Source organism: Oryza brachyantha, chromosome 11 (assembly GCF_000231095.2).
Source record: "Oryza brachyantha chromosome 11, ObraRS2, whole genome shotgun sequence".
NCBI classification, from domain to species: domain Eukaryota; kingdom Viridiplantae; phylum Streptophyta; class Magnoliopsida; order Poales; family Poaceae; genus Oryza; species Oryza brachyantha.
The window spans coordinates 7,314,942-7,459,120 of NC_023173.2; the positions used below are offsets into that span (position 1 = coordinate 7,314,942).

Below are 144,179 nucleotides of genomic sequence, written 5' to 3' on the forward strand. Positions count from 1 at the left end.
ATCTTTTTCAAGTACTATAAAATTGGTCATGGGGTGGAAAATTTTCGTGTAAAAATGAGACTGGTGAAATCTCTGTTTGTAATTTTGTTCCTCCTTGGTTTTTCCCCATGTTTGTTGTTTGGGTTAATTGGATACGTGCCATTACAAATTTGACGGTTTTGAAAAACACCATTACTGTTTCCACTGATCCACCTATTTCCACTGATCAGATCTCCAAAAGACAGTTCTACAGATCTTCACAGCCAAGCTTAGACATCTCAGCTCCACATGAAACTTCACCACATGAAAAGTAACAACTAACCACCCCATTCGTTTATTCACATTGATAATCACGAACAGAACAAAAGGAAATAAGCAAGTTCGTAGCTATAAATTATCCAAAGCTAATTTAATAGTCAATTTATAGAATAATCATATACTACATAATTAATATCCGGTCCCATCTATCATACACACATGTGTCTTAGAGTCCGTGCTATAACTGACTATAAATCTATAGTCCACTGCTATTCTCTCTCATCTCTTATCATCTTAAAGTATACTTATAGCTAGTTTATAGCCTGCTATTATACCTGTTCTTACGGTGCACATAACTAAGAGTCCGGGGTACTGCAAGTGCTACGGGTAGACCTCAAAGACGCAGCGAGGTCCCAACTTCGATCTTGTAGTCGCTGAAGCCTGCTCTGGTGAAGATGGAGAGCCAGTCGTCCTCGATCGTCTCGATCCCGTCCTTTGGTCACCAGCATGACGGCGACGTCCATCAGGAGCTGCGACTCCAGCATGGGGCCGCCTGACGCAGAGCCGACTACTATGTCGATGATGATCACCTTCCCTCCTCCTCCCCGTGCCGGGATAGCTCTCCTGCATTGAGCTAGGATCCTCACGCAGTCCTCGTCGCTCCAATGGTGCAGCATAAGCTACCATACATAAAATTCATTCCCATATGTAGTATATGGTTAGATATTATGTCGTTATAATCTATTTCCTTTGTTTCGTTATAAGATTTTCTGGTTTTGTTTAGATTCATTATGTGTTAATGAATCTATACATATATATAAAACGAGGCCACCTATTAGTCAACCGTTTGAAAAAACTAAATCCATCATTCGATTTCGTGAGACGTTAGATTAAAATTGAACTGCAACAAAGGAAACCAAACAAGTTAGCATGTGAGTAACTAGCCCAAATCTTCAGGCAAATCTAATGGACAACAAATTCGATTGATAGATTAAAAATTTTCAAATGACTGAAAAATAGCAAACATGATATGAAACATATACATTAATATATAGATGGATCTAGATAAACTTAGAAAGTCTCATCATACCGGACAGAGGGAGTAGAAAATAGTGCCCAAAACTGTATACAAGGTATTAAATAAGGTCAACATTACATATATTGTTTTTGCTATTTGAAATTACTCTCTAATGATATCTATTTGACCATGGTAAAATGTCTCTATTTAATTGGAAGCACTTTTTTAGCACCACCCGTTGCTTCCATGTTATCTACACGGGTGGATATTCACCCATGTGCTAAAAATTGTTTCCCCTATTCAATTACCTTGAGCATCACAGCTTGACCCGGTGGGATGAACTCGAACATGTTACCTGCCACGTACACAACCCCATCGGCCTAGACGATGTCGATCACCCGAGGAAGGTCAACCACGATGCACTTGATGCGCGGAAAAGCCCTAATGATGGCCTTCGCCGCCGCCGCAGTCCGTCAGGGACTCGACGCCGGCGAACACGTCGCCGCCGCACTCCCGGAGGACGGCGGCGAACCCTGAGCCGTCGTACACCTCAAGGCCTTCGTGGAAGAGCACAGCGGAGTCCGGGTCCAGCTCCCCCATGCCTTCCAGAGGGGTCACGCCGTGCTTGTGCTCGAACGGCGACGGCGGCAGCGCCGACGACGAGGGAAGTCCTCCCTGAACCAGTCGGTGAGCTCCGCCACCGTGTCGACGCAGTACCCCGAGGACGCGGTGAGCACGTACGGCACCTGGCTGAGGTGGCCGTCGACGACGGCCCCTGTTGAAAATAGTCCCACATTGAAAGATTAGGGGAGTGGCACTAACTTAAAAAGGGGAGGAGTCCCTCACCTCATAGGCTAGCTTTTGGGTGTAGAAAGGCTTTCTCTCGGTTGGGCCGACGTCTTTCGGTTTTGGGCTAACAAGTGGTATCAGAGCTGGCCCCGTAATCTCTCTAATGTGCATGCACACTCATGTGGTGTAAACCCAAAGCCCAATGGATCACGGGTATGAGGACCATATGTGCCTATATTGTTGGGCCGGTTAGTGGACCGTGGGTGTGAGGCCCGTATGTACTCGTGTGTGGAGCCGGTCAGGGCTAAGGGGCACCAATGTGTGACGGGGAGATTGTTGGAAATAGTCCAACATTGAAAGATTAGGAGGAGTGACACCAACTTAAAAAGGGGAAAAATCCCTGACCTCATGGGCTAACTTTTGAGGTGTAGAAAGGCTTCCTCCTGGTTAGGCCGACGTCTGCTGGTTTTGGACCAACAGCCCCGGCAGGGCCACGGCCATCCATCAAGGAGCTAGGACATCGGGGTGAGACGGTACGTTCCCCCCGCCGCGTCATCGCCGTAGTCGAAGGCAAAGATGCCCGAGCAGACTAGCAGCCGCATGAGGCGGTGGAGGAACGGGAACTTAGCCGGGGGGAGGGATAGTGCGGCGACCAGGTCGGGCAGCGAGGCGGCGCCGCCGCGGTGGTGGATGGCGGTGGGGACGCCGAGAGGTGATGGTGCACCGGAGACCCAGGGACGTGAGGAAGGAGAGGGTGTGGCGCCAGAGGTCGGCCTGCGCCTCCAGCATCTCGTCGTTGGTGGGAGGGGGCACCAACAAGCTGCTAGGACGAGCCTCGTCGGATGCTGCCATGCATGGCTACGAATAAAGCCCGGTTCCCCTAGTATGAATGATCGATGGTGGTTCATTACTGTCCATCTGACTCTGGCCAGTGTTACAAGTGATGCTCCCTTCACCTTTTGAATAGTAACATGATCTGTGCAAGGCTGCCTTGTTTTGCTAGATGGAGATGAGATGAAAGATTTTCTGACTTTTGTGATACATATTTATTGATAGGGTCTGCAACGATCAAATCCGGTCACTAGCGTTGAATGATAATATGAAGATATGCACGCAAGTGAAAAATCTCATATATGCCCTCGTCCTACAGCCCCCATGCATTCCGCATATGTTTGACAGAAGAAAAAAAATCAAACGTTTGATCAATAGCAAGAGTGTTAATGATATAAACGTTAGAATTAACTGATACTAAATTACAAATCTATTTTAAAAAATATGAATGATGAACTTCCATATATACAATCTTTTTTTTAAAAAATACGCATCGTTTATTAGTTTAGGAAGCACACGTGTAAAATCCGACGAAAAATCTAGCTAAATTGATATGACTCAAGACGAGTTTTGTTTAGTTTTGGACACGACGTCTTTTGAAAAGATTATGTAAGTGTTATTTATTTCACTGCAGACTGGTTTTTTCATTTAAAGACTATTCATATTACTGTGTATCGATCTGGATTAAATTTTGAAATAAGATGACTAAGTATCAAAGTCATCCGTACCATTTATATTTAAAAATATTGGGAGTGTGGTGTTTATGGCGATGAGACTAATGTCACTCGCGCAACGAAATAAAAGAATTGGCGATGGCAGCACATCACCACTTGGGATAAGACTTGAGAATTGACCAATGAAGACTGGTGTACATGTAGACTCTTCAATGAAGTTTAGGATGCAGGGGGAGTGGGTGTCCCGTACCGGTAATCGTGCATGTTGGCTGCAAGGGAGGGAGAAGCATAAAATCCCATTGCAACGGTGCTTCATAATATACCACCAGACCGACAAGCTGTTGGCTGCTAATTCCAAATTAGAAGAATTAGCATAAATAACCACCAACGCAGCAAAACGCAACACCAACGTTCAGGGTTCAATTTCTTAGTCCCCAATGCAAGATTGCACAACTAAGGTAAACATCTACTATGTATATTTATTAAAACATCATTCAGTCTTAATCTGCAATGCGTCACTAGTTCATGCTGCTGTTTAGTCTCCAAACAAACCACCTAGATTGCAAATGATCCAGCAGCACCCTTAAGTTCTCCCAGTCACTGCACCAAATGAGTAATTTTCTATTAATATAAGGCAACTAGATCGACGCAGAATGAATCTATATGATCCTAGTACATAGGGAGCATAGATATGTATGATCTCAGTTTCATATGATACTAGTTGAATGCATGTGATTTGCAAAGGATAAAAAACATATTATGTTATTCCTAGAATAAATAGAAAAATATTTTTCATGAAATATGTAACCATCTTTGTTATATAGGAAATATCTATATCAATTTGATTATACGTGGATATCAATCTAGATTTGATTGATTTTTAATATTACGAAATTAAGGGTGTAAATTGTAAAAACATAATGGCGTAGGTGTGGTGGCAGATTTACTACCACCACCACCAAAGGTTTTTATAGTAGTAAAGATATATTCATCACTTACATACATATGTGATGTTGGACTATATAAGATATATCTTCATCACTTACACATTGACCACAATTTTGGTAAGCTATGCCAATTCAATTATTTCCATACATAGAAAAGGGTCAACCTGCCTACATACAAGTTGTATGTATGGCAGGTTATGAGGCCACGATCAAAAGATAACTGAACTGTGAGAGCACACATACAGAGGGGATGGTACAATGTAATTTCCAATTAGGCATCAATCACATAACCCAAAAATGTAATCAACCAACTTGCTAAGCCAAAAGAAAGTGTTTTGATCACTAACAAGGTTAATCAAGAAAATCCATATTTATTGAAATATACGAGCAGATAGATGATAGTGCAAACATACACAACTTTTAATAATGGATAACAAGTAGGAAAACAGGTTCTATAGCAGTATATACTGAATTTCAAATTCACTCAAATCTGATTGGAAGTAGGTTAAATTAAGGTAAATTTTTGTCTACACTGGAGACTGAAAAGAGTGAGGTTTTGTCCGAAAGAGATCTCACTCATCAGTTTCGAATTTCAGGCAAATTTGTTCCTATAACATGACAAAATTAGCTGGCAGACTCATGTAGTTGGATATAGTACTAGGGAGGTAGGTGACTCCGGTTTCAGTGCCGAACTCAGCGACATCTAGCAGCACGGTGTTCCTCATGTGAAGAGCGAGAGCCCAAGCCTTGGGGAGGAAGCACTTTGGGCTGGCCATGAGGTACACGACATCATCATCTTCACCGTTCAGGCTTGGAGTGGGTTGAGACACCCAGAACTTGTGCAGAGGCAGCACCTGATCCACCATCGCAAGAGGGTTTACGGTGCAGCAAGCCGGATGCAATGAGCTTCGAGCGGACGGCGTCACCGATCTTGATGTTAGAAGCGCGGACCGTGAATTCCTCATGCCAGTCCTCGAAATGGCCGGCCATGGCGGTGTTGATCCATGTCGTGACGGTCCAGTCGTACGTGGACGGCGAACCCCGGATGTGTTGGGTAATACATCTCTAGAAAGTACTAGCTAACTTTCTATCTCTCATCCTTTCTTGAAGCACAAAAGTCAAAGATAGTACACTGTCATATCTACTCTAGTCATGACAGGACGAAACACATTGCTGTCAAGTATCATTGCATCGAGAAGCAGTGGGTCCCCGAGAGGTTAAATTAGAATTTGCGGGGGTGCCAGACGCCGGGGCAGTGCAGCAGCACGTTGGATGGCCGCGGCGGCGGCGCCGGCAACAAGGACACGTGCATAGTCAGCTTCTCCCTCCCTTCGCCGAGGGCGGTTGTACTGTTGGCGCGGTGGCTGCCGGTGTAGACTCCGTTGTTCACAAGGATCCATCCTAGAGGGGAGGGGGAGGAGGAGGAGGAGGAGGAGGAAACTGTTTTAAGCATATGGGTAGTTGTCCATCTGTGTGCCTGTATGCCATTTAAATAGTTATCAAAAATATGAAAAAAATTGATATGATAGATTAATATGAGTTATATCACTCCATAAACATGTAAGTCTAAATTTAACTTTTAAAATTTGCAGCAAAAAAACAAAAATAAACTAAAACTAGTATACGCACATTCATAATTATTTTTGTTATTTTTGTTACCATACGTAGAAGTTGAATTTAACTTGCATGTTTGTGTAGTGATATAACTCATATTAATCCATCTTATCAATTTTTTTATATTGTTTATAACTATTTATATGACATGTAAACAAAGGTGAACATCTATCCGTGTGCTAAAAAACTGCATCCGGAGGAGGAGGATCCACCCTTCCTTTGCCGCCGCCGTCGCCTTGGCCGATGCTGATCACCGGCGGTGGTAGACATGGCAGAATCAATCTTTTCCTTAATTGATTTCGGCTACCGATGCAAGAGACGCTTCTTCTTCTTCTTATGGCGTATTGGCGTGGTGGCTACTCCTAGGAGGATTAGCGGAAGAAAGCAATTAGTAGAAAAATAATATTTTTTACTTTGTTAATTACTTGATTAACAGTATTTTGTAATTTTACTTTTTTAACAAAGATCACAATAAAGAGAGGATATTACCCTTCAAATAATTTCTACTATATCTAATATTGCTGGTAGTATAATTTAATTATGATCGTCCAATCAAAATAGATCAATGGCATGAATTAAATTCTACTACCAGTAAAATATACCGGAATCAATCTCTTCTGTAGCACATAGGTGTCACCTGTCAATAGAATTTATTTTCAACTTTATAATGTGATCTTAATTATCTAGCTACTCCTTGTGAAAGAAAGGCGTATTCTTGACATGAATGGGACGTCGTTTATGAAAGTCATGAAAAGTTATTTTTGTTGCAAGAGTTTAATACGGAGCAACTGATGTGTGATTACACGAATAAAAGATTATTGCTGTGCACTGAGCAAACATGCAGTGCAGCCATGACCAATGAACAGAGCAACAATCGAATACCCGTCAGATTAAGAGGCTATGTAGATGCATTTAAATTTAGTCCATACGAATTGCAGTGCAGCACACAAGAAGCGTCGTCTTCTTGCATGCCACCTCTCGCCGTCCAATGCCGCCGACCGGCGCAGGTGACACCAGCGGGCTATGCTGCCAAGGCCACGGCCGCTGCGCCGTCGTTGTCGTCGCGGCGCTGTCCGAAGCGCGACATGGCGCAGTCGGCGGCGAACAGGCCGGACGTGGCGAAGCTGTGGCCCCCTCCCATCGTCGGCATGGAGGCCCTGACGTCGAACTTGTTGACGTAGTCGGAGCGGTACGTCTGCCCGACGACACCGTGCACGTCGCCGGTGAGCGCGTCAAACTTGAACGCCAGGTCGAGGTGGGCGAGGCAGTCGTCGGCCGTCATGCCGTACCTGTGCACCCTCGAGTCCTCGGCGGTGATGGGCACGGCGTTGGTCCTGACCTTGAACTGGCCGTCGAGGACGACGAGCACGCCGTTGGCCGCCTTGGTGCGTGTCACGGACAGCGCCGGCAAGGCGGCCGAGGTCCAAGTGGCTTCCATCTCCTTGGGGAGCGGCACGGGCTCGCCGTCGAGGATGAGCTCGAGGCGGTCGACGTCGTCGTCCCACGTGGCCGTCTTCCTGGCGCCGACGTAGAGGCGGTGGCCGTCGAAGAGCACGGCGATGGCCTGGATCCACGTGAAGTCGCGCGACGACATGCCGTCGGCGCGGCGCTTGCCGATGAAGTGCGCGTTGATGTGGAGGTCGCGGTCGGAGACGAGGCAGAAGTCGGCGTCCTTGCGGCCGTGGAAGTAGAAGGCGTTGCCGTCGCCGCCGATGAACCGCGGGTCACCGCACGCCCCCGGCACGTTGCACACTGCATGCATGGAAACAGATCGACAGGATGAGCACTCAAGCTGATGGAACAGAGGAGGTGACGATCGAGGTGCAACAATGGCAGTAGCTAGCTGGCAACTCACCGCAGACGGGCTTGCATGATTCGCAGTCGACGTAGCAGGAGCTCGGGCAGGTGGCGGGGCACTCCATCATCCTGCCGGAGCAGTAAGGGTAGAGCTTACGGTTCTCCTGGCACTTCACCTTCATCGGCTTCTTCTTCTTCTTCTTCTCCTTCTCCGGCTCCGGCTCCCGCGTCTCTCCCTCCTCCGGCTTCCCTTTCTCCGGCTTCGGCTCCTTCTTCTCTTCCTCCTCCGGCTTCTTTTCTTCCTCTGGCTTCTGTGGCTCAGGCTTCTCCTCTTCAGCCGGCTTTGGCTCCGGCGTCTCCTTCTCCAGCTTACCTTTCTCCTCCGGCGAGCCTTTCCCTGGTTTAGGATCTGCCTGGGCAACGGCGACGGTGACGACGGCGAGCAGGAGGAGTGCCGCCAGGGCAAGCACTCTCAGCCTCGGCGCCATCACGCTGCCACTGCACCCTGATCACCTGAAGCTACCTTTGCTAATAATTTGACAGTTACTAGCTGCGAACTTCCAAGTGCCAACGAACTGACGCTTGCTGTGATGTGAGGATGCATTGCATGCATGGTTGCGAGGGGATTTAGAGGAGATCGATCGCGTTGGTTGATTCACATGGCTATGCATGGCCACATGCGATGACGTACCTGACGATCCAGTTGCGATCGATATGCCATGCTTTCCCAGCACGTCAGATCAATCGTACTCCGTATTAGCTTTGCATGAAGCGGCAAAATCATTTCGTCTCTCTCTTTTTTGCGTGCATGCATGCATATGCACGAATCACGAACCCCTTTCCAGTTATTCGAAGTGTCTTCACAGGATTTCCGGGTCAGCTCGACCCATCGCTGCATGATCGATCGCTAAATTAGGTCATTGTATTGGCTAATTAATATTTGTGTTGGCATATATATATATGGCTAATGAATAATTATAGTAATTAAGCTAGGTTCATTCAAGCTAGCTAATCAATGTATCGCCACGTCTCACGTGTAACTAATCCGTCAAAAAAAAAATATGCATGTGCAGATGTGCTTTAGCAATCTAGCTATGGAACGAAGCAATCACAATGTGTCACCGGCCGTGCATGGTTAATCACATTTTCAAAGTATAAGATCCCACACATACATACACACACACACATATTTATATATGTACATATATAGCTAGATTAAGAATATTGTTTGTTCGTTTAGTGGGCCCAAATTAAGGTCAAACACTCAGATGTTAGCTGTTGCTTGGCAAGATCGAAAAGGATGCAAGGAATGGAGTAGTGTCGACAATATATTGCTGTGATTGATCTCTTGACAATGAGCTTGCAGTTGGACTGTATATTTTAGGACTTACAAGAACATACTGCGCACGAATCTTGACCAGTAATATCTTACTCTGTTACTGAATAAGTGCATGAGGCGCATGTCGTCCAGCACAGGGCAAAGCGTGCCTTAGCTACGTTCGCCATGAGCATGTTTCAGCATTTTTTTACTGTCTAGTGTACAAAAAGATGCTATGAAAAATTAAATCAGTCAAATTATGGGTTACCTTTCGGGCCAAGTAATGGAGGGTGGAGCCTACTCCGATGCACTGGTTAGTCCTCAGGCCAGGCTAGGTCATATGGTCAACCTTGGCTTTGAGTACTATATATTGTTTTGGGATTTGCTAGTTCTCAGGACACCTGTTCTTCCCCAGCCTTTGGATTGAAGTCCAATGGTTTGAAACTTCGCTGGAGAAGAGTAGGGATCATGGGAGGGAGGGAGGAGGGAGCACTCGCATGTGATGATAACTTTTTGGTGGTGCAGTATAGATGATGCACTCCTCTTCTTTGGTGACAACATGGCTCTCGCCCACTAAGGCACTAGGATTAGATTTTAGGTTTTTGAGTGCCGTTCGGATTATGAGGGTTACGGAGGAGGGAAGGGGGAGGTTTCTCGGGCTTAGAGGGACGGTCTTGGGTGACAGTTGGATCGGTAGTTAACTACGATCGATGATAGGTGGTGGTGAGCTAGCAGAAGTGCTACATGAGCCACACGGATGGTCGCCCGTGGTGGGCAAGGTGAAGCATGGCAGCGGATCTGGTGGCTCTATATCCGGAAAAGGTGAGGCAAGGCAAGGGCACCTTGCTGATGTCGAGACGTGTCACACACGAAGGCCTGAGAGTCATTCTTAGACAGCTCCAGTGCAGGACCTAAATTCTTAGAAGGTGCGTGGGCATGCCAGTCAGTTTGATCCTGCAAGTGACAAGATAGATAGTAAAGCAAGCCGATCGGCTATCGACCCGATAGGTAATGAAAGATCCAGCCGATAGGATGAACGATCGGCTGTAAAAAGCTTGGATCGGCCAGAAACTTGATATAAATATACTTAAATTAAATATTAGACCAACGTAATCCACCAAGTTACTTATTAATCTTAGTCGATCGGACGATCCCCTGTAACCAGATCGAACCAAACATACATAGATCGGACTTAACCAAAATAGTATGCAGTCGAGCACGATATAATTATAGGAAACATGAAGATCGATAAGGCTAATAAATAAACTAATGAATTACTTAGAAATAATAATGAATCATGTGTTACGATCGCCTAAACCTAACTTGCATGTAATTCTCATAAGCCGATGTAACATAAATAACTGCTGATCTAACTAAATCAAGCCGATTGGTATAAAAATAATACTGTAAGACAATTGGCTGCTTTGTTGATGTAGATACAATGAACATGTAGATCGGCAAATATCATCGGCTATAGATGGCGGACAAACGACCAAGATCTATAAAATATCTAGCCTAGATTACTAAAAATAATCATAGAAGATCGGACCTAACCGAGACAATTCAAGAATATGCCTAGCAATATCAAGATAGATACTACTTAGATCTAGATTGTTGTCAAGCCAATGAGCCGATGACTGATAATTTATCGGCTGGTACTCTAATAAAACAATGACCAAAATACATCAATCTGATATAAACCATATGATAAACGCAATCTACTAGATCGGACCGAACCGAGACAGTACTAGATTGAATATGTCAAATATCAAACCACCCCGCCCAAATTTGTCGACCAGATCAACCTAAGATACAGAAGTAACTCAAGTTGAAACTGATACTGTCGACGATTTGGATGTCGGCAATATATATGGGGTGGCTAGCGAGACGTAAAGATCGATGGTTAGGATGAAGACACAAGGTTACCCAGGTTCAGGCTCTTGACTAACGAGATAATTCCCTACTCCTGCTTGGCGATTGTATTTGATTGAGGGTAGATCAACTAGAAGGTAGCTGATCTGAATGTGTCGTCTGTTTGCCCATCCCCATGATGGGTGCCCCTATCTCGCTTATATAGTGGGGGATAGGGCTTACAGATAGAGTCCTAATCTGATGACACTAAGATCTATGCTAATTCGGTTACAACTCGGATCCGGTACATGCGACATGCAATCCTATAGCAACCAAACTCCGGTTGATACCATACAGATATAATCTCTTTCCTATTCGGTACCCCTACGACTGTATATATACATGTAGTCTACGGATACCCCTAGCACAGGTATTCCATAGCAGCCCCCGGAGTCGTACATAGCTGCACAAATCATCCGTGTAGATTATTGATCATCAGGCGTATCTTCACACAGTATGCTTGACGTTATCCGAGTGCTTCCTAAGCGCTCCCCGAGTGCTTCCCGAGTGATCCCGAGTACTCTATGATGATTGTAGAGGCTATGAATGGCTCCGAATGGAAGAAAGGAATTGGTGCATCGAAGATGCACCTATTAGTTGTAGCCTCCGACTCTATGCTTAAATGCGTAATAATTAAACATTGAGTCTTTTTGAGACTATATAAAAAAGACATAGATGCATGGGAGATGCACCTAATAGGTGTAGCCCCCGACTCTATGCTTAAATGCGTAACAATTAAACATACAGTCTTTTATGGACTGTTACCCAAGAGATGTTCTCGAACTTTCGAATTTTCTGACTCGAGCAACACTGTTTGCTTCCGGACCTGAGTGGTACCTAGCTCTGGTTGCTCTCTCCGAGCGATTTGAACCCGAGTGGTTTGGAGATGGTTTTTGTGCCGTGTCTCCCCAAACATGTAATTTATAATTACATTGTGCCAGTAGGGTAGGTTATGCAGTACTGCCAAACTGTTACAGCCGGGTAGTTAGTACCAAGTATATTCGGGTTTACTCAAAGTTTAGGCACAGGCTGAAAAGCACAATTAACTGTCATGGGCGATATTAAGTGTCATGGGCGATATCAAATAGTGCCTGTGTAAAAACAGTTATAGCCTCATTATATGGGCCGTTCATTCCCGAAATGTGAGAAATCACAAATTTTATGTCACCATTTGGGCGAACCATAAACTCGCATCGTTCTCTTCAACACGGTATCAACTATGCCAGCACCAAGTTTTACGCATCGGTCCGCTAAGCCCATGGAGGGACATAGTAACACTTAGTTGATTTTGGAGATTTAGAGCCGTTGAACTGTTTTAGTTCGGTAAGTTTGGAGATTTGGTGCGATAGAGCACTCCTGGCGTAGTAGCCGATATCGAGGCCCGACTTAAAGTAGATGAGGCTACTCGAGACCGGTTTGCTTCTGCAGCCTTCGCGATCTTCGGGTCGTTCGAGACCATGGCGACCAGCTTCAACTCCATGCCACCCAATAAAATCCTTGACGGGCTTTAAAGAGGTACCTGGGCGTGTGGCCGGGGAGGTAAGGGACATGGCGATGATTGCAGCTCGTCAGGCCTTCACCATAATGATGTCCCTTTACCCCTGGGTAGTCATTTTAGCCACCGCCGAAGATTTCATAACCAATTGCAACTCGGAGAAGATGTTGGCACTAATGGAGGAGGCTGAGGCCAGTGCCGACTCCATAGTTCGGGCCCTTGACCTGCAAATAGGAAATATAGCCATTAGCAGTAACATGTCTTTTGTAAGACGTTTATTTGTCTGTAATGTAAATTGTTTTGCTATTGCTTTAAGTCTTTATTCTGATTTAGATCCCACGATCTGAAATGAGCTGTGTAAACTTGTGTTCAGTACCCATCCCGACAGCCCCCGAGTAGATTTAGCTAGCGCGGAGCATAGCGTATTACTCGGTTTGGTTCAGTAAGTAGGGTGTAGTAGCGAAGTTTGTTTGGCTTTATTCAGATATTGATCTCATGATCAAAAAAGAACTTTTAAACAATAGACTTTTAAAAGAACCGTATGACGTGATACAGTGTAGCCCCCCGACTAGCTTGCTCAGGGTGAAAACCACTCGGCGTGGGTAGTCGAAGGATGGAGAAAGGGGAAACCTTTATAGAAAAAGTACTAAGTATGAAAGGGACTTAGCTATTCAATACCCCATAAGTCACCACTTGATGGTGATGACGACGGTCGACGTACGAATGCGATCACGATTCGGTGGTGAAGATCCTGATGTCGAAAAGAGATGTGGCCAACGTGGTAAATAGATTACCACCCAGCGGCGATGAAGTTGATGCGTCCAACATGGTGGCGATGCAAGCATACGGTGGTGTGGTGATGGGATCATCACTCGGCAAGGTTGAAGTTGATGAAGAACCTACGACCTTCTGTTAGAAACTAGGGTCATTGGTGACTACTCGTTTCATCTTGACCACTCGGCAGACTTCAATTATGCTTGGTGTTAATCTGTTTGATAGTAGTCTTTTACTGTTGTATGTTTCTTAGTCGTGAGATGAGTTGGCTTCGCGGCGTGTGCCCATCCCAACAACCCCGGGCAGACTTAGCCAACGTGGAGCATAGCGTCGTTTACCCGGTTCGGTACAGTGAGTAGGGTGTAGCCACGAAGTCGTATAACCACATCCAGACGTTGATCCAGTAACAGATGAAGAGCTAATGAGCAGTAGATTTAATTATCCTGGTTCAAGTTGTCCGAGTCATCGTGCCGATCGGGATGAGATGCATAGACTGCATCTGCTGATGCGGCATAGGAGTTAGCCATGTCAAAGAGATTCTTGACTGTAGTTGGCTCTTTGCGAATGAATTTCGCGATAAATTGCTCATCTTTCATGCCTTTGCGAAAGGCGGCGATGACCACGTCATCCTTGAGGTCGGGGATGGAATTGCAAACCTCAGAGAACCGTTTGATGTAGGGTCGTAGAGATTCGTTCTTCCTCTGTTGGACCTGGTATAGGTCATATTGGGGTCGTGGCCTATCGTAAGTGCCCTGGAAGTTGGCTATGAACCAATTACGAAGTTCTGCCCAGGAACAATAGACTGTTTGGGGAGCCCTAACAACCAACGTCTAGCCGAGTTATCCAAAGTGACCGGTAGATAATTGACCATTGCCTTGGTGTCACCGCAGGCTGCTCGGATAGCCATGGTGTACACTGTTAGCTAAGCCTTGGGGTCGGTGGAGCTGTCATACTTCTTGACACCAGTCGGCCAAGTAAGCTGGCTCAAGTTTTTGGTGAAGGCCGCTACACCGTCGACCATGTCGGTGTCTGAGCTCTCGGGTCACCGATACCTATACCCGGCTATGGCTTCGATGTTCGCGGTCCCGACGACGACCTTCCTAGCGGGGTTGACGTTGGTGTTCGATCTTTCGGCGGAGATTGAAGCTAAATTCCTGGTAGATACGGTTCTTCTCAGCCTCAAGGTCTTGGCGTTGTTTATCCAATCGGTGGATTTCATCATTGAGGCGGCGTCGCTTACTGGCTATGTCTTTCCTCTGCTCAGTGTCAGGAGATGCTCGGCGCAATCTGTTATCAGTTAGTGGCTGAGATCCGGAAGGTCGTTTGGAAACGTGCGATCTAGATCGGGGTGACGTAGTCGACTGAGCCTCCGACCGTACCGGTGGTGTTCCTGAGTTGCGTTGCAACGAGTGTTAGATCGCAGTTGTTGTCATCATTGCCTTCATCTTGTTGATGGTTTCAACCATCGGTAGGTCTTGCTGAGGTAGCTACTGAACGACGTCACCGAGTAGATCCACCGCCGCTTGGAGGTTTTTTTGAGGGGTCTTAAAAACTGCATGCCCCTCAACCTGAGTGTAGACTAGATCACGCTGCACTTTGCGTGGGTGGCTCCCTACATGTTCATGAGGTTGATTCTCTTGTTGGCGTCTGGCTTTGTCTTCAAGTTGATGGCGTTCGTCTTCCTGCCGTCGTTCTCTGGCCAGCTTGGCTGCTTGCTTCTCTTGGTGCTCCTTCTCAGCCTCGTTCGTTGTTGCTCCAGTGATGGTGAAGACCACTCTAGGGGGAATGAAGCTTCCTAAGCTGCTGTATGTGTCTGATGCAGCGAGTTGAGTAGTCGGTTTTGAATAGACCTCGATCCCGAGCGGCGGAGGTGCTGACTCAAGAGACGGCAGCTCGTTATGGTGAGATCTAGATTGGATCTCATCTCGAAACAGCGTCGAGTTGTTTGGTTCAAAGCGGCACATCTCCTCCTCTAGCCCAGATGAATCTGGACACGTGTAGGAGAGCACACAACCCTGATCGGTGAGGAATCTGATGCCACCAAACTTGAAGGTTTGCCCTGGGACAAACTTTGTCTTCATTGATCTCGTCGAAGACCTCGAAGTAGCTTCCCCTACCTAGCGCACCAACTGCCGATGATTTGGATGTCGACAATATATATGGGGTCGCTAGCTAGGTGTAAAGATCGATGGTTAGGATGAAGACACAGGGTTACCCAGGTTCAGGCTCTCGACTAACGAGATAATACCCGGCGATTGTATTTGATTGTGGGTAGATCAACTAGAAGGTAGCCGATCTGAATATGCCGTCCATCTGGCCGTCCGCATGAGGGGTGCCCCTATCTCCCTTATATAGTGGGGAATAGGGCTTACAGATAGTCCTAATCTGATGAGACTAATATCTATCCTAATTCGGTTACAACTCGGATCTGGTACATGCGACATGCAATCCTACACTAATCAAACTCCGGTTGATATCATACAGATATAACCTCCTTCCTATTCGATACCCTACGACTGTATGTATACATATAATCTACGGATACCCTAGTACAGGTATTCCATAGATACGATAACTAGTAATCGTACAACCAAATTAGTAGATCGGACTGAACCGAGACAGTCATAATCTAGCCGATATGATTACCGTGGTCCGGTGAAACGTAGGACTTACCCCTCCGCCGGAGATCGAAGCGATGCAGCCCCGCGTCAGGTGCCAGGTTCCGTCGGAGTTGAAACCTCGATGAAGAGGGTGGCGATGCGCCGAGACTAATTGATCTATTGATGATGTAGATAATTTACAATGACCCCGGGCATACATATTTATACCCTCGGGTGGATTCTAGTCCATGTTGGACACGACTCGTAATAGATAAAAAGATATAACAAACTCTATCTCTAACACGGCATGGTTTCTAATAGATAACAGAAAACAAACAAGTCCCGATCGGACTCTAACTCCTTGAGAGATAAAGAAAAAACAATCTAAACTAACTCTAATTAATAGATAAAATTATGCCGCCATGCCTTGGTCTTCACGATTCCCTGTTGAATTCGAACTCCTTCGGATAAAATTTCTATCGGCGATTGCACCTTTCCTTATCCGAATCCAATACGAAAATTTATCAAATTTCTGTGTTACCACACCTTTCCCCTCTGATCTTTGAGAGGACTTGAGGGGAGAGTGGCGGCGGAAGAGCAAGGAGGTTGGCCAGCAAGCCTTGCCGATGTCATTTGTAGGTTACTGTATTGGTGAGGATAGGTGGCGATGCGCTAGAGCAGAGTGGAGGTAGGTGTGGTGACCAAGTTCGATCTCGAGCTTGATCTGGCATGCGGCTAGTGTGGATAGGGAGAGGAGATGGATAATATACCTCGTAATTTATAGCAACACCGTTGATGTTTTACACTGATAGTAATATTGTCTATGGTACATAGAATCTAAACCTCGATGGGTGTGGAAGACTAGGATTCACATAGCTCAAGCCCTCAATTTGGGGCAATACCATACTTCTTCTCTAGTGAATTGTATCCCGTCGATTGTATTGATGATGTTGTGTTGCTATGTTTGGCTATGCCCATGAGGGCCTCCTTGTCTCCCCTTATATACCGAGGGATGGGATTATAAAGTAGGAAATTGATTCACGTACAAATCTATTTTCTCAATTATATGTGTAGTAGTGTCGGACTAATTCTTTTGACTATTGCTGTCATTAGCAAGGCAATCCATCCACGAGTCTTACTGCACACTATTATTTACTCTGGCTATTCTAGTTTATCCTTTAGGACAGAAACAATTTTGATAATCAATTTAGATTTGTTTAAGATATAGTTTGATGCTACATCGATTTAGTCTGACCTATCAAGATTACTACTAGTAATTAGGTTATATATTATATAGATCTTGGATAATCATCAATTGGTTGTAGCCGACGATTCGTGCCAATCTGCATACTAATTGCCTCTATATCAGTAACATAACCAAATGCCTACTACAGTGGCTATATACTAATTAGTGATTGCTATCGGTCCACCTGTCTATCAACTGTTTGATATTATTCTATCTTCCTTGTCAATTGCAGAGGTCAAATTGACTGTCATATCCTGAACCCGATTTGATATTATCTACACCGGACTTAAGCAGATCTCCCAGACTTCCCCGTGTGCACGAATTTTCGCGTCAACACGGTCTTGATGGTAGCAGGAGTCTAACTACTCTTAGCTCGCCTAACCCAATAAACTGGCCACATGGTAGTCCAGTGATTTTAAGCCGATCTATATTTTATCTGGTGTCTTTGAGATATATTCATTTTCTGGTTTCCATGTTGTGTCTGTTCAAAGTATCTGTATTTTGTTCAAGTGCAGTAATAGTCGTATTATTAACAAGCCTTCCCACGCGACCCCCACGCCCCCGAGGCCGCGGCCCATGTGACAAAGAATCCAAGACAACCCGATCCACGACGATGCAACATGAATTTTTTATTATTAATTTTATTTTTAAAAATATTTACAGAAATATATTCATCTCGAGAAATTACAAAACTAATCTTCTTACGCATAAAACGTTTTATAGTAGGAGTGTAGGACGCACTAGATGATGTGGCAGATGATAAGTGGAACATGGGAGACGGCCGTTGGAGGGGTGCGTTTGTTGGCTTTAAGGGGCCACCTGTAAAAAAAACCGTCATTTTGCACGCGTCCCCCGGCTGCTAATAAAACACCCTACAAGATGGCTTTAAGGGGCCGCATGAGAAATTCCGCCATGTTTTCCCCACCACTCGTCGTCTGCAGCGTTACATACCACATCCAACCTGATGGCATTTTATACACCATACCCATCGGTTGGTCGCAGGGAGGTAAGTTTTGAATTTTTAAAATAGAATATATTTCTATGAATATTGTTAAAAATAAAATTAATAATAAAAACTCACAGTAGAGCACAGCTCTTTTTCTCTCTCTAAGCTCCTATGGTGCTGTGCATGGAGCAACACCGTTTTCTTGTTTGGTTTTGTGCTTGATTATTATTTTTTTGACTACTTAAAAAAGACAAACCATGTCAGAAGAAATAAACAAAAAAATATTCTCTTCTGCTCTAGATTGTTCTGTTCGGCATCTATCTAAATGACCTAACGTTGGCATCCTCAAATGCAACAACGCGATGCCACTTTTGACGCATGTAGCGGAGCAGCTACTACGAACGAACACGCTCTTATTTCTGAAATAGAGAAATTATCCAACATATGTACCTCAAAGTGATCCAATACTTTTTGCTGCATTGTTACCATCATATCAGATATGGACATCATGCAAACCGCGCTCTCCGTCAGGACATGGCTTCGGTATACCACGGTTTCCCTTACGAAATTGATCTAAATTTAAAAATTAAGAAAATTTGTGGAAAAAATATATGATGTAGAGATTGACTTGTAATGATGTTTGGTGAAAAAAATTGATGAAAAAACTAAATTTACGAATGAATAAAAATCCAATACTGAAAAATAATTGGGTAAAATAAAAAACGGTATTGTTCACACTTCATAGCACCTAGTTAAGTATGTATTTAATACATGACGCACCTATTTGAATGTTTGCAGCACTTAGTTGACTATGTAGTTGATACTTGATGCATGAGGCATTTTTTATTGCGTTAGTTATTTGTGATGTAGATAGCTAGTAATATTTTGGTGTAGCCTTTTTGTTAATTTCCAGTACCCAAACTAAGGTAAATTATATATGTAGTGATGTAGTCACATGTTTGTAAACATGTATTAGTTTTATACGTAATATTTGATTGTAACTATACTTGTGATGACAAAAATTATCAAGATTTTAGAAAAAGTCATGTTAAAATTTTCTTTTTTCACATATAACATGTCCTATATGTCACAAATATAGCTACGTACTAGTTTTCTATTTTTCTTTTATTTTTACAGTTTTTTTCGAAATTAATTTGCACCTAATTGTTAGATTACACCAGCCGCGGTATTCGGTTGAAACCGTGAGGTTTTGACCCAAAACCACACGGTAACCGCATATTTAACTTCAATTTTTTTAGATTCAAATTTGTCACAGTTTTCGCGGTATCCGCGTGCGATCCGCAGGTGCGCAATGCTATGGTTTTTGCGAGTTGCATGGTAAAACCCTGATGCAAACCATAGACTTGCTACTAACTTTAGTCAATTTTATTTGTCGTTTCAGACAAATGATTTGGCCTATTTTCTTCATAATTTGAGTGTCTGAAATGACATGTAATTATGTAACCGTTGGTAGGGAAAGTTCCCTTTTAAGATTTGGAAACGAGCCCTGTCATACTGTGGCTTGTTGACAGTACAGTGCTATAGGATTTTGTTAGAAACAATAGCACAGCTTATAGCACACTTGCAGCTTGATCAGGTAATGAGATGGTTTGGAATCTCTACATGCATCTCCAATCACCTTATACCTTTGCTTAATCTTGCCATCCATAATAAAACCTTAGTAGAGTCTTAAAAACGGAATTGCTATATGACATTCGAATGAAATTTGAGGATAAAATCTTGCAGATTTTGAACCATTCGATCCATGGCAAGATTCGTGCATGAGCTTCTCTCTTCCAACTCCGGCGAGCTCTCCTTCTCCGGCGCCGGCGACACCCCCAACTCCGGCAGTGACCTTACGGGTTAGGGTCTCCGGGCTTAGAGGGATGGCCGTGGGTGACGAAGGACCGGCGGTGGGCGCTGGACTCCGGCGGGCGGCGAGGCGGCAACGGCACCACCGAAGCCGCAGGGATGGAGGAGGGCGATGGGCCGGCGTCGGCGGCAAAGCAAGCGGAGATTAGGAGGCGGCAGCCGATGGTGGTGGATCCGACGGCGGGGAGCCAACTAAGACGGGGAAGACGGCACGGCGGGGAGCGGCGGCGTCGTCACCATCTTGAGAAGAAAGAGAGAGGGGAAGGGGGAGCAGGAAGGGGTAGGGGGCTTATCGAGGGGAGGGGGCTCACTGGTGCCGTTGACTCCTTCTGGGCAGCCAGCGAGGCGGGCGGCGATGCGATGGGGCGGCGGCGGCGGCACGGTGGGGCGATGGTGGTGGCGCCGTGGGGTGGTAGCGAGCAGAGGAAAAGGGGTGGAGAAAGAAATAGGGTTAGGGTTTGCACGAATCTTAAAGCAGATTCAATGGTCTAAAATTTGAACGAGAGGAGGTGGGATTTTCTGTCACATGATGTATAGGTAGCCCCATAAATGAATCTTCTATTCAACCCACATACCTTCATCACTGGCCACCTTGGTTCTGTTTAGCAGGGCTTTAACTTCATATCTACTAACCTTTCGGCTCCAACCAAAAAGAGAGTAGAATAATGTAAAGATGAACTAGCGCTCTACGGCTCCACACCGGTTTCTGCTCCAGGAGATAGATTTAGTTGGACACCAGTAAAATAGACCCTTTGGTATGTGATCTGCTCCAGCTCTAGTTTTGCCAGTTCTGCCAGAGCACAACAAATAAGCCTCAAAGGTTTGCAGCATGTTTGTATTATCAGAACTCACATTGACAAATGAGGTGCAACTTTTTAGTACCAATCAGCTTACAACATGTTCATACAGAGACAGCCTATTGGTCATTGATCTAATCTGCAGATGGCACAACATCACATGTTTACATGACAAATGCACGACCTTTTGTTCCTATGAATGCTTGATCCTGTAACAATCTACCGCCTAACATACATCTTTTCTGACTAATCTCCTTCACCTGCAAAAACAAAAACACTAAATATCTGTGCAATACAATGAAAACTGACCACATTGTTATTGTCAATGGAAGGCATCGAATTCACCTCACCAAGTATAACAGCTTCAAATGGTGGGGAACACCCTATTCACCCTTTGATGCACCTTGCCGAGGATCATTTCCTGAGGTAGTGGCTGGGAAGTCCGAGAGGCGAAAGCTAACAAGAGCTGGTCCAAGAGCACTGATTTTCCCTGCGCCTGCAAATGCCGCCTCAGCATCCATGCGCCTCTTGAAGATCACCTGAGCACAGTTCGCATTGTTTGCAGTCTCTGCCTTGGCTTCATTGACGGGTCCATATTGGCTAAAGATTTTGATAAGGTCGCTGCGTGATGGAACAGCACCTGGCCTGCTGAAGTGCAGCACTAGTCCAGCAAGAGAGGAATTTTCCACTTCTTCGGAGCTTACTTTAGCTCCATTTGCAATACTTGGTTGGGTTTCAACCTTCGGTTGCTCCCTGTTCTCCAAATCTTGTCTGGGTTCAACAGTTGGTTCACCTACATTTCCCAGAGATATTGGTGATTTCATGGCAGATTTTTTTACATGCTGTGCCTTCTTGCTTGTTCTGCTCACACCCTTATCTTTCTTCTTTTTGAGACTAGACAGTGGTTCCTCCACGCTAATCAGAATGTCAGCCCAATAATCGTCCTGCATATGATCAGCCAAGGGCTCCTCCGAGGGAGTGAGCTCAGTGCAGGCAGCCTTCTCAGGCATATCCTCATCAACATTGTCTATCTTATTATATATCTCCTGCTCGACATCCAACCTAGAAGCATATGAATACTTCCTGAAATCAGTAAAGAAATTCATGCTTGCAGTAGCAAATTTCTCTCTCTTCTTAAGATTAAATGCTGCTAGGGAGAGCTGTGACAGAATTTCAGGGCAATGAAGAGAATTTTCTGTCAAGGCGTCTGTCTTGCCCTTATTCACCTTCAATGGATGCACAGATTTTTCTCCACTATTTGCTTTTCTGACCTTAGTCCTGCGAGATTTCTTCTGAGATACCGCACCATTAGCTTTGAGAACAGGTGGTGTCTGTGACATTTGACCTGCAGCTTTGTGCATCAATTTTCCAACCTTTGTGGTGCTCTTGCGAGAGGCACGTTGTGGCTGCGAAGACAAATCCGCCAATGTGTCAAGCTTCTTTCTTTTCCTAGTCTTCATTGTATCCTTCAAATCACGAGCAGGATCCTCAAGTTTCTCAACTGATGCATGCTTCTTTCTTTTCCTAGTATTCATTGTATCCTTCAAAGCATGATCAGGATCCTCAAGTTTTTCATCTGATGCATGCGTAAAATGTTTGCTTCGAGCCTTGCTCTTATCACCAGATGAGGAATCAGGTTTATCTGCCACTGCCATAAGTTCAGAAAGTTTTTTCTTCTTCCTACCCTGCTCTGAGATTGGCTCTTTCGTAGCAACGGTTTTGCCATGCCCCGACCTCTTCTTGCCAGGAGAAACAGATACGTTGGCACTGCCATCTTCATGTCCATCCCCATCCCATATGATTTTATCCTTCCTGTGTGCAGAGCCAGCTCTACGCCCTAGCTTATTCTGCTTGAGAAAAGCAGTATTCTTCTCATCCCCCTTTAATGAGTCAGCACCACCATCCTTTCCCCGACCTTTCAAGGCCATTGGAGTGCCTCTCTTCATGCGTGTGGATCTTGGTGTATGCACTAATTTGCTCTCACTCAACATTTTATCCACAGCCTTCTTGGACAGCCTTTTGCCTGGACCAACTGTTTCAAGTACATTTGCATCTTTTGAGGTGTTTTTGTTCTTCTTTGTTGCACTTTTCTTATTCTTGGACTTATTTGTTTTACTCGATGTATCATCGGTTGCTCCTATACTTGGCACAGAACCTTCCTTATCCACAACCTCGTTTTTTGCAGCTTCCGACAGAGCCAGAGCCTTTTTCTTGAGTGATGAATTCTCACCACGCCTTGGCTTCTTCTTAGTGTCCACAACATCATCCCCACCACTTCCCTTCATCCTTCTCCTCTTGGTGTGTGGAGTCACTACAGAAACATCCTCAATCCCCTCAAAGATCACAAACTCAGGGAGGTGCCTTGTACCCCTTGAGCAATTGAATGCCCTAAGCTGTGCTTTAGCAGTTGTAAGTTCAAGACGGTCGGCACCAGCCAATGGATTCATTCCCAGGGCTAGGATATAGTCAAGAAATGGTCTACCACGGAATGTGTCCCTCATGTATGCACCATCTACAACGGCACCATAAGCTCCTTCCCGGATACCAGAATTCTGAATCTCTTGCCTCTTGCCAATGCCACTACCAAAGCAGGTGCATGAGAGGCCTATCTCTACACGCTGACCAACCTCTTGCAGAGCCGCATCAACAGCGGACACGAAACCAGACATGGTGCTCTGGCTGGCAAGGCGTGTGAAGTTGGAGCAGAATGGAAGAAGCGTGGAAGCATCGCTCCAAGCGAAGGTCTTGTCCCAGAAATAGGCTACGAGGGGGGCATCTGCCCTCTTGTACTTTAGTGCAAGCTCAGAAGCATCTGCGGCATCAAACACCTGGCCTGGCCACCATGGGTGGCTCCGCACCTTGCCCCAAACAAGAACTGGTGGTGCAAAAGCATGGTCCTCCTCGTCCTGAAAAGCACAGTCATAGCGCACATGCTCATCATTCCCCTCATCCTTCTCCTCCTGCTTCAGTGGCGGTGATGGTTGATTCTTGGGGCGGCCACGGCGAGGGCTCTTGAGAACCTTACAACCACAATTAATCAAATTCTAATTAAATTTCATCTTAAATCATGCCACATGATTGGTCAAACAAAAACAAATGGCAACCAGATTATATAAAAAATAATTAAACATAATATCAGTGTCCAAATTATACAAATTGTGGCATTACAATAAATCTTCATCACCATCCATGATTAGTACACATGGGTATAGCAATCTTAAAGTGTAATACCAAAAATTACATGGGTATGTACACTTTGCTTTGCATACAACAAACGAAACAGAATATATTGAAGCATAAATCATAATAGCTTTGCCATGAGACATCATGATGTACAAGCTAACAGAATTATGTACATCAAAACTGTGCTGGGTGGCATAATCTAGTGTATTATTTCCTCTACCAACACCCAAATCACTTGGGCTTGTCACCATTGCCACCACAGAAAGGAGAGCCACACTTGACCTTTGTCCAAACAAGGTGAACAACCAACAACAGTACAAGTATGGATGTGCAGTCACTGGCAAACAAGAGCTAAAACAATACTAATCATCGTAGCTCAACCAGTGTCAGTACTATCATACCTTACCAATACCAGCAGAGCAAGGGGGCTCTTCATCTATGTCTACAAAGAATTTTTGGTAGAATCCAAACGAACAGCGAATTATTGCCACTAATTCAGGAGGCCGGATGAAAGAAATGTAGCCTAATTACTCTTGTGGGCTGCAAAGGAAAGAGCTGAACTCTAGATAGACTGAAATTAGGGCAAAGTCCCCTCATCGAAGCACAAGGCCTTGCTCCAAAACTGGCAACCCAATACCTGAGATAGCTTACTTGAAGGGAAGCGGAAGCAGAGGAACTAGAATCAGGGACGGAGTGGAAAGCACCCTACCTCAACGGCGGCGGCGGCCGCGGCGGCTCGGCGCCGAGCGCCGCGTTCGCCAGCTACGGCGGCCTGGCTGGGGCGCCCCCTACGGCCGGAGCTCCCCGGTGGCGCTTCCCCACCCGACGGCGTGCTGCGGGCTCGGGCCGCACGGCGAGCAGAAGGTGGGCGGACCGCGTCGGTACCCATGGCGCCGTCGACCTGCGGAATTCAGGGCAGGGATTTGGGGGGAGAAGCGGCCATTCGCAGGAGCAGGATGGGGGGAGGTTTGGGGGGGAACCGCCTGGTTCCGAGAGCCGAGCAGAAGCAGGGGTGCGGGTTAGCTGTCCCCCCCCTGCCCCTGGCGAAAGCCGAGCTCCGGCAACCGGCGGCGACGGCGACGACGACGGCGGCGGCGGGTGGAGGTCGGGAGATGGGTGCGTGCTGTGGATGGGGGATTGACCACGGAGGGAGTACAGTACAGCTGTACCGTCACACCATACGTGGGCTTATTGGGCCGTACTTCACTGGCCTTTAGGCCCGTTACAAGATTATCTTCTTCTTTTTCACAGGGAATAAGTTCACTTTGGTTCCCTCAAGTTGTCATGGAATATCAAAACCGTCTCTCAACCGTAATACTAGAAATGTTGGCTATCAAAGTTACGAAAACCGTTGTTCCTGGACAGTATTAGAGGGTGATTTTAGTAAGTGGCATCCTAGTCAGTAAAAAAATTATATTAAAAAAAATCATGAGAGTTGCCAAGTCAGGCAAATATACTTAATAAAATATAGAGCCGACGTGTCAGCCTAATAAGAAAATAAATCAAAAATCCCCTCTCTCCCCTCTCCATTGAGGCTGGTGGCTGGAGTGCTGGACGGGAGTCGGCGGCAGCAAGCGAGGGCGCGAGCAGCAGCGGCGAGCTCGGGCGTGGGCACGGGGCGGCAACGGCAGTGGCGCGATCTTGGGGTGGCTCGGGCGCGGGACGACGATGGCGGCGGGCGCAGGCTTGGGGTGGTGGGACTCCACCGCCGTTGCCACCGAAGGCGGAGCCGCGTGCCGTGTCGTAGTTGAGCGCCACGAGTGACGTCACGGTGATGACATCCCGGCCCTGAGGGAGACGGTCAATGGGGAGGACAAGGTAGGTGGCGCCGGCCTCGAGCCGGTCCTCGATGGCGAGCATACCGGCGCCCGGTGACAAAGCTAGAAGGCCCAGAACTTGTCGGCACCACACACAATGAGGCACTTGGCATGCTCCACCATCACCTCCCCGGTCATCCTCCCCGCCTCCGCCTTCGCCACCTGCCTCTTCGCTCCCCATAGCACCAGCCGCGCCCCTCTCCACCTCCTCCGCAGCCACCGCAACCCTGGCCTGACGCACAACCACCCCAGTAAGCCACTCGCCATGGCAACCAAAGCTAGCTAACTGCACGATCGAACATGAGCGGGGAGCAGCCGCTGTATATGTCGCTCGCTCACGAGCACGACGAAGGGTGGTTGACATGTACGGGGTCGAGCTGACATCGTGTCGGTGGTCAAAAGTCCGCGGTGTTCTTCTTGATCACCGATTCGATTTGGCGGTGGAACAGTTCACGTGGGGACGTAACATGATACAGTGAATTTATTTATTTGCTGACTGGGCAATTGACATGTGGGTCCCATAAATTTTTTAATATTTTTAGCAGACTGGGATGCCACGTCAGCAATACCGCTCTCCAATACTGCCAGGGACCTAATTTGAACGGTTTTCGCTACTTCGGGGGTTAACATTTCTGGTATTGCGATTAAGGGACGATTTTAATACTTCGTGATAATTTGAGGAACCCAAAGTGAACTTATTGCTTTTCACAGTAAACTCTTGTATATATATGGTTGGTTTCACAATTTTCATTTTAAATTCGAATTCAGGTAAAATATGCTAGAATTCTTGCCATGCCTACTTCAGCCCCACGTCTTAAGCTTGATTTTCACGCTTTTCTACTGGTTTTCATTCTCACATCAATCAATAAATACAATAAGAAACTTTAGGTATTTTTTCTATTTCGGATGAAAACTATTTCAGCCAATCCCTTTGTTTTAAACTACAAGCATTTTCTCCTTAAAAATACCATAGGTAGGATTGAGAACTTGTACATGGAGTGCATGTATATTCAACGAATCGAGCGCTTGTCAAGGGAATCTAAACGATTTAAAATTTAAAATTAGTATTTGTTAATAATCTAAAATTTTATATATCTTTAAAACAGAAGATCGATGATATTGGCAGTTGATACTTTGTCCTATACAGTTGCTTACAATCTAGAACCCTATCCTATAACAATTGGTTCACCAATCCCCTTATCAGAATAAATGATGATGTAAATATTCATTTTGTCCCTTTAGACCATAAATGAGATCTTTCTCTATCTTTGTGTCTCTATCCCCTTTGGCACCCTACCATATTATTAATATCCTTAGACCTTGCACAACTATAAAATTAATTTTCTTATCACTATAAAAAATGTTTTGGTACACTAAACCCAAAGAGAAGATTTCCAATAGAGCTCGTCTTCCATGTCGTTGTCTCTCTGTAGGTTTGTGTTCTTGTCATGCACACGTTCCCACAGATTCCATCATCTTGGGGGGTGTGTCCTGCTCGTGCCATTGGAGCTGTGGGTTCTAAAAACCACCTCCTCTCTGCCTCCGCTGTATTGAGCTAAGGAACAAGAAAAACAAACAAACAATCCACCAAGCTGGCAACGTGAGTTGACAAGCCATGTTAAAAAATTGATAAATAACTAATTATGTTTAACCATCTTAAAAATGGTATTTGAAGGATGCTATTTTTGAGAGTGGCATAAAAGCTAATTTTTTCCTGGAAGACCGGTGACGTAGTTCGTTGATGAGATGGCTTCTAAGTCCACGTGTGTCTACATACATCTCTACTAAGTACATACAGTGGGAAAATGAACACGCTGTTGATTGCTTGTCTCTACAAAAATTTAAAAGTTAATTTTAGAATCCGGTTTTATAATTTTTTTCATACTTTATTCTCCAACACTACCTTTTTAACCATAATTTACAAGTTATTCCATGGTTGCTTATATCACGTTTTAACATTGTGCTCGATCAGGCCAGTAGAACAAAACCGGACAAAACAAAAGTCTGGAATTGATCTCAATTCTTTACTAGATTCAGGGACCGGCACAAATCAGCCCATGGATAATTAAATTATAGTCAGCTCTAACTTGACTAAATAAACGTATTTTTACTTTTAACATCAATTTAATTTACTAAGTTGTATCAAAGTCAAAAAATAATTAACCGCGGGCTGACCCTAAAGCGACAATGTTTGAGGAAGGTGATATATAAATTGAATGATATACAGTGGTAGGCTTTTAGAAATGATATAATATAAAAAGGATTAAAAAAAGCCAGGTCACATCAATATCCTCTTATTTTCTTACTCAACTGTGCAACGTGAATTATGCTTCCAAGCGAAAACACACATATGGAAAATAGTTATAAAAAAAAAGTGACGACGCACAGTTGGAAGAAAGAGAAAAAAAATCGGTCAGTGCTGCGGAAGGCAATAACGCCCATGATCAGCGATGGACAGAACCCAGTATCGTGGTCATGGGAATTATTGGCATTTATCTATATATATTTCCTATATTACGTAACATAAGGTTTTTAAACTTGTCTAGATTCAAACAGACGCTAACAAATCTAAACATATATATAAATTATATATATACATCAATTAATAAATTTAGACAAGTCTAGAAAGTCTTACAATATGAAATGGGGTAGTACCAATCTATATTATATTTATTTATTAGTATTTATATAATTCTAGTCAATTCTAAAATGTGTTACGTTTTGAAATAGGGGATTACTTAATAAGCCCGTTAGTGCTAAATAGTAAATACATGAACAGTGATTCGGATGGCGGTTGTCTACAAATGCTTTTTCCATGTTATAACCGTTGGCGATGAAAAAATGACAATCAACGGTCACACACGTAGGCCTGGAAGTTAATCTTAGACAGCTCTAGTGCAGGACCTAAATTCTTAGAAGGTGCCCGGGCGTGCCAGTCAGTTTGATCCTGCAACTGACCAGATAAACAGTAAAATAATTTGATCGGCTATCGAACCGACAGGTAACTAGTAATCCGGCCAATCGGATGTTGATACTGTAACGGTTAGCCGATAGGATGAACGATCGGCTATAAAAAGCTTGGATCAACTAGAAACTTGATCGAAATAAACTTGAAATAAATATTAGACCAACGTAACCCGCCAAGTCACTTATTAATCTTAATCGATCGAACAAGCCCCTATAACCAGATCGAACTAGACATACAGAGATTAGACTTAACCAAGACAGTATGCAGACGAGCACGATAAGATTATAGGAAACATGAAGATCGATAAGACTAATAAATAAACCGACAAAATACTTGGAATAAACAATGAATCATACGTTACGATCGGCTAAAACCAATTTGCATGTAACTCTCATAAGCCGATGCAACGTAAATAACTGTCTAACTAAATCAAGCCGATTGGTATAGAAATAATGCAGTAAAGCAATCGGCTACTCTATTGATGTAAATATGATAAGCATGTAGATCGGCAAAAATCATCGGCTATAGACGACGGACCAACAATCAAGAACCGTAAAATACCTAGCCTAGAATTCTAAGAATAATCATAGAAGATCGGACCCAACCGAGACAGTTCAAGAGTAAACCTAGTAATGTCAGGATAGATATTAAACATATCTAGATTGCTATCAAGCCAATGAGCCAATGACTGGTAACTTATCGGCTGGTACTCCAATAAAACAATGAGTAAAATACATCAATCTGATATAAACTATCTGACAAACGCAATCTACTAGATCGGATCTAACCGAGATAGTACTAGATTTAATATATATCAAATAGCGAATATCAAACCAACATAGATCGCCCAAAGTGGTCGACCAGATCAACCCAAAACACGAAAGTGATCTAAGTTGAAACTAATAAAATAACTAGCAATCGCGCAACTAGATTAGAAGATCAGACCGAACCGAGATATTTCTAATCTAGCCAAACGATTACCGTGGTCTGGCGGAACGTAGAACTTACCCTTCCATCGGAGATCGAGACAATGTAGCCCCACATCAAGTGTCAAGTTCTGCCAGAGTTGAAACCTTAGTTAGGAGGGTGGCGATGCGCCGAGAGTAGTTGATCTATTGATTGATCTAGATGATTTATAATGACTCGGAGCACACATATTTATACCCTCGGAAGGATAGTAGTCCATGTCGGACAACACATGACTCCTAATAGATAAAAAAAAATAACATACTAGTCCTATGCGGACTCTATCTCTAACTCCTACTAGATAAAACACACAACAGTCTCAATCAGACTCTAATCTGTTAGAGATAAAATAAAAATCCTAACTAACTCTAATTAACAGATAAATTTACGCCTCCAAGCCTTGGTCTTCATGATTCCATATTGGATTCGATCTCTTCTGGATAAAATTCCTATCGACGATTGCTCCTTTCCTTATTTGAATCCAATACGGAAATTTACCAAATTTCGGTGTTAACACATGCCCCCAGATTTGAAATATGAGAACTCATGCTTCAAAATTATCTTCTCTGCTCCGGCTTTGGCGACTCCAAAATTCATCTCCTTTTGCACCTTGCGAACGACTTTCATGAACCGTTAGTGTTTGAACGAGATGGGCCAAACTTGCAAACTCATGACAAAACAATTTGTTTTTGATTAGTTCTAACAGCCCTCCGAATATAAGCTCTGCCAATTGTTTATCATCTAAGCTCAAACTATAGCATCGGCTACGAACATTACGAAACCTTTATATGTATTCCATAGCCGATTCTCCTTCCAGCTGCTTAACCAAAATTAAATCCGTAAGTCTCATCTCATCTGCGCCAGCAAAGAAGTATTTGTGAAACTGTTTCTCCAGATCGGTCCAGCTTCTGACTGAATTTGGAGGTAATGATCCAAACCATGAGAAAGACGATCCAGAAAGTGACAGCGGGAACAACCTAACCTTCAGGGTATCATGAGCCGATGCCTCTCCAACGCCGCGTCGCCTACTTGGCTAAAGAATCATCGGACTCCGATGTCGAAGAATCTGACATAGGACTGGCAGAGTGGACCAGGAACAAAAAGCCGGTGAATTGCCCTTGGGTCAAGGGGGCAAAGGAAACATAGAAGTTTGACTTCGATGTCAACAAGGCCGACAAAATCTTCGACCTCCTGCTCCAAGAAAAACACATCCAAGTGGCAGTCGAGCAAGGCCGCATCAAGTTTGAAGAAACCAAGAAGCCGATGAAGATCGACTGACATCCGTTTCCCGTTAACATGGTCCACCCCGACATCGGCTATAGGGCAAGCAGCAGTTCAAGGAGGCGTGCAAATGCGAACAACATTACCTCCACCACAATGATGAACAGATACCACCGACGCTTCGAGAGGAGCTGGAGGCGTGACGGGCCGTCCCGATATGATGATCATTGGAATTGTCCTTTCTCTTGTAGGATCGCAATAGAGTAAAAGAACTACCAGAGGGGGGGTGAATGGTAGCTAGAGCAAAAAACCAAATCTTTTCGCGGAAACAAAAGATTACCTTCACAAAAACCTTATCAAAGCCTCCAGTCGCACTGCGAATGTACCACCGGTCAGACTGCTCGCATAACCTCGGTCAGACCGACGTTGAGTGGCCGGTCAGACCGCTAGCCTACCTGCGGTTAGACCGTCGGGATCCAGGAAAAACACCGATCGATAAAGCTTCAAGATGTAGATTGAATCTCTCGACTTTTATTGATCAACCAGTGTTTACAAAGTACATAGAAAGCACTCCTAACCAAAACTTTCGATCTAAAATCGAAATAGAGTCGAAAACCCTAACTTTTTCTCTCAAACAGCACAAAAAAGCTCTCCGGGGGCATACCCCTCGGTACCTATTTATAACCTCGACATGGGTATGCAAGGCCCACGTATCTAGCATGAATTAGGACTCCCAATCTCGTGGCAAACAAATCCTTATCCGTAACTAACCATATCTCTATCTCTAATACAACAAATTTTCTCAAATCCGAACTCTATCCGAACTCAACTTCCATATCCCATACGTACACAATATCTCCATCATATGCCACATGGAATCTTCAGCACCACGTGCATTGAACTCTAGCCTAAGTTTCCCGTATGATATCCTGACCGCCGGACGTCAACTTATCTCCATAATCTTTCAAAGTTGATAAAAGCTAAAGAATTTGAGAACAACAACTAGCAGCAGCAACATATTTTGATTCAGTAGTAGATTGAGCAACGCTAGACTGTTTCCTAGAAGACCACGCAATCAATGAAGTACCAAGAAAATGACATGTTCCACTATTTCTTTTTCTATGAATTCTACACCCAGCAAAATCAGCATCGGAATATCCACTCAAGCATACAGAAGATGATGTAGAATACCAAATGCCAAATTCAAGTGTATGTTGCAAATACCTTATTATTCGCTTGACTGCTTGACGATGTGAAGCACGAGGAGAAGCTTGAAAGTGTGCACACAAACACACAGCAAACTACATGTCTGGCCTAGAAGCAGTTAGATATAGCAAAGATCCAATCATACTTCTATACTCATTTTGATCAACTGCTTCACCATCTTCATCAGGATCCAGTACAGTTGTAGTACCAATTGGTGTTGAAATTGGCTTGCAATTCTCCATCTTGAATCGTCTCAAAAGATCCTTAGTATACTTCATTTGATGCACAAACGTACCTTGAGGTGTTTGTTTAATTTGCAACCCCAAAAAGTACGATAACTCACCTATCATGCTCATCTCAAATTCCCTACGCATAGTCTCAGCAAACTCCACAACCAAATCATGATATGAACAACCAAAGATGATATCATCAACATAAATCTGAACGAAAAGTTGATTATCACCATGCTTAAGAACAAAAAGTGTTTTGTCAACCTTTCCCATTCGAAAACCTTTCGCAAGCAAAATGTTTTTAAGCCTATCATACCATGCTCTAGGTGTTTGTTTCAAACCATATAAAGCTTTAGACAGTTTAAAAACATGGTTGGGAAAATCAGGATTTTCAAAACCTGGTGGTTGTTTGACATAAACTTCCTTCTTGTATAAAACCATTTAGAAAAGCACTTTTCACATCCATTTGATAAAGTTTAAAACCTTTGGAAGAAGCAAAGGCTAACAAAAGTTTAATTGCTTCAATTCTAGCAACAGGAGCAAAAGTTTTATCAAAATCCAAACCCTCCACCTGGGTAAAACCTTGAGCAACAAGTCTGGCTTTATTTCTGACAATCAAACCATCCTCATTTTGTTTATTTTTGAAAACCCATTTGGTTCCAATAATATATGACCAGAAGGTGGTTCAACCAAAATCCAAACTTTGTTCCTTTCAAAATTTTCAAGTTCTTCATGCATGGTGTTAATCCACGATTCATCAGTTAATGCATGAGTAACATCTTTGGGTTCAAAAGAAGCAACAAATACAGAATTTGCACAAACATCATGGGTTGTTACCTTAGATCTTGTAGTCCGCTCACCTAAATTACCAAGATTTGTTCTGGCGGATGTCGTCGTTGAATGTGCAAAGGAACAGCGACTTCTGAAGTTATTTCGCGTTCTGTACTCTCACTGGTCGAGGTTGAAGCCTCTGGAGGACCATTGTGATTTGCACCAACAGAACCAGCACCCGATGACCCTGGCCGGTCTGACCGCACTTCCTGTGTCGGTCTGACCGGAGGTGGGTCGGCGGTCTGTCCGGCTTGGCGCCCGGTCTGACCGGCTTGGCGCCTGGTGTAACCGACCGAGCCGACCTCGTCGTCGTCGTCGCTCTCGTCTTCAAAAATAGGACCATCCTCCCCCTGAATTTGTGACAATGTACCTGCAATTTCTAGTCTAGTACCTGGACTAGCTTCATCAAAAGTAACTTCACAGGTTTCAATGATTTTGTTAGTTTCCAAAACAAGTACACGATAGCCACGTGAATGTGTGGGGTAATCAAGAAACAATCCATCGGTAGAGCGTGCCTCAAATTTGTCCAAATTTCTAGATTTCAAGACAAAACATTTGCAACCAAAAACACGCAAATGAGAAACTTTGGGTTGACGACCAAATCGAAGTTCATAAGGAGTTTTTCCATGTTTAGATCTCAAGAAAACCCGATTTGAAATATAACATGCAGTGTTAACAGCTTTAGCCTAAAATTTCCTTGAAGTGTGATACTCATCAAGCATTGTTCTAGCCATCTCAACCAAAGAACGATTTTTTCTTTCAACAACATTTTGTTGAGGGACACGAGGAGAAGAAAATTCATGTTCAAGTCCTTTTTCATTGCAAAATTGTTCAAAAGAGGCATTTTTAAATTCACCACCATTATCACTTCGAATTCTATTCAAAGAACCAGGAAGTTCAAGATTCAATCGAAGATACAAACTACGAAAGTGTTGAAAAGCCTCATTTTTAGTTGCCATAAAGTAAACCCAACAATATCGAGAAAAGTCATCAACTATAACTAACACATACCACTTTCCTCCGACCGATTGCACTCTAGCTGGACCAATAGTGTCCATGTATAACAACTGTCCTGGTGCATCAGTCATCACAGAAACAATTGGGGCATGTGAAGAAGCAACCATCTTAGCATGACGACATGGTGTACAAACCAAATCCGGATCCTTCTTAAGTTTAGGCAAACCACGAACAAGATCCAAACCACTTATTCTCGTGAGATGATCAAAACCAACATGTCCAAGTCTACGATGCCAAAACATCACATCTTTACTAAACTTAGCAACCAGACATGTTATCACAAGTGAAACTGGATTATCAAAGTCAGCTTTAAAAATTTTTCCATAGCGAGAAATATTCAGCACAGAATCACCACAAGAATCAAATATTTTACTTCCAGTTTTCTTAAAAAGAACCTCAAAACTCTCATCAACAATTTGTGAAACTGAAAGCAAATTATACTTGTCAACCAAAGCTACATTTTTCAATTCAAACTTGTCACTTACCTTGACCATACCTGTAGCAAGAACGACACTAGTAGAAGCATCACCAAAGATAATCGATTCAGTCTTGGATGCCTGTTTAAGGGAGGAGAACCAATTTTTAGCATCGGTCATGTGCCGCGAACAACCGGAATCCACGATCTACACGTTCTCCTTCCTCGCCACCAAAGCCTACACAAGAGAGGATGTCGAAGCCTCAGTACTGGGGTTAGATCAAAGAAATTTAGGAATCCAGTACAGAGACACACGACTAGTAGATCCAATAGGCATATATCGTCGTGCAAAAACAGTTTGAGAATTTTTAGAAAAATCTCTGCGAGGCTGGTCTGACCGAGGTGCAGTAGCCGGTCTGACCGGGGGCCGGTCTGACTGCTTCTGTACCTTCGGTCTGACCGGTGTCCGGTCTGACCGTGGCTCAGTAGCCAATTTGACCGGTTTTCTCAAAGAAAAAGCAGATTTTTGCAGCTTAGATTTTGCAAAAGCAATTTCTCTCTCCTTTTTCTGCTTATGAGCTAATCTGAGACAAAAACCAACAAGATGTCCATCTTTTTCATAGAAGGAGCAATTATATTTTTTTTTAGAAATAGATGGTTTTAAAACTTTTGTTTTTGTTTCTTTCCGTGTTTCAGAAGAAGAGGACATAAAACCAGCAGATTTAAATACTGTTTTTTGAAGCCAACACCCCTGTTGCAGCTAGTCACTTTAGATTGATCTAAAATCATGTTAAGTTGTTTCTTACCATCAGAAAATCTTTTCAAAGAACTTTTCAAATAAAAAACCTCTTTTTCAAGATTAGCACAGTTTTTGCAATCAATCTTAACACTTTTGCTATTGCGACACTTGGGGCAAGAAAACACTTCATTTGTTTTCACAATTTCTTCCATGTACTCAACACGAGCTAAAGCAAATTTTAGCTTCATCTTATTTGTTGTGCATGCTGAGCAATCCAAAACATTAGGATGTTGTTTTAACTTTTTAGCACAAAGCACGTTAAACATCGAACTAGCATAAAAAGCAGTTTGATATTTTTTCAACATCTTTTTAGTTAAAAACAACTCATCAAGAGTGCGGGTAAGCAAAGCAAAACCAAGAGCAAGAGAAGATCTAGTTCCCAAATCATGTGAAACATTGACATCTCTAATTTTCGAAATTTTAAGCATCAAAACCTTACAATTTTTGCAATCATCATCATTAGGAATAAGAGATTTTAATCTAGAAATTTCAGCATTCAGAGATTCAATTATAAACTCTTGTTTTTTATACATCTTCTCACACTTCTTATTTTTTGCATTAAAACATGAATCGCTTCTTCAAGGGAACTCATCGTCATACTCTGAATCTGATTCACCACGCGACATGAGGCAGACACCAGAGATGTTCCTTGCTTTATCTTCATCTTCACTCTCTCCATCTACATCGCTTAGAGGGTCAAAAGCGGCGTAGACTTGATTCAACATCTTCTTGAGGTTCTCTTCGGTCCTCCTTCCCTGAAAAGTGCTATTGAACTTGGGCTTTTCATCCTTGGTCTTGTCTCCATTATTATCTTCCTTCTTGCCTCTCCCGAGCTTAGGACAATGCGAGCGGATGTGATCAAGCGCACCACACTCGAAGCAATGAGCTGGTCCTCCTCTTCTCCTATACCTGACATTGTTCATAGCTCGAGAAATCTTGTTAGCAGCCAAAGCTCAATCCTCCTCCTCGAATTGTTCGAGTTGCTCATCGGACATGGCATTAATTAAAGCAAGAGCGGTAGAATTAGATGGTGAAGCACCAACATCAAAAGAAGTTGAGGGAGAAACCAAAGCACTAGATTTAGAATCAATTTTATGAGAGAGGATATTCATCTCGTGTGTTTTGAGTTTTGTGTAAAAAGAATCCAAAGTCAAAGTAGACATGTCAGCAGATTCTTGAATGGTAGTAATTTTCATCTCCCAAACAGACATGTCGAGACCATTCAAAAAGTGACGAGAAATCTCAGATTGAGAATAATTAACATCATAGGCAGAATCAATAGATCTAAAATTACTCAAAATTTTATTAAACCTAGCAAGATAATCATCCAAAGCTTCTCCAGGTTTCATCTCAAATTTAATATAATCCTTTTTGAAAAGATCTTGACGAAGTTTCTTTATGTTAGTTGTTCCTTGATGAAAATTTTTCAAAGCATTCCAAATCTCGTTGGCAGTTTTAAGATGCAAAATACGATCAAAATCCGAACGAGAAATCCCACTCAATAAAATATTTCGAGCTTTGCAATTGTTGCTAAACTCGGTTTTCAAAGCAGGAGTATTAATCTGTTGAGCAACTTTTTTCCAAACATCATAATCTTCAGCCATAATATAAGATTGCATCTTATCACACCAATAAGGAAAATCCAATCCATCAAAAACATGAGGCTTTGTTGTGAATTTGTGAGCCATGGCAAGAAAACTCTAGATCGGTTACAATCCAAGAAAAATCTCTAGATCGGTTAAAATCCAAAGAAGAAAATGAGGCACTGATACCACTTGTAGGATCGCAACAGAGTAAAAGAACTACCAGAGGGGGGTGAATGGTATCTAGATCAAAAAACCAAATCTTTTCGTGGAAACAAAAGATTACCTTCACAAAAGCCTTACCGAAGCCTCCGGTCGCACTGCGAATGTACCACCGGTCAGACCGCCGTTATGTGGCCGGCAGACCACTCGCATAATCTCGGTCAGACCGACGTTAAGTGGCCGGTCAGACCGCCGGCCTACCTGCGGTTAGACCGTCGGGATCCTGGAAAAACACCGATCGACAAAGCTTCAAGATGTAGATTGAATCTCTCGACTTTTATTGGTCAACCAGTGTTTACAAAGTGCATAGAAAGCACTACTAACCAAAACTTTTGATCTAAAATCGAAATAGAGTCGAAACCCTAACTATTTCTCTCAAACGGCACAAAAAAGCTCTCCGGGAGCATACCCCTCGGTACCTATTTATAACCTCGACGTGGGTATTCAAGGCCCACGTATCTAGCACGAATTAGGACTCCCAATATCGTGGGAAACCAATTCTTATCCGTAACTAAACATATCTGTATCTCTAATACAACAAATCTTCTCAAATCTGGACTCTATCCGAACTCAAGTTCCATATCCCATACGCACACAAAATCTCCATCATATGCCACATGGAATCTTCACCACCACGTGCATTGAACTCTAGCCTAAGTATCCAGCATGATATCTCGACCGCCGGACATCAACTTATCTCCAAGTTGACTCCCGATCCATCACCGGCAACACTCTCCCGAGGCATCAAGTCACCTACACATGAATCAAACAAAGAAACCATATTCCGAGACCAAGCTATCTCCAACTTGACTCATGATTAACAAAACAACAGTACCCATACGTATAGAAACCAACTAGAAGTCAAATTCACGAAGAACAAATCCGAAACCGAAAAGAAAACCAAAAGCTGAAACTTTCGGGTCTGACCGCAGTTATCTGAAAGGTCTGACCGCCCATATACCTGCGGTCTGACCGCCCGGTTAGTTTTCGCAAAAACATTTATCTCGCAAACCACCAATTTGTTCATCACAAAAACATGTAGATCACTCCTTGATCTTACACTTCCAGTACTGCTGGGAGGAGAGGATACGACTGCCATCCAAAGGAGACTGCCCCGAATGCTACCCGGAGGAACAAGACTACACTAGCCGACAGCCGCACTCCAGGAGATCAAGAACACCACCATGACACCACGTACCAGTGCATGATAGGCTGGGTCCTCGAGAGCAGAACTACGAAAATTATGATGAGGAGATCGTCCATTACTGCGATGATCAAGAGCAGCCACCACCAATGAGGCCTAACCAATGGTGTCCTAGCGGCCTGTTCACGAAAAATCAGAAAAGACGGCTGTAACGACTCCACCAACGCGAGCTTCAGCAACAGCAAGATGGAGAGTAGACGCCGACACCCAAGAAGACACGCAAAGAGTGGCGCATCAAGTCGGAGGTCCACAAACCATCAGCCAACGTAAACATGGTGGTTATCCTACCAGCAGAGTTCAGGGCTGATTGGTCTGATGAAGAAGTACAAGAGGTAACAACCAACCTCATACTGCCCTCACAACCAGCTGTCTTCGAGAAGCCGGCAGGGAAGGACCATCGGCACCTTCGACCGCTCTATATCCAAGGGCATGTCGATGGAAAGCTGATGGCGAAGATGCTTGTCGATGGCGACGCGGCGGAGAATCTAATGCCGTACTCTACCTACAGAAAGCTGGGCAAAACCCCTGAAGATCTTATCAAAACTAACATGACGCTCAAAGACTTCGGGGGCAACTCGTCAGAAGCCAAGGGGTGCCTTAACGTTGAACTTATAGTCGGAAGCAAAACCCTGCCGACTACGTTCTTCATCATCGACGGAAAGGGATCTTACAGTCTACTGCTCGGCCCGGATTGGATCCACGCCAACTGCTGTATTCCCTCTACCATGCACCAAAGTCTGATACAATGGCATGGGGATCAAGTCGAAGTAGTGGCAGCCGATAGGTCAGTAAACATAGCCACGACCGACCTCCCTACATGGGAAGCAGAAGGCTATGAGTGCATCTCCAGAAAACCCTGGTCGGGGGAATTCCTGAGCGTATCGGACACTGGGATCCAGCCGATACGCAATTAGGAGTCCCAGTAAACACCCTAACCAGAGCAGTTGACGACCTAGATGGCAAGCTAGGCCAGGGATTTATGTCGGACGATAAGTTAGAAGAAATAGACATAGGACCTGGAGACAGGCCAAGGCCGACATACATAAGTGCAAACTTGACCCCGGAATTCCGGGAAGAATTAATAAAATTATTAAAAGAGTACGTGGATTGTTTTGCATCGGAGTATCATGGGATGCCAGGTCTAAGCCGATTGATCATTGAACATCGGTTGCCGATTAAACCAGGTTATCGGCCCTTCAAGCAACCACCGAGACGGTTTAGACCTGACATGTATGAACCGATCACGGCAAAAATCACTAGGCTATACGATGCCAAATTCATCTGGCCTTGCCGGTATTGAGAATGGGTATCCAACATCGTCCCGGTACTCAAGAAAAACGACAAACTACGGGTCTGCGTGGATTTCAGAGACCTGAACAAAGCGACCTCGAAGGACGAGTACCCGATGTCGGTGGCGATACCCGATGTCTGGGCAACCTTCGACGCGTACTAGAAAGAATAAGGCAATACGGACTAAAGATGAATCCTACCAAGTGTTCATTTGCCGTCTCGACAGGAGAATTCCTGGGATTCATGGTACACGAGAAAGGAATCGAGATAACCCAAGGATGCCTCCAAGGGATAAACGACACTCAACCCCCAGAAGACAAAATAAAATTACAATCCTTAATCAGCAAGATTAACTTCATCTGGAGATTCATATCAATTCTGTCCGGAAGAATCGAACCCTTCTCTCCTTTGCTGAAATTAAAAGCCGATCAAGAATTCTCGTGTGGGGAGAGTCACCCGAAGGCGTTCGACGAGATCAAAGAATACTTGAAGAACCCCCTAGTTATTATGCCACGCAAAAAAGGGGTACCCTTCAAACTTTATTTGTCAGCCAATCAGAAAACTATCGGCTCAGTACTGATACAAGAGGTAGAAGGCAGAGAAAGGGTGGTATATTACTTGAGCAGAATGTTGTTGGATGCCGAAACCAGATACCCAGAAGTCGAGAGACTATGCCTATGCTTGTATTTTTCATGCACCAAGCTAAGGCATTACCTGCTGACGGCCGAATGCACAGTCGTGTGTAAAGCCGACGTGATAAAATACATGCTATCGGCCCCGGTCCTGAAAGGGAGGATGAGTAAATGGATCCTGGCACTAACAGAATATGACCTAAAATACGAGTCGGCCAAAGCAGTAAAAGGATTGGTGATGGCCGACTTCATAGTCGAGCACCACAAGGAAGCTGATTACGTCGAGGTCGGGCCCTGAACGGTATTCCTCAACGGATCAGTTTGCAGGCATGGATGTGGCATTGGCCTAATGATAATCTCGCCTCGGGGGCATGCTTCAAGTTTGCGTACACAATCAAGCCGTATCGGAGCAATAACCAGGCTGAGTACGAAGCATTAATCAAAGGGCTGGAGCTGCTAAAAGAAATTGGTGTCGAGGCAGTTGAAGTCATGGGAGATTTCCAGTTGGTAATCAAACAACTATTTGGGGAATACGAGCACCGAGATGACGTCCTCAAAACCTACCATGAAGCAGCTAAGGAACTACTTGAAGATTTCAAGCAAATCACATTGACCCATATTCCTCGAGAGCAAAACACTAAAGCGAACTCCCTCGCCCAAGGGGCATCGGGTTACCAGCCAATGAACTCAGAAGGAGAAGTAGAGATAACCCAGCTGGAACAGATAGAAGAAGCAAGTATATCGTGCGTGGAGGCCGATGACTGGCGACAAGAAATTATCGATAATCTGAAAGACCCATCGTCATCGGCCAACCAAAAAGTTAAGTATAAAGCACTCAGATATGTGTTAGTCGAAGATCTGCTGTACTACAGGACAGGACAATTGATGGCGTGTTGCTGAGATGCCTAGACAAAGAAGAGGCCAAAGTGGTAATGTGCGAGGTGCACGATGGCTTATGCGGCACCCATCAATCGGCCTACAAGATGAAGTGGTTGTTGCGGAGAGTGGGATACTATTGGCCGACCATGCTAGAGGACTGCTTCACATACTACAAGAGCTGTCAAGACTGTCAAAAGTTTGGAAACATACAGAGATCCCTTACATCGGCTATGAACCCGATCATCAAACCTTGGCCGCTCAGGGGCTAGGGCATCGATATGATCGGACAGATATATCCTCCGTTAAGTAAAGGACATAAGTTCATACTGGCAGCTACGGATTATTTCACCAAGTGGGTCGAAGCCATACCATTGGAGAGGGTGACTTCGGCCGATGTGATAAATTTTGTAAAAGAACACATCATATACTGATTCAGGATTCCTCAGACAATAACCACAGACCAAGGATCAGCTAGCTGGTATGGGAATCAAACTACTCAATTCATCTCCCTACTACGCTCAGGCTAATGGACAGGCAGAATTTGATCAAGCTAATAAAAAGAAAGATAGCCGAGCAACCTAGGAGATGGCATACTTCGCTAGCCGATTCGCTTTGGGCTTATCGGATGGCATGTCACGGATCCATCCAGGTCCCACCTTATCAGCTGGTGTATAGGCACGAGGCAGTACTCCCGTGGGAAAATAACATCGGCTCTAGGAGATTGATGTTGCAAGATTAGTTGATGCCGATGAATACTATAGTCTCATGATGGACGAATCAGAAGAAGTTGCCCAATCCCGGTTAAGGGCGCTAGAAAAAATAAAAGAAAACAAGGCTCGAGTATCAAGGCACTACAAAAAGAAGGTTTAGTCGAAAATTTTTGAGGAAGGTGAATTTGTATGGAAGCTAATCTTGCCGATTGGATCCAGAGACAACGTCTTTGGCAAGTGGTCGCCGAATTTCGGATTCACAAGTGTGCACCCGGAAACACATATATGCTAGAGGGGTTGGATGGAGAAGTGTTCGGGAGAGCATTAAATGGGAAATACCTAAAGAAGTACTAGCCGAGCATGTGGATAAACACTTGATCGGCTAAAACCGATTAACGTGAAAGCCGGTACAATCAAGTATCGCCTCAAGATGGCCGATGTTAACACATCGCCGTTAGACCAAAATTCATCAAGGCAGAAACAAAAGTCGTGGCATAAAAACAGAAGCTGTATTAATCAAGATAAAAGGTTGCCAAAAGCCAACAAAAGTATCAAGTAATGTTGACAAGCCAACTACAGAGGAAAGGTTAAATAATTACAGGCCCAAATGTTTCTTCAGGGCGGCAACCGCACGAAGGCGAACATTATCGGCCTCCTGGATAATCCTCAAGTCATCGGCATCGGTCCTAGCCTAGACAGCTGACTTTAAGGTCTGTTCTTGGGCGATGATGATCGACGGCAGATTGGCTAGTTTATCTTCCTCAACAGCGAAGTCTGCCACAACTTGGACCAGCTGCGCTTCCAAAGCAGCCTTTCTCGTCTACAGGACGGCGATCTTTGCCGATATGGCTAGCGTGGCCGATTGGAGTTTGTCTAGCTTGGCCGTCTGAATGACAGCCTCTTCCCGATCAGCTTGTACCCTTGCTTGGGCTGCAACTTGGGAGACACGGTCTTCAATCCGTCGGCGAGCCCGCGGCACGGGAAGTCGGTGAATTTCGATGTAGCCTGTTGGGGCGATGGCGTCGATCAGATCATCGGGTAGCTTGTCTTGTACTTCCTCGATTCTCGATCTGATCGGGCCAGCATCATTGATCAGTGTATCGATCGAATAGTCCGGCCTGGCCAGGATGTCTTGAAGTCATGCTTTGAGATCAGCCGACAGATGGACAGGCTCGTTGACATCAGCTTCAGATGAATCCATATATTGGCCGACGTCAAAAGAGAAGAAATCACCCATGTCCTAAAACAAAGATGACAGGTAAGGCAAAACCCGAACAAAGCAAAGGGATGAGCTGAAGAGAAGTTACCTGTGCCATGGAACTGACATTGGTTGGCTGAGCAGGTGTAGTGGTGGGCAAGGAGGCTACCTCGGTGGTAACCGTCAGAACCGGGTCCGTAATTGCCGTTGGAGTTGTAAGATGGGGATGTCGGGGAGCTGGCAGGATGTCACGCCCAGAAATTCCTCACATGAATTTCTGAACTTAATTTTGTATTAAAATCCCTGTCCAGGACCAGCCAGGGTACACAAAAAGACAAAGTTGACTACATAACCATCGTTCTTAGAAACAACTAAAAATAACACTTATTCTAACGAAAATGCAGAAGAAAGATAGGTAGACTAGCTCCAGTGGGTACGGCTCCAGTCCACAGGCAACGCTTCGACGGCGAACTAGCTCACTCCTGAGAGTCACCTCCATTAGACTCAACTTCTAGCTCTGAAGGGGGAAATTGAGCAAGGCTGAGTACAAACCACCGTACTCAACAAGTAGCATTGAAAAGAAGGCAATAAATGACGCATAAGAATTAACAAGGACAGGCTAGGGTTAGTTGCAATAAAGCAGCATTTGAATAAATAACAGAGATAAAATTGAATAAATGTAATTAAATAAATAAAAGATTGAATATAACAGTTGTAAAATACCACAACACTGTCCAACGTTACACCACGTTGCGACAGGCCCAACCACTACTCAACGTTACACCACGTTGTAGTAGTCCCAAGTGAAAGCCAGTTTATCCAAGTCATTAAATGTTTGACTAATCACAGTGAAGCTGGCAGCTTGCCCTTGACCGTGGGCACGGCTATTCGAATAGATTTACTCTGATCAGAGGTGTACTACTATACCCACAAGACATAGTCCCACTACACCTGAACGTGCACCGACATACCACCATGGCATACCAGAAATGGAACTATGATAGGACCCATCGCATAACCCTCCCTATTCAATCGCACCACACTTCAGGTTTCGCCCCCTCCTTTAAACCAAGTCGGGCAGCCCCCTCCTGTGCCTAGGTAAATCCGGAAGCAATATAGGTCATCGTAAAACCACGACTCCCATCCATACTCCATCACGCTCACCCTTGCCTGGGTACGTCGAATAGTTCATGTCACGCCCAAAAATTCCTCACACGAATTTCTGAACTTAATTGTGTATTAAAATCCCTTGGATTAATCTTGGAACTGGTTTGGCCCTGCGCAACGTGGTGTAACGTTGGCAGTGGTTTGGGTCTGTCGCAACGTGGTTTAACGTTGGGCAGAGGGTTGACCCTGTCGCTACGTGGTGTAACGTTCGACAGCGGTCTGGGCCTGTTGCAACGTGGTGTAACGTTGGACAGTGGATGTTTATTTTAAATGTTACTTTACTTTTATTTCAGTCTATTTTTATTTACTATTTTGCTAAATTACTGCAGCTTTGTGCAATTTAACCTTAGCCTATCTTTGATACCCTATTGCATTCGTTATTCTTCCTCTCTTGGGTGTTACTTGTTGAGTACGGTGGTTTGTACTCAGCCTTGCTTAATTTTTCCCCCACCAGAGAAAGTGCCAGAGTTCCAGTCAGAAGGTTGTACCCAAGGTTGAAGTGAGGTTCAGTCCGCCGTCGAGAATGCCTGTGGTGTGGAACCGTCATCGCCAGCTGAAGCTGAAGATTAGATGGTTTAGTTTGTTTTCTTTTTCCGCTGCATTTCGATAGATAATTGTTTTTATTTGTTTTTAAGTCGTGAAACTGTGTATTGATTTGTCATAGTGTGTACTCGGGCTGATGCCTGGACCGAGATTTAATACATGCTATTGTTCAGAAATTATCACGCCCAGAAATTTACACCAAATTTCTGAACAATAGCATGTGTTAAATCTCGGTCCAGGAATCAGCCCGAGTACACACTATGACAAATTAATACACAGTTCCACGACTTAAAAACAAACAAAAACAATGATCTATCGACAGGCAGCGGAAAAGGAAAACAAACTAAACCATCTAATCTTCAGCTTCAGCTGGCGATGACGGCTCCACACCACAGGCATTCTTGACGGCAGACTGAACCTTACTTCAACCTTCGGAACAACCTTCTTCTGACACAGGCTCTAGCACTTGCTCTGGTGGGGGAAAAAGTAAGCAAGGCTGAGTACAAACCACCGTACTCAACAAGTAACACCCAAGAGAGGAGAATAATGAATGCAATAGGGTATCAAGGATAGGCTAGGGTTAAATTGCACAAAGTTGCAGTAATTTAGCAAAACAGTAGGTAAAATAGACTGAAATAAAAGTAAAGTAAACATTTAAAATAATCATCCACTGTTCAACGTTACACCACGTTGCAACAGGCCCAAACCGCTGTCAACGTTACACCACGTAGCGACAGGGTCAACCCTCTGCCCAACGTTAAACCACGTTGCGACAGACCCAAACCACTGCCAACGTTACACCACATTGCGCAGGGCCAAACCAGTTCCAAGATTCATAAAATTATTGAAGGGGTTCAACTAATCCCAGTGAGTCTGTCAGTTCGCCCAATAACCGCGGGCACGGCTATGCGAACAGTTTTACTCTGCAGAGGTGTACAACTTTACCCACAAGACATGGCTCCCAAGCATGTTACCATGCCCCAACGTATCACCACGATACCTCAGTACAGAAACCATGATAAGACCTTTCACCTAACCCTCCGTAGACAATCGCACCGCACTTCAGGTTTCACCCCCTCCTTTACACCAAGTCGGGCAGTCCCCTCTTGTGCCTTGGTGAATCCGGAAGCAGCAGAGGCTTTCGTTACACCATGATTGCCCGTCCATACTCCATCACGCTCACCCTTGCCTTGGTACGTCGAATAGGGACAAGGTAGATTACGAGTCTCATCGTTGCCCATTCTGGCTTGTGGTTAGTACATGTAAGACTTTCAGGGTTTCCTGAGAACCAGTCCTTAATTGCCATGGGTGCGACTCTCAAAACCATACACCCACAGCCCACCATAAGCAATATTTTAGTTGTATTAATCCTCAACGGGATATTAATAATAATTATAACCATTAAAGGTCTATCCAAGTTTAATCAATAATCAAATAAGAATTGGTGAGCTAGTTGAACTAAGCAAGGCTAAGCATTGACTAACCCTAATTCTAGTCAAATTAACCCTGGGATGAAAATAATAATAAATGGGGATCAACGGATATATAGGTAATTGCCCAATAGATAAGTAAAGTAAATAGATTTGCATAAAACAATGCATGTTTGAATGTAAAGCGAGGAATTTTATAAACATAGGTTCAATATGATCAAAGAAGGGTGCCACTTGCCTTGCTTAGACCCACGAGGAACTTTGGCGATGACTTCGAGAACGAACGGCGCTGCAAGGGGGGACAAACCTACGACAAACAAGGCAAAACAAACAAAACAGGCTATAAAACTACTGAAACAGAGAAAGAAACTATTTTTAATGGATTCTTGGCATTTTTCTGGATTTAATGAAACTTTAATGGACCTAAACGGAGACTAGATGAATTACTTATGAATTTTAGAAGATTAACTATGTTTTTAAACTAAACAGAAAACCTTAATGAATTATTGCGCAGTTAATGGGGCTGCTGACGTCAGCGGAGGAGAGAGGGGCTGACGGCTGACAGGTGGGGGCCACCCGTCGGTGGGAGAGAGGGGAAGGAGGGGCTGACACGCGGGCCCCGGGAGGAGAGAGAGGAAGGGAGGGGGGAGAGTCTGGCGTGCGGCTAACGGGTTGGGCCCGCACGACAAAGAGAGAGGGGAAAAGGAGGAGGGGTGGTCGGCTGACGAGTGGGGCCCTCCTGTCGGTGACCCTGGAACAGAGAGGAGGGGGACGACTCGGCCGGAAGAGAAGGGAGGCGGCGCCGGCGGCGAGCGAGCGGCGATGGCGAGGAACGACGACGCGAGGGCGACGGCATCGGCCGGCGACCGGAGGGCAATGGCGGCGAAGGCGGTGACGGGCGCAAGGCGACGGGCGGCGGCGCACGGAGCGAAGGGGCGATGTCGACGTCGCACGGGAGGTAGAGGCAGGATCCGACAGCGGCGGCACGGCAACCGGCGTAACGGCGGCACGGCGACCGCGTGGCGGTGGAGACGGCGCCCGGCCAGCGCGGAGGCGGCAACCTGCAGCACGCGCACGCGGCGACGGCGCACGGGCCGGCGACGGCGGCCGAAGAGGAAGGGCGAGGAGGGAGAGGGGAGTATGGTTACTCACCGGCGAAGGCGAAAGCGGCGGAGGGTCGGCGAGTTCGAGGCGGAGGTGGTGAAGCGGACGGGCGACGGCTTGCGGTGCGCGACGGCGACGGCGACGGAGGGAAGCTTCGAGCGGAGAGGGGGAAAGTGGCGGCGGGGTAGAGGCACGGGGATTTTATAGGGGCAGCGCCGGCTAGGGCGGGGCGGCGGTTGCGGAGTCCACGGCGCGCACGCGCGTGGCTTGCGGCAGCCGGTTTGGACACGGCGGTAGCGGCGGCGGCGGGCGGCGTCCGGCTCGGACTCGGCCAGCGCGGGGCGGCGGCGCAGACTTCGCGCGGCGCGTGTGCTGGCGCTGGCGCGGGCCGAGCGGCTGGCGGCCCAGGCGGAGTGGAGGGCGCGTGGGAGGGGCGGCCGGTTGGCTGGGCTGACCGAGCGGCGAAGGCAGGCCGGCTCGGCTAGGCCGGCCCGGGAAGGAAGAGGGAAAAGAAAAAGGGAAAAAGGAAAAGAGAGAGGAGGAAAATTGGACTTCGGCCCAATTTGAGAAGGAAGGGAAAAAGAAAGGAAAAAAGGAGGGGAAAAAAGAAAGCCCCACTTTTGCCGAGTTTTAAATTAATTTGTTTGGCCAAATTTTATACTTCTGCAATTTGAGTTTAAATCCTGTTAATTGATTTGGAACCTCGATTTAATTAAATTAATTCCTTTTATTAGGATTTTTCCTGAGTTAATTAAGCCAATTGTTATTTATGAATTTCTTTTACATATTTAGGCTTGGGATAAAACTCCGGGCGTGACAACCTGTCAGTGGCGCGAGGGAGGAGGGAGGCGGCAACGGACTTCGCGGGCGCGGCGCGGGCGAGCTTGGCCAAGGTGGCGGCCCAGGCGGAGGGGAGGCGCGCGCGACGAGAGGAGGCCGGTCGGCTGGGCCGTCCGAGCGGGAAGATGGGCCGGCTCGGCTGGGCCGGCCCGGGAAGGAGGAGAGGAAAAAGAAAAAGAAAAAAGAAAAGGAAGGGGAGGAAAATTGGACTTCGGCCCAATTTGAGAAGGAAGGGAAAAAGAAAGGAAAAAGGAGGGAAAAAGGAAAGCCCCACTTTGCCGAGTTTTAAATTAATTTGTTTGGCCAACTTTTATACTTCTGCAATTTGAGTTTAAATCCAGTTAGTCGATTTGCGAGCCTCTATTTAATTAAATTAAGTTCTTTTAGAGGGATTTTTCCTGAGTTAATTAAGCCAATTGTTATTTACGGATTTCTTTTTACGATTTTAGGCTTAGGACAAAACTCCGGGTGTGACAAACCTACCCCCTTAAATGGAATCTCGACCCCGAGATTCAGAGGTAGTGGCGAAGAGGTGCGGATGGGCGGCCTTGAGCTCATCTTCTCTTTCCCATGTCGCTTCTTCTTCTGAGTGGTGACTCCACTGAACTCTGCAGAATCTGATCACACGGTTCCGAGTCTTCCTTTCACTGGTTTCTAGAATCCGTGCTGGTTTCTCCAAATAAGTCAGATCTTCCTGTAGATCGATGTGCTCAGAGTTGGTTTGTTCTTCAGGCACACGTAGACACTTTTTGAGCTGCGACACATGGAATACGTCCTGGATTCCGGCCATGTTAGCAGGGAGTTCTAACTGATACGCAACTTCTCCCCTGCGTTCCACTATCCGGTATGGTCCCACGAAACGTGGTGCCAACTTTCCTTTGGTCTGGAACCGATGTAATCCTCACAAAGGTGTGACGCGGAGGTACACATAGTCTCCTTCTTCAAAGGCTAAGTCCCTTCAACGATTATCTGCATAACTTTTCTGTCTGGTTTGGGCCGTTTTCAACCTTTCACGGATTATTCTGACTTTTTCTTCCGCCTGACTTAAAACTTCAGTCCCAAAAACTTGACGTTCTCCGGTTTGATCCCAGAAGAGGGGTGTACGACACTTTCGCCCAAATAATGCTTCAAAAGGTGCCATCTGCAGACTAACTTGATAACTGTTGTTGTATGAGAACTCTGCATACGGTAAATTCTTATCCCAAGTTCCACCAAAGTCAAGAGCGCAAGCTCTGAGCATGTCTTCAAGAATCTGGTTTACCCTTTCCGTCTAACCATCTGTCTGTGGATGATAAGCTGTACTGAAGTTCAGTCGGGTTCCCAATTCTTCCTGCAGCTTCTGCCAAAACTTTGAGGTAAACTGACTTCCTCGGTCAGAAACGATCTTTTTAGGTACTCCATGTAGACACATGATCCTAGCCAAGTAAATCTCAGCTGGTCTTTTGCCCGAGTAGGTAGTGTGGACTGGTATGAAATGGGCGACCTTCGTCAATCGATCAACGATTACCCAAATCGAGTCATGACCAGCAGTGGTCCTTGGTAAACCAGTGATGAAATCCATCCCGATTTCTTCCCATTTCCATTGTAGAATCTGGAGAGGTTGTAATAGTCCAGCTGGCCTTTGGTGTTCTGCTTTGACTCGTTGACAAACATCACACAAGGCGACATACTCTGCGATTTCTCTCTTCATACTGACCCACCAAAACTTTTCTTTGAGGTCTTGATACATCTTGGTACTCCCGGGATGAATAGAGTACTGGGTTTGATGAGCTTCTTGGAGTATCAACTCCTTTAACTCCTTGTTATCTGGTACACACAACCTGTTTCCCATCCAGATTGTTCCATGTTCATCTTCTGAAAAATCTCGAGCTTTGCCAACTCGCATATTTTTCTTCAGCTCGGCTATCTCCGGATCATTTGCTTGGGATTAGCGTACTTGATCCACCAAAGTGGGCTGCGCTTCTAGAGCTGCCACAAAACCTTCTTCGACTAAACCCAAATTTAGTCGTTCAAACTCCTGTTGTAACTGCTCACAAACTTCCGTTGACATTGCAGCGTTGCAGTAATTCTTCCGGCTCAAAGCATCTGCGACTACATTTGCTTTGCCTAGATGGTAATGGACACTTAGATCATAGTCCTTTATCAATTCCAACCATCTTCGCTGACGAAGGTTCAAATCCGGTTGCGTAAAGATATACTTTAAACTCTTCTGATCCGTATATACTTCACACTTGTTACCGATTAAATAGTGTCGCCAGATTTTTAGGGCATGCACTATAGCTGCTAGTTCCAAATCATGAGTCGGGTAGTTACCCTCATGTGGTCTCAACTGACGAGAGGCGTAAGCAACCACCTTTCCTTCTTGCATTAGCACACACCCCAGTCCTGATCTGGATGCGTCACAGTAAACCTGGAAGTCCTTCGTTTGATCCGGCAAAACCAACACGGGTGCCGAAACCAACCTTTGCTTGAGCTCTTCAAAAATCTTATCGCACTCAATTGACCATCTGAACTTCTCTTCCTTTCTCAACAACTGTGTCATTGGCTTGGCTATCTTCGAGAAATTCTCAATGAACCGGCGGTAATAGCCCGCAAGTCCTAAGAAACATCTGACCTGGGAAACCGTCTTAGGTGGGGTCCACTTGATCACTCACTCCACATTACTGGGGTCTACTGCTACACCTTGGGCATTAATCACATGGCCAAGGAACTTCACCTCACGCAGCCAGAAATCACACTTGCTGAACTTGGCATACAACTGCTGTTCTCTTAGCTTCTCTAGCACAATCCGCAAGTGTTGCTCGTGCTCTTCTTCTGACTTGGAGTAGATAAGAATGTCATCAATGAAGACAACCACAAACTTATCCAGGTATTCCATGAACACCTTATTCATGAGATTCATGAAGAATGTCGGGGCATTAGTAAGTCCAAACGACATTACCGTACACTCATACAAGCCGTAGCGAGTAGTGAACGCCGTCTTGGGGATATCTTCTTCCCGAATTCTCAATTGGTGGTATCCTGACCTCAAATCGATCTTGGAGAAGACTTTGGCTCCCTTCAACTGATCAAACAGATCATCAATCCTTGGCAGAGGATACTTATTCTTGATGGTGACATCGTTCAAAGCACGATAGTCCACACACATTCTCTTAGTTTTGTCCTTCTTCTCAACAAAGATAACCGGGGCACCCCAAGGCGAGGTACTCGGTCGGATGTAACCTTTCTGGAGCTGTTCATCCACTTGCTTCTTCACTTCTGCCATCTCGTTGGCTGCCATCCTGTAGGGTCTCTTATAGATCGGTGCAGTTCCTGGTACCAAGTCAATACGGAACTCGATCTCTCTTTCTGGCGGCATCATTGTGAGATCATCTGGAAACACCTCCGGATACTCACAAACCACTGATATGTCTTCCAACTTCTTTGGATCTTTGATTGTTTCCGAGAGTTGCTCTTCGGCTTCCATCTGATTCAAACAAGTCCTGGTTGACTCTGACTCTGGCGACTGGTAAGTCACCACTTTACCACCTTCACCGGTCAAGGTGACTGTACGCTTGGCACAATCAATCACTCCTTGATGCTTGGTAAGCCAGTCCATTCCCAAAATGACATCTAGGTCTTTAGATTCGAGAAGGATGAGATTGGCTAGAAAGGGTATCCCTTGGATTTCTATGGGCACAACAGGGCTGTAAAGGTCCGAAAACATACTATGCCCTGGAGTATTAACCCGCATCGGGTCTCGTAACTTTTCCCTTCTTAACCCAAGCAATCCCACAAACTTTCTTGAAATAAAAGAGTGTGTAGCACCAGAATCAAAAAGTACTGTAGCCGGTACGGAGTTGACAGGAAACGTACCCAGTATTACTCCTGGCGCGACCTGTGCTTCTTCGGCGGTGACATGATTCACGCGGGCTTGCACAAATCTCTGCCCGCTGCGCTTCGGCTTCGGGCACTTGTCAGCAAAGTGACCTGGGTCGCCACAGTTGTAGCACACCCCAGGCTTTGCACCTGCATCCTTCCTGGCTGGAGGAGGTTGAGCTGTTGGTGGAGGAGCGTTCTGGTGCCGGGGAGCTAGGGCAGGGGGACCGCGTTGAGGTGGAGCACGCTGGGATGGACCACTGGAGAAGTTGCTGGGATTGTAAGGACGATGTTGGCGGACAATAAAGGTTGATTGCCCGTGCTGCTGATTCGAAGGATAGGAGCCGGTGTGGAATCGGGGCTTCTGAGGAGGCGGCTGGTTAGACCTGAACTGCGAAGCCTTCCTCTTCCTGTCCATCTGGAGGTGCTGGTCCTCCTGACGGATGGCCTTATCCACTAGTTTCTCAAAGTCAGCATAGTCGCCCGAAAGCAACTGTTTGTTCAATTCATCATGCAAGCCTCCGAGGAACTTTTCTTGTCTTTCGGCATCAGTACGGACATCCTCGGGAGCGTATCGCGCTAGGCGATTGAACTCATGAAGGTACTCTGTCACCGTCTTGGTACCTTGCTGCAAAGCGCGGAACTCACGCTTCTTCTGTGTGACTATCCCGTCGGGGATATGGGCCTTGCGGAAGTTAAGACAGAATTCCGCCCAAGTCACTTCTGTGGTAGCGATGCGGGTAGTCAGGAAATTATCCCACCAAGCGGAGGCGGGACCCATCAGTTGTTGTGCGGCAAAGGAAACCTTCTCTTGGTCAGTGCACTACAGTAGGTTGAGCTTCTTCTCGATGGTGTGGAGCCAATCACTTGCCTCCATGGGGTTGGTGGTGCTTGAGAAAGTTGGGGGACGGACACGGAGAAACTCTGGTAGCTTGGACTGCACAGGGGGTGGTCCATGCTGTTGCTAGTTATTCTGACTTTGATTTAGAAGCTGGTGGAGAACTCGTCGATGTTGCTGCTGTTGTTGTTGCATCTGCTGCATCATCCAAGAGAGCATCTGCGTCTGGCTAGCAAGAACCTGGGCGAGCGACGGGTTCTCTGGTGGAGGCGGTGGGGGCGGTCCTCCGGTGCTGGACTGGTCGGTGTCGCGGTTGCTGTGACGGGTGTTCACCATCTGCAGGGGCGGGAGGAACAGAAAGAGAAAGAAGAAAAAGAAACGGCTAAGCAAACAGGGGCTTTATTTAATTAGTGAACTGTAATTGTCTTGCTTAAGAAACACACTTAAAAACCACACAACTCCTGGCGGCACAACCATAACCCCACTACTGCTATGGTTCACCACTAGCCCCAAGCGAAGCAAACCTAGCACACCAAAACTAGCACACAACGACTAAAACGAAGCTAAGGGCGGCGTCTAGGGCACGGAAGGAGAGCGATGATCGACGACGGGAGACGGGTCTTCTTCCTCGTCTTCAGAGCGGCTTCTTGAGTTGCTGGGGAGACCATCTTCATCTTTGCCAGAAGCGGACTCACTGCTGCTTGAGACCGAGACGACCCTGTTGCGGTTCCTTGCAGCGTCGAACGGGGAGACACCTTCCTCGGGCACTGGGGTCGGAGAGGTCGGCACCATCTGCATCAAGGGTCTTGGTTCATCCGGGGCACCTGGGTAGGACTGAACTCTGGGCGGCCCACGGGTTCGCTTTCTTGCCGTCGTGCTATACCTTGCACCTCCGGGCTCTGGGAGTCCTTTGAGCCTGGCGTTCTCCTTCTTCAATCGGTCGACCTCATCTTGCAGGCGGACGATCTGGGTGAGCTTGGCGTCGTTCAAGGCCTTGGACGCTTCGTGGAGATCGTGATGCATCTGGTCGAGGCCCTGCAGCACCGTGCACATCCTACCAAAGGTAGGGTCTTGCTCACTTCGGGCAGACCGAAACCTACTGACCATGGAATTCGGTCCACGACCAGGGTGATACCAGTAAGCCGAATGACGAAACGTCAGGTCATGCCTGGCCCTGAGCGTTGTCATCAGACTGTAAGCAGCTTCCTGGAAGGCATGCTCGTGCGAACCTCCAGCTCCTTCTGCTTCCAAGTTAGGGAGGAAACCGGGGATTCCATGCAGCTCCAATCTGACTCGGTGGGGAAACTCGCCTTCAAGAGGGTGAATCGTGGTGTACTCCGGCTCGTAAGGGTATCCTACTGTGAATGAGACTCTTGCCAACTCTGCCACGAATCCAGCCATCCCGTTTCCACGATGGTACAAGGGGTGGTCAGCCATCTAAAGAACACAAGGATTTGCAATCAATAGATGCAAAATTTTAATTCAAGATAAATAAATCATAAAAGAAACAAAGTAAATAAAGTTTTACCCGTAAATCGATTTACTCACGCTTTTCAACAAAAGGGGTTTTGTCTTTTTAAATCACTCACGCTTTTGAAAAACACTAACCCATTTTCAAAACACTCCAACTTTCGCAAACTATGCACAAACATGAAAAGCAGAGGGCTCTTAGGGTTCCCATTGGGCTGATCCTACGGTCAAAGGTGGCTCTGATACCAACTTGTCACGCCCAGAAATTCCTCACACGATTTTCTGAACTTAATTGTGTATTAAATCCCTGTCCAGGACCAGCCAGGGTACACAAAAAGACAATGTTGATTACATAACCATCGTTCTTAGAAACAACTGAAAATTACACTTATTCTGGCGGAAATGCAGCGGAAAGAAACAAAGGTAGACTAGCTCTAGCGGGTACGGCTCCAGTCCACAGGCAACGCTTCGACGGCGGAACAGCTCACTCCTGAGAGGCACCTCCATCGGACTCGACTTCTAGCTCTGGGGTGGGAAAGTTAAGCAAGGCTGAGTACAAACCACCGTACTCAACAAGTAACACGGACAAGGGGGAAAAATAAATGATGCATAGGGATTAACAAGGACAGGCTAAGGTTGGTTGCAATAAAGCAGCAGTTTCGACAAATAACAGAGCTTAAAGGAACAAAGGTAATTAAGTACAGTAAAGCATAAATAAATAACAGTTGTAAAATACCACAACACTGTCCAACGTTACACCACGTTGCAACAGGCCCAACCACTACTCAACGTTACACCACGTTGCAGTAGTCCCGAGTGATAACCAATTTACTCAAGTTATTAGAGGTTCACTAATCACAGTGAAGCTGGGAGCTCGCCCGTAACCGTGGGCACGGCTATTCGAATAGTTTATACTCTGATCAGAGGTGTACTACTGTACCCACAAGACACGACTCCACTACACTTGAACGTGCGCCGACATACCACCATGGTATACCGGAAAGGAGACCGTGATAGGACCCGTTACACAACCCTCCCTATTTAATCGTACCACACTTCAGGTTTCACCCCCTCCTTTACACCAAGTCGGGCAGTCCCCTCTTGTGCCTTGGTAGATCCGGAAGCAGGAGAAGCTTTCGTTACACCACGATTGCCCGTCCCTACTCCATCACACCTACCCTTGCCTGGGTACGTCAAATAGTTCGAAGTCATGCTTCAAATCCCACCTTACCCATTTCGGCATGTGGTTAGCACTTAATTACTTCCAGGGTTTCCCGTGAACCGGTCCTTAATTACCATGGGTGCGACTCTCAAAACCATGCACCCACAGCCCACCATTATCAATATTTTAGTTGACATTAACCCGAACCGGGTAGAGAATCGATGTCTCAGCTATTCAGAACTAAGCATGATTAAAATGTGATCCCATGAGCTATTTGTTCTAAGCATGGCTAAGCATTAACCTAGGCCTATCTCTAGTCAAGTTACCCCTGGTCCAGCAATGAATAAAGTTGGATAAACAACGGCATAATACTAAGGTTTACCCGAAAATAACATAAAGTAAGTACTTTAATTAAAACAATGCATATTTGAAATAATAAAGCGGGGAATTTGCAATAATGGGTTCAATATGTTCAAGGATGAGTGTCACTTGCCTTGCTCTGGCCCTTGGGGGACTTCGGCGACGATCTCGAAGTAAACCGGCTCTTCGGCGGGGTCAGAATCTAAGCGACAAAGCACAAAAATAAATAAAACAGGCACAAACTCTACTGAAACAGCAAAAGAAACTATTTTTAATGGATTCTTGACAATTTTATGAATTTAATGAAATTTGAATGGACCTAAACGGAGACTAGATGAATTACTTATGAATTTTAGAAGTTTTCTGGGTTTTAGCTAAACAGAAAAGTCCTAAATCAATTATTGCGCAATTAATGGGGCTGCTGACATCAGCGAGGAGAGAGGAAACTGACGGCTGACAGGTGGGGACCACCTGTCGGTGAGAGAAGGGGAGAGGGAGAGACTAACACGCGGGCCCGGGGAGGAGAGAGAAGGCGGGCGCGCGGAACGGCTGACGGCTGGGACCCACTCGTCAGCGAGAGGAGAACAGAGAGGAGGGGACAGAGCGCGCGCTCGGGTGCACGGCGGCGACCGGCGGGAGCGGCGGGCGACGCGGCGGTGGCAGCGCACGGCGGCGGCGGGACGACGGCGACGGCGCGACGGCGACGACCGGCGAGCGGCGACGACACGACGGCGACGACGGCGGGGGCGGCGAGAGCGCGGGCACAACCGGCAAAACAGCGGCGACGGCTGGCACAGCGACGACCGGCGACGCGGCATGTGCGGCGCAAGCGACGGCGGCCAAACGTCGGCGACGCGGAGGCGACGACGACCACGGCGGCCGGCGGGAGCGGCGTGCTTCGGTCTCGTCCGGCGACGGCGCGCGACTCGGCGGCGGTCGGCCGGAAAGGGGAAGAAAGAGGGGAGGAGGGTGCGGGTGCTCACCAGTGGCGGCGAGGGCGCGAGCGGGTCGGCGAGACCGAGGCGGAGGTGGCGACGCGGGCGGGAGCGGGAGATCGGCGGTGGCGGCGGAGATCGAGGGGCGGCGGTGAGGCGACCGGCGCGACGGCGACGGCGCGACGGAGGAATGCGCGGCGCGGGGATACTCTCCGGCGACGACGAGGGTGGCGACTGATTGGCGACAGTGGCGCGGAGGCGACGACGCGGCTGGACAGCGGCGAAGGCGTCCGACGGCGAAGTTGCGCGGCGGCGGCGAGAGGCAGCAGCGCGGCGGCGACACGAGCGACGGCGGAAAGTGGGCGACGGCGGGGATTTATAGGGTGGCGGCACCGGCTAGGGCGGGCGGAGGTTGGAGACCGGGTCGGCGACGACGCGGTCTCGGCGGTGACCGTTGCGGCAGCGGTAGTTGCGGCGCGGCGGCGGACTCGGACTCGGCCGGCGCGGGCGCGGGCGCGGAGCGGCGAAACGGTCACTGACAGGTGGGCCCCACCTGTCAGTGGCGCGAGAGAGAGGAGGGAGGCGGCGCAGACTCGCGGCGCGGGCGCGGACGCGGCGCTGGGCCGAGCGACGGCCCAGGCGGGGCGCGCGCGGGCGGAGGGGAAGCGGCCGGCGCGGCTGGGCTGGCCGAGGGGAGTGGGCCGGCTCGGCTGGGCCGGCCCAGGAAGAAAAAGAAAAAGAAAAAGAAGAGGAAAAAGAAAGAGGGAGGAAAATTGGACTTTGGCCCAATTTGAGAAGGAAGGGAAAAGAAAGGAAAAAGGAGGGAAAAAGGAAAACCCCACTTTTGCCGAGTTTTAACTTATTTGGTTTGGCCAAATTTTATACTTCTGCAATTTAAAATTTAAGTCCTGTTAGTCGATTTGCGAGCCTCGATTTTAAGTAAATTAGGTTCTTTTAGAGGGATTCTTCCTGAGTTAATTAAGCCAATTGTTGCTTACGAATTTCTTTTACGATTTAGGCTTAGGACGAAACTCCAGGTGTGACAGGAGCCGTCTTCGCCAGCTGAAGCTGAAGATTAGATGGTTTAGTTTGTTTTCTTTTTCCGCTGCATTTCGATAGATAATTGTTTTTATTTGTTTTTAAGTCGTGGAACTGTGTATTGATTTGTCATAGTGTGTACTCGGGCTGATGCCTGGACCGAGATTAATCCATGCTATTGTTAAGAAATTTGGTGTAAATTTCTGGGCGTGACATTCTGCTTCCTAGTTAGGGAGGAAACCGGGGATTCCATGTAGCTCCAATCTGACTCGATGGGGAAACTCGCCTTTAAGAGGTTGGATCGTGGTGTACTCTGGCTCATAGGGGTATCCTGCCGTGAATGAGACTCTTGCCAACTCTGCCACGAATCTAGCCATTCCGTTTCCACGGTGATACAAGGGGTGGTCAGCCATCTAAAGAACACAAGGATTTGGAATCAATGGATGCAAAATTTTGTTTCAAGATAAATAAATCATAAAATAAACAATGTAAATAAAGTTTTACCCGTAAATCGATTTACTCACGCTTTTGAACCAAAGGGGTTTTGGTCTTTTAAATGACACACGCTTTTGAAAAGCACTAACCCATTTTCAAAACACTCTAACTTTCACAAACTATGCACAAACATGAAAAGCAGAGGGCTCTTAGGGTTTCCATTGGGCTGATCCTACGGTCAAAGGTGGCTCTGATACCAACTTGTCACGCCCAGAAATTCCTCACACGAATTTCTGAACTTAATTGTGTATTCAAATCCCTGTCCAGGACCAGCCAGGGTATACAAAAAGACAATGTTGATTACATAACCATCGTTCTTAGAAACAACTGAAAATAACACTTATTCTAACGTAAATGCAGCGGAAAGAAAGGCAGACTAGCCCCAGCGGGTACGGCTCCAGTCCACAGGCAAAGCTTCGATGGTAGACCAGCTCACTCCCGAGAGTCTTCTCCACCAGACTCAACTTCTAACTCTGAAGGGGGAAATGAGCAAGGCTGAGTACAAACCACCGTACTCAACAAGTAACACGGAAAAGAGGGTAATAAATGATGCATAGGGATTATCAAGGGCAGGCTAGGGTTAGTTGCAATAAAGCAGCAGTTAAACAAATAACAGAGACCAAAATGAATAAAGGTAATTGAATACAACAAAGGATAAGTAAATAACAGTTATAACATACCACAACACTGTCCAACATTACACCACATTGCAACAGACCCAACCACTACTCAACGTTACACCACGTTGCAGTAGTCCCGAGTGAAAACCAGTTTACTCAAAGTTATAAAAGGTTCACTAATCACAGTGAAGCTGGGAGTTCGCCCGTAACCGTGGGCACGACTATTCGAATAGTTTATACTCTGATCAGAGGTGTACTACTGTACCCACAAGATACGACTCCACTACACTTGAACGTGCGCCGACATACCACCATGGTATACCGGAAAGGAAACCGTGATAGGACCCGTCACATAACCCTCCCTATTTAATCGCACCGCACTTCAGGTTACACCCCCTCCTTTACACCAAGTTGGGCAGTCCCCTCTTGTGCCTTGGTAGATCCGGAAGCAGCAGAGGCTTTCGTTACACCACAATTGCCCGTCCATACTCCATCACGCCCACCCTTGTCTTGGTACGTCAAATAGTTTGAAGCCATGCTTCAAATCCCACCTTACCCATTTCGGTATGTGGTTAGAACTTAATTACTTCCAAGGTTTCCCCTGAACCGGTCCTTAATTGCCATGGGTGCGACTCTCAAAACCATGCACCCGCAGCCCACCATTATCAATATTTTAGTTGACATTAACCCGAACCGGGTGATGAATCATTATTACAGCTATTCAGAACTAAGCATGATTAAAGGTGATCCGATAAGCTACTTGTTCTAAGCACGGCTAAGCATTAACCTAGGCCTAACTCTAATCAAGTTACCCTTGGTCTAGCAATGAATAAAGTTGGATAGTCAACGGCATAATAATAAGGTTTACCCGAAGAAAATAAATATAGTAAATACTTTAATCAAAACGAAGCATGTTTGAATAAACAAAGCAGGGAATTTGCAATAATGGGTCCAATATGATCAAAGATGAGTGCTACTTGCCTTGCTCTGGCCCCTGGGGAACTTCGGCGACGATCTCGAAGTAAACTGGCTCTTCGGCGGGGTCCGAATCTAAGCGACAAAGCACAAAAATAAATAAAACAGGCACAAACTCTACTGAAACAGCAAAAGAAAGTATTTTTAATGGATTCTTGGCAATTTTATGAATTTAATGAAATTTGAATGGACCTAAACGGAGACTAGATGAATTACTTATGAATTTTAGAAGTTTTCTGGGTTTTTAATTAACAGAAAAGTCCTAATTCAATTATTGCGCAATTAATGGGGCTGCTGACGTCAGCGAGGAGAGAGCAGGCGCTGATGGGTGGGGGCCACCTGTCGGTGGGAGAGAGGGGAGAGGAGAGGCTAACAGCTGGGTCCCACGGGAGGAGAGAGGGAGGAGGGGCGCGGCGGCGGCTGACGGGTGGGACCCGTCGGTCAGAGGGAGAGAGAGCAGGGGAGCGGGGAGAGTGGCTCGGCCGACGGCGGCAGCCGGTGGTGGCGACAGCGGCGGTGCACGGCGACGGCGCGCGGCACGGCGGCGACGGCGCGACGGCGACGACCGACGTCCGGCAATGGCGCGCGGCGCACGACCGAGACGGCGGCGCACGCGGCGCAGCCGGGCAAAGCGGCGGCGACGGACTGGCGCGGCGACGATGACCGGGCGACGAGTGCGGGCGCGTATGGGCGCGGGTGGTGGTGGCTTGACGACGGCGTCGCGAGGGCGACGACGACAGCAGCGGGCGGCGGCGACGACGAGCTCCGCACACGTCCGGCGACGGCGTGCGGCTCGGTGGCGGTCGGCCAGGAAGGAAAAGAGAGAGGGGAGGTGGAAGGAGACGCTCACCGGCGGAGGCGACCGGGCGGGTGAGTCGGCGAGGTCGAGGCGGAGGTGATGACGCGGGTAGGCACGGTCGATCGGCGATGGCGGCGGAGATCGATCAGCGACGGTGACGGGGTCGGGCGCGGCGGCGACCGGGTGGCGAGAGGATGCGCGGCGTTGGGGATGCTCACCGGCGACGACAGGGGCGGCAACCAGTCGGCGACGATGGGGCGGAGGTGGTGACGCGGCTGGACGACGGCGAAGGGCATCCAGCAGCGAGATCGAACGGCGGCTGTGGGAGCTTTGTGCGGAGAGGGAAAAGTGGGCGACGGCACGGCGGCGGTGGGGATTTATAGCGCGGGGAGGGCGGCCAGGGCGGGGCGGTGGTTGGAGACCGAGTCGGGCGCGGCGAGGACTCGGCGGCGGCGGTTGCGACGCGGCGGCGGCGCGGTGCGGGCTCGGATTCGGCCGGCGCGGGCGAGCTGGCGCGGCGCGGTCACTAACAGGTGGGCCCCACCTGTCAGTGGCGCGAGGGAGGAGGGAGGCGGCAACGGACTTCGCGGGCGCGGCGCGGGCGAGCTGGGCCGAGGCGGCGGCCCAGGCGGTGGGGAGGCGCGCGCGTGAGGAGAGGAGGCCGGTCGGCTGGGCCGACCGAGCGGGAAGATGGGCCGGCTCGGCTGGGCCGTCCCGGGAAGGAGGAGAGGAAAAAGAAAAAGGAAAAAGAAAAGGAAGGGGAGGAAAATTGGACTTCGGCCTAATTTGAGAAGGAAGGGAAAAAGAAAGGAAAAAGGAGGAAAAAAGGAAAAAGGAGGAAAATTGGAGTTTGCCGAGTTTTAAATTAATTTGTTTGGCCAACTTTTAAATTAATTTGAGTTTAAATCCAGTTAGTCGATTTGCGAGCCTCTATTTAATTAAATTAAGTTCTCTTAGAGGGATTTTTCCTGAGTTAATTAAGCCAATTGTTATTTACGGATTTCTTTTTACGATTTTAGGCTTAGGACAAAACTCCGGGTGTGACAGTTCACAATTACACTCCAAATCTCACCGTTGCCTATTCTGGCTTGTGGTTAGCACGGAAATAACTTCCAGGGTTTCCTGCGAACCGGTCCTTAAATGTCATGTGTGCGACTCTCAAAAACAAGCACCCACAACCCACCATTATCAACATTTTAGTTTGCATTAACCCGCACCGATTAATGAATCATTATAACAGCTATTCAGAACTAATCATGATTAATGACTGATCCCATGAGCTACTTGTTCTAATCACGGCTAAGCGTTAACCTAGGCCTAACTCTAATCAAGTTACCCCTGGTAATCATGCAATAGAGCTGGATAAACAACGGCATAATAATAGGTCACCCGTAAAAATAAATACAATAAATACTTTGAGTAAAACAATGCGTATTTGAATAAATAAAGCGAGGAATTTACAATTATAGGTTCAATATGATCAAAGATGAGTGCCACTTGCCTTGCTCTGGCCCCTGGGGAACTTCGGCGACGATCTCGAAGTAAACCGGCGCTTCGGCGGGGTCCGAATTTAAGCGACAAAACAGAAAAATAAATAAAATAGGCACAAACTCTACTGAAACAGTAAAAGAAAGTAGTTTTAATGGACTCTTGACAATTTTATGAATTTAATGAAATTTGAATGGGCTTAAAAAGAGACTAGATGAATTAGTTATGAATTTTAGAAGTTTTCTAGGTTTTTAAACTAAACAGAAAAGTCCTAAGTCAATTATTGCGCAATTAAATGGGACGCTGATGTCAGCGGAGGGAGGTGGCGCCGATAGGTGGGGTCATCCTGTCGGTGGGAGAGAGGAGAGGCGGGTGGATGACAGGTGGGACCCGGAGGGAGAGGGGAAGGGCGGGTGGTGGGGTCATGGAGGGGAGGGAGAGGAGAGAGAGGCCGATAGGTGGGGTCCACCTATCGGGGGGGAGAAACAGGGGAGGAGAGGGAGACGGCGTTGGCGGTGAGCGGGCGGCGGCAGCTACGCGACGAGCACGACGGCGACGACGCGATCGGCGTTGACGGCGAGGGATGGCGCCCGGCGGCAAACGTGGCGCACCGCAGCGACGCGAAGGGAACGTCGGCCGGCTCGAGGAGGCGACGACGACGACGCGATGGGCGCGGCGGCGCTCCGACGACGGTGGGTCACGTCAGCGACGGCGGGGCGGGGACGAGGTCCAAGGCAAGGTGGGTCACGTCAGCGACGGCGAGGTCCAAGGCGCGCACGCGCACGGCGGCGGCGGCGACCTCGGCAACGTCCCGTGGAGAGGAAAAAAGGGGGGAGAGGGGACGGCTTAGCGGCGACGGGGACGGCGGCGGCAAGTCAGCGAGGTGGCGGGACTAGGGATGATGGCCGATACCGAGGCAATCCGGCGGCGGGCGGCGAGATTGGCCAACGGCGGCGAGACAACGGGGCGTGGCGGTGGCTCGGGTGGGTGGAGGAAAGGCGGCGACGGCGCTCGGGGGAGGGGTGCGGCGGCTAGGGCGGACTTGGCGGTTAGAGGCCGAAACGGCCACGGCGAGGAAGGCGGCGGCCGTTGCGGCGGCGGTTACGGGGAGACCGGTTCGGCCACGGTGCGGTCGCGCGACTGGTTCGGGGGAGGGATGGAAAGCAGACTTCGCGGGGCGGCGCAGGCTCGGGCGAGCGGGGAAACTGAACCAGCTCGACTGGGCCGGCCCGAGGGAGAGGGAGGAGAGCACGCCTGGGGAGAGGGAAAGGGAGGTGGGCCGTCCCGAGAGCAGGAAAGGGGGAGGGAGGAGGGGAAGGAGAAAGGGAAGGGATTTGGGTTGTGGCCCAAATTCGGAAAAAAAGAAAAAGGAGGGAAAAAGAGAGGAAAAGGATTAAAAGAAAAAGGCCCACTTTTGCCGAATTTTAAATGAAATTTTTGGGCAAGATTTTATATTCTTCAATTTGAGTTTAAATTCAGTTAATCGATTTGTGAACCTCGATTTACTGAAATTAATTTCTTTAGAGGGATTTTTTCCTGAGTTAATTGAGCCGATTATTATTTACGAATTTCTTTTTACGAATTAGGCTTAGGATAAAACCCCGGGTGTGACAAACCTACCCCCCTTAAAAGGAATCTCAACCCCGAGATTCGGAGGTGCGGGCGAAGAGGTGCGGATGGGCGGGCCTTGAGCTCATCTGCTCTTTCCCATGTCGCTTCTTCTTCTGAGTGATGACTCCACTGAACTCTGCAGAATCTGATCTCACGGTTCCGAGTCTTCCTTTCACTGGTTTCTAGAATCCGTGCTGGCTTCTCCACATAGGTCAGATCCTCCTATAGATCGATGTGCTCGGAGTTGGTCTGTTCTTCAGGCACACGTAGACACTTCTTGAGCTGCGACACATGGAACATGTCATGAATTTCGACCATGCTCGCGAGAAGCTCTAACTGATACGCAACTTCTCCTATGTGCTCTTTCGCACAGTAGGGTCCCACATAACGTGGTGCCAACTTCCCTTTGGTTTGAAACCGGTGCACTCCCTGCAGAGGTGTGACGTGGAGGTACCCATAGTCTCCTTCTTCGAAGGCTAGATCCCTTCGGCGGTTATCTGCATAACTCTTCTGCCTGGTTTGAGCTGTCTTCAACCTCTCGCGGATCATTCTGACTTTTTCTTCCACCTGACTTACAACTTCAGTCCCAAAAACTTGATGTTCTCCTATTTGATCCTAGAAGAGGGGTGTACGACACTTACGACCATACAAGGCTTCAAATGGTGCCATCTGCTAACTGGCTTCATAACTGTTGTTGTATGAGAACTCCACATATGGCAAATTCTTATCCCATGCTCCACCAAAGTCGAGAGCGCACGCTCTGAGCATGTCTTCCAGAATCTGATTTACCCTTTCCGTCTGACCATCTGTCTACGGATGATAAGCTGTGCTGAAATTCAGTCGGGTTCCCAATTGTTCTTGCAGCTTCTGCCAAAACTTCGAGGTAAACTGACATCCTCGATCAGAGAAAATCCTTTTAGGTACCCCATGAAACACATGATTCTGGCCAAGTAAATCTCGGCTAGTCTCTTCCCTGTATAGGTGCTGTGAACTGGTATGAAATGAGCGACCTTCGTCAATCGATCCACGATTACCCAAATCGAGTCATGACCGGCAGCGGTCCTTGGTAAACCGATGATGAAATCCATTTCGATTTCTTCCCATTTCCATTCTGGAATCTGAAGAGGCTACAACAGTCCTGCGGGCCTTTGGTGTTCCGCTTTGACTCCCTGATAGACATCGCCTAATGCGACATATTTTGAAATTTCTCTCTTCATACTGACCCACCGGAACTTTTCTTTGAGGTCTTGATACATTTTCGTATTCCCGAGATGAATTGAAGAGTTTGATGGACTTCTTGAACTATCAACTCCTTTAGCTCCTTGTTATCAGGTATACTCAACCTGTTTCCCATCCAGATTGTCCCATGTTCATCTTCTGAAAAGTCTCGGGCTTTACCAACTCGCATATTCTTCTTCAGTTCAGCCATTTCTGGGTCATTTGCTTGGGCTTGATGAACTTGATCCACCAATGTCGGTTGTGCTTCTAGACCTGCCACAAAACCTTCTTCGACTAAACCTAGATTTAGTCGTTCAAACTCCTGGTGCAACTGCTGACAGACTTCCGTTGATGCAGCGGCATTGCAGTAATTCTTCGGGCTTAAAGCATCTGCAACTACATTTGCTTTGCCTGAATGATAATGAATACTTAGATCATAATCCTTGATCAATTCAACCATCTTCGCTGGCGGAGATTCAAATCCGGCTGTGTAAAGAGATACTTTAAGCTCTTGTGATCCGTATACACTTCACACTTGTTACCAATTAGGTCGTGTCGCTAGATTTTTAGGGCATGTAGTACGGCTGCTAGTTCCAAATCGTGGGTTGGGTAGTTGCCCTCATGTGGTCTCAACTAACGAGAGGCATAAGCAACCACTCTTCCTTCTTGCATTAGCACACATCCAAGCCCTGATCTGGATGCATCACAGCAAACCTGGAAGTCTTTCGCCTGATCTGGCAAAATCAACACTGGGGCTGACACCAATCTCTACTTAAGCTCTGCAAAACTCTTGGTGCCCTCGGCAGACCACTTGAACTTCTCTTCCTTTTTCAATAACTGTGTCATTGGTTTCGCAATCTTCGAGAAATTCTCAATGAACCGGCGGTAACAGCCTGCAAGTCCTAAGAAACTCCTGATCTAGGAGACTGTTTTAGGTGGTGTCCACTTTGTCACTGACTCCACATTGCTAGGGTCCACTTCTACTCCTTGAGCATTGATCACATGACCTAGGAACTTCACTTCATGAAGCCAGAAATCACAGTTGCTGAACTTGGCATACAACTGATGCTCTCTTAGCTTCTCTAGCACTATCCGTAAATGTTGCTTGTGCTCTTTTTCTGACTTGGAGTAGATAAGAATATCATCAATAAAGACAACCACGAACTTATCCAGGTATTCCATGAACACCTTATTCATGAGATTCATGAAAAATGTCGGGGCATTAGTAAATCCAAACGATATTACTGTACATTCATACAAGCCATAGCAAGTAGTGAATGTTGTCTTGGGAATATCTTTTCCCCGAATCCTCAACTGGTGATATCCCGATCTCAGGTCAATCTTGGAGAAAAACTTAGCTCCCTTCAACTGATCAAACAAATCATCAATCCTTGGCAGAGGGTATTTATTCTTGATTATGACATCGTTCAAAGCACGATAGTCTACACACATCCTCTTGATTTTATCGTTCTTTTCAACAAAGATAACCGGGGCACCCCAAGGCGAAGTACTCGGTCAGATGTAACCTTTTTGAAGCTGCTCATCTACTTGCTTCTTCACTTTGGCCATCTCGTTGGTTGCCATTCTGTAGGGTCTCTTATAGATCGGTGCAGTTCCAGGTACCAAGTTGATACGGGACTCAATCTCTCTTTCTGATGGCATCGTTGTGAGATCCTCAGGAAAGACCTCGGGATACTCACAAACCACTAGTATGTTTTGCAACTTCTTCGGATTTTTAATTGCTTCTGATGGATGCTCTTCTGCTTCCACCTGATTCAAACTTGTTCTGATCTTCACGGACTCTGGTGACTGATAATTAAGCATGACTTCACCTTCGACACTGACCAAGGTGATGGTGCGGTTGACACAATCAATCACTCCTTGGTGCTTGGTAAGCCAATTCATTCCCAAAATGACATTTAGGTCTTTAGACTCAAGAAGGATAAGATTGACTAGAAACAGTGCTCTTTCAACTTCTATGGACACATTTGGACAATAGCTGACCGAGGTCATGCTATTTCCTGGGGTACTAACCTGCATCGGGTTCTTAAGTTCTTACTTTCTTAACCCATGCAATCCCACAAATTTCTTTGAAACAAAGGAATGCGTAGCACCAGAATCAAAAGGCACTGTAGCAAGTACGGAGTTGATAGAGAATGTACCCAGTATCACTTCTGGCGTGGCATGTGCTTCTTCTGCAGTGGCGTGGTTGACTCGAGCCTGCACAAACCTCTGCCCGCTGCGCTTCGGCTTCGAGCACTTGTCGGCGAAGTGGCCTAGGTCACCACAGTTGTAGCACACCCCAGGCTTGGCACATGTATCCTTCCTGGCTGGCAGAGGTTGAGCTGTTGGGGGAGGAGCATTCTGTTGTCGAGGAGCTGGTGCTGGGAGAGCACGTTGAACTAGAGCACGCTGGGATGAACCACTGTTGTTGAAGTTGTTCGGGTTGTAGGGACGGTGCTGGAGGACAATAAAGGTAGATTGCCCGTGCTGCTGACTTGGAGGGTGAGGGCCACTGTGGAACCGGGGCTTCTGTGGGTGCGTTTGGTTGGACCTGAACTGGGTGGTCTTCCTCTTCCTATCCATCTGGAGGTGCTGGTCCTCCTGCCGGATGGCCTTGTCGACCAGCCTTTCAAAATCAGCATAGTCGCCCGAAAGCAGCTACTTCTTAAGCTCATCATCCAGACGTCCAAGGAACTTCTCTTGCCTTTCGGCGTCAGTACGAACATCCTCGGGAGGATATCGCGCTAGGCGATTGAACTCATGAAGGTACTCTATCATAGTTTTGGTACCTTGTTGCAAAGCGCGGAACTCACATTTCTTCTACGTGACTATTCCGTCGGGGATGTGAGCTTTGCGGAAGTTGAGACAGAACTCCGCCCAAGTGACTTTTGTGGTAGCCGTGCGAGTAACCAAGAAATTATCCCACCAAGCAGAGGCGGGGCCCATCAACTGATGTCTAGCAAAGGAGACCTGCTCCTGGTCGGTGCATTGTAGAAGGTTGAGCTTCTTCTCAATAGCATGGAGCCAATCATTTGCCTCCATGGGGTTGGTGGTGCTCGAGAAGGTCGGCGGACGAACCTGGAGGAACTCCGGCAACTTGGATGGCACAGGGGGTGGTCCATGCTGTTGGTTGTTCTGGTGTTGGTTCATGAGCTGCTGTATCACTTGCTGGTGTTGCTGCTGCTGCTGTTTCTTCTGCTGCATCATGAGAGTAAGCATCTGCGTCTGGCTGGTGAGGATATGAGCGAGTGACAGGTTCTCTGGTGGAGGAGGTGGGGGCGGTCCTTCGGTGCTGGAGTGGTCGGTGTCACGGTTGCCGTTGCGAGTGTTCACCATCTACAGGAGCGGGAGGGAACAGAAAGAGAAAGAAGAAAAAGAAATGGCTAAGCAAACAGGGGCATTATTTAATTAATGAACTGTAATTGCCTTACTTAAGAAACACACTTAAAAGCCACACAAGTCCTAGCGGTACAACCATAACCCCCCTACTACTATGGTTCACCACTAGCCCAAGCGAAGCAAACCTACCACACCAAAAACTATCACACAACGTCTAAAGAATAAAAATAAAGGCGGCGCCTAGTGCTCGGAAGGAGAGCGGTGGTTGACGGCAGGAGATGTGTCTTCTCCTTATTCAGAGCAGGCTCCTGGAGTTGTTGGGGAGATCGGCTTCATCTTCGTCCGAGGCAGACCCACTGCTGCTAGAGACTATGACGGTCCCATTGTGATTTCCAGCAGCGTTGTTGCGGGAGGCACTGTTCTCTGGTACTGGGATTGGCGATGTTGGGACCATCTGCATCAGGGGTCGCGGTTCGTCCGGGGCACTAGGGTAGGACTGAACTCTCGGGGGTCCGCGCATTCGCTTCCTTGCTGTGAGGCGAAGCCTTGCACCGCTGGGTTCTGGGTGTCCCTCGAGCCTGGCGTTCTCCTTCTTCAGGCGGTCGATCTCGTCCTGCAAACGGACGATCTGTGTGAGTTTGGTGTCGTTGAGGGCCTTGGCCGCTTTATGGAGGTCGTGGTGCATCCTGTCGAGTCCTTGCAGCACCGTGCACATCCTACCGAAGGTAGGGTCTTGCTCACTCCGGGCGGACCAAAATTTGCTGACCATGGAGTTGGGTCCACGGCCAGGGTGGTATTGGTAAGCCGAATGATGGAACGTCAGGTCGTGCCTGGCCCTAAGCATTGTCATTAAACTGTAAGCAGCCTCCTGGCAGGTGTGCTCATGCGAGCCTCCGGCTCCTTCTGCTTCCATGTTGGGAAGGTAGCCGGGAATCCCGTGCAGCTCCAATCAGACGCGGTGGGGAAACTCGCCATCGAGAGGGTGGAGCGTGGTATATTCCGGTTCATAGGGCTAACCTGCCATGAAGGACACTCTTGCCAACTTTGCCACGAATGCAGTCATTCAATTTCTACGGTGGAATAAGGGGTGATCGGCCATCTAAAAAACAACAAGGATTAAGAATCAATGGATGCAAACTTTTGTTTCATAAATCATAAAAGAAACAAAGTAAATAAAGTTTTACCCGTAAATTAATTTATTCACGCTTTTGAACCAGAGAAATTTGACTTTGTAAAAGACTCATGCTTTTGGAAAGCATTAACCCATTTTCAAAGCAACTCTACTTTCACAAACAATTGACAAACATGAAAAGCGAAGGGCTCTTAGGGTTTCAATTGGGATGATCATACGGTTAAAGGCGGCTCTGATACCAACTTGTCACGCCCAGAAATTTCTCACACAAATTTCTGAACTTAATTGTGTATTAAAATCCCATTCTAGAACCAGCCAGTGTACACAAAAAGACAAAGTTAATTACACATCGTTCTTAGAAACAACTAAAAATAACACTTATTCTAGCGACAATGCAGTGGAAAGATAGGAAGAATAGCTCCAGCGGGTACGGCTCCAGTTCACATGCAACGCTTCAACAGCGAACCAGCTCACTCCTAGGAGTCACCTCCATCAGACTCAACTTCTAGCTCTGAAGGGGGAAATTGAGCAAGGCTGAGTATAAACCGCCGTGCTCAACAAGCACGGAAAAGAGGGTAAAAAATGATGCATGAGGATTAACAAGGACAGACTAGGTTTAGTTGCAATACAGTAGCATTTGATTAATAACAGAGATAAAATTGAATAAAGATAATTAAATAAATAAAAGATTGAATATAACAGTTGTAAAATAACACAACACTATCCAGCGTTACACCACGTTGCAATAGACCCAACCACTACTCAACGTTACACCACGTTGCAGTTGTCCGAAGTGAAAGCCAGTTTATCCAAGTCATTACAGGTTCGACTAATCATAGTGAAGCTGGCAGCTTGCCCTTGACCGTGGGCACGACTATTCGAATAGATTTACTCTGATCAGAGGTGTACTACTGTACCCACAAGACGTAGTCCCACTACACTTGAACGTGCGCCGACATACCACCATGGCATATCGGAAAGGGAACTATGATAGGACCCATCGCATAATCCTCCCTATTCAATCGCACCAAACTTCAGATTTTGCCCCTCCTTTAAACCAAGTCGGGCAGCCCCCTCTTGTGCCTAGGTGAATCCGGAAGCAGTATAGGCCATCGTTACACCACAACTCCCATCCATACTCCATCACGCTCACCCTTGCCTAGGTACGCCGAATAGTTCACAATTACACTCCAAATCCCACCGTTGCCCATTCTGGCTTGTGGTTAGCACGGAAATAACTCCCAGGGTTTCCTACGAACCGGTCCTTAATTGTCATGGGTGCGACTCTCAAAACCAAGCACCCACAACCCACCATTATCAACATTTTAGTTTGCATTAACCCGCACCGGGTAATGAATCATTATAACAGCTATTCAGAACTAATCATGATTAATGAGTGATCCTATGAGCTACTTGTTCTAAGCACGGCTAAGTGTTAACCTAGGCCTAACTCTAATCAAGTTACCCTTGGTAATCATGCAATAGAGCTGGATAAACAACGGCATAATAATAGGTCACCTGTAAAAATAAATACAATAAACACTTTGAGTAAAACAATGCGTACTTGAATAAAAAAAGCGAGGAATTAGCAATTACAGGTCCAATATGATCAAAGATGAGTGCCACTTGCGTTGCTCTGGTCCTTAGGGAACTTCGGCGACGATCTCGAAATACATCGGCGCTTCGGCGGGGTCCGAATCTAAGCGACAAAGCACACAAATAAATAAAACAGGCACAAACTCTACTAAAAGAAAGTAGTTTTAATGGACTCTTGACAATTTTATGGATGTAATGACCTTCTTACTTCTAAGAGGCCTTTTTGCTAGGCTTGGTGGCCTCGAGAAATTCTTGATGTACTCAATAGGGGAAGGAGCACCATGGCCAAGAGATGGGAGAGCTGACGATGAGTACTCGATCGGTTTACCACTCTTGCTGATAGCGGGAATGGCGAGGGTAGGCTGCAAAGCAAGAAGCCAATAATTATAGAAGAGATATGTAAAAAGAGAAGTAATAAGCTCTGTATAAAGGTTACCTCGGAATCCAAATACTCGTAATCGGAGTCGATCCGATTGTACAAGAAGCCGACGGCGGTGGAGAAAAGGTGCAGACGCAGTTCATCCCACCAGCCGATGTAGATGTCTAGTACCGTGTTTCCAAAAGAGAAGGAAGTGGCCGATCCAACGGGGATCATTTCGTCTATTTTGCTGATTCGGTTGAATCCTAAGGCCGAAGCCACGCAACCCCTCATCTCAATTTTCCCAAGGAAAAATAGATCGGTCGGCAACTGACCACAACCCAGCTGGCGAGCTGCAAGGGCCGGATGATAGAATTCATAGCATGGACTGGCCGATCGTCCGGCGTGAAAACTCAGTGGCAACAAACATGGGGTGCAGGCAAAAGAAAAGTTCTCCGATGAACATTTGTCTGTTAATACTTCTTCCAGCCTGAGTATACTTGGAATTTCATACTCTTGAGAGTCAGAGTACGCAAACCAAGTCTGCGCGTTGGGTTCAGGTCATAGGTAGCAGAGCTTGAAAATATGTGTCAGTCGGACGGCTGACATCCGATGACTTGGGAAGGATGACACTGCTTCTCCGTAAGACATGCATCTTTGGGTCTCAGCTGGCTCCGATTCCAAGGATGACAGTGAGGGAAAACTGCGTTGGGCAAAGGCCAACAACTCCAAGACTTTTGAAAGGTATAGCCGAAGCCATAATTGGAGAAATCACCATGGTCCAGCTACATGGCCAACTGGTTGGCCGATGGAATGTTTGGCAGAGACTTGATGCAGCATGTGGTATACTGCTCCATGCAGATACTGACCAAGTGGAATAGGGTTTCCATCGGCTAGGTGTTTTGCTATATTTTCAAAGTTTGTTGTGGGGCCTAGGGTTTGTTCGTAGAACACGAACCTCTCTAACCAGAGGTTAAGGAAGGCACTGTGCTCCCTGTGGTCGCTGTCCTAGAGCTTTTACGATGGGAGGCAATGTACCCCGACCAACCTCCCACATTTTTAGTTTGCAGCCAGTGCTAAAAGGTACCTCTCAAGTTCAATGGGTTTAAGGGTGCCATGATGTTTAAACCTGTCAGCATCACTACGTCCATAAGGGTTGGGGTAAGGATCCCGTGGCCGAAGATGAAAGTGTTCAGGGCATCAGACCAGAAATAAGAGGCGGCTGCCAGAAGTGGCTCATCCTTCTCCATCTCGGAAAGGCTAAGGCCTATACAGTGGTCGATGTCTAGCTCCTCCCATTGGGTGCCATAGGTCTTATGGAGCCGATTGTACCAATCCCTCCAACCAGTCAAGGAAGTTGGAAAAGATCTGAAAGATTGGGTCTAGTCGGAGGTGGTCAATTGGGCATTTTTAATGGGGATCCTATTGGCCTCTGAGCTTATTATTTCCGTAGGATCGGGGTTTCCCATGGGTCCGAGAAAATAAAAACTAGGGTTTGGGCTAGGGATCATGATCTGGTTTTTGAGGTGCTGGAAAAGGAACAATACAGGAAAATAAATCAGATATAGGCAGACCGGTAAGTTAGCGTGTAAGAGAAATGGGGGAGATTTTGACAGTAAACCCTAGGTGGAGAAAGCAGAACACCCTAGGTGGAGAGTGAAAATGGGGGCAGAATAGGGATTTACCTCAGGGATTTCGTACGGGGTGTCTGGTGACGAGCTTGCAGAAGGCACTGCGGTCAGTAGAGAAGCTTGGAGCTGCGAGATGGGGCAGCACCTTGAAGTGGCAGGCCTGTATGGAGCACGGCGGCGGTGTATCTAGCGCTCCTGGGTGGAAAGTACGAGCTTGGGAGATGGTAAGAATATGGTGGATGTCGGAATGGGGATCGCCGGAGCTCGAGGAGGAAGAAGAAGGCAAGGGTAAGATATGGCTAAGTCTGGAGAGCGGAAGCTTATAACGCAAGCGAGCAAAAAGAGCCATTAACGCAGTGCGCTAAAAACAGGGGATCCGTTGAGACTACCGTTACAACAGAATTAGCCCATGGCGGAAATTGGTTACGAAAGAGGAAATTTCAGAACAATGAATTATTCCGAAATTGGGGGGCATGTGTTAACGCCAAATTTTCGCAAATCGCCGTTATTGATTGAAACACGGTTAAAGACCGAATCGGATAAGAAGGATCGAATCGGCAAGGGACAGGAAGCTGGACACAAAGGGATTGCAGCCGATAGAGTACGAATCGGACAAGGATGGGAGTCCGATTAGGCCCGAAGCTTGGAGATAGGTTCGGTGTTTAACTGTGAGTCCGTGTACATTAATTAGGATTTATGTCAAAGTTTGTTTAGGATTCTGTTATCTAATTAGAGTCTAGTAGTGTAAAGTTAGGTAGTAGCGGATTCTTATCCGGTTAGTTGTTTCCCGGGGGCTATAAATATAAGTGTCCGGAGTCCTTGTAAAATTATCTCCAGATCAATTGAACTTGGCGCATCGCCTCAAATCTTCGACTTGCTTGAGCTTTCGGCGTGGGGTTTGTCAGCTTCGCAATGTAAGTTCTAGTTCGTCAAAACCCGTCGATCAACTAAGTCAGAACTGTCTTGGTTAAGTCCAATCTTCTGCCTGGGTTGATCGACGGGCTGGGTTCTACTATTATTTTAATCTGTTTTAGCTTAAGGTAATGGTAGTTCTCGATCAAGTCCTCGTGAGTTCTTCTGTCCGATCTGTTCACACGAGCCTGGTTGATCTGATTTTGTCTCGGTTTGGTCTGATCAATTGGGTTTGCTAAATTCATGTTATCAGATTGGATTGGAGGGCTTTCCAGGGTTTATTGCTGGAGTTTTAGCCGGCATTGTCTCAAGTAGTCTATTGATTAGTTTATTAGCCTCATCGATCTTCATATTCCTGTGGTTATATCGTACTAGATTGCATACTGTCTCGGTTAGGTCTGATCTATGTATGTTTGGTGCGATCTGTCCATTGGAGTGTATCCGATCGGCTGAGATTAATGAATGAGTCGGTGGATTACGCTGCTTTGCTATCTCGTTATTTGCATGTTATAATATTCATCTGACATCATGCGTGGTTATATTTAGCTCTGTACTATCTCGGTTAGATTCGATCTTCTAGATCTGGATTGGGCACACATGTTATTGGTGTTTATTGTTTTATGCTAGTAATTAGTGTAATGTCGGCTAGTGATTTCGTGTGCGATAAGTACTGAAGTAGTTCGATCGGCTGATTAATCTTAAGACTGTCTTGGTTAGGTCCGATCTTTTAAGATTAATTTACTGGTTAGATTATTTAGTGTTTACCCTATCTCTGATTTAGCCAATTGGACATGTTTATAATTGTGATCATGAAATTCCTGTAAAGCCGATCGTTTAGTCTATCGGCTAGGGTCCTGGTGTGGTATCGGTTGTTCAGCTGACAGTGACTTCGGGGTTAACTGTTTTCTATGTTATATCTTGTCACTTACAGTATCAAACGATTGGCACGCGCAGTATTTCTCAGAATTAGGTCCTGCACTGGAATGGTCTAAAATTGATTCCCAGGCCTACGTGTGTGATTATTGATTGCTATTTTTGGCATCAACAAACCGGCGTAGCATGTGCGACATGGGCGATGCGGCCTGACTAATAACATAAATATTATCAATTTTTATAATAGCAGATATAATAGCAAAAATGTAGATTATGAAACATATATGACTAAATTAAATATTAAATAGATGTGCTTTGGACCGGGTTAAGTTAATTTTAGTTGTGTAAAATAAGCTTAAGATAAAATTTTTACATAAATATACGTAATCTGTATACGTAGATAAAATATTCCATGTTATGAACTTAATGCATAGTTATTTATAAAATTTAAACACAAATAAAATATTTCTATCCATAAACTATATACATAAATAAAATACTTACATGTAAAAATATATTTGCTCACAACAATCGAAATAATCTTCCCTAAGATCACAATAACAATGACTTGATTTAAGAATTTATTTAGGCGTCAAAATTCTAGTGTTAAATTTGCAATCCATTGTTGTCTACTATATTTGGTAATAAAAGAACAACACTTTAAATGTAGAATCGAATCTGAATTTTAATTAATTAACCAGCAGCCAATCAGGCTAGCTAGCTGCAGCTAATCCGGCTGCAATGGAGAAAAGATACGCTCAGCGTGGGACTGGGAGTCGAACTCCGAACCTTCGCGACGGCAAGCTGGACTTGTAATCGGATGCTATCTGGGCTATCGGTTTGCCGTGAGAGGCATAGATCGAGGCTGGCTGTCCGAGTCGTAGTCGGGCCCTCCTCCCCTATATAAATGAGGAAACTCCTTCAGCTAATTATCTCAACTTCGTCGTCGGCTGCCAATCGTCCAAACGCATCTTCCGCTTCTGCGCTCTGGTGGCGGCTAGCTTCGCAGCGAGTTGTGGAGATGACGATGGCGGCGGGTTGGCTCCAGCAGATCAGGGACGAGGCGGTTGATCTGGTGAGGACGATGCACTGCCGCTTTTCCTGCTGCTGCAAGTTGATTTTTTTTACTGCGCCCAATTACCATCTAACTTAATGATAACGATAATCATCACTGATTAGTTGCCTCTGTTGGAAAGATTTTTTCTCTTGTTATTAACCACCTTCTTAAGATATGTTTATTATTGCTTTCCAATAGTTAATTAATCGTTTTCCATGGCAGGAGAACATCCCGTTGGCAGCTGTGTTCGTGCATCTCAAATGCACCGAGAAAGGTCTCACCACCCACGAGGGCAACGAGCGCGCCGCCGTCTTCGGCCCCAACAAACTTGAGGAGAAAAAAGTTCGTCTTTTCTTTTCTTTTTTTTTTTTGTGTTGAGTTGGATAATCTTGGAGTGGTGTAACAATGGCGGTAGTGGTGAAACAGGAGAATAGGATACTGAAGTTTCTGGGGTTCATGTGGAACCCGCTGTCGTGGGTGATGGAAGTGGCGGCGATCATGGCGATCGCGCTGGCGAACGGCGGCAACCGGCCGCCGGACTGGCAGGACTTCGCCGGGATCGTCGCGCTGCTGCTGCTCAACTCGAGCATATCGTACTTCGAGGAGAGCAACGCCGGCAGCGCCGCGGAGGCGCTCATGGCGAACCTGGCTCCCAAGACGAAGGTTCTGCGCGACGGGAGGTGGGCGGAGGAGGAGGCCGCCATCCTCGTCCCCGGCGACATAATCAGCGTTAAGCTCGGCGACATCGTGCCGGCCGACGCGCGCCTCCTCCAGGGCGACCCGCTTAAGGTGGACCAGTCGGCGCTCACCGGCGAGTCGCTGCTGGTGACCAAGTGCCCCGGCGAGAGCGTCTACTCGGGGTCGACGTGCAAGCAGGGCGAGATCAATGCCGTCGTCATCGCCACCGGCGTGCACACTTTCTTTGGGAAGGCGGCGCACCTCGTTGACAGCACCAACCAGGTCGGCCACTTCCAGAAGGTTCTCCGCGCCATCGGCAACTTCTGCATCGCCGCCATTGCCATCGGGATGGTCATCGAGGTGATCGTCATGTACCCCATCCAGCACCGCCTCTACCGCGATGGCATAGACAACCTGCTCGTCCTCCTCATAGGCGGCATCCCCATCGCGATGCCCACCGTGCTGTCGGTCACCATGGCGATCGGGTCGCACCGCCTGTCGGAGCAGGGCGCCATCACCAAGCGCATGACGGCGACCGAGGAGATGGCCGCCATGACCGTGCTGTGCAGTGACAAGACCGGCACCCTCACCCTGAACAAGCTCGGCGTCGACAAGGACTTCATTGAGGTGTTCGCCAATGGCGTCAGCAAGGAAGATGTGATCCTCCTCGCCGCTAGGGCGTCGCGTGTCGAGAACCAGGACGCTATCGACACCGCCATGGTCGGCATGCTCGGTGACCCCAAGGACGCCCGCCGCGGCATCGAGGAGGTCCACTTCCTCCCCTTCAACCCCGTCGACAAGCGCACCGCCCTCACGTACATCAAAGTCGATGACGGCACATGGCACCGCGTCAGCAAGGGAGCCCCCGAGCAGGCAAGCATCCATGGATTCGATTCGATCTCACATCCTGCTTGCTTGCATCTCCGCCATGGCTATAGGCTCTAGCTCTCACTTCTTTTTATTTTTTCCATGGCGATGTTGTCGTGCAGATTCTGTCACTGTGCAACTGCAGTGACGACATCAAGAAGAGGGCACATGCAGTGATCGACAAGTACGCCGACCGCGGCCTCCGGTCGCTCGCCGTCGCGAGGCAAGAGGTGCAGGAGAAGAACAAGGAGAGCCCCGGCGGGAAGTGGGAGTTCGTCGGACTGCTGCCGCTGCTTGACCCGCCGCGGCACGACAGCGCCGAGACCATCAAGCGTGCGCTCCACCTCGGCGTCAACGTCAAGATGATCACCGGTAAAAGCTCACTCACTCTGGTTCTTTTGATCGAACACATGGTCTGCAGTTCATGGCGAGACAACCGTTTGCCGTTGGTGGTGCAGGTGATCAGCTCGCCATCGCCAAGGAGACCGGGAGGAGGCTGGGCATGGGAGTAAACATGTACCCCTCGTCGGCGCTGCTCGGCCATGGCATGGACGACTCCATCGCCCCCGTCCCCATCGACGAGCTCATCGAGAAGGCCGACGGCTTCGCCGGCGTCTTCCCAGGCAAGTGTTCTCGCGGCCCTGCCTGGCTGGCTTCCATTCCATGGAGGTTCTTGGGTCTTGAACTAATGTCTCGTCGTGTGGTTGCAGAGCACAAGTACGAGATCGTGAAGAAGCTTCAGGAGATGAAGCACATCTGCGGGATGACCGGCGACGGCGTCAACGACGCGCCGGCGCTGAAGAGGGCGGACATCGGGATCGCCGTCGCCGACGCCACCGACGCCGCCAGGAGCGCCTCCGACATCGTGCTCACCGAGCCGGGTCTCAGCGTAATCATCAGCGCCGTGCTCACCAGCCGTGCCATCTTCCAGAGGATGAAGAATTACACGGTAATAAATTCATCAAGCAAATCACATTGTTCATCAGAATCAGAAACCTTTTTACTGACGATCACATCTGTTCATGTTTTGCTTATGGTTTTCCAGATTTACGCGGTTTCGATCACCATCCGTATCGTGGTAAGTCAAATTAATTGTTTGCTTCAAGAATCATGCCTTGAACACTTTCTCTCATATCTCTGTTGCAAATGGTGCAGCTTGGGTTCATGCTCATTGCGCTGATCTGGAAGTTCGACTTCTCGCCGTTCATGATCCTGATCATCGCTATTCTTAACGACGGTGAGTTCCAATTCTTGGAACAGAATTGAACAGTCTCACTCAAGTGGTTTAGACTGACGATGTGCACTGATGATTAATGATGATGCAGGAACAATCATGACAATCGCCAAGGACAGAGTGAAGCCGTCGCCGCAGCCGGACAGCTGGAAGCTGCGGGAGATCTTCATCACCGGTGTCGTCTACGGCACCTACCTGGCCGTCATGACGGTCGTCTTCTTCTGGGCCATGAGGAGCACCGACTTCTTCACCGTAACTACATTGACACCTGCTGCTGCTGTCGATCATCAAAGATGTAATTTTTTTTCGAGCACTGATGGATCAATGTGTGTGCCTGTGTGTGTGTGCAGAACACATTCCATGTGAAGCCATTGCTGGAGAAGGACGAGATGATGTCGGCGCTGTACCTGCAGGTGAGCATCATCAGCCAGGCGCTCATCTTCGTGACGAGGTCGCGCAGCTGGTGCTTCGCGGAGCGCCCTGGGATGCTTCTCTGCGTCGCCTTCGCCATCGCGCAGATCGTAAGCAGCAAAGCCCCCCCTTGTCCTCCTTGCGTCTCCTCCTCCTCCTCGGCGGCGGCGGGCTCTCCTCTCGCCGCCGATGGACAGGTCCGCTGATCGATCAATCGCCATTGTTGCTGCAGGTAGCGACGTGCTTGGCGGTGTACCTCAACCTGGGGTTCGCGCACATGAGGGGCATCGGGTGGCGGTGGGCCGGCGTGATCTGGCTCTACAGCGCCGTCACCTTCATCCCCCTCGACTGGTTCAAGTTCACCGTCCGCTACGCCCTCAGCGGCCGCGCCTGGGACACCCTCATCGAGCGCAAGGTATCTATCTTTCCTTAGTTTATTTGCCGGCCAGCCATGGCGCGCCGCCGTACGTACGCCGCCGCCACCGCGAAGAACTAACATGTGGGTGAGCGCAGGTGGCGTTCACGAGCAAGAAGGACTACGGGAGAGGGGAGAGGGAGGCGCAGTGGGTGACGGCGCAGAGGACGCGGCACGGGCTGAAGACGGCGGAGGTGGAAGACCCGGTGAACGAGCGGAGGAGCTACGTGGAGCTGTCGGAGCTCGCCGAGCAGGCCAAGCGCCGCGCCGACGTGGCCAGGCTGCACGAGCACAACATGCTTATTTAGAAAAAAAATTATTTATAAGTTCATATTCGAGAAAAAAGCTACCATTGGTAACTTCCTCATTTGTAGAATTTCTAGGTTAATTTCTAGGTTTCTTGGTGGGATGGAGAGAGTACTTAGCAGGGCTTAGGTAGTAGACTTCTAAATTTAATATCGCTGTGAGTGACGTGTCAAACTTTGTCTCATCCAAATACTGCGTTGTGAGTTAGAACGAAGAGATTTTTTAACATCCTTAAAAAATATCTCAAGTATTATATTTTTCAGTGTAAAAATTTTGTACCAAGGTGTAATGTATCCTGAGGTAGCAAAATTTTGTACTAAAAATTTTTTGGTACCTTAAAATACTTTTCAAGAATATTAAAAAAATTCTAGAAGAAAACTTTACTCCATAGTCTTACACCTCCATAGTATTTTAGACCACTAAGAATACGTATATTAAATTTTTATGCACAAAATATTTTTAATTTACAAATATTTCATTTGGTTTTTTCCATTATAAAGCAAAACAATCACCCCCTTACACAGCCATCGTGCAGTCTAATGGTATTGATTTTTTCAAAATAGCATAATACGATAAATTTGTACAAAATTTGGAACAAATAACAAGATTGTATTCACTGATTAAGCACTTATATCGGCTACGTTTCTTTTAGCTTAGAATTATTATAATCTAGCTTATTATTAGTAAGCTGAAACAAACAGATAGATTATTTCTATAACTTGTTATAATCTAGACTAGAAAATAATTAAATTACAGTTATTTTTACCCGTAGCAACGCACGTGCAATTTTCTAATTCAGATTATAACATCTTATAAGGTAGAATCGAAGGTAATCAACGAAATCGGTACATCCGGACGGCTCACAATCAAGGCTAGCATATATAAACGAGCATATATAATCAGCTGAAAAAAGGCTGCTAGATATAATTCATAACACGGTATAGATTTCTATTTTCTTTTTCTTGTACAACTCTCGATTTCATGTACAGTTGTCTGCAAGTCTTTCATGGCATATGTGTACAATTACTGGACTTTGACTTCGATCTTTTCTTCTCTTGTTTGCGGACTTTGGCAAATGTTTCAACTAAGAAATTCTCAAAAGAAATCTTATGTCATTAGGTAGAGTGATTACTCTAAAAAATGGACTAGGGACAATAGAAAACAGTAGCATATTCACTGTTCATTATTCATTAGCGATGTTCGTTGCGAATCAGGTGACTAAAAATACCCCAAACATCACGGTACCGTTCATCTCTAACTTTCAAACACAAAGTTAGACAATCTTAGTTGGGGGTGGGGGAGACGATAGGAGGAAGAAAAAGCTGCTGCTGCTTCCTCTAGTGAGCCGTGCGGCGGGGTGCACCTGCTGCTGCGTGTGCCCGGTGTATGGACCTGGGGGCATCTCCTCTGTTTATGGGCGGAGGGCGGTGGCCATGGCGGCGGCCGCGCGGGATCGAGATCTGGAGGGCGGTGGCCACGGCTGCGGCCGCGCGGAATCGAGATCTGGGAGGGCGGTGGCCACGGCTGCGGCCGCGCGGGCGCCAAAGGCGGAGGGAGATAATGGAGAGGAACGGTGGGGTTGGGCTCGCTCGCGGCGGCGGCGGGAGGCGGGAGGCGGGCGGGGAGTGGTGCGGTGCGGTGCGAGACGACCAAAGGGGAGGGGAGGGGATGGACTCCGTACGCGCGTGGGCTGTTGGAGGGCTCACGCACGGCCTGGTCAGCCTATGTGGCGATGGACGAAATTTTGTGGTATAATAATTTTGTGGTAGGATCGTTACTATTTTTTATAATAGTGTAGATATATATTTATGATTATGGATAAATGTCGGAAGCACCAAAATATCTTATAATATACCATAACGGGATACTTAAAAAGTGTGCAGTCATCTGCCCCACCTCTCATGATCCTCTCCTCTAGCGCACACCGACTCTCAATAAAAGTAGGAACAATATATTGAACCTAATGTGGTTGTACCTTAATTAATAACTCCAGTATAATGCACCTGCCTACTTAGTTTGTATGACAAAAATAAAACTCATGTAAGATTATAAAAATGGATAATTGCAAGTTTGTCACTGGTTTAAAACGTTATTGCAAAACTGCTACTAGAAAATTGCAAAAATACCACTAGAACTGTCATTCAGGTGGCATCTTTGCAATTTAGAAAAAAACCAATGGCAAATTTACAAATCCCCTAAAAAGCTTATAAAAAATATTGTACTAGACAGTCCATGGACAGGCGGTAGCTAAGAACTTACATGATGGCCTCAGCTGGACCTCAGATTGGATCGAATAAAACAAACCCATGCCCATTTCATCACTTTGGCTTGGGCACATTGACTCTACAAGTGCGGATGGTAGTATAACCATGTAATTTTTTATTGACCTTTACTTAATAGGGGTCCCGTCTGAATAAGGATTGTACGGAGAACGACATTTGTTTTTCGTTAGATTCAGCTACAACATTGCTTGAGTCGATATCACATTCGCAGTTTGAAATTGTACTCACGCGTCTGTATTATGTTAGAGAGATTGGCTCAACGCGATAGTGTATTCATCACGGAGTATTACATATACAGTCCTCAACCTTCCATGATCACTCAACTGATTTATAGAATATGATCCGAAGGAATGGAAAGGAGAGACTACTATGGAAACTAGGCAATTACATTCCAACACCACCCATAGTCGCAGTGTCAAGCTAGTGGACATTGAGACTGAAGCGAAACTTGGTGAAGACCGGAGAAGGAAGTCCCTTGGTGAAGATGTCGACATACTGCGAGGAAGGGGTGTAAGTGGGCAAACCCGCCAACCCGCTTATAGGTCAATTAAACGGGTATACCGCCGGGTTACCCGCTTAATTGATCTATAAGCAGATTGGCGGGCCGGCCCACTTACACCCTCACTGCGAGGAGGTGGGAGCATAGAGAACCCAAACGGAACCCAAACGTTGTCACAGTGCAACAAAGTCATTGTGGACTGAGGGAGTGGAGCTTGTGTTGCAGTTGTCGAAGCCAGGTGTTAACACCAAAATTTGGTAAATTTCCATGATGGATTCAGATAAGAAAAGGTGCAATTGCCGATAGAAATTCTATCCGGAAGAGTTCGAATTCAACAGGAAATCGTGAAGACCAAGGCATACGGCGTGAATTTATCTATTAATTAGAGTTAGTTAGGATTTTTGTTTTATCTCTAAAGGAGTTAGAGTCCGATAGGGACTTGTTTGTTTTCTTTATCTATTAGAAACCGTGTCGTATTAGAGATAGAGATAGATCTGTCATGAGTTGTGTGTCATGTCCAACACGAACTAGTATCCAGCCGAGGGTATAAATATGTATGCCCGGGGTCATTGTAAATTATCTTCCTTATAATTTAGATCAACTGCTTTCGGCGCATCGCCACCCTCCTAACCAAGGTTTCAACTCTGGCGGAACTTGACACCTGACGCAGGTTTAAACCGTGTCGTAAATTTAAACCGTGTCGTAAATATTGTATCAATTTCAACTTAGATCACTTTCGTGTTTTGAGTTGACCTTGTCGACCAATTTGGGCGATCTACGTTGGTTTGATATTTGCTATTTGACATATTCAATCTAGTACTGTCTCGGTTCGGTCCAATCTAGTAGATTGCGTTTATTAGATGGTTTATATTAGATTAATGAATTTTGCTCATCGTTTTATCGGAGTACCATCTGATAAGTTATCAGTCATTGGCTCATTGGCTTGATAGCAATCTAGATCTGTTTAATATCTAGCCTGACATTACTATGCGTAATCTTGAACTGTCTCGGTTGGATCCGATTTTCTATGATTATTCTTAGCAATCTGGGGTATATATTTTATAGATCTTGGTCGCTTGTCAGTCATTTATAGTCGAGGATCTTTGCCGATCTATATGCTTATCATATTTACATCAACAGAGTAGACGATCACCTTACTGTGTTATTTTTACACCAATCGGCTTGATTTACTTAGATCAGCAGTTATTTATGTTGCATCGGCTTATGAAGATTACATGCAAGTTGGGTTTAGCTGATCGTAACACATGATTCATTGTTTATTCCAAATAATTTGTTGGTTTATTTATTAGCCTTATTGATCTTCATGTTTCCTATAACTATATCGTGCTCGACTGCATGCAGTCTTGGTTAAGTCCGATCTATGTATGTCTGGTTCGATCTGGTTATAGGGGCTCGTCCGATCAACTAAAATTAATAAGTAACTTGGCGGATTACGTTGGTCTAATATTTAATTCAAATCTATTTCTATCAAGTTTCTAGCCGATCCAAGCCTTATATACATCTGATCGTTCACCCTATCGGCTAACCATTGCAGCAGCAACATCCGATCGATTGGATTATTAGTTACCTATCAGCTCGATAGCTAATCGGCATGTTTTATTCTTGATCTTGTCAGTTGCAGGATCAAACTGACTGGCACGCCCGTGCATTCTAAGAATTTAGGTCCTGCACTGGAGCTGTCTAAGATTGACTCCCAGGCCTTCGTGTGTGACACGTCAACGTTCACATTTTGACGTCAACACTAGGTTACCTCGATGACCGCATTGGCAATGGCGCGATACTCGGCCTTGGCACTAGAGCAGGAGACCATGACTTGATGTTTGGATGACCAAGACACCAGGTTGTCACCAAGGAAGATGGCCTAGCCGGAGGTGGAGCTTCTAGTCTCTAGGCAGCCAGCCCAGTTGACATCGGAGTAGACGACGAGGTCGCTCTTAGAGGAGCGATGGACGTGTAGGCCTACCTCCAAGGTGCCGCGGATGTAGCGGAGTATCCTCTTGAGGGAAGCAAGATGCGGCTCATGAGGGTCATGCATCTGAAGGCAAACCTGCTGGACGGCGTAGGCGATGTCGGGGCAGGTGAAGGGGAGGTACCGTAGAGCACCCATCAGGTCAGTGACAGGTGCACCATTGGCTGCAGAAGGCTTGGCGCAGGTGTCAACGGGGCTACTGCGGGGCTTGCAGTCGGTCATGCTAGTCGGTCGAGAAAGTTGATGTAGTACTAGCGCTGGCTTAGGAGGAGGCCAGAGGGCTGCCAAGAAACACACCAAGACAACAATGAAGCTTGCTAAGATCCTTCATGGAGAACTCGGTCTGAAGGGCCGAGGTGGTCCACCCTAGAAGTGTGGTGGTTAGGACAATGTTGTCTACTTAGAGGGGGAGGTAGACGGTGTTGGTGCCACATCGTAGAATGAAAAGTGAGGTCTTGGACTTGCCTTCCGCAAAGCCAAGGGTCATCAGGAACGAAGCAAATCAGCTATACCAAGCACGGGGAGCCTGCTTGACACCATATAGCGACTTGTTTAGGCGGCACACGAAGTCAGTGTGGGAGTTGTCGAAAAAACCTATTGGCTGGATGCAGTATACCGTCACCTGCAATGTGCCATGGAGGAAGGCGTTCTTGACATCAAGTTGATGGATCGCCAATCCCTAGAGACAGCAACGTGGAGGACCATGGGAACTGTGCCAGGCTTGACGATGGGACTGAAGGTCTCGTCGAAGTCGATGCCAGGGATTTGCATGAAGCTGGGAAGGACCCACCAAACCTTATATTTGTCGAGGGAGCCATCGGACTAAAAATTGTGCTTGAAGTTCCACTTGCCAGTGATCGGACGATCGTGGGACAAGATCTCAAGTGTTGTTGGCAAGGAGGGCAGAGAACACCTCTTTTATGGCTGAGCAGCAGTGCGTGTCTCGCCGACACGATAGGTGTGGGGAATCGGGGACAGCATGTGTTAGCGAGGACAACATGGTATGGACGCACGCACTCTGCGCGCGTGTAGGAAACGCGAGTGGCATTGATGCAGGGTCACCGATCGTGTGCTTGACAAGGACGACGCCAATCCCGTGCTTGGTGAAGGCGGGCCATCTTGGGTCGGCCAGGCCATAGCACTGGAAGTGGCCGACCTAGAGGCCAGAGTCAAGCATGGGTAGGCCGGATCAGACAAGGTGGTGGACAAGGCGGCCAGCCTAGGAAATGGCAGTGGAGACCCAATTAAGGCCGGCCGGAGCCAACGGGAGCTTGAACTGGAGCTATAAAATCCTGCAAAATGTAAGGTCAATGATACAAGCATCATCGGTAGATTTCTTGGTGAAAGGGAATGTGTATTCATCAAAAGCAACATGTCAAGAGATAATCACCCTTTTGGTAACCAGATCAAAACACCGGTATCCCTTGTGGTCTCTAGGGTATCCAAGAAAAACTTATTTGGTGGAGCGTGGGGAGAGTTTGTGGGGCACGGTAGCGGATAGGTTGGGATAACACAAGCAACCGAAGACCCGAAGTTGTGTGTAGGAGGGATGGACACCCTATAGGGAGAAGTAGGGAGTGTGGTGTGGGAGGGTTTTTGTGGGGAGATGATTAATGTGGTAGGTGGCAGTGTGGAGAGCCTCAACCCAAAAGGAGTCGGGAAGGTGGGCCTAAAACAAAGTGAGCGGACATTGTTGTTGAGGAAACGAAGTGTACACTCGTCTTTACTGTTTTGGGGGAAGGATTGGGGGCAAAACATGCGCATGGTGACACTGTTGGTAAGGAAGATGGTACGAGGAGCGGAGTTGTCAAACTCGTGGCCATTGTCGCATTGGATGGTACGAATGGGTGTAGAGAACTGGGGGCTGACATAGGTAAAGAATTGTGAGAGACCGGATAATGTGTCGAATTTTAGATGCAACGGAAATGTACAGACATAATGAGAGCAATCATCAAGAATAACAACGTAGTATTTAAAACCGGACACACTGGGAATGGGAGAAGTCCACAAATCACAATGAATTAACTCAAAATTTGTTTGAGGCCTAGTAAAAAAGGCAGTAAAAGGTAGATGAGTGTGGAGACTAAGCTGGCATGCATGACATAAAGTGGTGGAGCCACCTTTTGGTGGAGGGATGACCGAGGAGTGAGCCAAGCGAGTGAGGGCGTCATGACCAAGATGTCCGACCTAGCCATGCCAAAGTTGGTGGTTGTGGCGGCAAAGTAGCTGGCAATGGTCTTGAAGGAGGTCACCGGGAAAAGGTTGAGGTAACTGTGGCTATTGCACCTGGCGATCACGGTCCTGGTAAGTAGATCCTTCACAATGAGACCCCACTTGTCAAACTCGATGGAAAGATTTTTGTCAGTGACAGACCGACGAACAGAATGAGATTTTTGATAATGTCTGGAGAGACAAGAACATTGTTAAGAACCATCATTCGATTGGCACGAAGAAAAGAGGCATTGCCAGTAGCGGTGATGGGTAAAATGAAACCGTTACCGATGATAATATGTGAAGCAGTGCAAGAGTTAAGGGGGAGGAAGAGGACAAGATGCCGGCGCCCAAGGTCATGTGAGAGGTAACCCCGGTGTCCATGTGCCAGTCAGTGGAGGCGGGCGTCATCGGCATGCCTGTTTGGAACATGCCGATGAGGGTGTTTTGGTCCCAAACTGGAGTAGGATTGGCCGCATTGTACTGTTGTGGCAGAAGTCCGGCCTACTGCTATGACGACAGGGCGACGGAAGCCAGCTCGGTCATGGTCGGCCCCACGAAGCAGCTGGGCCATGAGTCCAGAATGCCGGGGGCGGCGCGCCGCAAGGGGCCAACGGGCCACATCTGTATTGTACTGGTCCAACGATTTTGGGTTCTGGGCTATGCCGAGGGGATGCGAGGCTGGTTGCCCTGGCCGCCTACACCCTAGGCCGGCTGGGAGCCGCCGCTGCCGTTGTCGTCGCCGTTGTCGCCACCGTTGCCGTGACATCGCCTGTTGTGGATGTTGCCACTGCCCTGGTTGCTCCCATTTTGAGAGTTGTCGCTGCTGCCTTGAGGTTGGTTGGAGTTTCCGTGCCCCATGGCATGTGCCGGGTTCATGCCGGCGGTGCTACTGTGGTTGCCACTGGTTGTAGAAACCAACGCGGTGGAGGCAGAGCACTTGGACTCTTGTTGATATCGGTGAGGACGAGTTGGCTGCGAGCCTCGATGTACGATGGGAACGGGCGCTGTAGAGGAAGAATTGTTTGGAGATGCTCATAGTTAGGATTTGCCCTGTCTAGCATGGCGAGGACGACCTACCGGTTAGTGACGAGGTCGCCGAGTTCACCGCACATGTCCACCATGTTTTTGAGTTGCTTGCAGTAGTCATTGGCGGAGAGATCACCTTGGACGAATTAAGTTGTGGAACTCTGTCGACAAGGTTAGGGCGCGCTGCTCATGATGACCAAGGAAGAGCTATTTGAGACAGCACCAGACGGCACGCGCGGTGACGGCGAGCTGCATCATCGACTCTAGGAGGTCGTCGGCGATGGTGCCGTAAATCTAGGTGAGCACCAAGCAGTCAATCCTAGCCCAAGACACATGTTCGGGGAATGAGGAATCAAAGAGAACATGGTCGTCGAGGGCGTACTTGCTGGGAGCGGCTAGGAAGAGGCCGCGCCACTTGGTGTAGTTTGATGCGCTGAGGTCGAGGAGGACGGTGACCAATGCCTCGACATTGAGAACCGACACGACATTAAGAACCGACATGACCAATGCCTACGCGACGTCGTTGGTGTCTAGCAGCGCCCCCCTCCCCCCGAGCCAAAACCGCCATTCTGTGTAAGGGTGAGGGTCGAGGCCGGGGCGGTGAATAGGTGTCACGCCCAGAAATTTACACCAATTTTTGAACAATAGCATATATTAAATCTCGGTCCAGGAATCAGCTCGAGTACACACTTTGACAACTTAATACATAGTTCCACGACTTAAAAAGAAATAGAAACAATTATCTATCGAAATTCAGCAGAAAAGAAAAACAAACTAAACCATCTAATCTTCAGCTTCAGCTGGCGATGACGGCTCCACACCACAGGCATTCTCGACGGCGGACTGAACCTCACTTCAACCTTGGGAACAACCTTCTGACTTCTGACTAAAACTCTGGCACTTGCTCTGGTGGGGAAAAATTAAGCAAGGCTGAGTACAAACCACTGTACTCAACAAGTAACACCCAATAGAGGGAGAATAATGAATGCAATAGGGTAACAAGGACAGGCTAAGGTTAATTTGCATAAAAGTGACAGTAATTTAGCAACTCAACAAGTAACACCCAATAGAGGGAGAATAATGAATGCAATAGGGTAACAAGGATAGGCTAAGGTTAATTTGCATAAAAGTGACAGTAATTTAGCAAAACAGTAGATAAAATAGACTGAAATAGAAGTAAGTAAAGTACATGAAAATAACCAATCACTGTTCAACGTTACACCATGTTGCAACATGCCCAAACCACTGTCCAGCGCTACACCACACTGCAACAGGGTCAACTCTCTGTCCAATGTTAAACCACGTTGCGACAGACCCAAACCACTGCCAACGTTACACCACATTGCGCATGGTCAAACCAGTTCCAAGATTAATCAAATTATTAAAGGTTCAGCTAATCCCAGTGAATCTATCAATTCGGCCAATAACCATGGGTACGGCTATTCGAATAGTTTTACTTTGTAGAGGTGTACAACTTATCCACGAGACATGGCTCTCAAGCATGTTACCATGCCCCAACGTATCACCACGATACCTCGGTACTGAAACCATGATAAGACCTTTCACCTAACCCTCCCTAGACAATCGCATCATACTTCAGGTTTCGCCCCCTCCTTTACACCAAGTCGGGCAGCCCCCTCTTGTGCCTAGGTAAATCCGGAAGCAACATAGGACCATCATTACACCACGATTCCCATCCATACTCCATCATGCCCACCCTTGCCTGGGTTCGTCGAATAGGGACAAGCTAGACTACAAGTCTCACCGTTGCCCATTCTGGGTTGTGGTTAGTATGTGTAAGACTTCCAGGGTTTCCCGAGAACCGGTCCTTAATTGCTATGGGCACGACTCTCAAAACCATGCACCCACAGTCCACCATAAGCAATATTTTAGTTGGCATTAATCCACATAGAGAAATTAACCATGATCACAACCCTTAAAGGTCTATCAAAGTCTAACAGTTAATTAAATGATAATTGGTGAGCTAGTTGAACTAAGAATGGCTAAGCATTGACTAACCCTAATTCTAGTCAAATTAACCCTGGATGACAATAATAATGAGTGGGAATCAACGGGTATAAATAACGGTAATTGCCCAATAGATAAATAAAGTAAATAGATTTGCATAAACAATGCATGTTTGAATGTAAAGCAGGGAATTTTATAAGCATAGGTTTAATATGATCAAAGAAGGGTGCCACTTGCCTTGCTTAGACCCACGAGGAACTTCGGCGACAACTGCGGGAACGAACAGCGCTGCGACAGGGTCAAAACATGCGACAAACAAGGCAAAACAAGCAAAAACAGACTATAAAACTATTGAAACAGAGAAAGAAACTATTTTTAATGGATTCTTGGATTTTTCTAGATTTAATGAAATTTGAATGGGCTAAAACGGAGACTAGATGAATTAGTTATGAATTTTAGAAGATTAACTGTTTTAAAATAAACAGGAAAACCTAATTGATTTATTGCGCAATAATTGGAGGAGCTGACGTCACCATGGGAGGGATTGGAGGCTGGCATCCGGGGCCCATAGGACAGTGACTCAAGGAGAGGAGAAAGAGTATGACACGTATGGTCCACAGGGAATGAGAGAAAGAGAGAGAAAGCTATCGGACGGGGCCCACAGATCAGTGAGAGAGAGGGACAGACAGGTGGGGCCCATGGTGGGGGAGAGAGATCGACGACTGGTCCCCACCGGTTAGTGAGGCGTCTCAACGACAGGTGGGCCACACCGGGCGGTGGCACCAAATAGGGGAGAGAGGAGAGATCGGCTTGGCTGAGGCAGAGGGAGGAGGCAGCTGAGCGGCGGCGGTGGGTGGCAAGCGATGGCGGCCGGGTCTGGCGACCAGCGGCGGCGGACGCCCAGGGATGGCCGGTGACCGGCAGCAGCGGAGGTTCACTGGCCGGCGGCGGAGGTGAGCGGACCGGCTAAGCAACGGTTGTAGAGGAGAGGGGAGGCGGCGGCCTTGACGGCAGCGCGCGAGCAGCGACGACCGGTGACCGGCGCGACGGTGGGCTGGTGGTTGACGATCGACGGAAGCAAAGGTGGTGGCGGGCGGAGGGGCGGCGACGATGATAGGAGCGCGCACACGCGTGGCGACAACGTCGTCTTGGCAGTGGCGCCCAGAGGGGAAGAAATAGGGGGAAAGGATGGCGGCGGCTCACCGGCGATGAGAACGGTGGCGGCGAGTCGGCGTTGAGGAGGTGGAGGTGGCGACGGGGTTGCGAGGCTCGGAACGGCGACGAGTGGCGGGATCGGGTGGTGGCGACAGCCGAGGTAGAGAGAGGCGGTGGCACGGGGACGGTGCCAGATGGTCGAGCGGCACGAAGTACGGCAGAGATGAGGTTGCGGTGGCGGCGCGACGGTGATGCCGGTTTCGGGTGGAGGCGGTCGAGAGGGAAAAAATGGATGGAGTGGCTCACCGGCGGAGATGGCGGCGGGTGGCGCATGCCCACCCACGGTGAAGCACGGCTGCAAGCCAGGGAAGGGGAAGGGAGAGCAAGGAGGGGTACCGCGGAGGGAGACGGCGCACAGCCGATGACGAGCGGTGCAGTGCACTCGGGCGACGTGGGGAAACAAAGGAAGGGGAATGGGAGGGCGAGGAGCTCACCGGTGGCAGATGACGGTGGTGACGGATCGGTGAGGAGATGACGACGCACGTGTGGCGATCGACGTCTGGTGAAGAAGACCGTCGATGGGCGACACACGGGACGGTAGCGAGAGGCGGGTGCGAGGGAGATGGAACGTGGCGACGGCGGCCGGGAGGAGGGGATCTATAGGTGGCAGCCGGCACATAGGGCAGGGAGGTGGTTATCAGCGGCACGGTCGTTGCGGGCGCACGGATAGGGCGGCGGCGGTTGGTTGCGCTGGCGGTGGTTAGCGGCGCGCGACGGCAGATGGCCGGGAAAAACGGCATGGGCGTTGGGCCGGTGCGGTCGAAGCGGCGCGGCGCAGAGCGGACAGGCAGCGGCCGGCGGTGAGGCGGCAGCCACAGTGAGGGCACGACCGGTGCGGTGAGCGCGGCAGAGCGGCGCCTCGGCAGGACGCGCGAGGCCGTTGCACCGGCGCGGTTTGGGCAGCGGTGGCTGCGGGCGCTTGGCGGCTTCGCAGCTCGGACGCGGCACGACTTGCGTGGCTCGGACGCGGCGCGACGTGCGCGGCTAGTGGCGCAGCGCGAGGCGAGAACGTGAGCGCAGGGCGGCGATGGAGGGGGTGCAGGTGACGAATGGCTGGCAGCATGGCTTGCGTGTGCGGATGCGGCAAGCGGCGACGGCATGGATTCGGGGTGGCCAACGCCGAGGCAAACAAACACAGCGGCGCTAGCTACGGCGGGGATCGGGGAAGGCGATGGCTGGCGCTGCACGAGCGGCATGGCGATGGATGTCGGCTCGGCAGAGCGATGACGTGACGCACGGGAGAGGACGAGCACTGGCACGACGCGTCTGGGGCAGCGAGGGCGCGACGCAGCTGGGCGCAGCGGCGAACCCACGACGCGGCGCAGGCGAGTGCCAGGATGCGACGGCGAGGGCAGCGCAGAGGAGGCGAGCGGCAGCGGCGCATGGCTGCTGCAGCGGCGAGGCCGACGGCGCGACATGGCGAGGCAGACGCGCACTGCCGGAGGAAGGGGATGACCCCCGACAGGTGGCCCCCACGTATCGGCGGCCGAAAGAGAGAGGAGAGGCTGAGCGACGGGCCCACCTTTCAGCGTGACGAGCGGGCCGCGGCGTGGGCCAGTGCTTGCGCGCGAGAGAGGGAGACGGGGAGAGTTGGGCCGGCTTGCTGGATCGTGGGAAGGAGGCGGAGGAGAGCGGAGCAGGCCGTGATTGATAGGCTGGCCCAGCGGAAGGGAAGGAGAGAAGAGCCGATGGGGACTTCAAGTGCGGGTTGGGACATAGCTTGGAAAATTGCGAACAGTACACGCATTCGCTCGACAGAACCAAATCATGCACGAATCAGATATTCATACGATGAATTAGATCCGAAACATGAAACCGTGAACTGTTAGCGAAATAACGACATGAATTAACGACCTATTAAATCGAGATTTAATGACTCACTAAACCGAAAACTAAACGACTTTAACGTAAAACCAATGTACGTACGAAATTAAAGTCCGCACTGTAGATCAATCTCACGTTAGCTAATAGATTAGAAAATGTGAGCAATTAAACGGTAGTTCAAAGATAGACTGATTCGCATGAGTAAAACGTACACGAACCTGAGATTGGTGGGGAGATCAGCGACAGATTGCATTTTTTCTCGCTATTTGGCTAGAAAACCTAAACGATTAAATGGTAGATTAATTTAGATTGATTCGCAAGAATAAAATATATGCGAACCTGAGATTCAGTGGAGGAAAACCGGCAGCGACGTACTGCTGCTGTGAACAGGGGGCAGTAGGGGATCGATGATTTTTTTTTTGTGGGGAAATTGGCTGGTGGCTGCTTGCGGTTTGGCATGGGCAGAACAGGGACGTGTAGCAGAGGATCAGCGGCAAGGAGGGCGGTGGCTGATCGGCAGGGAGACGGCGTGGGCGTGGCACAACTGAAAAAAAACAGGAAAAAGGTGGGGGCTTAGGGGTCTATTTATAGGGGAGAGCTAGAGATAAATCTAGTTATCCATCTCCTATTAAAAGGGATAGATAAAGTTTCAAAGGGATAAGAAATAACATTGATTTTTTTGGTGCAGATAGAGATTGGGCTGGTTGTTTGGCTGTGGGGGAGGGACTGGGCTGACTGACGGCTTGGAGGGGGAGAGGAGATCGCACAACATGGGAGAGGAAGAGGGGAGGTGCGACAGTGGAGGAGAAGTTCGGCCTGGAGGAGAAAAAAAAAGGAAAAGAGAAAATCAAAAGCAAAAAGGGAGAAAGAAAGGAGGGAAAAAAAGGAAATTTTCTCTAATTTTGCCGATTTTTATTAAGTTTATTTGAGCAAAATTTTATTCTCTGCAATTCGAATATAAATCATGTTAATAATTTAAAAATGCTTTCGAGACATTTTAGAACATACCGAAAAGCTTCGAATTAATTAAATTAATTTACACTGGGGTTTTCTCTTGAACTTTAATTAAACAATTATTTTGAATACATTATTTAATTAATTACCCAAAACTCAGGACGTGACAAGAGGCTGGTGAGTTCCGGCAAGTGAGGAGGCGCGGCGGACGCGTCAACCAGAGGAAGCCCAAGGGCAGCGTGGAGTGCCACGGCGTCGACGGTGACGGTGGCCGATTGGGGCAGGCTTGATGAGGAGTCCGTGTGGGCGGCGATGAGGGCGGCGAGTGCCACCTGAACTGCTCTAGCAGCGGTCGAGGGCGCGGCGTCGGTGAGTGTCGTGGCAGAGGCGGAACCGCGGCAGCGTCCTGGGGGCAGTCGTGTCTGGGTGCAGGGTGCGCCGGATGGCACGAACGGTGGTGTGGGAGACGGCTGCAATCGCCGCGGAGAGGGCAGGGTCGTACAATAAATTAATATGATTTTTAAAGTAACTTTTCTATAAAATTGTTTTGTAAAATATATCGTTTAGTAGCTCGGAAAACGTACACATCCGAAAACAAGGCAATCTGTGGGTTAGGAGGGGAGCTGAACGCAGCCATAGTCCTCAACCTTCTTTGTGCTGTGATGACTCGACCGATTTATAATATGATTGGGAAGAATAGAAAGGAGAGACTACGATGAAAACTAGGCAATTACATTCCAACATATTAGACTGGGATTTAGCTACTTCATCTGTGAGTTTTTGTTTTGTTTTATCCAATGTAGTACCGCCTCCGATTCTTAACACCATTGATTAAGCTATATTTGACCGTTAGTCTTATTTAAAAATTTTGTGCTAATATACAAAATTATAAGTTATTTTTATAGTTTCCTTAGTAATAAAGTAAATTATAACAAATAAATAACAATTACATAATTTTTTTGAATAAAAAAATGATCAAATATAAACTCAAAAGTCAATTGTGTCAAATAAAAAATCGAAGGCACAATGATTACAGTGAATTGCAGTAGTACTCGAAATATTTAAAACAGAGACTTGGTCAGCTGGATTCACAACAACAGAGTAGCTCAAACGATCTATATAATCACACATCATTAGTTATGCGCCAAATTAACCAAGCGTCACATACATATATAGCTCACATGAAACATTGAGTAGAAAGTCTTAAACATATTAAAAAAAACCAAGCCCGCAATAATCTTGCATTCATAAAACTTTATTTCAACGAAAGTATGTGAGCAACCCCTTGGTTTGTTGACTCAGATCACATCCTTCACAGACAGAAACCACATATTAATGTGGTATTTGGGAGCACCTGGTACGGATAGGCCTCAAAGACAGCTCGAGCTCCCAGTTTCTTGACAATCTTGTAGTCACTGAAGCCTGCTTTGCCGAAGAGAACACGCCAGTCATCTTCGTCTCGCTGCCGGCCTTTGGTCACCACCATCATGGCCACATCCATCAGCAGCTGGGCTTCCAGCAGTGGCCCTGCAGGAGCTCCGATCGCTATGTCAACGATGATCACCTTCCCTCCGGCTTCCCGGCTCGGAACAGCTTTCTTGCATTGAGCTAGGATCTTCACACAGTCCTCGTCGTTATAGTGGTGAAGCACAAGCTACCAAATAAAGTCACATATGTAGAGAGATTAACAGAGCAACAATTGGATTTAATTACACAAGATTTTCGATGAGAGATAAAAGATTACCCGATTTGTGTGATAGCTATTTAATGGTGTAAACGATAAAATTAGCTAGTACAAAGCTAAAAATCTATTTTAAAAAGACAAGATGACCAGGCGCTTCAGCCCTCTACACCCTAGATCTCCCATGAAAATAGGGGAGATGAGAGGGGAGAGAAGACGGGAGAAAGAAGAAGAAGAAGGCAAGTAACCCCCAGCCTTAGATCCTACATCTGCCACCGAAAATAATGAACGTCTGTATAGAATTTTTTTTGAAAAAAAAATGTATCATTTAGTAGCTCCGAAAGCATGTGCTCGAAAGATAAGAAAAAAATCTGAAAAGTATCTTGGCTAAAGAACGGAGCACACTAATTGTTAGCTGTTCTTGTGTAAAAATGCGTTGAACTGATTTCGGCTGTTACCTTGAGCATGACAGCTTGAGCAGGTGGGATGGAGAGGAACATGTCACCCGGTACATAGCTGACAGCGCCATCGGCCCGTTTCTCGCCGATGACCCGAGGAAGGTCCAGCACGGTGCATTTGATGCCCGGGAAGGCCTCCACGATTGCCCTCGTCGCCGTACCGTCGCCGCCGCGGCAGTCGGTCAGCGACTGCAGGCCCTGGAACACACCGCTGCACTCCCGGAGAACCGTGGCGAACCCCGAGTGATCGTGCGCCGCGAGGCCCTCGTTGAACATCGCGTCCGACTCCGGGTCGAGCTCCGCCATGCTCTCCTCGAACAGGGCCGCGCCGTGCGCCTCCTCGAACGGCGACGGCGGCGCTGGCGCCGAGGGGGCCGCCTCCTTCCTGAACCACTCGGCGAGCCCCATTGCCGCCTCGACGCAGTGCCTCGACGTCGCGGCGAGCGCCACGGGCACCTGGCACGGGTGGCTGTCGACCATGGGCGCCGCGCCTTCGACGAGGAGCCATGAAAGCGGGGTGAGACGGAACACCCCCCGGCGGCCTCGGTGGTCTCGTCGGTGGCGAAGACGCCCGTGTAGACCAGCAGCCGCATGAGGCGGCGGAAGAACGGGAGCTTGGCCGGCGGGAGGGACAGCGCGGCGACGAGGTCGGGAAGCGACGAGGCGCCCCCGGCGCGGTGGATGGCGGTGGGTATGCCGAGCTTGATGGCGCACTGGAACCCCTTGGACGTGACGTAGTAGAGGCTGTGGCGCCACAGGTCGGCCTGCGCCAGCAGCAGCTCGTCGTCGGTCGGTGCCACCATGCTGGGAGCCACCCGAGCTGCCATTGCTGTCTAGCTCTCTAGCTTTCTATCTCTTTCGATGAATGATTAGTTTCTCCCATTACTGACTGCTCTGGTTGTTATCATATGGGTACGACTAGCTAGGGTTTAAATAGAGTGTGTACTGCAGCTATAGGGATGTAACTGTCACTCGTGTTCAGCGTGGAAAATACAAAACTGTCTGCACTGGCGTAGTTAGATTTGGTAGTTGATATTTAAGTACATGGTCATGGCAATCGATCGACGTGTTCGTGTTATATCCCAGGGGACGGATTCTTTTAGCCGTCACTTTAATCAGCTTGTGCGTTGACCTTATCTGATACATATAACGTGGTGGAGCCAGGAATGATTTAAAGCCTGGGCGGTAGGACAAGCCTAACTATAATCAAATATATAATATATACTCTTACATTGTCATTGAAACACATACCGGTATAATTTCTTTTAATGTAAGCAATTAAATATGGTCCAACGAGTATCTAAATTTTCATAGATCAAAAAGAAAAATACTTGCGACAACTAGTAAATAAGTTGAGTACCTTACTTTAGCTTTATAATTCCGTAACCGAAGTCCAAATTAGAGAGAAAAAATTATATTAGTGCATGATATAATAACACAATGATATATTTACATAGGAAACTCACCGGCCTCTCGCCTGAAGCCTGCTCTCAACTGGCCATGCGGCCGCATGCGCTAAATAGCTGATGCTGTTCTTGTTAGAATAACGACAGGCAAAAACGATGAACACAGTAGATTAATCACAGAAGACACGAGATTTAACGTGGAAAACCCTCCCAAAGTAGTAGAGAAAAAATCACGGGTGCCAGCCAGCAAAATATCTTGACTATTTCGAGATGAGGTTACAACGCCGCACGACGGCTTACAAGAGGTATATATAAGGCGAAACCCTAAAATCTATAGGATCCGTACCGCGGGGGTTCCGCCCCCGCACCCCCGGGCGTCCCTGCGACGGGCCTTCGCTCCGCTCCATCGAAGTCAGCCTCTCATACTAGGGATTTAGATCTTCACCAAGAACATAACAAAGAAAAATACATTCGTCGCCAAATAGCCTCTTGGGCTAAACAGTTATACCAACTAAGCTTGAGCAAAGCTCAAACTTAGCAACAGGAACTGGCTTAGTCATCATATCAGCGGGATTATCATGAGTGCTAATCTTGCATACCTTTAGTTTACCTTGTGCGACTATATCGCGAACATAATGGTATTTAATGTCAATATGCTTTGTTCTGTCATGAAACATCTGATCTTTTGTAAGGTATATGGCACTTTGACTATCACAAAATAGATTGATGCAATAATCGACTCCACAAAGTTCAGCAAACAACCATTTCAACCAAACTGTATCCTTACACGCTTCAGCAATAGCCATGTATTCTGCGTCAGTGGTAGACTGGGCAACAACAGGCTGCAATGTTGCCTTCCAACTCACTGCACAAATGCCAACAGTAAACACATAACATGTGAGATCTTCTCTTATCCAAATCAGCAGCAAAGTCAGAATCCACATAGCCCATAAGTCATTATCAGTTCTGCCAAACTTCAAGCAAGCATATGTTGTTCCTCGGAGATACCTGAAAATCCACTGAACAACTTTCCAGTGTTCTTTGCCAGGATTAGCCATGTATCTACTAACCAAACTCATAGCATGAGATAAATCAAGGCGAGAGCAAACCATGGCATACATCAAAGAACCAACAGCACTAGAATATGGAACCTTTGACATGTATTCTATATCCACATCAGTACTAGCACATTGTAAAGCTGATAATTTAAAGTGAGGTGCGACAGGAGTACTAACAGGCTTTGCATCATGCATATTGAGGCGCTGAAGAACCTTTTTGATGTAATTCTGCTGACTAAGAAACAACAAGCCAGAATTTCGGTCTCTAGTAATTTCCATACCTAGAATTTTCTTAGCAGCACCATGGTCCTTCACGTCAAACTCACTACTTAACTGCTTCTTCAATGTAGTGATTTCTCCCTTGCTCTTGGCAGCAATTAGCATATCATCAACATATAATAGTAAGTATATAGGTAATCCATTAACAAATTTAATGTACACACAACTATCATATTCAGACCTCTTAAAGCCATGTGACAACATAAATGAGTCAAACCTTTTATACCATTGGCGAGTAGACTGCTTCAAACTATATAAGGATCATTTCAGTTTGCAAATATAATCCTCCTTACCAGGCACTGCGAACCGTTCTAGCTGGTCCATGTATATCTCCTCCTCAAGATCTCCATGTAAAAATGCAGTCTTCACATCTAACTGCTCAAGCTCAAGATCATGCATAGCAACAATGCCGAAGAAAGTACGAATTGAACTATGCTTTACAACTGGAGAGAACACATCATTATAGTCAACACCAGGGATTTGGCTAAAGCCTTTTGCTACTAACCTTGCCTTAAACCTCGGAGGCTCACTTAGAGACAAACCCTCCTTTCTTTTGAAGATCCATTTGCAATGTACATGCTTCTTCTGTTTTGGCAAGCGCACAAGCTCCGATGTGCCATTCTTCTCGAGAGATTGCATCTCATCCTGCATAGCTGAGATCCACCTTTCACGATCACTAGAAATAATTGCTTCAGTTTATGTAACTGGTTCATGAGTATTCTCCACCTGTTCTGCACAACTCAAAGCATAATGAACCATATTACATTCCTCAATTAAACGTACTGGTGGTCCACAACTTCTCTTTGGTCTGCTATGTGCAACGGATTGAATTTCTGGCTGCAAAACAGGAGGTGAGTTCTGAACAATGTCATGAGCATCATTATCAATGCTTTTAGTTTCCTGATCAACTACGTGCTCCACCTGCACGCTGATGTGTTGCTGCTCATCATCAGAACCATCTGGTGTAATATCTGTGGACAAGCTATCATTAAACATAACAGATTCATTGAAAACAACATTCCTGCTCATGAAGGTCCTTTTACGTCCTAGTAGCGCACGGTCTGAATTTCCATCATGGAGACATCATTAGTTACCCTGTAATAACTACCGTACACAATGTATATGAATCATTCTGGATTTTAGGTGTGTGTATGTCGCGAGATAGTACTTACGACATTTTAACATTGCCTAGAAAGGTAGATCTAGGTCTTATCGCACAACGGTCCAATAGTTTTTAACATTCCTATCGTACAATAGTTATACAGAAAATGACGCAGCAAGAATCGTCCAGTACAACATCGAGCCGGGCTCGTAGGAGCCTGAATAGGATTACTAAGGAAGTCTACACCATAACGGATGTGGATGTTCTCGGAATTCCCACAGCTCCTCCAAAAGCGGTCAAGAGGTTCTCAACTATGTGCGGAGTCCTAGGTAGGCGAAACTTCACAATTACGAACGACCACATTGACTAGGTCCCACAGTCGGAAAAAGAGGAGGCCTGCAGACAATTCAAGGAAAGCTTTGAGTACCCTGGTGAGGCCGAGGCTAGACTCAAGAAGCAGGCTATCCGTAAGATGGGCAACTTGTGGAACAACTTCAAGACCATGTTGGTGACCGAGTATGTCATGAACACCGCCAAGGTCGAACCGTACGCGAAGTACCCATTCATCACCAAGGAAGCGTTGGAACAGTTCCTTGCCGCGAAGTCAACGCCTGAGTCTCTGGCGAAAAGTGCGGCCTATAGGAATCTACAAGCAAGAAACATTCACCCTCATCGGCTCGGGACTACAGGGTACGCCGGGAAAATGGCAGAATGGATCAAGGAGGATGAAGCTGCTGCAGAAGCTAACGCCCCTCCTCTTTTTGGTGATATCCCGAGTACCCGAGCCAGGAACTGGGCAAGGGCTAGGGTGAAGAAGAATAGGGATGGAACACGTACGTTCCCAAATGCCGAAGATCAGGCGGTCTACCAAAAGATCATAAGTTTCAGGCATAACTACAGTTAAATTTCATTGTATTGTTTTCTCGATTTAATTAGAACCAACATTACTACAGGTGGATTTGTCTGCTGAACGGCAATCCTCTCAATCGACGTTCTCACAATGACGCGAGGATGACATCCTCAGTAAAGCGTTGGGAACAGAAGAACACCATGGAAGGACACGAGACATTGGCGCCACCATTCCATGGAAGTTCGGGTTTCCTGAATACAAGTGGCAATATAGGAAGCTCAAGACCTCCAAGACAGAGAAAGCAGCACGTCTGAAGGAACAACTTCGGGAGGAGATTAGAAACGAGCTTAGAGAAGAGTTCAACTCAAAGCTCCTACAAGTGGAGGCTCGGGTCAAGGCACGCTTAAGGGAAAGCGAGCCCGCTCTCGGCCCCTTACTAGGGACGAGCCCCACGCAGAGGCGTAGCAGCTGCGCTTCAACTGAGGCAGCGGCAGAACAACCACCGCCCGCCACGGTGGTGGACAACATAACGGTACAACCAACATACATTTCTTTTGGTGTCTTAGCAGTATAATGCACTATGTCATATTCTAATAGTACGTATGAAATTTTTGTAGGAACCCACCCCGTGGACCCTAGTCGTTAAGGTGGCACAAGGAGTGGCAATTCCTGCCGCGGAGGGTCATGCGTTCAAACCTACTCCAGAGACCCAAGTGCATGGGCCCCAGCTGCTAGCTAGGCATGCCAAAGTTCAGGTGGACTTAGTGAAGCCCGATTGGGTTATCTTCACTCTCTCACACCCACCGAATGACGAGATTCTAACACTTGGATCTGCACGTGGGACGTTCATTCAATGGCCAAAGGACGACATTCAGATCAATGTAACTCCTAGGCCAGCTCCAAGTACTCGTCTGCCGCCGCCACCTCCCCGCCCAACTCTTTTATCTGCCCCTACTGCCATTGAAGATCCGCAGTTGCAGTACGATACTGATTTTGGTGGAGAGGGTCTAGAGGTAGACAGTCTTGCACAACTTCCCCCGCCTGCCAAGAAGCTCAGGAGGGCGAAATCTTCCCCACCGCTGGTTGATACCCGCAAAAAAGGGACATCAAGGGGGAAGGGAAGAGACAAGGTGGAAGGGACGCTTCTAGCTCCTAAGAAGCTAGATCTCAGCAAGGCGCCGGCTCGTCAAAGCCCTCCAACCAAATTCACGTTAGGCTTGCCGTTGGTCGGGGACAACCTGTTATCGAAGATGGGCGACGTATGCAAGGAGTTGCACGGGTACTACATGGAGAAAACTAATGCAAGGAGGAATAATAGAGAGACCTCAATGACGGGGCAACACGATATACAGCCATTCCTCGGGCCTTCGGGCTTCATCATTGTAGACTTCAGAGATCTATGGGACCTCTATAGGTTGCGGTCGATCGACACCAATCTCCTTAAGTGCTACTCCTTGTAAGTATTGTTGCGTATGAAATATGGTAATAACAAACTATACATTACGCTTACTCGGATCCTTTTCTTGCATATAGGTTGACTTGGAAGCATGTCCATTGTCATGCACCCCATGTTGCCTTGCTCGATCCGTCTGTCATCAACGAGACCACTATGAAGACCAATCGAGCTACCATGGTATAGTATTTGTATTATTGCTTATGGTCCCGTCAAGACAAGGACTTTCTTGTGTGTGCCTACGATCAACAGTAAGCGTACAACCTACTTACCATGAAAGGCAATGACATACATATCTCTAAGTACTTAACTATCAATTTATTTACGTCGTAGGGGTCATTGGATTCCTCTGGTCATAGTGACGAAGTAGAGTTTGGTTTACTACCTTAACTCCAACATAAAAAAAAACATATATTATTGGACATCGGTCGAAGCTGCCTTGAATGACGCCTGGGTCAAGTACATGGCAAAAGGCGGAAGGCATAAGGAGGGGCATCCCACACTCGGTCACAGGAAAGACTTTCCAATACGTCAACAAGTCGGTGCCCAGTGTGGGTTCCACGTCTGCCATAACATGAGAAGCTTCGCAGACAATGTGGCCTTGCTCGACCTTGAGGTGTGTGCTTCGATTGTTTATTATGTACGTAGGACGACAACTCGCAACGTATGTAGACTAACTTCATGCCTCGCATGTAGGATAAACTTTCAAAGATGCCGGAAAACAACATCGATATCATTCGAGAAGAGATAGCACGATTCATACTTGATGATATCTTGTCAAGCAAGGAAATGTTTAGAGTCAAGTGCTAGCTAGCTCGTCCATGAATACTTCCACATTTCCAATGCTTGCGACAAATATCTATTTGTGTAATTATATAATCATTGAATTGTGTTGAAGAAGAGTTGTAATTAAGTCCATACTTGCAACATAAATTTACAATGCTGACAATTACTGCACTTAAGTTGATCTAATATGTATTATTTTTTTTCTAGATTGTATAATGTCTCAGTTACTAATTGATTACATCTTAACTTGTTTTAGTTCATAACTCTGCTTTGGTGGGCCATAAAGGATGTGAATGTATTTGTATAATATTTTGTGAATTGCTTTTGCCATGATGGATTATGTGAGTGGACTGAAATGTGTATATATATGTGATGGGAATGGACTGAAATATGGGTTGCTGGGATCGATAAATCTGTAATAATCTATATTTTCGTAGCGGGCATGGCTAGCAAAAGCCTGAGGCTAGCCAAAAATACAAATTTTATTTTTTTACTAACCTACTGATCACTGATGGGCGTACAACCTAAGCCTGTTAGAGATAAAGTCATCTGTGATGGGCTTTAGAATAGGCCGGTAGAGATATAGTCATCTGTGACGGGCTTAAGGCTTGAGCCCGATAGAGATAAGGTCATACGAGCCAGGTCAAATTTTGATTCCTCACGTGGGTCAAATCTATTTGTGACAGGCTCCTTTCTCGGCCCGATAGAGATAGGTACTTCTCAGTGACGGGCTTGTGTGTTAGCCCGATTGAGATAGGATATCCGTGACGGGCTAGGTCTGACTCGCACGGTTTGGTCAAGCTTATATCTGATGGGCATATAACTCGGTCCGATTAAGATAATATCCATCCGTGACGGGCTTATGCCCGGCTGAGATGTTAGCACACATCAGTGATCTTTGCTGACTGACAGGGGCACTGCCCGATACAGATGATGCTTTTAACCCGTTAGAGATAAGGGATCCCGTGCTAGTGTAAGATCCATCGGATCAAAAGCAGGATGGCTCACAATATCTTAAAAAATAATCCTAAATTAAATAGGGACATTACCAAATTTTAGATGAGAATAGCATGCATCTAGTACTTAAGATAAAAAATTATATTTATTCATTTAAAACACACAGCCATGTATCGATGCTTAGGCCCATTCGTTTCCCCCTCTTATCGACCCAGGTTCCCTCGGTTTTCCCGTGCACGTATCCCGAGCTACTAACTAGTGTGTTTTTTTCAAAATTTTCTATAGAAAAGTTGCCTTAAAAATTATATTAATCTTTTTTTAATTTCTTGGTAACTAATAATTAATTAATCATTTACTAATATATTAGTACATTTTATGCATACGATATCTAACCTACCGCCAAACGCAGCCTTAGTATTACCTCGAGACATAATAAATTGACGTTGAGGAGAACCAGATTATAAAGAAAATAAGCCAAAGGGGACCCTCGTGAGAAAACCAAACAACATATTTACTAACAAAAATAATTTATAAATAAAACTTATATATATATATATATATATTCTTTGCAATAAAAAAGCTAAGGCTAAAAAATAAATATGTTAAAACTGTAAAAAAAACTCCTATTTAAGTAAATAAAATTAAAAAATGTCTTATAAGCTTGGAAGCATAAGTACAGGTGTACAAACGATACCATGAGGCTCAACTGTTTGTTCGAAAGGCCGAATAAAACTGGTCGTAGTTACCGTTTTCATATATAGTAAGTTTTTCTAGCCTTACCTAAATTTATTCATAGATGAATGTGGAGCTGCTGCCAAGGCGGTGGATGGCGGTGGGGACGCCGAGCATGGCGGCGCACCGGAGTGTCATGGAGGTGAGGTAGTAGAGGCTGTGGCGCCATAGGTCGGCCTGCGCCTGGAGCAGCTCGTCGTCGGTGGGTGCGAGCAACACGGACGGGACAGGAGCCTCCGACGACATCGGTACGGCCGATGTATTATAGCCTTTGCTGGCAGTTTGCCAAATTTAGTTGGTGCATGGTCAGCATTTATACAGTAGCTAGGGGTATTTGATCACCTTGTGGGATTAATTTAATGTGATAGTTAACTGATTTAGCTACGTCACAATATTGTTCATGATTAAAGCATGTTGAATTTTATTTTTCGTCCGTGTATAAATTCGAAACATACGCTATAAATTTTGAAATCTATACTATAATTTTACAAGCACGCACTGCTTAACAGCATCGGGAGAGAAACATACTGATCATGAGAGAGTTCATCGCAAAATATAACCACTCGTAGTATTTAAAATTTATACCAAAATATGACAACCGTAAATTCAGTAATAAACCAATTAGACGCTTGTACAAGATTTTTTACCTAATTCCTACTCTCAATCTGTTACAACACTATCCCTATTTAATGCTAATAACTTTCTTAATAACCATATGAAGGTCAAAAACTCCTTATATTAAGTACTGAGAGATAGGGTCAAAATATCAAATATATTGTTAGAGCAATAGCTATAGCATACCCTGCGGCTATAAAAATGGACAGCAACAATACCCCATACCTAATACAATACTAAAGGGAATCAGCAAGGAGAGAGTATCTGGTAGTGACCAGATATCTCACTAAATTATTATTGAATATTTTCTTGTTGGCTTTTGCAATTTTCCTGTCCGTTTTTTGCCGTAAAAAATAGGTGGTTTCTGGTAGTGACCAGTACTATGGAACTCTAATGATAAAATGTTCCTACCTCTTTTTTTTGCGATAGAAAAGAGATCGTTATCGATCCTGGATTCATGGGAGCGACTAGCGACCACTATTGACACACTAGTGATAAGCGCAGTATTAGGCGGGCTACTACACTCTATCTCCATGCTAGAATTGATCCACCGGCTAACAACAAAAATTTTAAAGAGTAGAGCTAAGATAAAGTTGTATTAACTCTTTTTAAAATTTGTATCGACTTAGGTCCTGCCTATCCTAGGTATCTTTTCGCGCCTTTATTATCTATTGATTTCGATAGCAATTTTATTGTTTTGAGAATTTCATTTATCGATATGTATGGCGTGACATGGTTTGATAGCGTGATCCCACGCGTGTCCGGTGTGACAATAAAATATAACATTATAACTGTAAGTTAGACCTTAAGTACCAAGTTACACATCATAGAGATAGGTACGGCCAACATCATTTAGATAATGGGTTGACAAAGAATTTGAATAAACGGTACCAAACATATAATATGTAGCCACTTGTCCAATAAATGTACATCACACATATATAAAAAATTAAAGATGGAGTATTCCAGAAAGGAATATGTAAATATTTTGAATTCGATATTCCACTTGATAGTAAATTAGCTGCTACAAGGGCAAACTTGATTTAATTCAAGGGTTCACGCAAGATATGTCTACTTATCAATTGGATCTGAAATTAATATCAGAATATTATAAGATTGTACTGCTCATTCAACTGGAATACAATGTCTAGCTACAGATCGATCTGGGAAACACACTGATGCAAAGTTAGGCGATGCATGATGTGAACCCTCCTCCATCACCTTGGTATCACATCACTCCCTGTGCTCTCTCTCTCCTCTGTCTGGCCGACAACAGTGACTGCTTCTACTGCTGGACAATAATGTGTTGACAAATTAATATAGAAACTCAATTTTGTCAATAATTTGTAAATCATGATGTTGGATTGTTACATGCATCTTTGGTTAACACCACAGAGACGAGGTTCCTCAAGTGTCCCAACTAAATCTCCTACTCTGCAATTAATCCAGCTATATATCTACGCCGTGATTGTCCCTTATCAGCATTTTTTTTCTACACAACTGGACCATGAATAAATTAAAACATGAGCACTGTTTGTCTTCTGAAAATTTCTTTTCGTTCCATACCACCAGATTTTTATACTCTATGATCGACAGTACTTCTAATTAATTTGTTATTTTGACCTCAATCGTGAAGAACAAGACAGTGAATAGGCAACGCAACATGACTTCCACAACCTATATATCCAAGATAAACATGAACTTGAACGTGAAATGCTTAAATACTACAACGATATATTTCTTATGTGTATCATGTTGTTTGCAATTGGGTACAATGCTTTTATAGCTTGAGGATTGTACTGGGAACTTACAAGATTACCCTATAAGTAGTTGGAGACCACATAAGTATACTAGTTATAAGTTAGATAGTATCTTGGGACCATATTGTCAGCTGCAGGAGCACTTGAGTGTTAGTCCCCGAGTATATATGTTGGGGAGAATTCATATAGCTCTTACAGCAAAAAATTCTTCTACATATTTCTGGCAAGTACACACACCTCTTTAACGGTGTTTTTTAGTTTGTCGCTAAGTACAGCACAAGAATTTTGAACAGATTTACTCCAAAATCCAATGTTTGAGAGTATAGTTTGTTACTTACTGGCAACCCAGCTACTGGCAGTTCAGTTCTTTTTTATAATGTTTTATTTGTTTCCTAGATTTTAGCTTGTTGAGGCTGAGCTAACTATTTGTGTATGGACGTATTCGTACCTGGTGAGCCAGACCAACTTCTAAGGGCATGCACAATATAGGCTCCTTGATGGAGTGCCCTTAGGAAAAAATAACATGCCTTGTATGATGAAGCCACTTCTCTCACAGTGCGGGTTGCTTTACGTGGTCCCACGAAACTTTAGTCTGCTTATTTTATCCCTTTCCTGATGCCCTCACTCTCACCTCTCTTCGCGCTCTCTCTCGCCCGAGAGGGAGATCAGCATCAGGCAAGTCCTAGCAGAGGGCGCTTCGCGACGTTCCAGCTTGCCGAGGGCGAGTCCCGATGGAGGGCACCTCTCGGGTGGCCAGGCTCGGTGGCAGAGCAGTATCTCTCGCGGTCTCTAACTCTCACCTCCCTCTGTTGCTTTCAAGCCCACACTCTGGCTAGAGCACTAGTGCCCTCTACACCAGAGTACTAGTCCCCTCTACAGGCTCCGTGGAGCTCTATGAGGGTGCGGTTTACACCGAACTGGCAACCGTGCTTCGATGTGGTGTGCTAGAGTTGCTCGTCACGTCGGAGCATTGTGTATGCCCTAAGAGGTTGGCATGGTGCTACAAGAGAACTTACTTTTGTGACGTTTTGACTACAGTTTCACCTTTGTCTACTTTTAGTGTTGGCTTAAAGATATAATCGACTTTGGCGTAAAGATATAAGTGATTTTCATTTCTAATAGAAGTAAATTCAGATGACAGTAGTCTTGACTACAGTTACTTTGTTTTATGTTACAAGTCACTTTGGTTTTAGATAAACCTAAATTTGTTTTGTAATAAAAGTAACTTCGATTTCTATACGGTCTCACATAGAAGTAACTTAGTGCCAATTACCATCACCATAAAGCATATCTCATATTATTATTACCAACAATCAATATTTTAGAAGTTAATTATGCACATAAATAAAAAGACAAGTTGATGGTCATCACAATTGAAGAGCAAATAGAGGTTAGCGTAGTCATATCCTTGAAATTCATATGAAGCAAGGAAGCAAACAGAGGTTTCATGATGTAATTTAATAAAACTGAGAAAGTAACATGCATAATGTCACGCCCAGAAATTCCTCACACGAATTTCTGAACTTAATTGTGTATTAAATCCCTGTCTAGGACTAGCCAGGATACACAAAAAGACAATGTTGATTACATAACCATCGTTCTTAGAAACAACTGAAAATAACACTTATTCTAGCGGAAATGCAGCGGAAAGAAAAAGGTAGACTAGCTCCAGCGGGTACGGCTCCAGTCCACAGGCAAAGCTTCAACGGTAGATCAGCTCACTCTTGAGAGACACCTCCATCGGACTCAACTTCTAGCTCTGAAGGGAGAAAAAGTTGGGCAAGCCTGACTACAAACCACCGTACTCAACAAGTGACACGGACAAGAGAGCAATAAATGATGCATAGGGATTATCAAGGACAGGCTAGGGTTATTTGCAGTAAAGCAGCAGTTAAACAAATAACAGAGATGAAAAAGAATAAAGGTAATTGAATACAGTAAAGGATAAGTAAATAACAGTTGTAAAATACCACAACACTGTCCAACGTTACACCACGTTGCAACAGGCCCAACCACTACTCAACGTTACTCCACGTTGCAGTAGTCCCGAGTGAAAGACTAGTTTACTCAAGTTATTAAAGGTTCACTAATCACAGTGAAGCTGGGAGCTCGCCCATAACCGTGGGCACAGCTATTCGAATAGATTATACTCTGATCAGAGGTGCACTACTGTACCCACAAGACACGACTCCACTACACTTGAACGTTCGCCGACATACCACCATGGCATACCGGAAAGGAGACCGTGATAGGACCCGTCACATAACCCTCCCTATTTAATCGCACCACACTTCAGGTTTCACCCCCTCCTTTACACAAAGTCGGTCAGTCCCCTCTTGTGCCTTGGTAGATCCAGAAGCAGCAGAGGCTTTCGTTACACCACGATTGCTCGTCCATACTCCATCACGCCTACCCTTGCGTCGGTACGTCAAATAGTTCGAAGTCATGCTTCAAATCCCACCTTACCCATTTCGGCATGTAGTTAGCACTTAATTACATCCAGGGTTTCCCGTGAACCGGTCCTTAATTGCCATGGGTGCGACTCTCAAAACCATGCACCCACAGCCCACCATTATCAATATTTTAGTTGACAATAACCGAACCGAGTAATGAATCATTATTACAGCTATTCAGAACTAAGCATGATTTAATGTGATCCCACGAGCTACTTGTTCTAAGCACGGCTAAGCATTAACCTAGGCCTAACTCTAATCAAGTTACCCCTGGTGTAGCAATGAATAAAGTTGGATAATCAGCGGCATAATAATAAGGTTTACCCGAAGAAAATAAATACAGTAAATACTTTAATTAAAACAATGCATATTTGAATAAATAAAGCGGGGAATTTGCAATAATGGGTTCAATATGATCAAAGATGAGTGTCACTTTCCTTGCTCTGGCCCCTGGGGAACTTCGGCGACGATCTCGAAGTAAACCGTCTCTTCGGTGGGGTCCGAATCTAAGCGACAAAGCACAAAAATAAATAAAACAGGCACAAACTCTACTGAAACAGCAAAAGAAACTATTTTTAATGGATTCTTGACAATTTTATGAATTTAATGAAATTTGAATGGACCTAAACGGAGACTAGATGAGTTACTTATGAATTTTAGAAATTTTCTATGTTTTTAGCTAAACAGAAAAGTACTAAATCAATTATTGCGTAATTAATGGGGCTGCTGACGTCAGTGAGGAGAGAGGAAGCGCTGACGGCTGACAGGTGGGGACCACCTGTCGGTGAGGTGGAGGGGGAAGGAGAGGCTAACAAGTGGGTCCCACGGGAGGAGAGAGGGAAGAGGGGCGCGGGGCAACTGACGGGTGGGACCCGTCGGTCAGAGAGAGGGAAACAGAGAGGGGAAAGGAGAGTGCGGCCGGCGGCGGGAGCTTCAGGCGGCGCGGCGGTGGCCGAGGGACGGTCGCGCGACGACGCCACGACGAATCGGCGACGCAAGGGCGTGGGGCGCGGCCGAGAGGGGGAGCGGTGGCCGACCAACACGACGGTGACGAGCGCGCGACGCGCGCACGGCGGCGAGAGGTGGCAATGGGTGCCGGCAGCGGCGGCACAGCGAGCGCGTGGAGAAGGCGGCGACGAGGGAAACTCAGCGACGGCGGAGAGGTGGCGCACGACGCCCGGCAACGGCGCGGGTGGTCCGGTGGTGACGGCGAGGACAAAGGAGAGGAGGAGAGGGAGGAGGGGACGCTCACCGGCGGAGGCGAACCCGGCAGAGGGTAGGCGAGGCGGCTGGACAGGTGGCAACGTCCGACGGCGCGACGGCGACGACCGGGCGATGGGATCGGGGTGGCGGTGGTGACGTCGGGCGCGGCAGTGCGGCGAACGGCATGACGATGCGCGGGCGCTGGAGATGCCCACCGGCGGCGACGGAGGCGGCAGCAAGTCGGCGACGGCGAGGCGGAGGTGGTGACGCAGACAAGCGGCGGCTGGCGATGCGCGGTGATGAGGTCAGCAGACGGCGACGAGGCGACGAGGCGCGGCGGTGGAGAGGATGAAGGAGCGGCGAAGGGCGCGGGGTGCCCACCGGCGGCGACGGGAGCCGGAAGAAGGTTGGTGACATCGAGGCGGAGGCGATGACGCGGCTGGATGGCAACGACGGGCGGCCGGCAGCGAGATCGAACGGCGGCGGCGAACGGCGGGGCACAGCGACGGCTTGGGCGGAGAGAAAAAAGTGGGCGACGGCGCGGCGGCGGTGGGGATTTATAGGGTGGCGGCGCCGGCTAGGGCGGGACGGAGGTTGGAGACTGAGTCGGGCGCGGCGAGGTCTCAGCAGCGGCCGTTGCGGCGGCAGCGGTTGCGGCGCGTCGGCGGACTCGGACTCGGCCGGCGCGGCGCGGGTGAGCTGGCGAGAGCGCAGTCGCTGACAGGTGGCCCCACCTGTCAGTGACGCGAGGGAGGAGGGAGCGGCAACGGACTTCGCGGGCGCGGCGCGGGCGAGCTGGGCCGAGGCGGCGACACAGGCGGAGGGAGGAGGCGCGCGCGGGAAGAGGGAGAAGGCCGAAGGCCGGTCGGCTGGGCCGGCCGAGGGGAGATGGGCCGGCTCGGCTGGGCCGGCCCGGGAAGGAGGAAAAAGAAAAAGAAAAAGAAAAAGGGAGAGGAGGAAAATTGGACTTCGGCCCAATTTGAGAAGGAAGGGAAAAAGAAAGGAAAAAGGAGGGAAAAAGGAAAACCCCACTTTTGCCGAGTTTTAAATTAATTTGTTTGGCCAAATTTTATACTTCTGCAATTTGAATTTAAATCCAGTTAGTCGATTTGCGAGCCTCGATTTAATTAAATTAATTTCTTTTAGAGGGATTTTTCCTGAGTTAATTAAGCCAATTGTTGTTTACGAATTTCTTTTTACGATTTTAGGCTTAGGACAAAACTCCGGGCGTGACACATAATAGAAGAATCGCAATCGATACGTCATGTCTTTCTTGAAAGTAAAATTGATAAAATCTATGATACAGTGAATCAACTGGTGTCACTAGTACAGATCCGATCATCTGTGACGGTCTGCCAAATGACTAAGCTTCTGGGTTGTCACTAATAAGTCATCCGCGACGGGCCTAAATAACCACCGTCGTACATATACCGGTACAAGGTGGCCATTTCTATAGCTCATCACCGATGATACTCATCTGTAACGGGCAACACTGTAGGCCCGATTGAGTGTCATCGGTGACGAGCTGAAAGAAAGGCCCGATTGAGATAAGTACGTGGCCGTCACGACACCCATCATAGTATTTGTGCTCGTCATGGAAGACACTCATCCGTGATGGGTTTGACATGTATGCCCGAGAGATCTATTAACCAAGGGTATTTTTTAAATCCAGATCTGTACGTACCTCTGTAGCTCACTGGCACTATCTCTTAGACACGCTGTCGTCGCTACCTCGTCCTCCGTCATCCCCGAGGCCAGCCCTCTGACCAGTGTCGTCTCCTCATCCACAACGCCGACGCCGCCTCCTCGTCGACAACGCTGGCGCCGCTTCCATCCCCAAGCTCGGTGCCGCCTCCTCCAAGACCACGCCAACGCTTCCCGATCATGCTGGCGTCCCCAAGCACGGGCATGTACTATCCGTGAGAGATATAACCATCCGTGATGGTCATGTCCTAAGACGGGCATGTACTATCTAAATGCCTGTCAGAGATGTAACCATCCGTGACGGGCATGTACTAATACCCAACAGAGGCATACTCATCCATGATGGGCCTCAGCTTATGCCCGATTCAGATAATTGTCGTCCATAATGGACAAATGTCCGATTGAGATAACTTCACACATTTGTGTCCTCTTCGTACTGACGGTGGCCTTTCCCAACACTGATAAGGGTATTGGCCTATCAGAGATGGCAGATCCCATGCTAGTGTGTGACTCATGACTTCAATCCAGAATTATTTGCATCAATCAAATAGTCTAGATCAACTCTTCATTCCACTGCCATGCATATACAAATTCTTTCTATATACCATAAACCTCCTATAAAATATGAAAATATAAATTTTCCATGTATATCGCTCCTATAATTATGCCATATATATAGACACACACATGCAAGATTAGTATATCATCGTAATCCTACAGGTAGCGTATTCACTAATCTGTTAGGAGAACGAGCTTGAGAAACCATGATTCTCCCCTATCTTATCCCATTGATCAGTCTCGCATCTTCTTAAACGAGTAGCAATACAATAGTATCAGCGTCCACGCCAAGCAGCAAATTAATCACACACACACAAATATTACGCTAATTAGTTACCACCAACCTGTGAGATCAAAGCGCCTCGACGTCAGGGTTGCACATGCACAGAGAACGGGGAGGTTTTTGTTCTTTTTATACTTAAAGTGTTATATCAGATGAGACCAAAACATATATATTATTTTTTAAATTTGTGTTACCTTATGATGCACCGATTAATGACTCATATTTATCTATCTCGATTGAACAAATACAGTTGCATCCATGTCTCCACCTGCTCTGTACTACTCCTAAATCAGTGCCCGTATCTAATTCCCCTAGCAGCCTATGAGCTACGTCCCTCTGAGATATTGCTTATGTTAAATTTATATATTTCTATTTTATGACTATATGATGACTAAAAACATGAAATTTGATGAGAAATACAACAAAGGTTATGTGGGATTAATTTCATACACACTTAGATATAACTTGATCTGAGAATTATCTGCTAGGGCTGCGTTCAGCGGTTGGTGGGGGTGGGTTAGTTATCCGGCATGAAAAACGTAGTAATTGATTAGTACATGATTAATTAATTATTAATTATTTAAAAAATATAAAATATATTAATATGTTTTTTAAAACAACTTTCCTATAGAAATTTTTTGCAAAAAAATACATAGTTTAGCAATTCGGGAAACATGCTCACGGAAAATGAGGGGTTTAGATAACTTAGCCCCGGGGGTGAACGCGGCCTAGGTGGGTGTGGTTGTTCATGTGCATTCTTATTGAAAACCAAATAAAGTTCATACATGGTAAATTTTCTCATCGGCTACCACTTCAGATTGTTTCGATCTTACTTTTCGAAAACCATATGAAGTTATGATGAGTTGTCCAAATATAACACAATTCCAAGCCATGTAGACCAAAAGTAATTAAGTTGTGGCTCGTTGAGTTTTACAAATTTATAATATATACACGTAGATTTCTGAATTTTATATGATTACGTTGTTCTTTTACCTTGCTGTGATTTATTGTGATTTATAGTGGATTTCTATCGGATAATGATAAAATAACATATTTCACTAGGATTACACGAATTTATCTAAATACACCATTTTACAGGAATTAGAAGATAAACCCAATTGCGTCATGCTAAGAAGTCATATGCACGTCTTCAAAAACATTCAAAAACATTCCTATTTAGTACATTTTTAGTACACAAATGCCTTAAGAGTATGGTCGATAGAATGCATATGACCATAAAATTTGTTTGTTTGTATACAACTATGAATAGATTAAATTATGCAACGTCTAAAACATAAAATTTATTTCAATTATTCGACTTTTATTACCTAATACAACCATACTTTAGCACAGGTATGTTTGATATATGACTTGAACGAAAATTAAGTGCAATTAGACTTATTTTGAGAAAATTATTCTGACTAACATGAAATTAAATAATATATTAATGAAAATATTATGACACCGTAGCGTTAGCACCGGTATATCACTGGTATATAATAGTATATAATTGGGAAGCAATTTTTTTGAAGACAATCACATCTGGGTCCTCCGTGTCGCTAGGCTTTGCCCGAGTGGGTGGCGTCCGCGCAAGCCATTCGCGTCACTGGAATGGGCCGCGTCCGCGGCAGGCCGTCGCGAGTGGGCCGAACCCACGCGGCCTCGCCCGAGTAGTGCCCTCATCCGCTCCGTGCCGTCGCTTCCAGGCCGCACTCTGCTGCTTATTTCGTTTTTTGTTGCCTAGTAGTGTGCAAACTAGGCTATTATATATTCGATCTCATTATAGTCTGACCAGGATACCAGTCGCTACATGGTAGTACTACGTTGAGTAACTTCATTCACTAAGTTTTATGAAACGAATCAGTCAATTTGATTTGTTGTGTTCTTCGTCTCTCATTGCGAAGCTAGCAGAGAGATTTTCACCGCACAAGAAAAGTGTAAGTTCATTAGTTCATATTAATGGTATATTAGTTTCCTGGAAATCTTATTTTCATCCCAGCATTTGTTCTCTTCTGGTCTTTTATATTCTTATTATAAAAACCAATCTATTGTTCCTGCACTTTAGGCATTTTAGCATTTTTTGCTTTGTAGATTGCTCAGAACACATATATAAAAGTTTTATTCACAAATTATTTTTGTTTCCAAATATGCTTTTGGCTTTTTCTATAATAAAAAGAACCCAATACGTGCTTATCGGACTTTACGTATTAACGATTGGAAAATACACGAGAAAATGGATTTTTTGCTAGAGGGAGAATGTTCAACAATGACAAAGAATAAGAGCTAGAGGTGAGTGAGCATAGAACTGCCAATTGATTATCTCCTATTGCCAATTATAGCGCACTCGATGAACCGCTAGAATGGACTTCTTCTCGTAACTCTGCTAACCCAGAAGTGAAAGTGAGCAGCTTCTACTTTATTTTCTACTTGGAAGCATTATTCCTATTGACCAGTGTTGTTTGATCACCTAACCTTTGACAGTTTCTCCACTCGGGTCTCCTAGCTGCAGTGGTCGTCATGTCAACAGTCAGATTGGTATGTTACTACGGACTATACATTTCATGAGATATTACTTTAAAATAATAATATAAATCCGTTGGTAATCTACACAATTCTCTTTTGTTTCATTTTACCATCTAACACTATTGCACCATCATTTATTCATTACCCGTTCTAACCGACGGGCATATTTTCTCATTAAAATAAAAATCAACTTACCATTGTGCTAATGCAGGAGATACGCGCGTGTGCCAGGGAAGGAAAACACGGTTTCAATTTTTGGTAAGATGCATGCGTGAAAAAAAGTAGTTTTTGTTTCTAGAAAGGAGTTGATTAGTACTACTAACGTGCTACCGCGCACTAATTTAGCCACATCTAAATCTAAAAATTAATTGTGTCAATTAGCAAAAATTGGAGGGAGTACTACATATCGTAGCTAGGCAATACTTTTCCTTGAATGTGTACTAATACTAATATCACACACTGTGTAGTACTGTATACAGTGGGCAAGTTTTTAAAGGAACTACTACGTACTTGATACTAGGGGAGTAATGGAACCGGATCCTCTGCATTAGATGCATTAGAGAACTAATGCAGAGGTGGCATTAGCTCCAATCCTATCCATCCATCTTCATCTAATGGCTACAGCGAGATCTAGTGCTTTTTTAGCTTAATTACTTTTTTTCTCATTCCATGTTATGCTATGAGTACATGACTTATCCACTTTTGAACTTTTTATGTAAAATTACTGGCGGTAAACTTCAGCTTATGCTTAATTGGATTTAGCAAATATGTAGTCTACCCATACATGGCATATATTAATTGCTACTCTCTAATCATTTTTATATTTTATATCGTTGATTTTTAGACACATGTTTGACCATTTAATCTTATTTAATTTTTTTGTAAATATGAAAAAAATATCATGCTTAAACTTTCTTAATGATAAAATAAACCATGATAAAATAAATGGTAATTATGTAATAGTTTTACTTTTAATAAGACAAACAAGTGGTCAAACATATATTAAAAATCCAACAACCTCAAACATAACAAAGTAGAGTATGTTGTAACATTTGGTGAAGTCAACACATTTAAAACACTAGAGAGGTGGACTTGCTGATGATGTTACAATTGCTTATAAGCGAACTTTAAATTTTATATCTTAATTTTAGAATTGAATTTGTGATTTTTTTAATCATGGTTTATTTTACTATTTTTGCTTTGAGTCGTTATAGACACATGTATAAAGTTTTACGCATAAATTATTTTGTATAAAAATATGGTTTTTTCCTAAAAGCGAAACGATGGGAGCCCATATTTGGTCTAAGGTATTAAGGGTTATACTGTTATCTTCATTATTAAGATGCATTTTGTACACAATATCTCAATATTAGGGTTATATAGTGTTATTTTCCTTTTGTAAATTACCTTATGTACTTGGGGCGCGTTCAGCGGTTCATTTTTGCTCATTAGCCATACACAAAACAAGAAATATGGTTGACATGGTTGATTAAGTAATAATTATTAAAAATTAAGAAATAGATTTATTTGGTTTTTTAAATCAACTTCTTTATAGATGTTTTCGTACGAAACAACACGATTTAACGGCTTAAAATATGTGCTAGTGAAAGATATAGATTAGCCAAACCATTTGAAGCTAAAATGAACCGGCCCTTATGACCATTTTGGTGAAACAAACAAAATACTTTACTAAAACCATAGTATCATGATTTTTGGTAGACCAAACGAAATACAAATACTAGGATTAATGAGAAAAGGACTCATAAACTGGTTCATTTAGTAATAGTAACTGTAACGGTAGAAGAGCAGCATAATAGAAGAAGTACAAGAGCCAGCTCCAGCCGTTAGATAAAAGATGAATGGACCAGATTTGAGCTAATGCCACCCTCTGCATTAGCTCCTCTAATGCATAGGATCCGGTTCCTACTACGTACTTGATACTAGGGGAGTAAGAGTAAGGCCCTCTTTAGTTCCAAAAACTTGTTCTAAAAACGTCACAGCAAATCGTTAGACACCTAAGTAAAGAATTAAATATACATAAAACTAATTACACAGTTATAGAGGGAATCGTCAAACGAATCTTTTAAGCCTAATTAGTACATGATCAGTCATAAGTGCTACAGTAATTAACATTTGCTAATGACAAATTAATTAGACTAAAAAGATTCGTCTCGCGGTTTCCAAGTGAAATCTGAAATTTATTTTGTAATTAGACAATGTTTAATACTTCAAATCTGTGACCATACGCGTCGATGTGACATCTGTCCCAAAATATTTTGCAAACTAAACGCAGCCTAAATTAATGTTGATGCAAGATAATTGATGGCGAAATCACTAGCTAGTTCAAATCAGCAGCAGAAAAAGTGGATCAGCAGAAGAAAAGGTGGATCAGTCAGAAATGTTGCAGCTTAAGAATTTCTCATATGTATTGATTGTTTTGAATAACCATGATTCAATGTTATAATAGAAAACCAAACAGAGGTGCATGCAGTCAACCATGATAATGTTTCTCATCAGAGCAAGCTTTAAGTTTTAATTCTCAACTTGTGTTATAACCCATATGTTTAATTGATCAAATTTTCTTCCAGCGCGCATCTAGAGCATTGGTGCGCATGTATAGTTCTATGTTTAGTTGCAAATTAATGAAAGGCACAAAAATTTTCATTTTTTCACACATACACGTAAAATTACCCCTTATTTCCCAAAAGAGGTTCAACAAGGTTCATCTGATGTTTTGATGGGCTCGAATCACCTTCACCAGGTTTCTTCAAAATTCCAGTACGCCGTCCTTGCCTTTTCTGGGCACCCTGAAGGGACAAAAAAAATTATCACAGCCTAATATGCAATCTTGAGTAGTTATAGCTGGTGTTAATAGTTGGGCCCCAGCAAACAGGTGAGGTGAGGTGTCCATGTGGATAGGTAGGATGATAATGAGAGAGCAAATGATGTGGTTTAGGACCATGACATGTGTTCACTGTGATTACTAGTTTTGTCCTGCTACTACTAATTACAAGTAGGCCACGTTCCGTGCACAAAATTAGTTGTCTGGTGCAGAAAATATAGTAATAAAGTAGTTGTCCGGCGTAGAAAATATAGTAATGGATTATTACATGATTAATTAGTTTTTACTTGTAAAAAATTTAAAATTAGATTAATATGATTTTTTAAAGTGACTTTCTATAATTTTTTTTAAAAAATCACTGTTTAATAGTTCGAAAAATATTTAAATGACAAGCTAGAAAATCTAGGTTAGTAACCGGTGGAAAATAACCTTGCCGTAGTAATGGATTATTCCCAAGAGTCTGGCCGGACTGAAGGAGCAAGCACACACATGAAGTAGTGGGACCGGACAGGTAGTACTCTAAATACAGTATTTCAAAGAGGTAAGACAAGAATTATGCAAAGAAAGGAAAGAATCGGTTGTGTTGGTACTCCAGTTCTTTCACGAACATGGATAGTATTATGCACGCTGACAGTTATGTGGTAGTGAGGGTGACACACAACTAACCGGCCACTTAATTAAAATTGATGGATGATTACCTTTCATATTACTCGGAACAAGTAAGCGGATCAATATACATGACACACCACTAGAGCCCCTTTGTCAATTGTCGCCGTTGCATTACGCCCACCTATATCCATATACATGGTCAAGGAGTTTTGTTCGCTTTCTTCCCACTAATTGTGATTTTGAATTTTGTGGACGTATAGTCTCTTTAAGTATAATAGCGTAAAACTTGTGACCCATAGGTTCATAAATACTCAGTTGTAATCCGAATACTATTTTTGGTCCACGTGCTAGCAGCGGCCGCTAGCAGAACATATATTAGTGACCCATCGAGCAAACATAAAGATCACATCAGCTAAACCTAAAGTATATCTTTGTATTAATCTGTTTGCCTCACGATATCGAGTAAGCTTAAAGCTAGATATGCGTCTTTGTTTCAATAGCTCAATTATTCCCCCGATCATATAGCAGATTATTTAACTTGTGATTAACTACTCAATCATCTTTGGCATGATCATGCACTTCCATACTCAATAATACCGACATGCCTAAGATATCTCTCTTGCAGAGTGGCAAATTCATCTTGATTATTCATATCGCACTGGTATGTCCAAAAACTATTTTATAAGTACCCAATCACTATTTAGCGTATAGTAGTCCCTAAGAAATCCACGAACCATGATAATCTCAAGTCTAAGGAGTATACATTAACACTTAACGAGAACACCGATGGCACCTCACATATAACTCTATGGGTGATATCCGTATATAGGGTATCCTTAGCTTGTACGTATCCATATAAAGAAGGGGTACCGGATAAGCAAGGGCAATGTAATCTTGTAATCAGCCCGTTAGGGTTTTGGTAATATTCAAATTGTATGCCGAGATTATTAGACTCTATCATATCTGGGCTAGGTAGGCCTTAATCTTACCTGATTAAGTCTCTATATGTAATCTTATAACTCAGTATATTAGGGGTAGGGGCTTCCCATGAGGGGATTTTAATATTAGACCAGTTGGATCATTGCTGATCCATTCACCACTAAAATATAACATCATAGAAGAAGTAGGATATTATCTCATATTAAGAGACTGATCTTGGGTAACGTGTTCTTTACTATTGATCATTGATCTTTGCGTCTCGCTAGCCACCCATAGTATTACTATTGATCTAGATCGTCGATACTCTCGCAGTGTCTCATATTGGATCTATCCAATATCGTATTCTCTAACATATGTTCACTTGATTGAGTACATGATCCATGATACATGATCATCAATCAATACATGTATCGATCATCTAATCATATTTATGGTATATGTGATACTTAATCAGGAAACCTTTGAAAAAAATAGTAACTTACAACATAATAAATTACATATATAAAAAATATATATATAAACATAGTATAAGATACAATCATCTCTAGGATTGCCTCTGGGGCTATCACTAACAATAATATCATTTTTTAATGAAGAATAGTTTTGGGAGAGGTAGGTATGTAAACATATTGAAATAATAATTTATTTGATTTACATACTGAAGATAAAATTTGAACTCTAAAATATAATTTTATTTAATTTATGGATCGAAAAAGTAGAAATTAAGACGATCGATCTAGCCATAAATCCATCATCTCAAAAGTCTGTCTGCACCGCTTGTCAGTTATTTCGAAATACATGAACATTATTTCCGAGAGGTGGGCATCATGTTCACTGTTAACCCACCGCTTGTTTGTTCTGAGTGTCCCAAATACATATTCTTAATTTTTAATAATGAATGCAGCTATCACTGTCACAGATTAGGCTATCCGGAACAGTGTAACTGTAATGGCTCAACTCGGCCCGTTATGGGTAAATTAGACCGTAACGGACCATATTGAGGCCCGTGCATGATATGGTGCACTATATTGGACCGTGACAGATAGAGTAGTATCTGTCATGGTCCAAGTAAAAGAGTCATGACCAATATATTCGTAACGGTTTCAAATCACCAGCCGTTACTGATACATATATATCCGTAACAGTTTTGAACTTACCTATCCGTAACAGTTTTGAACTTACCGACCATGACCAATATTGGCTATTAGCTGTAACGGTCTGTTTGTACATAACCGTGACCGATATATTGTTATCAGTCACGTCTCTTTTGTTACGAGCCGTGAGAGATTTTATTCAATATTTGAAATGGTTTATTTTGTAAGAACTGTGATCCATATTGTGGCACTATATATATCTGCATGAACCAAAGTTTTGGCTATCCCAGCCCATTTGACTGTTCACATTTTGGGTGGGAGACATAGAGGGCGAATTTTTGCCCCAGAAAACTACAGAAATTAAATTGAACATCGAAGAGAGCAACATCGAAGAGAGCAAGATACTATTGGCTACACCCTTATTACATAATTGATAATGATCTTCATTGATCTTAGATGGATCAAACCTGGATGTACAACACGAATCATTTGAGTAGTGAATATAGATGTGGACTTAGGGAATTTCTAAATGCAGCAGAAGATGAGAAGCATGCGAGAAATGCTCAATTCATGCGTTGCCCATACATGGCCCGTAAGAATGAGAAGTCCTGGGAAAGTCGAGTGTAGATACAGAGTCACTTAGTGAGAAGAGGCTTCATGCCAGGATACGACCGTTGGATCTGGCATGGTGAGGGAGTTGAAGTGACGAGCGATGCAATAGAAATAAACGAAGATGAGCACGAAGAACAAGAAGCAATCGAGCATATGTTTGTGTCGTCACCATTGGGGGGGGAAAGGTTTAATGTGGACCGGAATGCACTGGATGCAATGTTGCGAGACGTAGAGCAAAAGGAGTACAATGAGAGAGACTATGAAAAGTTCACTCGGTTAGTGTCCCATGCGGAGACATCGGTCTATCCAGAATGCAAGACGAAGTATACAACATTTTCTACTATCCTGGAGCTTATGAAACTGAAAGCTAGCAATGGATGGTCAGATAAGAGTTTTTCAAAACTTCTAGTTGTTCTAAAAGAGCTGCTACCGAAAGAGAATACACTGCCGCGTAGTACATATGAAGCTCTAAGAAGTTGTTGTGCCCTCTTAGATTGGAAGTAAGGAGAATTCATGCATGTCCCAATCACTGTATACTATACTATTGGGAACATGAGAGACTTGATAGTTGTCCTGTGTGCAATGTTTCCCGTTACAAGAGGAAGGCTAGCTCCATTGATGGCAAGAAGTCCAAGAAGGGTGGTCCAGCAAAAGTTTTCTCATTTCTTCCGATTGTAGGACGTGTGCAAAGGGTTTTTGCAAATTCAAAAGAAGCTAAGTTAGTTCGTTGGCACGACGTCGATTGGACGAAGGATAGTATGCTTAGACATCCCGTAGATTCCGTGCAATGGCGGAATATCAATAACATATTCCTTGATCGTCTCGAAGATCCGAGAAACATACGGTTTGGTTTAAGTACAGATGGTATGAACCCGTTTGGGGATATGAGCAGCCTTCACCGCACATGGCCTATTCTGCTTGTTAACTATAACCTACCCCCTGGTTGTGTTTCAAGAGAAAGCACATTATTTTGGTTTTGCTTGTGCAAGGTCCAAAACATCCTGGAAATGACATTGATGTATTCCTACAACCACTCGTTGATGACCTTCATGTACTTTGGGGTGGTGTCGATACTTGGGATGTGTACGGAGAGGAGAATTTCCAAGTGCATGTTATTTTATTCAACACCATTAACGACTGGCCGTCTCTTGGAAACCTATCAGGCCAAACCATCATAGGAAAATGTGCCTGCTCAGAGTGCATGGAAGAAACACACAGTTGGTGGTTCAAACACTCCCGCAAGATGGTGTACATGGATCACAGGCGATTTTTTAGGTGGAATCCCCCGTACAGATCTATGACTAAACCATTCAATGGTAAGAAGGAGCTTCGTGAGGCCCCTCGGTCATTGTCCGGAGATGAAGTGTATAATAAGGTGGAGGACATTGAGAATTTATTTGGAAAGAGAAATAAAACCAGTAAAAGTAAAGAAGGAACAATATAGAAGAAAAATGTGTTCTAGCATTTAGAGTACTGGAAGCACCTAGAGGTTTGACATTGCATAGACCTAATGCACGTCGAGAAGAATGTGACGGATAGTGTCATTGGACTATTGCTGAAATCAAAGGGAAAATGAAGGATGGGTTCAATGCACGGAAGGTAGAGTGAACGAGGACACGGGAAAAGTTTACCTTCCGCCTTCTTGCTATACGCTGTCAGACCTAGAGAGGAAGTCCTTCCTAGACTGCATAAGTGGTATTAAGGTACCCACAGGATACTCATCACAGAGCAATAAGTTTGTCTCCAACAGCGAGTTCAAGTTGGGTAGTCTGAGGTCACACGATTGTCATGTCATGATTACTCAACTTCTTCCAGTTGTTATTAGGAATATTTTGCCACCTAAAGTCCGGCACATGGTTATGCGGTTGTGTTTCTTCTTCAATGCAATTGGTCAGAAGGTTCTAGAAGGTTCTAGATCCCGCTGTGTTGGATGGATTACAAGAGGATATAGTGAAAACCCTGTGTCATCTGGAGATTTACTTTCCACCTTCGTTCTTTGATATCATGGTCCACGTCATCGTGCACCTTGTGAAGCAGACAAAAAGTGATCCAACATTCATGAGGTAGATGTACCCATTTGAAAGATACATGGGCATCTTGAAGGGATATGTGCGTAATAGAGCACGTCCAGAAGGAAGTATTATGGAAGGGTACACGACGGACCTTTTTGCTGTTTTTCTTGTTGTTTCCGGCTTTACGTGGTCTACGGCCGGCTTTTCATCACGCAGTGTGCATACTTGCCCCAAGAACACAAGAATATATGTTATATTAGCAAACGGTCTGGTTTGTTGTCACTAAGGCATCATTAATTACCCTGTAATCACTGTCTTTACCAATATAGACAAGATTTATTTCATGTCTCTTACACGGATAACATATTTATATGCCGTCGATTTCTTGTGACTTAGGTCAATTTAGATTGTTACTCCGACGTGTCTAATAGATATTAATTGTATATGCAACTAACTCTTAATTGTATTTGTTATATTGTTAGTTCGACATGTCAGATAATCAAGACATAACCACATCGGCTGGTACAAGTGGAACAACTAGGGGTCGGCCCACGTCACGTAATAGGTTGCTAGAATCAAAGCTCACAATCACTGTAGTTGACCTAAACGGTAACCCCACACAACGCCCTAACATAGCTAGTAAGTTTGACAGCTCCTGTGGGGTTGTACCTCAGGAGTGCATTGGGATACTACACAAGAGCTTTAAGGAAGTGTCGGATGAGGAGAAAGAGCTTGCTTGGGAGAAATTAAAGGAGAAGATTGACTATTCTCCGGTAGCAAGGTTAGCATTGAAACGTTAAGTGTTCATCAAGATAACAGCTCCTGGGAGAAGTTTGAATCAATGTTGCTCCGATTACGTCTTCAATAGAGTGGACCCACCTATTGACCCAACTGGCGAGTACCCCCAACTTACGACAGAAGTGTGGAAAGAATTTCTAACATTGAAGAACTCTCTTGAGTTCGTCAATATTAGTGATGACCACAAGCGACTCCAGGCCAGGACGTACATCCACACCGACTAGGAACGAGTGGATATATTGGAAAGACGGATAGATGGGCCAAGGAAGATGAGGCTGCTTGTAGGTCAGGGGCCCCAGTCCCCTTTGCTGATGTCACGCCCTGAGTTTTCCCCTAGCTAAGAAGTAATTAAATAATATATTAAAAAATAATTTGTTTAATTAAAATTTAAGAGAAAAGTAGTGCAATTTAATTTAATTGGAAGCTTTTCGGATGTTCTAAAATGTCCCGAAAGCATTTTAAATGATTAACAGGATTTAAACTTGAATTTCAGTAAATAAAATTTGATATAATAAACTTAATAAAAATCGACAAAATTAGAGGCAATTTCTTTTTTTCCCTCCTTCCTTTTTCTTTTCTTTTTCCCTCCTTTCTTTCTCCCTTTTTCCTTTTTCCCTTTTCTTTTTCTCTTTTCCTTTTCTGCCCTCCCTGGCCGAATTCCCCTCCTTCCTGCCTTCCTCCTGGTGCGATCCCAACTATTCCCCTGGTCGCAAATCCTTCCCCTGCCAGGCAATGCGATCCACCCCACCTCTCCCCCTGTGCGTGCGCCCCTTCCTCCGCACATCCTCCTCCCCCTCCAAGCCATGAGCAGCCCCACCTCCCCCCCACGGCAAAAATAATTCCAATCTATTAGATTCTATTCCTTATCCCTTTGAAATTTTATCTATTTCTTTTTTAATATTCCCAGATTGATCTCTCACTCTCTCCTATAAATAGACCCCCAAGGCCCCCCACTTTTTCCCGTTCTTTTTTCAGCTGCGCTGCGCCCACGCCGTCGCTCTGCTTCGCCGGTGCCGCCTCCTGTCCAGCAAGCCGTCGTGCCACTTCCCTGCTACCGGCCGTCCAGATCACCACCCTCTCCCGTGCGCCCTCTGGCCGAGTCCTGCCCAGCCGTCCCCTCCAGCCGCCAGCCAAGCCACACCCGCCGGGAGCCGTCCTGCCGAGCCGCTGCCGATTCTGGCGAACAGCAACCAGCCGCCGGCCGTCTCTCCCCTGCGTCCCTGCTGCTCCCTGTTTGCAGAAGCCAAAGCCGATCTAATCTGTCGCCAATCTTCAGGTTCGCATATGTTTTACTCTTGTGAATCAATCTAAATTATTCTACCGTTTAATTGTTTAGGTTCTCTAGCCGAAAAGCGAGAAACAACAGCAATCCGTCGCTGATCTCTCCACCAAATCTTAGGTTCGCGTACGTTTTACTCATGCGAATCAATCTATTTTTGTTTCGGTTTAATTGTTTAGGTTTTCCTATCTAATTACCTAGCGTGAGATTGATCTATAGTGCGGACTTTAATTTCGTACGTGTAGATTGGTTTTACGTTAAAATCATTGGATCCTGTTTAGTGAGTCGTTAAATCTTGACTTAACGGATCGTTAACTCCTGCCGTTGTTCCGCTAACAGTTCACGATTTCATGTTTCGGATTTTATTCGCTGTATGAATCTCGTACACGTTTCGGTCCTGTCATGCGAATGCGTGTTCAGTCCACAATTTCTCAAACTGTGGCCGAACCCGCGCTCGAAGTCCCCATCGTTCCCCTCTAGCGGCGCTGCACCCGTGCCTCGCTACGCGCACATCCTGCCGCGTTGTCACGCCCTGGGTTTTACCCTAGCCAAAACTAAATTAAATAATGCATTAAAAATAATTTGTCTAATTAAATTGAAGAGAAAACCTTGTGTAATTAATTTAATTAATTGGAAGCTTTTCGGAATATTCTAAGATGTCCCGAAAGCATTTAAAATTATTAACAGGATTTATATTCCAACTGCAGTCAACAAAATTTGCTCAAATAAAATTAATAAAAATCGGCAAAATTGGATGTAATTTCTTTTTTTCTCCTTCCTTTTTCTCTTCTTTTCCCTTCTTTCTTTTTTTCCTTTTCTTTTTCTCTTTTCCTTTTTTTCCTCAATGGCCTACCTTCCTGTGCGATCTCCTTATCCCTCCCTCCCTACATGGTGCGATCTCCCCACCTCTTCCCTGCCTCACGTTTCCCCCTCCTTCTTGGCCGTGGGCAGCCCCATCTCTATCTCCACCAAAAAAAATAATTTCAATTAATTAGGACTCTAATTCTTATCCCTTTTTATACACTACAATAAATATGACTTTTGTAACAAATTTGTTGTGACATCAAAGCTATTCGTCATTAGCATATTCCATTTTATAACGATTAGTATGAGATGGGATGGCTTAGTGACGAAAAAAAGGTGTTCGTCCTTAATACCAACTAAAAATCGTCATAAAGTATTTCAATGGGACATTGTGATGAATACTAATTTGTCATAAGGGGCAAAAAGCAAATGTCACAGATTTATAATGCATTTCTAGAAAAATATATTCAAAGTTAAAACGATTTAATCAAGTAAATTAATCAGGAAACCAAAATTTTTCTTTAATAATCATGGCCGAAAATATTTTTGTAACATTCTAAGTGGTCTAAATTATTCTCTAAAATTTTCCGTGAATTTTTGGAGCTCATTAACTAATTTTAATACCACAAAGTTTATTTAACCTATTAAAATAAATGGAAAACAAATTAAAATTCTTCAATTTATCCTTGGGCCTTTTTTGGCCCAAGTATTACTCTCTCCCTCCTTAGCCCGCAGCCTCTCTCTCCCTCCTTGGGCTGGCTTCCCCTTCCCCTCCTCCGTGGGCCACTGGCCAAGCACTTTTGCTCCTCTCACGCCGAGAAGTCCATTTTGCCTCTCTCCTCTCAATTCATTTTTTGGGTAGTAAATAATTTTAAATAAAAAAATTGTCAATAACAAATTTGTATAACTTATCAAAATCTACCACTTTTGTTTTGGTCATTTTGCGATATGACTTTGTTTCAGTAATTTGAATTTGAATTTTAAATTACATTCTTAAACAATATTTTTAACTACTAAACGATAGCAACATTTTTTACAAAATTTACATATTTGTCTAATACTTTATAAATCATATAAGAGATATATAAATTTGGTGAACAATGCTTCTATCACTTTGTCGGATGAAGAAATGACCAAAATAAAACTTATAGATATTGATGAGTTATACAACTGTGTTGTTGATGACTTTTTCAGTTAAAATCATGTAGTATTTGAAAATCTTGTTTGAAGTTGCCATAGTTTGAAATTCATATATGCTTTCCAAGGTTAACAGAATCCTACTCATTATGTTCACTGCAGTTCCAATGGTGGGTATGTTGCAATTCTTTCCCAGATTGTGTATGGGATTCTCTCAGATTATTTCGATGGACTATTTTTTTTTATAAAAGACTCAGAAGAGTCCCGCTTTTACTGAAAGCATAAACAAAACATGAACTAATTTCTATCCTGTTATTCTTTCAAATTTTTTTTATCATGTTATGGATATATTGAACTTAGCAGTAGATGTTGTTGCACTCAATCATTAAATCAGGAGCTGCATTAGGCAAAAATAATGTTGGGTCACTATACTTCTTACTCATTACCACTTACTTTCAGTTTCTAGTTACAAAGTATCAAATTATGATTTATTTTTGCACTGATCTAAATTTTAGGACAGTAAGAATTTGAATTAGTATGCACATCTTCACATTTTAGCTGCAGAAGGGTAACTTTTTGATGATGATCCAGACTTTACAAACACCAAGTTCAATGAGAGGTACATTGACTTTAGAAACACCAAGTTCAATGTGTTGCATTTTTCTCAAGCACAGCTATTATTTGTTTTTGGTAATAACCATTGCCCTTTTTAATTCATTAGACTTATGCACCAACAACTTTCGCGGCACCACTTGACTTTTGGGCGCTACTACACCAGTGGACTTCAAGATGTGAGTCTTGTGGTATTGCTTTGATATTTAATTGCCTGCTGTCAGCTCATTGAACATATTCTTTCTTTCATTTTCTTAGCACCATTCCTGTTCTGTTGATATGTGAAAGGTCATTCTCAGTTTTTGTTATATTAAATGTTGCCTGACACCATTCCTATTCCGCAGATCTGTGAAAGATCATTGACTGAATCCACTGGTGGCCCATCTGGGCCAAACACTCCGAATGTATTGACCTGGTCAGTCAACCTATGATTTAATTGAACTTGTTTTGGATAGTGATTTGTTGATGTAATTAGTTGATCATGTAACTGACTTGTGGATAACCTATGATGTTTGTTTGTTTTTTCTGACTCTGTGATCCACTGTTTTGTGAATCTGTATTAAGGGGGTGTTTAGATTGAGAAAATTTTTGGGAGAAGTGTCACATCAAATGTTTGACTAAATGTTCGAAGGGGCTTTTAGACACGAATGAAAAAACAAATTTCACGGCTAGCCTAGAAACCACGAGACGAATCTTTTGAGCTTAATTAATCCGTCATTAGCACATGTTGGTTACTGTAGCACTTATGGCTAATCCTGGACTAATTAGGCTCAAAAAATTCGTCTCAACATTTCTTCCGTAACTGTGCAATTAGTTTTTGGTTCATCTATGTTTAATGTTTTATTTAAGTGTCCAAAAATTCGATGTGATGGTTTTGGAAAAATATTTTGGGAACTAAACAAGGCCTAAATGTGAGCTATTGCATGTGGGCTAAATATTGTTAATTGGGCTATAAGATGTCAGATGTGTGGATGTTAATTGTGTTGTATTGGATTGTAATTGGGCTAATTCTGTTTGATTTATGGGCTTCTTGAGTGCATGGTCCAGATGCAATTTATTGTAATGCTTAGGCCTATTGGATCTTTTGAATACCTATGGCCCACTCAATATAGATGGATATGGTATAATTGGGCTGATGTTATTAAAATCTAATTGGACTTACAATAGGCCTAGCCCATAAATAGGTTGCTCACTACATGGGCTTTAATAAGGCCTAGCCCATAAACATGTTGCTCATTACATGGGCCTTATCAGGCCACGTGGCATCTTATGACGATTTCTAGGCTTATGGTGACAAAACTGGACATCATAGACTTATGATGATAGAAGGATCGAGATTAATGACGAAAAAATAGAGTTTTGTCATAGAACACCATTAGAGACGCATGATAGGTGACGAATGAATTTTCGTCACGCGGGCGTCACAAATTACGAAACGTGACGGAAAATTCAATGTTTGTGACGTAAATGAATGGTCATCTATCATAAGATCTCTTCTAGTGATAGGAGATAGATAACTAGATTTATCTCTAGATCTCCCTATAAATACCCCCTAGAGCCTCACCTCTTTTCCCTGTCTCCCTGTCCTGTGCATCTCGAGCCACCTCCTGCCGCCCCGGTCCTAGCAGCAAGCCGACGGCTCCCCTGCTGCATTCCTGTTCGCAGCAGCCCCGATCGGTTTTTCGCCACCGAATCTCATGTTTGCATGTATTTTTCTCGTGCGAATCAATCTAAATTTTAATCTACCATTTAAGTGTTTAGGTTTCCTAGCCGAATAGCGAGGAAAAGCCGCAATCCGTCGCTGATCTCTGCACCAAATCTCAGGTTCGTGTACGTTTTACTCATGCAAATCAATCTATTTTTCTTCTACCATGTAATTGCTTAGATTTTCTAATCTATTAGCTAACGTGAGATTGATCTACTGTGCAGACTTCAATTTCGTACACGTAGATTGGTTTTACATTAAAGTCGTTTAGTTTTTGGTTTAGCGAGTCGTTAAATCTCGATTTAACGAGTCATTGTTTTCTGTCGTTGTTCCACTAACAGTGCATAGTTTTGCGTTTCAGATCCGATTCGTCGTGCGAATCTCAGGTTCGTGCACCTTTCGATTCTGTCGTGCGAAGGCGCATTCTGTTCACAATTTTCTGAGCCGTGGCCCAACCCGCGCCCGAAGTCTCCATCGCCTCCTTCGGCCCACTCCTTTTCCCGCTCCTCCCGGCCAGTAGGCCACCGGCCCAGCCAGCCAGCCCACTTCCATTCGGCCCATCCCCTCTCCTCCCCTTTCCTCTCCGCTGGCCCAACACCATCGGCCTACTCCTTTCTCCGTCATCTCTCTCCCTTTGGCCTCCTCCCGCGTGGGCCGACCTATCCTCGCAAGCGCCCCGAGGTCCAGGCCGCCTCTCCTCTCCTCCCGGGACACTGACAGGTGGTCCCCACCTATCAGCCCTGTCGTCTTTCTCCGGCCGCACGGCCGCGCATGACACGCCGCACAGCACGCCAAGGCCGTTGCCCCCTCCCGGCCATCCTCTATTGTTCCACCGCGCCACGCTGCGTTCCCGGCCGAGTCGTGCCCGTCGCCGTCGTGCCACCTCCGTGCGCCGCTCTACGCCGCCGTGTCGCATTGCTTGTCGCGTCTGTGCCGCATGCGCATAGCGTCCGCCACCGCTCGCGTGCGCCGCGCATACGCGCCATCGCCCGTCCCGTGCGGCCGCGTCATGCGGCACGCATCTCGCAACCGCCGCCGCTTCTCGCGCGCCAACTAACACCTATCCGCGTGCCACCGCTAACCTCTTGGCTGCCCCGTATAAATTCTGCCTCCCCCGCACCGCCGCCCGCTTTCCCTTCCCACACCCGAGCTCCGTAACCTCAGCCGCCAATCTCCACCAACAGGCGCCGCTCCCCGCTGCTTGTTCGCGCCGGCCGCTGTCATTGTCACCGATCGCGGTGCCGCGTCTCTACACCCTCCTTCGCTTCGCCGTCATCGTCGCGCCGGTAAGCGCCGCACCGCCCCATCCCTCTTTTCCCTCTCGACCGCCTCCACCCGAACCCGGCGTCACCGTCGCGCTGCCACCACCACCCCATCTCTGCCGTCCTTCGCACTACTCACGCCGGCGCTGCCCGCCGTCATGCCACTCGGCCGACGCCGCCTTCACCATCCTCACGCCGCCGGCACCGCTCCGGACCGTCACCGCCACCGTCAGGCACCGTCGTCGTTGGGCACCATCGCCGTGGCGCAGCCTCTCTCTCTCGGCTATCGCCACCACCCGATCCCGCCGCTCGCCGCTGCTCCGAGCCGCGCAACCCCGTCGCCACCTCCGCCTCCTCCATGCCAGCTCGTCGTCGTCGTTCTCGTCGCTGTCGAGCTGCCGCCATCCTTTTTCCCCCTCTTTCTTTCCCGCCAAGCACGGACGTCACCACCGCACGCGTGTGCGCTCTAGTCGTCGTCGCCGCCCCTCCGTCCGCCACCACCTTCGCCTCGCTGCCGCTGACTAGGTGCTACCACCGCCGTTGCATGACCATGCCCGCCGCGCCGTCGCACGCCTATGCCAGCGCGCCGCTATCAAGGCCGCCGCCTCCTCTCTCCTCTACCACCGCCGCTTGGCTGGTCACACCGCCTCCATTGCCGCGCCGGTCGTCGCCCGTCGCCACCGCGCCGCCGCCCAGCCGAGCACCATCGCCGCCCAGCTGCCGCTCTGTTTCGATCGGAGTCTGCTCTCCCCTCTCCCCTGTTTTGTGTCACTTAATGGTGCAGTCCACCCATCGGTCACCACCTCTCACCAGGCCGTGGGCCCCACTTGCCAGTTCTCTTTCCCTTTCTCTCTTTCCCAGTGGGCCCCACGTGTCATTCTCTCCACCCTCGTCTCTGTCACCGACAAATGGGCCCCAGCTGTTAGCCGACATCCTCTCTCCTCTGCTTTGACATCATCCCTCCAATTATTTGCGCAATAATTCATTAAGGTTTTCTGTTTACTTTAAAAACACAGTTAATTTTCTAAAATTGATAACTAATTCATCTAGTTTCTGTTTTAGTTCATTCAAGTTTCACTAAATCCAGAAAAATGTCAAGAATCCATTAAAAATAGTTTCTTTCTCTGTTTTAGTAGTTTTATAGTCTGTTTTCGCTTGTTTTGCTTTGTTTGTCGTAGGTCTTTTGCCCGTCGAAGCACCGTCCATTCTCGAAGTCGTCGCCGAAGTTCCTCGTGGGTCTGAGCAAGGCAATTGGCACCCTTCTTTGATCATATTGAACCTATGTTTATAAAATTCCCTGCTTTACATTTTAACATGCATTGTTTTATGCAAATCTATTTATTATATTTATCAATTAGGCTATTACCTTTATGTCCGTTGATTCCCACTTATTATTATTGTTATCCCAGGGTTAATTTGACTAGAAATAGGCTTAGGCAATGCTTAGCCTGGCTTAGTTCAACTAGCTCACCAATTAACATTTAATTATTGTTAGACTTTGATAGACCTTTAATGGTTGTGATCATGGTTAATTTCCCTGTGTGGATTAAATACAACTAAAATATTGCTTATGGTGGGTTGTGGGTGCATGGTTTTGAGAGACGTGCCGATAGCAATTAAGGACCGGTTCTCGAGAAACCCTAGAAGTCTTACACGTACTAATCACAAGCCAGAATGGGCAACGGTGAGACTCGTAGTCTAGCTTGTCCCTATTGGTGTACCGAGGCAAGGTTGGGCATGATGGAGTACGGACGGGACATCGTGCTATAACGGTGGCCTCTGCTGCTTCTGGATTCACATAGGCACAAGAGGGGGCTGCCCGACTTGGTGTAAAGGTGGGGGCGAAACCTGAAGTGTGGTGCAATTGTCTAAGGAGGGTTAGGTGAAAGGTCTTATCATGGTTTCTATACTGAGGTGTCGCGGTGATACGTTGGGGCATGGTAACATGCTTGGGAGCCATGTATTGTGGGTAAAGTTGTACACCTCTACAGAGTAAAACTATTCGAATAGCCATGCCCGCAGTTATGGGGCAAACTTACAGATTCACTGGGATTAGTGGAACCTTTAATAACTTGATGAACTTAGAACAGGTTTGACCCTATCAACGTGGTGTAACGTTGGCAGTGGTTTGGGTCTGTCGTAATGTGGTGTAACGTTGGATAGAGGGTTGACCCTATCGCTACGTGGTGTAACGTTCGACAGCGGTTTGGGCCTGTTGCAACGTGGTGTAACGTTGGGCAGTGGATGATTATTTTAAATGTTTACTTTACTTTTTATTCAGTCTATTTTATTTACTGCTTTGCTAAATAAATGCCGCTTTGTGCAATTTAACCATAGCCTATCCTCGATACCCTATTGCATTCATTTATTCTCCCTCTCTTGGGTGTTACTTGTTGAGTACGGTGGTTTGTACTCAGCCCTACTTAATTTTTCCCCCACCAGAGCAAGTGTGAGAGCCTTCGTCAGAAGAAGGTTGTTCTGAAGGTTGAAGTGAGGTTCAGTCCACCGTCGAGAATGCCTGTGGTGTGGAGCCGTCATTGCCAGCTGAAGCTGAAGATTAGATGGTTTAGTATGTTTTCTTTTTCGGCTACGTTTCGATAGATAATTGTTTTTATTTGTTTTTAAGTCGCGGAACTGTGTATTAATTTGTCATAGTGTGTACTCGGGCTAATCCCTGGACCGAGATTTAATACATGCTATTGTTTAGAAATTTGATATAAATTTCTAGGTGTGACAAGTTGGTATCAGAGCCAATCTTGACTGTAGGACAAGCCAAATGGAAACCCTAGGAGCCCTTCCGTCATATGCATTTAGGTTTTGCAAAATTTGAGTTGTTTAAAAAAAGGTGTCAAGTCTTTTGGTTTTCAAAATTTAGTCGAGCATACTCGCTTCTCAAACCTTGATCTATCTAGATGTTTGTCATCCCATCGATGCAACCGTACCTTCGTCGCAGAAGTCATCAACAACTTCAGCCGATCAAGTGTCAAGATCAAAGAGTCAACGTCTGCGCCGCCGTTCTCTTGCGCAACCGCCACGCCGTCTTCCCTGGCCGTGGCACCAATTCCACTGCCCGCTGCCAACCGCCTCCTGTTTTCATCGCGACCTGTTCTGCGCGCCGCCGCCTCTCTCTCGCCTTTAAAATCCCCTCCGTGCCGCTGCCCCCATCCCTCTTCCACGCCACCACTTTGCCATCACCCGTACGTCGCGGAGTCACCGCCTGCCACCTCCGAGTGATGTCTCCGCCGCCGGCACGCCACCGTCCACCGCAGGTGAGTCTCACGTCCGTCTAGCTTCCCCTCTCTCTCCCATCCTCACCGCCGGTCCTCGCTGTTGCCTCGCCCCAAGGCCGTCATCCTTTTGTCATTGCCACTGTGTCACCGCCGTCGTGGCCCATGTGCCACCGTTGCCCGAGCTGCGAGGCCGACCCGCTACCTCGCCGTCTCGCCGTCTATGTTGTGCCGCTCTCAGCCCGGCCCCCGACCAACCGTATCGTGCCGCCACCCTCGCCCACGTGCACGCCGCGCTACCGCCTCCTCTGCCCGTGCTGGCCACACCGCACCGAGTCCGTGTTGCCAATTGTTGCATGCATCGGCCGCCGCTCCACCCGTGCCGGCCAACGGATGCGCCGTAAATGCCGCAACTGTCGGCCTCATCTCACGCACGCCACCGCCTCCCCAACCTTTAAATCCCCTCCTCCCGGCGTCGTCGCTTCCCTTCGCTCCTCTCTCGCGATCGCCTCGCGCCACCGCCGAGCTCCTCCGCCGCTCATTGTGGCCGGGTGCTGTCCTAGTCACTCCTCCCCGTCGCTCTTCGCCGCCGATCGCCTCCCCCTTGTCGCCGCTCCCCTTCCTCTCCTCTTCCCTGCGCGCCGCTGCCATCTTCTTGGCATCGTCGCCGCCTCCGGTCTCCTCAGTCGTCGCTGCCACCAAGTCCTCCCAGCCGGCCGTCGCCGCCATATCCCGTTCCCCTTCATCCCCTGCTGCCGCACTCATGCCGGTGCTGCCTATCGTCACACCGCTCGCCTGATGCCACCACCACTTCCTCCCTCGTGTCACCGTCTTCGCACCGCCTCTCCCATCCTCTTCGGCTTGCGCTCGTGTCACCGCCTACCGCCGCCCCTCGCTGCTGCCCCACTCGACCGCCGCTGCGGCCAACCGATGCGCCGTAAATCCCGCAACCGTCGGCCTCATCTCACACATGCCACCACCACCCAACCTTTAAATCCCCTCCTCCCGGCGCTGTCGCTTCCCTTCGCTCCTCTCTCGCGATCGCCTCGCGCCGCCGCCGAGCTCCTCCGCCGCTCGTTGCGGCCGGGTGCTGTCCTAGTCACTCCTCCCTGTTGCTCTTCACCGCCGATCGCCTCTCCCCTGTCACCGCTCCCCTTCCTCTCCTCTTCCCCGCGCGCTGCCGCCATCTTCCTGGCGTCGTCGCCACCTCAGGTCTCCTCAGTTGTCGCTGCCGCCAAGTCCTCCCAGCTGGCCGTTGCCGCCATGTCCCGTTCCCCTTCATCCCCTGCTGCCGCACTAATGCCGGCGCTGCTAGCCGTCACGCCGCTCGGCTGATGCCACCACCTCTTCCTCCCTCGTGTCGCCGTCTTCACACCGCCTCTCCCATCCCCTTCGGCTCGTGCTCGTGTCAGCACCTAGCGCCGTCCCTCGCTGCTGCCCCTCTCAACCGCGACTGCTAGCCACGCCGCCGCCAGCCGCCTGTTTCCGCTGCTAGCCGCTCACCGCCTAGCGCTGTCAGCTGTCTCCACCGGTCGGCCTACCGCGCGCCATCACCGTAGTTGTCGCCGCCGCCGCATTCGCTCACCGATCTGCCGCCGCATCAACCCCGCTTGGCTCACCGCCGCCGGTAGCGTTGTCGCCGCATAGCCGCTCACCGCCACCGTTAGCCGCGCTGCAACTAGCGTCGTCACCGTGCTTAGCCTCCACTGGCATGCGCCACCGTCATCGTGCTTACCCCCGCTAGCCTCCGCATCGTTGCCCACTGGTCGTCGCCTTGCCGCCGCTTGTCGCCGCTAGTAGTCGCCTTCGCCGCCGGCCGCTACGGCCGCTCCACTGGTCACCATCGCTCCCACACCGTCATCCACCGTCGCCCGACCGAGGTCGAGCCATCTCCTTCCCCATCCTCTATTCTCTCTATCTGCCATGACGGGCCCAGCCGTCATGCTCTCCTCCCTCTCCCTTCCTCTCTCTCACGAGGCCCACTATCAACCCCTTGCCCCCTTAGGGCAACGGCCTCCGGACGCCACTTCGTCAGCCATCTCTCTCTGCCCGTGGGCCCCACGGCCAGCCTCCCTTTCTCCCTTCCCATGGGCCCCGTTCGTCAGCCTCTCACCCTCCTCTCTCTTTGATCTTGACCCATGGGCCCCACATGTCATACTCCAACTCCCCTGCCGTGCCACTACCAAGTGGGCCCGGACCATCAGCCGGTCTACTCTCTCCCCGCTGACGTCATCCTCCAATTAATTGCACAATAATGCATTAAGGTTTTCTGTTTAGTTTAAAAACACAATTAAACTTCTAAAATTCATAATTAATTCATCTAGTCTCCGTTTTAGCCCATTCAAGTTTCATTAAATCCAGAAAAATACCAAGAATCCATTAAAATAGTTTTTTTCTCTATTTCAGTAATTTTGTAGCTTGTTTTGCTTGTTTTGCCTTGTTTATTGTAGGTTTTGAACCTGTCAAAGTGTAGTTCGTTCCCAAAGTTGTCGCTGAAGTTCTCTGTGGGTCTGAGCAAGGCAAGTGGCGCCCTATCCTTAAACGTATTGATCCCATGATTATAAAATCCCTACTTTACATTCAAAAATGCATTGTTTTATGCAAATATATTATTTTATTTATCTATTGGGCAATTACCCTTATTTATACCCGTTGATTCCCACTCATTATTTATTGTCATCCTGGGGTTAATTTGACTAGAAATAGGCTTAGGCAATGCTTACTCATGCATAGTTCAGCTAGCCCACCAATTATAATTTAATTACTGTTAGACTTGATAGACTTTTATGTCAGTTGTGGATGATTAATTTCCCGATGTGGATTGAATACAACTAAAATATTGCCTATGGTGGGCTGTTGGTGCATAGTTTCGAGAGTCGTGTCCATGGCAGTTAAGGAACGATTCTCGGGAAATCCTGGAAGTCTTACACGTACTAACCATAAGCCAGAGTGCGCAACGGTGAGACTTGTAGTCTAGCTTGTCCCTATTCAACGTACCCAGGCAAGAGTGGGCATGATGGAGTATGGACGGGACATCTTGGTATAACGATGGTCTCTACTGCTTTCAGATTCACCTAGGCACAAGAGGGGCCTACCCGACTTGGTGTAAAGCAGGGGGCGAAACCTAAAGTGTGGTGCGATTGTCTAGGGAGGGTTAGGTGAAAGGTCCTATCATGGTTTCCATCTGAGGTATCGTGGTGATACGTTGGGGCATGGTAACATGCTTGGGAGCCATGTCTTGTGGGTAAAGTTGTACACCTCTGATCAGAGAAACTATTCGAATAGCCGTGTCCGCGGTTATTAGTTGAACCTTTAATAACTTGATTGATCTTGAAACTGGTTTAACTCCGCGTAGTGTGGTGTAACGCTGGCAGTGGTTTGGGTCTGTCACAACGTGGTGTAACGTTGGACAGAGGGTTGACCCTGTTGCAGTGTGGTTTAATGTTGGACAGTGGATGCCTATTTTAAATGTTTACTTTACTTTTATTCAGTCTATTTTATTTACTATTTTGCTAAATTACTGCAGTTTTATGCAAGTTAACCTTAGCCTATCCTTGTATCTCATGGGTGTTACTTATTGAGTACAGTGGTTTGTACTCAGCCTTGATTAATTTTTCGCCACCAGAGCAAGTGCTAGAGTTTTAGTCAGAAGGTTGTTCCAAGGTTGAAGTAAGATTCAGTCCGCCATCATCGCCAACTGAAGATGAAGATTAGATGGTTTAGTTTGTTTTCTTTTTTCCGTTGCATTTCAATACATAATTGTTTTTAACTGTTTTTAAGTCATGGAACTGTGTATTAATTTGTCATAGTGTGTAGTCGGGCTGATTCCTGGACCGAGATTTAATACATGCTATTGTTCGGAAATTGGTGTAAATTTCTGGGCATGACAGCTGACCTCGAGGAGGAACGTGCCAGGAACTGGGCAAGGGCTCGGGCTAAGCAAAACCTGGACGACACATTAATGTTCCCGAATCAAGTTGATGTTGATGTTTTCAGACAAATGCAGCTCTTTGCGGTGTCAGATCAATCTTCGCAAAGTGAGGTAGAATTGGCTAGACGTGAGGACGACATCTTAACGAGGGCAGTAGGAAACCCTGAACATTGGGGCCGAACAAGAGTCATCGGTTCAACCGTGAGGAATGCCCAAATATCTCGCTTAGTACAAGAAGCACAAGATATCAAGGGCGGAGAAAGAGGCCCGTTTACAGGAGGAACTAAGGCTACAACTTAGCCACGAGCTTAGGGAGGAGTTCAATGCACGACTAACACGCGAGGTCGCCCAAATAAGGCAAGAGCTTCATGTAGACAAGCTGGCACAGCAATTGTCGTACATGCAGTTCCTCATGTTGATGTTAGCCCCACAGGTCTATCAAGCAGCTGTGTGTCAACGGGCATGGATGCTCAAGACCGTGTGGTACCCTCTGCAGTCAACCACATGAATGAGGTAATACCATCTATAGTTCGCTTGACTCTAATCGCACTATAGTAATATTTTTGTTGGCCCTCTCGTGTAGGATACTGCCCCGTGCATGCTACAAGATAGGGTGACGGCAAAGTTTAGCTCTGATGCAGCTGAGGGACTTGTTTTCAATCCTTTGGAAACAATTAGAGTACACGGTGCTCAATTGTTGGATGGCCATGCCAAGGTCCAAGTCGATAGAGTTTTGGATGGTTGGGTCACCTTTCCACTTGAGCACCCTCCAAATGACGAGATCCTGACCTTGGGTGCTGCAAAGGGCACATACATACAATGGCCTAAATGCGACATCATCATAAGGATGAAACCCAAGGCTCCTCCTATTCCCCAGCCTAAGGATTCCATGCCACCTCCAAATGAGCCGAATGTTGAGGTCTTCATCGGTCAATCCCTTACGAATCCTCATTTTGTTTCTGGTCTAGCATTGGAGGTTGAAGATGTCCTGCCAATTTTTCCCCCTATCAAGACTGTTGTCCGGGCTTCCTCCTCCCCTTCCATGATGTACCAGAAAAAAGATACTAAGGGAAGGCGACGGGGAAAGGGCTCCGAAAAGCCAGCATTGGCCAAGAAACTTGACATGGGTAAACGACTCATACCATCCGGTGTATCCAATAAAGGCAAAGCTAAACATTTTTTGCTAGGTTGGCAATTGGTGGACGACCTAACACTAAAATCAGTTGGTTAGGCATGCCAGGACCTTCACGCATGGTACATGACCATGACCTCTTCGAAATGCCAAAATAGGGATGAGTCTGTGGTTGGTTCACATGGGTGCAAGTCTTTCCTATCTCCAACGACCATGTTCGTCGTGGGCTTCAATGATCGATGGGATTTGTTCAACCTAACCCAACTCGACACGCGATTGCGCAAGTGCTACAGTTTGTAAGTCCGTTAGACTTATCAACATTTAACCCACTATAATTACGTGTTCTAATCTAACCTTTGAAGAGCTCAATTACTGCAGGATGTCTTGGAGAGAGACTCGAAAGAATGGCTTGAGGGTTGGCTTCTTAGATCCATCCCTCATCAAGGAGAGAACTCTTAAGTCCAACTTGGATTCCACTATTCAGTTCATTGGGATGAGCTTGTGGGCCCATCAAGACATGGAAGCTATATTTTTGGCTCACAATCAACAGTAATGGTGATAGATAATTAATTGAGTTTTCCATTCGATTATGACGTACTTACAAATTTACTCTCACCTATTATAGGAGAAATTGGATCCTCATATGCATACGACCAAAGTGGAACATGGTGTACTACCTCAAATTTGGCGATATCGCTGATTTACACATGGGTCCCAATCAAAGAAGCTTTGGACAGAGCGTGGGAACCATATGTCTCTATGGGTGGGAAGCATGATGAGAAGAGATTGGGTCTTACTCATAAGTTCGACTTCCACATCGCTCAACAAACTGGACTCATGTGTGGTTTTCATGTTTGTCACCACATGAGCAACTTATCCCAACAGGTGAACACGTTCGATCCTGTGGTTTGTCCAAATCACCAGAACTATGCAACCATCTTACCTATTTCCTAACTTAAGTAATAACTAAACCTTTTATCCTACAACTAGCTTTCGTAAAGTTGACTACATTTGATGCGAGCAAGATCCGAGGAGAAATTGCTGCATTCTTGTTAACCGATGTAATCAATCCGGCAATTTTACGCTAGCAAGTATAAGGGATAACTGATTAGTCACTGTCTTAAATTTCATTCAAATTTTTCAATGTACCTATGTCGTTGTAATTCGATGAGTTTTTCTGACATGTCTAACTTTTTTATTGTGATGGAAGAGTTGATTGATTGTGTATATAACTGATATTTCATTGTTACATCGTGCATTACTATTTGTGTCTTACTAATTGCTTGCTTACCATAATATTTGGCATGACGTTTATGCAATTGAATTATACCGGTTTGTTGCACATATTACTGGATTATTGCTTGTTTACAGGGGGCATGGCTGGCATTACCTAAGACCAGCCGATTTTTAGGATTTCTGTTTTTTTTAATAACTACATATCCGTGACTGGTATAAACTACTGCCAGTTGACGATATCGTCAACGGACCACTATCTAGAACCGTGACCGATACTCTCCTATTAGTCACGGTTCTACGCTCTCGGCCGTTACAGCTAACTATCGGTCACGGGTCTTCTCCCCTTAGCATGGGTTCCTGGATCAGTATCGGTCACGGTTTGAAATGACGAACCATTACGGGAATTGTTTAGCCGTAATGGTCCGTTGACCCGTGATTGAAACATTTGGGTTTCAGTAAGCCCTTTGACTGTCACGGACCACATACCCGTGACTGATACCTATTTCGGCCCGTTACAGATAGGGGGTTCCGTAGTATGTATACATTTGCGTTCATTGTTTACCCTTTTTCCTTTATACTGCATTTCTCACATATAGGTACTTCCTGTATCTTAAAATATAAACACTTACATATAATGACATAATTATTCGAGGGTATAATTAAACAAAGAGCGGTTGTGACTGATTCAGATATGTTAATTTCAATTAGATTGAGCTTTTGAGTTCATTTGATCGGTACATACAGCTCAACAGAACAAAAATGAGTGGAGAAATTAAAAAGAGGATGTTTTCGGTTTGTTCACATGAAAGATGAGTTAGATATGTTGTTATATTTTAGGACAAATTCTAAATACCAAAAAATGTTATATTTTTAGACGGAGAGAGTAACTACTATACAACCGGTCATCCGTGACGGGACTAAACCCATATTTATGACGGACAATGGTCTGGTCAGTGATGAGTGGTCACTCATGAGAAAGACCCATCATTGACGGGCCAAAGTCCGTCACCGATGATCTTCATCTTTAACAGGCCAAAAGTAAAGCTCGTCACCGAGATGCTCATAGCCCGTCACTAAGGGTGCAAGTGGGCCGGCCCGTCAACCCGCTTATAGGCCAATTAAGCGGGTTGTCCACCGGGTTACCCACTTAATTGATCTATAAGCGGGTTCGCGGACAGACCCACTTACACCCCTATCCGTCACAGATGACTCATCCGTGACGGGCACATATTATGGCTCTTCACGGATGATTAAATACATTGGAAAAAAATATGACTAAAACTTATCTTTGACGGGCTCAAATTATGGCCCGTCACGGATGAGTCACCGGTGATGAGCCATGAGATACGGCCCGTTACGGATGACTGATATGTGACGGGCCATGAGATACGGCCCATCGCGGATGACTCATCCATGACGGGCGCTTTACGGCCCTTTACGGATACTCAAATACACAACAAAAAAATTGATTTATTTTCTGGCCTCACGATGTTGCTAGCTATGTCCTTAAAAAAATGAATGAAGCTATATATAGTATATATTCCAAGAACCCTTGACACGTATATATTCATGCATACTTTAATCCAATTTCTCATACCATCTCACATTCAAACCTAATAACAAATTAAGCAACTATTAGTGAGGCACTCTAGCACCAAAACAACAGATAAGTTGCAACATGAAAAGATTTGTTTCAGCAACATTTAACATACCATCATGTCTATCAGCTTACAACATCTAGTTAAGACTTTAATCAAACCAACTCTCGCCTATTCCCCAAGGCACATGCTCGACACTAAAATTACAAGGCTAATTCATTGTTAGTTAAACCTGAAGCAAAGGAAAAAGCCACGCTAAACACAACCTTGCACACATGTTATAAAAAACAACTTTGCACATATGTTAGATTTTACGATATTTTGAAGCAGACCATATTTGGTTGTGATTGAAGTACACACTCCAAGGATACATGAGATGCTTTCCAACCAATCACACGGATAAAATGGTAGTACTGCATGGAAATGATACAAGTTACTGTTGATAAATAATAAGTTATCCTATTATTTCCAATTTATTATGATAGAAAATATTAGAATTTACCTTCCCAGCTGAGAATTACCTTCCCGAATCCGGCGGCGGCGGACGGCAGAGATCGCGCTGGCTGCACCGCACGGGAGGGAGAAGGGTCAACGGCACCAAGGTAGAGGTGGAGGAGATGGTGGGACGGTGGCCGGCGGAGGTGGAGGAGATGATGGCGAGGCCCGCCGCCGTCGGATCCAGGCGGGACGAGACCCACATCGCCGCCCACTCTTTGTCGTCGTTGGGGTCAGCGCCACCACCACCACCGATGTCGTCGTCGTTGTCGCCTACTCATTGTCGTCGTCGCCCACTCGTGCTCGGCACCGAGAGAGGAAGAGAAACATTGAGAAGGGGAAATATCACGCAAGGAGAGAGAGGAGGAAAGATAAAAATTTTGAACTGGTGAGGGGGGAAACAGTCGCGGCCCACTCATGTCACATCTTTGACGGGCCATAGTTATGGCCCGTCATGGATGACTCATCCGTGACGGGCACTAATTTTGGCCCTTCACGGATTACTCATTTCATCTTTGATATGGCCCATCATGGATGACTCATCCGTGACGGGCCTTTATTTTGGCCCTCCACGGATGAGTGTCAACAGTGAAGGGCGTTGATTTTTGCCCTTCACGGATAAGTTGTGTCAGGTGTAAATTTTGGTCCGACACATGATATGTCATCGGTGAAGGGCCAAACCGAATAGAGTCATCTACAACGAGTCTTATTTTGGCCTGTCACAGATGAGTGTGGATGTGATGGGCTGTTAGGTTCTATCACGGATGACCCATCAAATTTGCTAGGTTCTGTATTAGTGAGTCTCTGCCTAATAAAATAAAGATACTTATATTGTTCTCCCAGCCGATAAATTTCTGTGTCCCGCTACATTATGGGATTCCATGTCCACCGAACCAATAATATCTCCCAGCCGATTGATGTGTACAATTATTGTTGAACACGAAATCATTTCTAGCCGGACAGAACTCAGAAGAAACAGAAACAAAACCATTGGCATAGAAAGATTATATTTATAAAAGAAA

At 46.1% G+C, this 144,179-nt stretch overlaps 3 protein-coding genes and 1 long non-coding RNA gene across 5 annotated transcripts; 2 read left to right on the forward strand and 2 right to left on the reverse strand.

Moving 5' to 3' along the window:
* Window positions 1–618: 618 nt before the first annotated feature.
* LOC102721590 (flavonoid O-methyltransferase-like protein Os11g0303600) lies at window positions 619–96,938 on the reverse strand. Its single transcript, XM_040528912.1, is given in 7 exon segments — window positions 619–658; window positions 660–712; window positions 714–917; window positions 1,564–1,707; window positions 95,354–95,626; window positions 96,112–96,644; window positions 96,647–96,938. Coding segments are annotated over 7 exon segments (1,539 nt in total).
* Window positions 20,923–25,183, reverse strand: LOC121055765. Of its 2 annotated transcripts, none has more exons than XM_040528909.1 (3): window positions 24,759–25,183; window positions 21,217–23,886; window positions 20,923–21,126 (listed from the first exon to the last, which is right to left on the reverse strand). In XM_040528909.1, the coding sequence occupies exons 1-2, from the start codon at window positions 24,936–24,938 to the stop codon at window positions 21,250–21,252; spliced, it is 2,817 nt and encodes a 938-aa protein (XP_040384843.1). In that variant the 5' UTR covers window positions 24,939–25,183; the 3' UTR covers window positions 20,923–21,126; window positions 21,217–21,249. The 2 variants fall into 2 exon arrangements, with proteins under 2 accessions (XP_040384843.1, XP_040384844.1); XM_040528910.1 differs by having other exon boundaries at window positions 21,212–23,886.
* LOC102706714 (plasma membrane ATPase-like) lies at window positions 75,993–80,248 on the forward strand. Its single transcript, XM_040528911.1, has 12 exons — window positions 75,993–76,107; window positions 76,312–76,431; window positions 76,516–77,640; window positions 77,757–78,006; window positions 78,093–78,257; window positions 78,345–78,583; window positions 78,680–78,712; window positions 78,790–78,871; window positions 78,960–79,120; window positions 79,219–79,389; window positions 79,512–79,694; window positions 79,793–80,248. The coding sequence occupies exons 1-12, from the start codon at window positions 76,054–76,056 to the stop codon at window positions 80,000–80,002; spliced, it is 2,793 nt and encodes a 930-aa protein (XP_040384845.1). The 5' UTR covers window positions 75,993–76,053; the 3' UTR covers window positions 80,003–80,248.
* A 31,564-nt stretch (window positions 96,939–128,502) lies between the features above and the next one.
* LOC107305312 lies at window positions 128,503–129,131 on the forward strand. Its single transcript, XR_001551436.1, has 3 exons — window positions 128,503–128,578; window positions 128,681–128,750; window positions 128,916–129,131. It is a non-coding gene; the product is annotated as an uncharacterized LOC107305312 (long non-coding RNA).
* Window positions 129,132–144,179: the final 15,048 nt, after the last annotated feature.

Coding starts and splice junctions, on each gene's coding strand:
- LOC121055765 (XM_040528909.1), bottom strand. CDS start 24,938: ATGGGTACCGACGCGGTCCGCCCACCTTCTGCTCGCCGTGCGGCCCGA. Junction 23,887..24,758: donor CGGCCGCCGCCGCCGTTGAG/GTAGGGTGCTTT, acceptor TGTGGTTGTAAG/GTTCTCAAGAGCCCTCGCCG.
- LOC102706714 (XM_040528911.1), top strand. CDS start 76,054: ATGACGATGGCGGCGGGTTGGCTCCAGCAGATCAGGGACGAGGCGGTT. Junction 76,432..76,515: donor ACAAACTTGAGGAGAAAAAA/GTTCGTCTTTTC, acceptor GTGGTGAAACAG/GAGAATAGGATACTGAAGTT. Junction 77,641..77,756: donor GCAAGGGAGCCCCCGAGCAG/GCAAGCATCCAT, acceptor GTTGTCGTGCAG/ATTCTGTCACTGTGCAACTG.